This window comes from Vigna unguiculata, chromosome 3 (assembly GCF_004118075.2).
Source record: "Vigna unguiculata cultivar IT97K-499-35 chromosome 3, ASM411807v1, whole genome shotgun sequence".
Taxonomy (NCBI): Eukaryota; Viridiplantae; Streptophyta; class Magnoliopsida; order Fabales; family Fabaceae; genus Vigna; species Vigna unguiculata.
The window spans coordinates 23,045,518-23,189,696 of NC_040281.1; the positions used below are offsets into that span (position 1 = coordinate 23,045,518).

Sequence of the window (144,179 nt, forward strand, 5' to 3'; positions counted from 1 at the left end):
TTTCACGCAAAATCTCACACGTGAAAATAGAAATGAAACCAAGTTTCATGTGGGTGTCTTCTACCAAGCACATGGGATACGTAATAGTAAAACATTGAAGAAAAGGGATAACCAGACTAGGCCTATACTATATATACGTCTCCAATCCAAGGAACAAGAACCAAAACGTTGCCCTTGGGAACCCAATATTTGAATACGGACCATCTTTTGGCAGCATTAACATACCACCTCAAAAATTGTAATGATATACATGAAAAAAATATTGAAAACAAAAGTTGTATTCTCAACCCCACGACCATGAAAATGCACTACAACAAAAAGAATACTTCTATGACTACCATGATTTTCGAAAAACATCTTCACATACAGGAATCTCATTCGTGATCGAGAACAAAAACCCATGTGATCTATGTATATAAAGTAGTCCATCCCCATTTAACAAGTTTAACCATTTTTTTTAAAAGAACAAAAAAAACATGCATCAAAAGAACAGGAATATTACATAGTTGCATCCCTGGACAACGGATGCAAGAGCAAAACAACACGAGGATTCCCAACTTCCAAAACATGCATGGCATTCATCACCAACAAAAACGAGAGAATAAGCAGAAAACATGTATACACACATAATAAGCAACAAGATTAAGCTTCCCCTACCTATTTAGCAGCTTTCAACCTACGTTTTTCTTTAAGCTCCAACCTTCACTCTTCACGGTTTCTCTATAACCTTTGCTTTACCTAAAGGGTTGAGGGTTTGCCATAAACATCCTTCATTTTGTGATTTTCCCCTATTAGGTTAAGTAATCTCACTATTTTATTTTGGGCCCTTCACATGTAAAACCCAACAGTTGGTTTCTAGGAGTTGCTAATAATATGCCATATCTTTTCTTTCCCATGGAACATTAGCGTACACATGACCTTAGAAACTAGAAGAGAGAAAAAAAAAAGAAAAAGAGTAAACAAATACAACCTTTTCCTTGGCCAGCAGGACTCAAAGCTATGGCCCTTGCACTACCCAAACACACACACACCAGCCATTATGCCACTCGTTATCTCATTATAATATGCACACTACAAATTTATATACACATATGTTCCATATTTTATATAATATTGATAATTAAAATAAATAAAAGTAATAACTTCAATCACTCAAATAATTATTCCATATGTCATAATTAAATTAAAATCACTAATTTAACAAATTAACAATCTTAATCAAGCCATTAATTTTTCTCATGGGTTTCTCTTTATTCTAAATTTTCCTAGGTCTTACACATAGCATATTCAACCCATTACACACCTAAGCAAAGCATATTCAACCAAAGCAAAATATTACAACCAAAAATGAAATTCGGTATGATGCAAGAATGGACTAAAAATGCGCAAAAGCAATGACCAAAAAAGAAATACAAAAGAAAGAAAAATGCAAGAAAATATCGTACAAGGAGGGGGTTCAACAGTGGATAACAATCGCGGCATAGTGGCAATCCATTGTTGGTGCAACCGCAATGGAACTAGTGCAGAAGCGAAAGTAGTGGCGCAACTCTCGTCGTCGAGGAAGAAGGAAGACGAAAAAGAAAAATGAACGTGTAGACGAAGAACAATGAAATCTAAATTTGATTTGGGGATCTTTTCCCTAGATTCTACCTCGGTTATTTACTTAAACGAGGTGTGAAAACCCTTCTTTCCTCGGCTATTTACATAATCGAAGCATGTACACCATTATGCCTCAGTTCTAAGATAAACTAAGGCCATTTAACGAATAAAATAATTAAAAAAATTGGAAGTTGTGTAAACCTTTTATGCTTCAGTTTGGGAGGAACCAAAGCGCAAAACTCTACATTCAAATTAAAAAAATGAAAATAGCAGGAATTTTCAAATTTTGGAAGACTTTATACTTCAGTTATATTAGAACCGATGCAAAAAAAGGCTTTTTATGCTTCAGTTAATTGGACAATCGAGGCATAAGAGTTCGCTAAAGTTGCAAAATTGCCACCACGTTTGAATATGCTTTTGTTTCGCTATAATTGAGGCATAAATGGCAATTTAAACAACCCTAAATCTACATTAGTAATATGTTTTCATAATAAGATAATCAATTATTGGTTTTGATAATAAATTAAAATTAAGAACAAACAAATGAGTTTTTAGCTTGTCTTTAAGGATAATCAATTAACAAACTTAATAATCAATTAATATGTTTGTAAGATTTTCCAAAAATGATGAAGCACGGAATAATTGATTAATTTGAAACATAATTGATTAAAACAAAGAGCGTTTTCACTTATATTTAACCTTTTTTTAGATTAATTGATTAAATGTATTTGAATAAGTTTAAAAACAAGTTTTTGAAAACTCTATGAATTGAACCTTTGATTCAATTTGAGATAAATTTTATCAAACATTACAAAACCTAATGTAAAACATTTATAAAGAAAGAGCTAAGCTATTTTTACATTACTCCAATCCAATAATTATTTAAGAAATTTTTCAACTATTTTTCTCAAAGAGTAAGAGGTTATGTATTATTTCTTGAACTTCACGTATGGTTGCTTTTGTTATAGTTGGTAACTTCTTTAAATTACTAGGTTGTTAGGTTAATCCCATATCGTAAATTTTCAAGGTTAAGTTTTTGTTCTCTTGAAGTTTATTCAATATTTTTTGTTATTGTATTCCTCTTCCTTGAGTGTGATCATGAGTTAGTCTACTTGTTTCCTATGTTGTATATATGCTTCACATGTATTGAATGTTTCTAAGCGACATATAAAGACAATTGATTTTGATTGTTTTAAGCTTGAATAGGTAAGACTGAATGCGAGGATTTGTTGTGATCTTAACCAACATAAATCTTTTAGTAATGTTTCTCAACCTTTCTCAATCTTTTCATATGATTCGACAATTAATTTCTTTCAGGTTTTTTAATTAGACTTATTATTCTTAAAAGAGTTTAAGAAATGGGTTAATTTTTTTATAAATTTTTCAAAACCAATTCATGTCCTCTTGGTTTAATTTAGCCTTAGTCTCTTATCCAACCGTCATACTTGGCTAAGACTAAGTATTGTTTGGACACAATCACCTCCTAATTAAAATTAAGTATTGCTTGGATTACAATCACTCCTGGCTAACACAATTTACAAAGAAAGCTATCTAAAAATATTACATGTTCACTTAAATAAAGAGGGGTAAAGTCCTAAGTGTATACAAATGAAGTTCACTATTATGGATTAGCTAAGTAAGACGAATAATTTTTTTTTCACATTTAGGGCACAATGATTACTTAAAGATTTAAATAGTGTTAAAATGTTATTGTGTCAAACTTTCTTCTTCAAAGGTATCTTCTACTTTTAAAGGATTAGAAGAAAGAGTCATGACAATCCTTTCTAGTTGTTTAGATCTCCACAGAATGTCTTTTTTCTTCATATTGTGACTATTGACTTTCAAGCGTAAAGATGCATTAAATTCTCTTCATGCAACATTAATTGCATATCTCTTTTTCAAGCAACATTATGAACATGGCATGACTTATCAAGCCTAGGTCGGATAACTTTTATCCAAATTCGAATAAAGAGCATAACAGTACGAGGTTGATGAACTTTGTAGAGTTGATATCTAGTTTTTTCATAGAAGTTGTTAGTGAGGATTAACTTTAGCATATTCTTCTAGGAATATTTAATATAAACAAGCCATCATGGGATCTTCTTGTAAGATGGGAGAAAAATTAATATTCTCTAACACATATAAAAATGATTTTGAATAATATTTGAGTTGTTCCATGAAATTCTTACAGTTGCATCTCTTTATCATTTACCCAAGTGAAATCTTATCAAATGAGGATAATTACACAAGGTACTTTGCATTAACTGCTTTCAGATGAAATATTGCACCTGAAGCATTGTGTTTGTCATCATCAAATGAAGAATTTCCATTTTGTCACAATTTGATGCTAGGACAAATTCATGTTTTAACTTTTTGTTGTGGAAGCACTTTTTCCTTCCTACGGGTAGTGAGGAGGTCGACATGGAAAGCCTCTTCCAACATTCGAGGCCTGAGGAATTCACGGGGGTGTACTTGGTGAATCTTGGCATTTTGGGTAGAGAAGGCCTAAATGTCATTTTGTGGGTGTTTTTTTTGTTAAGTTTCTTGTCATACATGTTTTCAGCTTTGACTTTGTTCTTGAACTCCTTCAACTTTTCTAGTATCATGTATTTGGTTGATCTTTGTCACAACCCATCCATCCCCAAATGACGGCAACCTCCTAGCCATGACCAAGTGCATACATGAGGATAGAGCTTCATCGTGGAAGGAACTACATGAAAAGCAATGGAAATCAATGCAACAAGCATCAAGAGCATTCAACAAGCATTGCCTAGTGCCAAAAGATGGCACCAAGCGTTATAGCTGCCGAGGAAATTCGCGCCCAGCGTAGCACAAAACTCAGCAGCATTTACCTTTGTTCACTATTTTGGTTATAACTTTCCTCGCAAAACTCCAAATGCGTTAATTCTTTTTTTTTGGAAACTTGACTAAGGGATTTCATTTGACTATAATAATGTCCTTTTTGAACCTTTGAGATAGATGCAATTTAGTTTTTAAAATAGAGTCAGTTTCTATTGGGCCTTGTATAACGAGCCAAGTAGTCTAGGTTTTCTTTAGGCCTTGTATTTGAGCCTTGGGCTTATAGTGTTGGGTTTTAGACCTAGAGTAGATGGGCCTTAAGAAGACACGTGGGCGAGAGTGATAAGTCCCTTGTCACTGAAGTTTTTATTGACTAATTGCATTTCTTTGGATAAGTTTAAGTTGTTAATTTTGAGTTTTTAGTTTAGATTTAGCTTAAGAAGTATTTCAAGTTAGTTTTATAAAGTTAGCTTAATTAGGCAATGTTAGTGCATTTTTAGGGTAAGTTTTAATTAGTTCTAGTTCATAGTAGCATAATCTAGTTGATAGTTGTTTAGTTCCATCTTTAGAAGAGAATTAACCCAGATAGTCTTTGCAGAATTCTACACTATTTTGAGTATTTAGATGTAGTTTCATAGATAGATAGGTAATCATAGTTAGTAAAGTTAGAATACCATAGTCTAAAGTAGAATAATGGAGTTTAGTTTAGGTCATAACATTTACTCATTTTGAATAGTTAGTTAGCCTTAGTTGTTGTTTTCTCTTAGGATTAGTTTTATACATATGCAGTAGTAAGATAGTTATGGTATTTTTATATCTTAGCTTAGTCTAACTTGGCTTACCTTAGAATAAGCATAGTTTTAGTTCTTTTAGGTAAATAAAGTGCTGACTTGATTTACAATGACCTTGGTCCAGGTTAACATACTCAAATCCAATGGTGGGAGCTGATCAAAATCTAAGAAAAGAAAATTATACAGGTAAAATGAATTGTGAAATAAATTAGAAGAACACTTAATTGATGAAGTTTGACTTTAGGATTGACTTTTACATTTAAGGTTCCAATTGGTGATTTAAGAGTTGGAGACCTTCAAAGACATTAAAATGGACTTATACAAAGTTGATTTAACATGAAGGAAGCACCTATTGTAGCAAATTCAAAATTTGGCCACAAGGAGCCATTCTAAATGTTAAAAGGTTGACCAAAAGTTGACTTTTTATTTTAATGCTCAAATGCAAGTGCAAGTTGATGGAGACTGTGAAGGACACCTAAACACACTTCTGCAAGGTAGAATTGACCATTGGAATGCTTCCAAATAGTGCTAGATGAACCAGAGTTAGGAAATTCAAGTCTAGTAACTGGTGTAATTAGTTTCAGGAGTTTTGGTTTTTTGGTTTTTGAGAAACTATAACGAGTGCATTTAGTTAGTTTTGAAGAGGATGAGGAAAGTGATATAAACCACGAACAATATGAGCCACAAAGACATTCATACAACCATTCATTCATTCACACATTCACTCCATTTCAGACCATGACACTTCACATGGAGAACACAAAAACTCTTTCACATTTCTTCACTTTTCTCTCTTCATTTGGAGTTTTCTTGAAGTCATTAATTGCACAATAGGTTGTGACATCAAGATTCTCCATACTTCTGTGTGATTTCATCCATATTCACCAAACAATCATTGTTGTAAGTGCTTGTAATCCATTCATTGTATGTTTGCTATTCATTTTCATCGATTATTACTCTTATTTTTCTCTTTTCTATGCTAAATCAAGTTCATGATGAAGGTTGATTAATTGAACCTTGTTGATTCAATACATTACTGAATTCTGTTTGGAAACACACTCAAATTTAGACAGATGATGCACAGTCATCTAACTTCTATCAAAGGTCTTTTTGATTAGAATCAACAACAAGCAAACAATTCAATCTTAATCCGTGAATTTTGCTTCAGTTGAGCTATTTCTGTTATTATTCTTCCACTGAATCACTAGCATTGCCTTTAGGAAGTCAATTTGATTTCACGGTAGTTAAGTTCGTTAATTAGGTTTTCATATTTTTGAATTAAGGTTTTTACTCCATCATTTTGATCCATTATAGTTTTTATAATGAATTGATGTGAATTAGGATTGTTTTGCATTATCAATTTGCTCATCCAACCATTTCATGCTCATATTGTGAACCTATCCTACAACTTAATACATGAACACCACTATGCATTATTTCTATTTTTAGTTTTTAGATTTTCTATACATTCACAACATAATCGTTCAAATGCAAATATGCCATTCCTAGGATTGATCTTTGGTTTCATGCTATACTATAAAAAGTGAGGAAATCAATTTTGATTAAATTACAAAGGAGTTTATCAAAGAGTTTCTAGAAACTTGTGGCCCTTTAGGAAGAGTGGTCTTCAAGTTGCTTTCTTTTGTGAGACACAAGCTCTTGCCATGTGGTGTGCTTCTAATGGAGATGATTAGTGGCCATGTGTCATGCTCCTAATGGAGAGGATAAGTGGCCATGTGTCTTCCTCCTAATGGAGATGATTTTTACCTTGGTCTCCTAGTTAGCAAAGTTGAGGTTTTTAGGGTTTTGCTTCTAGTTTTGAGACAACTTAGGCAATAAATATAGGTGTTTCCCCCATGTAAAAACTACCTTTAAATTTGAGTATTGTCAAGGTACTCTAGCCACCTTCCTTAAAAGTGAGCCCAACCTCTCTTGAAAGCACTCAAACACCACCATAACTTGTTCCCCTTGCTTAAGTCATATAGCTTGGAGGAGGAGCCATTATCCCATCACCATTAAATCACAAAAACTGAGACATTCCACCACATTCCATAGCTTATACGCACACCATTCACCTTTGAAAGACTCCACCTTGCTTGGGTCATAGAGCTTAGAGGGGCTTCGTCCATCATTTAGTATCAAGAGCTTTGGTTCTACAAGAGCTAAGTATCTTGGGCCTTGGTTTTTTCCTCAATTCCATATTGTCTTATATGTTTCCTTACTTCTCCTCTTATAAGTATCTTGTGTAGTAGTTACTGTTTTTATTTCAAAAAGAGAAAATAGTTTACAAAATATCAAAAGAAAATCTAGAAAAAGAAGTATCAAAAGATCAAAGAAAAATACATGAAAAATGTGCACTATGACCACTAATACCACTTGTTTTTGGTGTGTTTAAGTTGGTTGAAATTTAAAACTATTTGGTGTAGTAAAAAATATTTCTACAACAGATATGCCTTAGCTTTTTTAGCAAAAATGAGTGGCGTAGTAAACCATTAGCTCATGGGTTGCATAGACAAAAAGGACCCCTCTCTACTCTAGTTGTTTTTTGTTTTGTTCATCTTTTCTAGTACCTTTCTTTAGGTGTATCTTTTTTTATTGTTTAACCTTTGTTCTTAGCTTTTATTTTCTTTCTTTTCTTCTTAATCATTTTCAGTTTTGTCATATAAAACCTCATTTTGTGTAGCTTTGCTTCATTATGGCTCTTTTCTTGCTTTTATTCTTTGAACTTCTCGGTTTTGGTTTATATTTGTGGTAGGCTCTCTTTTGAGGTGACCTAACCTTTGAGGTAGCATCTTAGGGGGTGGAAACCTTAAGTGTACTTCAAGCCTTGATGAATGAGCAAAAAGAAGAAAAGAGAAACACCTTGAGAGGAGCATAAGCACTTTAGTTGTATGCACAATTTTTTAGTTGTAATTCGTTATGTTTAGTTTCTTATAAACATGGCCTAATTAGGTGTCTTGGGAAAGCCTTTGGTGTTCAATCTCATCTCCTAATTATAACGTTAAACTTATTAGTGATTTGAATTTAGTTTGTGAGGTTTTGAAGGTTCTAAGTGCCTTCTAACTATAATTAGGCCACATAGATTAGATTTATTTATTTTTTTAATTGCTTATAGTTTAGTGTGTGTTTACTTGCATATGAAACTTAATTCCATTTGAGAAGTTTGGTGCAAGAGGGCTAGAGCTAAACTTTGGCTAGGAAAGGCTTGGTTATTAAGTAATCCATTGTGATGCACCTCTCTTTCCTAGAAGTGAACTTGAGCTTCTTTTGCCTTTTAAGTCTCTTAAGCAATTCATTTTAAAATTCAAGTTTTGTTTGTGCTTTTCATCTAGAAAATCTTTATGTCTATAACACCTTCTTGTCAAATTGTAGTGATTCTAGTGAAGAGACACCAAAAAGCTTAACTCAACTAGCCCATCAACTAAAATCACTAAAAATTTGAAGGAAGCAAGAGGCCATTTTGAAAGAAAAAGAGAAAATAGAAAAGAGATGTCCATCTTGCTATCATAGAAGAAGAGCTTAGGCTTTTTAACCAAAACAAGAAAAATTCCAATAGAAAATTAGGAGTGGGAGCCAATCCAAGAAAAGCTCCAAAACTCCCACACAACTCACACACTCTGAGAAGGATAGTAGAATTGTCAACCAATACTATCAACCTTCTCCACCAAGAATAGTTAAGAAGGGTGTGATCATTAAGAACCTAGTCCTAGAGAAGTTAAAGTAGATCTCCCTCACTTCCATGGCAAAGAAGATGTAGAGGCACATTTAGATTGGGAGATGAAGGTGGAGCAACTTTTTGCTTGCAACCAAGTAAGTGAGGAGACAAAAGTTCCCTTAGCCACCCTAAGTTTCCAAAGTAATGCCATGTATTAGTCGATATCTTTAGAAGGGAAGAGAAGGCTAATTAATTCTCCTCAAGTTGAATATTTGAATGACTTGAGAAGTGCCATGAGAAGCAGACGCATACCCTTCTACTATCATAGAGGGCTTATGGACAAACTCCAATTACTACAACAAAGACACATGAAGGTACAGGAGTATAGACCAAGGATGGAGTTATATATGATGAGTTTGGGAATAAGAGAGGAAGAAGAGAAAATTATCTCTAGGTTTCTTAGTGGTTTTAATCTTGATATTAGAGATAGATTGGAATTGTTGCCCTACCAATACTTAAATGATTTAGTGCAAATTTTTGAATAAAAGTATAGCAACAACTCGTAAGACAAGGTTTGAAAAATCTCCACTCTAACACTAGTGTTAAGAAAAACTACAAGAGGGAGGGTAAGAAAGTGTTAAAAAAAGAACCCTCTCAGAGCTTAGGGAAGGAGAAATAAAAGCAAAGACCAAGGGAGAGAACATCATCACACACTTACACAAGGAGAGAAATTTTGTACTTCATCCTCTCACACCTTCTCAAGTGAAAGAGGACCGAGTGCAAAGGAGAAATAAAAGAGAAAAAATAAAAATCATGACAGTTACACACACAAAAGTGAGGTCAAATGTTCTAAGTTTCAAAATAGTACACAAAAGTCCAATGAGTGCCTCAACAAAAAGTACTCATGTTAAAGGCCAAAGGCTTCTGTGGAGATTCAAAAGAGGTTGTCTTTCTCTAGTAGAATGGAAAGACAAGACCAAATAAGGCCTTGTGTTGAAAATGGAAGTCGTTCCAAAAGCACATGGATTCAACACAAGGCAAATAAGAGCTTAAAGGAACATGCTCCCAAACTCCAATGCCTTGGTAACTCATTTGATTAAAGGTGTATGATCCTTAGGAGCTACATGTTTTATATAATTATTCTACTAACACCTGCTTCATTTTGTGTTCTTTTAGAAGGGTATTTGATCTCAAGGGAAGAAGTTAAACATCTAAAAAATGATTAAAGATGTTTCTATAAGGAAACAAAAAGACTTGAGGGGAAATCCTTTTGAAAAGTGGGGAGGCGGGAGACAATGACAACCCTTTAACCATGACCAAGTGCATACATGAGGATATGGCTTCATCATGGAAGGAGCTACATGAAGAGGACTGGTAATCAATGCAACAAGCATCAATGACATTCAAAGGCATCGCCCAGTGCTAGAAGATGGTGCCCAACATAATAGCTGCTGAAGGCTGTGAGTATTGAAATGGGTGAAATGCCAAGAAGGGGGTGAATTGGCTAATTAAAAACTTAGGTAAATTTTGAAAGCTTAAAACTCTTTTAACTTGAATCAAATCAACCACGAAATGAGGATGCAAAAGCTACTAGACTGCACACTTTTAATCATATTATGTAAACCAACATATCAAAACACAAAATCAGTCGAATGAAATACTAGGAATTCTGCACAAATTGAAATTTGTAATTTAAACAAAAAATAACATGAAAGACTTATCAAGATTGATTCAAATGAGTAATACAAATATAAGTCAAGCTTCAAATCATGCTAGAACACACAAGAACAATTACAAGATGCTAGAACACAAAGCAAGAGAGAATAGTTAGAGGCAAGCACAAGAACACAAGATTTTTATACTAGTTCACTCAAATCAGAGTTACATCTAGTTTGTCAAGGCAACCTGAGCCTGACTTGCACTATTTCGAAAGATTTACAGAATCCTCAATATTACACTTTCAAAATATGCAAAAATACATCCTAAGACCCTTGAATCCCACAAGAATCTATACAAGCACATAAAGACCACCTTTTCAGACCTGGAAAACCACCAAGAACCACCCAAAAACTTGAGAAAGATCAAACCTGAATGAAGACTCTTCCTAGCCAACCAAATCTCTTTCTCCATGTTCAAAACTAAGAAAAATTGATCCAAGAAAGATCCAAGATCAATATCCAATGACTACACTTTTGTATGATCAAGAGAGAGAGAGAGAGTTTTCCACATAATATCCAATGATTTCACGCTCAAAATGGTAAATCAAACCCCTCTCTATTGAAAAATAGAACTTATAGTCAATCTGTTAACAAATTCAACAGGTTGATTTTTCATTCAATCTATTGATTTCACTTAACTTAAGTGAAATCAATCAATTAAAAAACAAATCAACTAATTCAATACATAACAAATAAAACTACGCAACAAACATTTTAACCTATTCAAAAATCATTCCACATGTTAAAAGAAATCATTTAACATGTTTAAAAATCATTCAACAGATTAAAAGACACCAATAAAACCTTATACATCTATACAATGCTAAACCTTTTCGGTAACTTTAGTCTCTTAACTTTAATTATCCATAGTTTTAGTTTTATGTATTTTTTTCATTTTGATTTTTTGTTTTTTAATTATTTATAATTTTATTCAATTTTTATTTTAATCATCCGTAACCCTTTATTACTTTAAGATATGACATAGTAACGTTTTTCTACAGCAAGGACAAACAATAATATCAATATATTTAAAACTGTAAATTGGATAAAATTAGGTTTAGTTAAAAGCTAAAAATCAACTGTAAAAAAAAAATAGAAACCAAAAGTAAGAATAATTAAAATTTTAGAGACTAAAATTATAAACAAAAAGAAAACTAGAAACAAAAATAAAGATGTTTTTCGAAAATATGAAAAATAAAAATATAATTAAACTTGTAATTTAACAACATAACTCATTTTCTAATTTCAATGTTTTAAATTTTAAATTTTAAAAAGAAAATTGTTTTGTTTATTGTAGACCGGTTTTTTGTAAGAAATTTTCACTCATCAATTATAGTCTTCATTTCAATTGATCATCAATTAAGATTTCTGAATGTGTTAGACCATGTACCGTGTTAAATAAAAAAATAAAATGTTTCATTTCTTACCTTTTTTATTAAAAATTTAAATTAGTTTATTTTTAAAATTATATAAGTTTAATTTTTTTAATTAAATTTTATTAAATTTATTTAAGATTTTAAGTATATTTTATAAAACATGTGAGTTCTGAAAAACATATCCAAATACCAAAATAAGACATCAATAAAACCTATGCAAAATAAAAAAAGTTCTTCTGTAAAATGTTTTTCCAATAATTTTTCTGAACTTAATTTTTTTAGTAATATGATCATGATCTGTCATTACTACCACTATCTCTACTGTAAAAAAAATAAACAAATTCAAAAATTTTAATATAATAAATATAAAAATAATTATAAATAATAAAAGACTACCTAGATATGGTTCATTTACACCTAATTAACTACAAAAAATCACAAATATTGAAAACATTTTATAGAATAAGAAAAGAAAAAACTTCCAATAAAATTATTTAAATTCCTATTAAAATGTAATATTAATTTAAGGAGTTCTCACAAACAACAAACATATTCGATTAGAATTCATTTTAATTTTTTATATAATTAAAAAATACAAATAATGTGCATCGGATTAATTTTCATTTTATTTATTTACGAAAATTGTTTATAAAAAGTTAGAAAAAATAATTTCAATTTTGTCAACCAAAAATAAAAAAGTAAAATCTGAATAAATATCTAAATTTATTTGAAACATAAGAAATTTAACAACATTCATAAAAGTAAAAGATTAAATTGACTGAAATTTTAGAAAAAGTAAAAGTTAAGAAGAAAAATATATTTAATATTTAAAAAATGTGATTGGAATAAATAGTTGAAAGATTACAATACTAATTTATCCATAAGTTAAAGGATAAATTTTAATTATATTATATTTTTTCAGAATTTTTTTTTTAACCTAATTTTTGTTAGGTTTATAAAGAGGGGTATCACTAGAGAGAACAAACACCAATGAGACCTGAGCCCAACCACATAAGGCATTGACACCACTCTCAACCCAAAACCTTAAGGCAATGAGTTTATGGGTCTTTATTCTTATATAGTGCTTTACTTTCTCATTTCTGGTCAATGTGGGACTTAGACTCACACTTGAATTCTTAACAATTTCCCCCCTCAAGGGTGAGTCCCTTCAACCACGAGTACTCTTTTCTGCCCTTTTTTGTAACACCCCAGATGGATATTACTAGATAAAACTGATTTTTCACAAAATATACTTTAAGAAAATCAGTCATTTCAATAAATTCCCAAGCGCGGGAAATTTCAAACTTGTCTCGCTATAATCCATTCGTACTGTCTCATCTTTATTACAAGTTCATAATGGATAAAACATCATAATGTCTATTACAAAAGGTAGGAAAGCATAGCATAAAGAAAATCCCCCATCGGTAGCCCCGCTCTGTTGCTAAGCATCAGCATGATCACCTGAATTCACGTCTGCTCCCACGTAACAAGTCACGTGATCATCGCCAAACACAAACACACAAACAAGCAAGGGTGAGCTGAGAAAGAAAAATTATACAAATAATAAGATAATAAGAAGTGACCCTCACCCAATCTAACTTAGTCAATTTTAGTTTATCGACCTTTTTATAACATTATACCCCAATCTCATAACCTATATGAGAAAGATCCATGCACAACCTTGGTCCTTAGGGATTATCATGCTCCCACGAACCTACCCGCTCGTGGTCCAACTCTACGGACCTCCCCGCCCGTAGTTCAACTCTACGAACCTCCCCGCTCGTAGTCCAACATGCGTGAACACCTACTATGAACCTCCCCGCTCATAGTAGCCTCAAGTGTGAGCACGGAACATACGAACCTCCCCGCTCGTATCCCCACACAAGAGTACAACAGATACGGACCTACCCGCCCGCATCAATCACGCATCTCCAATCTCCGTTACGAACCTCCCCGCTCGTAACTAATCCAGCATAACCCTGACCAAGCCATCAAGCTATCCATGCGAATCCATCTGTAATGGGCCCCTACCCTTACACTATCGTTTGGCGCTGCCTAAGCGCCGCCAGACCAAAATTGGGCTACAAACCGCTTAACCCATAATACCATAATCACCTTATATTATTATATTATCTTAAAATGATATAATAATTCAAAATTGTATATTATATTATCTTTAATATAATAATCCAAGAATATGTAAACTACCAAAAGTTTACTGAGAGTCCATATAAATTATTATCTAATCTATCATCAATATAATTCTACTAATAGAAATAGAATTAAAAACTATACTCCAATTTCTCTTCTTTTTTTTTTAATCTTTCGTATTTGCATAAAAAAGAATATAGTTTGACCTTTTATAATTTATATGTCCAAAACAAATATACTATGATTTTAACATGAAAGAATTTCAAACTTTTCTACAGTATTTATTAAATTTAACAATATGAATTCTATTGTGAATAGTAACCCGTAAACTCATCAATAAAGCACCCATGAGATTTAAGCTAATAAACCAAAATAATATTATTTAATCTATTATGCATCACTTTAGCATAAAGAGAAGAAAAATTACTACAGAATCAACCTAATAAAATGCGCTCCCCTTTTTTTTTATAAATATACTTATATTCTCTCTACAATTCTTCCCATTATAAAATATCAATCATTATAAACTCTAGGCTTTATAATAAACCACACACACCAACAAATTTTATTAACCCAGTTTTCCAAAATCTGTCATGCGAATATAGATGTAAACATACTAAAATTAATCACATCCACAATATTGTATACACACCAACTCTACTGTTGTGAAATAAGCATCATTCAAATAACAAAAGTGTTGCCTAATACATAAACTACACCCCTCAACATTTACTATTCATATCACCACAATTTCGCATCACTCATCACATTGACAAGTAATAATATAAAAGAAAATAAAGATACAGGGGTTGCCAATGAACACAAAACTACTGTAAATCCCAATTGCTTATTTCCCAAAAATTAATACTTAAAAACTTGACCGTAACTATAATATCCAAATCAATAAAATACTATTTGAATACTTTAACATCATTCATGAAATAATCTGCAATTGTCCGAAACAATTTTCAACTTTATCCATATAATATAGAAGTAATATGATCAAATCGTCAACCAATGTTAATCATATTCAATAAAACCTCATCGTTATAAAATCACGAGAAAAAAAATAGCAACTCACAGTACTAAGAGCCTTGCTCTGATAAATATTCACAGAAGGAAAAATCACAACCCACCAAGTGGCCAAAATCATTTTTAACTAATAAAGTAAAATACAATTTCCTAATTTAATCCAATAAAACATACCAAAGAATTTTCCAGAATCAAAATTTGGATTTCTCCCTTTACATCAAAAAGTTAATCAAAAAGTGCATTTCACAATTTCACCATTGATTCATCCATAAAACTTAGATATCATATTATAGTCATCAAATAAAGACACTTTATCATTCTATAATTCAAATTACAAATATTGTTCTACCCACAAACAAATGGTAATAAGAAGAAAAAAAGATTAGCTCCCCTTACCTGGTGTTTTAGCTTCAACAATTCCAAATGAATTCTTCCTTGTTTCCCAAAGCTCCCCCTCCTTGCCTCCACTCTAATTCCCTCTCTGGATTGCAATTTCTCAGAACTCCCTAGCCACACAATATGACTCTTTGTTTTCTCACTCACTCCTCCCCCTCTCACCAATTCAACCCAAAATAAATAAAAAAATTATGAAAACGAAATTAATTTAAATTTAAAGTTTAATAGCCATTACTACACCTAAACTGCTACCTTTTTGATTTCCAGAGAATTTCTACAGTTTCTAGATCATTTAACCACTTGGCAAAATAGTAAAACATAAGAATAATATTCACTCTAACCGAGATTCGAACCCATATCCTTCCTACCCATCAAACACATGCACACCAACAAACTATCACATGATTCCTGTTAATTCACACATTCGTATGAACCTAATTCATGCTTTCACGTTCACGATATAATTGCAAAATAAAATAGAATTAAATAAATCTACTAATGACATACTCAGGACTTGAACCCAAGTCCCCTCAACATAATCAAGTGCTCTAAACCACTTAGGTTAACATTATTTCTTGTCTAGGATTTATCAAAGAACTCTCTTATGGTAGTCTCAACCCCTCATTTCTTATACTCTATTAATTATTAATTTTTATGAATTTCCTGGATCTCACATTTTCTGTACCGTCGTTCTTTCTTAAGGGGACACGCTTTACCTGACCCACACTGTTAGGAAGACTTTTGATACTAGGACCATACTGCACTCGTCTGAGCCGATTTTAACCATTGGCTCTGATATCACTTGTTAGGTTTATAAAGAGAGGGTATCACTGGAGAGAACAAACACCACTGAGACCTGAGCCCAACCACATAAGGCATTGACACCACTCTCAACCTAAAACCTTAAGGCGATGGGTTTATGGGCCTTGATCCTTATATGGTGCTCTACTTTCTCATTTCTGGTCAATGTGGGACTTAGACTCACACTTGGATTCCTAACAATTTCCTCTCAAAACTGTAGGTTAAACAAAATCTTTTATCATATTTTAAAAAGGCCTAAGTTATGAATATTTTGTAAAAATAACATTTTATCAATTTATTTTAAAATTTTAATATTGAAAATCACTTAAAATTATTCATTGGCCAACATCAGTATTTTTTAAATGAGATTCGTACATATTTATAATTTTAATAAATCTACTATAAATATAAGAACCCAAACTGGTAGGGATATTACCCTTCTACCCATGTTTAATTTCTCAACAGTTGTCCATTACGTTGGTTTTTTTGACATTTTACAGATTCATCTTTTACGTCTAAATGCAGTGTCGCCTAATACTGCAGCTGATTTGAAATCTTTCATGTCAGACTCTATTTTTCGGTAGCTTCCATTACACTCTATTGATTTATTCATTTCATATTTTCATTTCATTGTTTCAGTGGCTTATCTCTCTCAAAGTCTATCATTGTTATGTTTTTTCTTCCTCAAAGTCTATCACTACATATTTCAGTTCTGAAGTTGTTGCTTGGGTTGTCTTTGGTTGATCAGGTGATGTCTTTGTTTTTTTTCCTTGGTTTATATATGGTTTGGTTCATGGTGAGTTCATTTTTTTTTGGCTTCATCATGTTAAAGTTCTATTTTTTCTTCAACATTGTTTGATAATGTTTGTCCACGCTGGTTCGTCAAACTGTACAATTCAAATCTTTCGTTGTCATTTATACCTTTGTGTTTTCTCTGCTTCATCAGGTGTATTTTTTTTGTTTTTTTTTTGTTGCCCTAGGTTTTCCTTTGGTTTATTTTAAGTTCAACTTTAGTTTTTGTAATTTTTGTTTTGTTTTTAAATTTGTCTTCTTTCTTCATATTGTTGATATTTGTTGAAGTTTACGTTTACTGTTTTTGTTTTGTGTACTTCATGATGTAACTTTTTTGGGTCTTTTTTTCCGTTGGCCGTTTTTGTCGTTTATTTTGTTGTAGTTCCAGTTTAGTTATCATTGTTCTGTTTTTTCTTCACCATTATTTTTTTATCTCCATTAAAGTTTTCGTTTTTATGACTACCCTATAGGTTTTTGTCGAAATCTAGGTTTTCATTTCCCTTTTACCTTTTTTTGTACTTTGGATCTCCTTTGTGGGTGGTATTTTTGTTATTTGCTTTGGTGTATATGTTTTCTGTGATACTGGAAGGTATTTGTATTGATGATATGTTTTGTTATTTTTGATATTGTCATTTTTCCTAGGTTTTAATGGCAAAGAAGTTCGATATGATTAAAGATATTGATGGAAGGAGGGAGACCCTGAAACTTGGTGTGAGAGTACTTGATTTGTGGTATATTCATAACCGCAATTCCAATGTGCACCTTGAAATGATTTCATTGATCAAAAGGTAATAATCACTACAAAAAATATTAATTTTAATGAAGGATATTTAGTGGAGGTTAATATAACCTTGGTAAAATAATTTAAATAGTAGAGGTTTTAAGAATCTTTGTTAAATTCTAAAGGTTTATTTAAAACCCCATTAAAATAACATAGGTTTATTGAAAACCCCATCAAAATAATGTAGGTTATTCAAAACCCCAACAAATATATAGAACTTATTCTATTTTTCCCTCGTGTTTATTTTCGTTCTCTCCCTCTCGCTCGTTGTTTTCATTCTTTCTTCTTCATCTTCCTAAACCCTAATCAGGCACTCAACGAAAAGAAGCATCGTAACCGACGAAGTTGCCTCACCGTCGTAGCTCACCGCCATAGCTCGCTGCCTCTGGTTTCTAGGGTTCCGCTTCACTTTCACGATTTCTCGTCTTTCTGTGGTAATGCGTCTTTTCTTCTCTCAACCTCACTTATTTGATTTCCTTCTTCTCCTTTTCCTTAGGCGCTGGCACATCGTTTATTCGCTTCATTATCCGCGGATTTCATAATTCAGATGTTCAACATGGATTGTGGTGTTTTCTGAAATAGAATTGGAGAAATCTATTGGATTTGTGATGTTCAACATGTTTACTCAGTACATTTTCAATTTGTTGCCTTCAAGTTTCGTAGGACGTCAAAGATGGGGTTTGAGCCAAGCTTCTTCGGTGCCTTATTAATGTACATTTGCTCACTTATTTTAATCTCTAAACAGCTTATGTATTCTTTCACCCAAAAATGCCAATGAGTGATTGGTGGAGCTCAAAAATTGATATTCCCGGTTATTATACTCTAATTTGGCTACTATTCTTTTAAGTTTCGTTAATTTTCTATAGAATTTTGGATATACTTTAAAATGTAAGATTAAAAAAGTATCACATTATCTAATGGCTCTATTTTGTTTCCTGTTTAGAATTTTCCTTTGTTATGTCTTCGTATATGCTTATTGCATCCCAGTAGTATGTCCTTCATTCAATTCACCAAATTACAATACATTCCATAGTTTTGAGAACCAAATAATACTTCATATTAAAAATTCTTATAAATACTCTGTTTCAAATAGAATTTTACTGTTAGTAAGTCAAGATATTTTCATTGATGAATTTTACATGTTGATTTGGTCACCATGTTGGAGAAAGTGATTAGTTATGTGAAGGTTCTTCAGTTGCAAGTAACCCAAATATCCCGTTTTTCATTGGGTCTTGGCTAACCACTCATCAGAGGTTCTTGATTTTAACAAGTCATCTACATTTCAAGATCTCTCAAAGCCTGTTGGAGCACTTGATACAAAACGATTTGAGGTTAGCGTTTAAAATATAAGTCAGTGTGATCTATTATCTTTATTATTACCATTCTTATGGTATGCTTCTTATATTTAGGTATTTGAATATGGTTGAGTTGTAGGCTAGGGATCCAAATGCAGATTTAGCACATTTCTTTGATGTGATAGGAGGGAGTGGCACTGGTGCACTCATAACAGCTTTGTTAGCCACACCAAGCCCTCAAGATCCTACTCGTGCTACCTTTACTCCTACACAAATTGTTGACTTCTACAAACAAAATGGCCCGCATGTATTCAATTCATCTAGGTATAATAACACCATTAATATTTTCAGAACATCATCAATATTAATAATTAACCACAAATCATAATAACATGCTTTCGTTTTGTGTTTGTGATATTGAAACAACCAACATGCAGACATGGAAAAGATACGCAATTCGACGGGGAGATTTTACACAACATAACTCGTGAACTGTTGAAGGACAATTCGACATCAAGAGACAAAAGCTAGTTATATTCTCAAACTACAAGGTTAGCACCATATGCATTTATTATATTTTTCTTTACTGAAAAAAAAAAATAATATTAAAGTTTTGGTGATGTAGGTTGAGAAGTATCCCTACTTCAATGCCTTGATGTCTGATATAAGCATATCGGCTTCAGCAACACCCACTCTTCTTCCACCCTACTATTTTCAGAATGATGGTGTTGACTTCAATTTGATTAGTGGTGCGGACTTGAGTATGCTTAGTAATGATCTAGTAAATGGGAATCCGGTAAATTAATTTCGCTATTGATTACAATTATGATCAAATTAATTAGATGTAAATTATGATGCATGGATACTTATATATATTGTTGCTTCCCCGTGTTTTGTGTTGTTCTGTTTTCAGGATTGTTAATCTGTCTCTATTATCTTGTTTTTCTGCTATCTGGAGGAACTTTTTTTACCCTATCCAAAAAAAGATAAATAGAACCGTGCACTCACAAAGAAAAGGAATATGTAACTTTTATGCTAGTATAATTAAAGCTATTAAAAAATATTCAAAATTGATCAAATAGATATCGAATTGACTTGTTAATTTTTTTTAACCATTTTGTAAAGTTTTTAACTGAAACTATCATATTTCATGAGCTCTATATACAGAGCTGATTAATCTATTACATGTTACTAAACCAATTAAGAAGAAGTAAATAATTTTATGCACTCACAGGGCTTTAAATATGCAGAACCATTTATACCTTGTGAACATTATAAGTGGTTTCCTGTACTTGAATTGAAAAGTCTGTTGGGATTTGAGGAGCAACGAACCTACATAAGACCAACTCAGAAAAAGAAACAAAAGGAAAACCAGCACATAAAGGGTTCACTCAAAACATGTTACTGTAGAATTTTTATCTGTCTAATCCATAAAAAGAAATGGTATTTTGCAGTTGTACCATGAATGTTCTCTTTTGAAGCTATCAGCTATTGCCGTGAGTTTGTTAGGAATGACAATGGTTTTTTCAGAAAGCTTATCACTTCCATTGGAGTCTCGTTGTGGTTGAAGGGAGTTCATGGTAATAGAGTTCATTCGAAGCCTGTAATGTTTCTCATTCTCTCTCTCTATCTATCTATCTATATATATATATATATATATATATATATATATATATATAGCAATGCTATATTCTAATGTGTAATAATTATAATAGCAGAATATTTATTTTGAATATTAATATTATTCTATTATAACATATTTTAACAGAATTCATGCTCCTAGATTTATTTATTTGGTTACTGATCATGAATATATGCTTAAATTTGTTTTCTTAGTTTGTGAATGTGAGAGGATGTTTTATTATTAATCTTCAATATACGGTTCAATTTTGAATCGTCTGATTCATTATTTGAATCCTGATTCAACTACCATCTATAAGTTCATTTATTTACAACTTTGATTTGTTTTTTATTTGAATATTTTTATGTGGGTATCTTTTTTATCTAAAAACTTTTTTGTTTAAAAATCTAGGGAAACCAAATGTGTTATGTCTGCTTGGGATGTATTTTGGCATGCTTTCATATCTTTTCAAATAAATATTTGCAATATTCCACATTAACATTGTTTATGTGAATATATCCTTCCTCATCTTTTTGGTTTATTGATACATCTTTTTGGTTTTTGGTGAAAGTCAACAGTGAGAAAGTGGCATCACTTGCATATGCTCACATACAAGGGAAAGCAACACTCATTGTCCACTTCCAAAATTAAAGGTTGATGAATGCGGATAATCATTGCAGGTCTATCCTTTTTTATATATATATACATGAAACTCGTATATAGTATAATACACATGTTAGTTGATTAATGGCGAGAAAAATAAAAGGATATATATATATATATATATATATATATATATATATATATATATATATATATATATATATATATATATATATATATATATATATATGTTCTTTAGGATATATCCAAGATAGGGGTGCATCCTAAAAGGACTTTATGTGGAATGATATTACTAGGAATATACCGAAGGAAATTGGCAATATCAAAACATTGAAACTCTTGTAAATTCACTCATATATCTTGGCCAGCATGTAGGACCATGGTTGAATGTTTTAGTAGTTATTAATATGTATGTTTTGAATGCATCTTGACAACAATAACTTGACAGGAAATCTCCCATCCGAGCTCTCTGAGATGCCATGCTTGTTTATTATGTTATTTATTTTCTAGTGTAAGGAATATATCACCATGAAGTTGCATTTGTGGGGAATTGTATTGGGCTGGTTTAGAAAGGAACATGTGGATTACATTGTAGAATACATTTATAGTATGTTGTTTATCAGGTTGTTTGGTTCTAATTGTAGCAAATAATTATATAGTAATGGAGAAATATTTTAACTATATACCGAAAATTATTGTTGTTGAAAAAATATATACGAATGTATAAATGATAAATCATGGTAGTTAATGGAGGTTTTGAAAACCCATGGTAGTTAGCGGAGGTTTTGAAAACCCATGATAGTTAGCGGAGGTTTTGAAAACCCATGGTAGTTAGCGGAGGTTTTGAAACCCACGGAAGTTAACAAAGGTTTCAAAAAACCCCAACAATTGATCGATCTTTCCTGAGGTTCAAAAAAACCCTGGCTAACACATTCTCCAGGGATGGTTTAGCGGGGGAAACTAGAATCCCGGGTAAATGACTTAACGAAGGTTTTAACCCTGGATAATAAAAAAAATAACCTCCGTTAATACCTATTTTTTTGTAGTGAATTATGTAATTTTTGTTTTATCCTTTATTGTTTTTGAGAATGCTGTATTTATCGATTCTTGGATTGCCATATCATTTGTTAGGGGGACAAGATACATTGCATAGTTAAGAAGGACGAATTTGATATCTGGGATGGGAAGTTGAAGGAAGGTGATACATATATCATGCACAATTTCAAAATTGTGAAAAATGATGGTCAATATAGAGTGTGTGCACTTCCTTTTAAATTATTGTTCATCGGAGCCACTTTTGTTCGTCCCCAAGCTATTGCAAATGTACCCAAAAAAGTTTACCAATTTCGAAGTATAAAAGAGGTAGTGGTTGGTAATTTGTCTCCGAATTTGTTGATTGGTATGTACAATTAGAATTATTTTATTTGATTTATTTAGGCAAGTATGATGTTGTAATTATTCCTGAATTCAATTTGTAATCTTTATGATTTCAAATTTGATCGGTTGGGTAGATAATGTCAAAACTAATGCGCAGTCTAAAAATGTTGTTTTTAGTTTGATGGATCTGAGGTAATTTCGTCATAATGATTATTTTTACACCACATATTATTTATTTTAACAAAATTCTTCATATGCAATGGTGGTGTAGTTTCTTGTACGTTATGGGATGAATATTGCAAGAAATTTTTAGAAAGGTATAATGAGAATCTGAATACAGACAAGTTGGTTATGATTCTTACTCAAGCCAAGGTTAAAGCAGCTATAGGTAGTTATGTTGTTATTTAATTTTTTGTCAAAAGATCTTAATTATGTTCCTGATCAATTTTGGTTTGAATAGGGGAATGGCCAGTGTATGTGTCCAATACATGGAATGAGACCAAATTACTTATGGATGATGATATTCCTGAAATTATCCAATTCAAACAACGGTTAAATGAGTAATTATCGTATCTTTTTTTCAATTTTTTGTAAAATATGTACATGATTATGTATGAGTCATATAATAATACAATTCTAAACAAATGTTTTATGATTACTTATATTTCAGAATTTATGTTGATGAATTAACAATTATGAGTCAATCTGGTAGTCAACTGACTCAGTCCTCCCAATATAGTGATGCTGAAAGGTTTGTTTATAAATGTTTAGTGAAGAGCATTTCTGAAATTCCATTGATAAAAAAGGTATGTTTATAAACAAAGGTATTCTATTGTTTTGATTATATAGTAGATTGTTTGGTATTTGACAAAATTATTTTCCTTTAGGAAATCATATGTGTAATTGTGGCCACAACTATTAAGTTTAGTCTTGATAACGATGGGTGGTACTACTTCGTTTGTAATCATTGCAACAAAAGAACTAATGAAACTGGTCCTTTCAAATGCACCTATTATGATCAAGAAAACAACATTCCCATGTTCAAGTTAGTATGTTATTTTATATTCATTCAAATTAATATGATCAGCTTTTTGTATTTGATTTGTTATAATATTCCAAATGTTTATAGGTATAAACTTCAGTTACAAGTTTGTGATGATGCGTTTAATTATGCTAACTTTGTGGTGTGGGATCAAGAACGTAGAAACGTTATTGGTATTTCCGTTGAAGAATTGCAAAAGGAAATGATAAAGGTTAATATTGTCAACATCAGTCTTATTAGTTCCTTTGTCATTCATATTAAATTCTTTTTTTTTTCATTTGTAAATTAGGTGGGTGAAGATGATCCCAAGTGCTTTCTTGATGACTTGGATGTAATGTTAGGTTGTACTCTTGCCTTCAAAGTTCGAACCCAACCAAGGAACAGATGTGCCTTTGTCATTAAAGTGTCTGACTTACCTGAAATAATCAATTACATTAAAAAGCTTATACAACCCGTAAAAGTAATTATTTTGAATAATATTTCTTTGGTATACTTCATATCTGCTTTTAAATTATACACTTTATTGAATATGATATTATTCTAACTTTTTTTGTATTTCATAGCTTGCTGAGTGCAGTCATAAGAACATAATTGATCTATGAGGTGATAGTTCCAGTGGCATGGTTAGTCCTTTTAAATATGTCTTCAATTTGTTGTATGTATTGATTGATTTTCTAATTTTCCAGCGACATAAACTACATTTTAATATTATTGTTTCGTCATGTTATTTGGTTAGATTGCTGAATTTCGTTCCAAAGGGGTTTGTAATTTAGCAGCAGACACTGATAATGACTTGGTAATTATTTTTGTATTTATTGAATTATGTATTTTGAATTTTTTTTAAGTTATAATTAATATCCTTGTAATTTATAAATTGATGCATATGAGTTTGAGTGGAACAGCTGACAATGATCCTGATAATTCTTCTTTGGGTACTCCATCAAAGAGAATCCTGCAAAATAGTGGTGTTTTTGTAGAATCGTCTCAGGACATAGAGTCTAGTAAACTATCAGCTACCAAGCTGCTGAAGACTATCAAGAAGGAAATCGAATGACTGGACTATGTTGTTTAGTTTTTTGGAATTTCATGAATTAATAATTTCATCACTTTTGATAAATGTATGTTAATTATCGTAACCACTGATACACTGCTTTAGTTTTTATCAATCATAGAATGTTATCAAACTTTTTTTGTATTTAGTTTCGTATGCGACATAATGTTATTATCAGTTAAGTTATATTATTATTTCATCATCGTAATTTTTTTATTAACATTAATGATAACTTTTGATTAACAGAATTGTGATGTAATCATTGTGTACATAATATAATTTACCTCACAAACACTTAGTTTAATTGGTTTAATTATGATACTAGAAATCTACTATAAACAATAACCTTGATTGGAAACAAAATAAGTAATGTACTATAAACAATAAGCTTGATTGGAAACAAAATAAGTTATAAGTTATCCATTCGTTCTAAATTCCAAAAGCATCCATGAAGAAGTACTTCCAAAACATATGTAATCGTCAAAATACGGTTACATAACATTTTAAACTTAATCCTTCGTAACATTAATAATAGTTTATCGATTTCTATCGACCCCGAAAGTTATGACATCTCCGGCTTTGAATACATTTTCAGCACAGAATTTCTTCCATCCACAACTTAAAAAACATCCATATGTCCTTTTTTTGCCCCATCTTACGGTGCATGAGCACGAGCAACCAATGCTATTGCGAATTTCATGATTTTTCATGTTCTTTACCAAGGCTCTTGCAACAAACTCGGAATTCAAATACTGAAAAATTAAATTGAAATGTATTAAAAAATCAGAATAAATGACATAAAGCAAAATATAAGAACATTAATAAATCATACCAGTGAAGAAGACTGAACATCATAGTCGGTTAAAGTCTTGATTGTTGTGTAGTAAAACTCACTTTCTAAACCATCGTCCTCATTTATGGTAGGTTCATTTTCGATCAATGGTTTGGAATAATTTATTTCATTCCCTGTCAAAGAGAATATCCTAAACAAGAATTTGTCATCCCCGATAAAATTGAGATGCAATACCTCATCCTCACGTAGATCATAATAGGTTACCATTTCTGGTAATCCATGTCTAGCAAATATCCTTCCTGTGTAAGATCCCTTAATGAAAACTTCATAATTCTTTCCCATAGGGTCTATCATCTCAACTTTTTGGTACATGTCAGGATTTGAGGAGTCAAATATTGGTCCCTGTAAGACCCGTAGAATTTAATTAATTAAATAAATAATTAATTAATAAATACGGGAGGGGTAATAATTATGACATTAAATTATGGTTGGTATGACGTGGAAAAGTGCTAGCTCATATGGTTGAGAGCACTTTGATTGTGCGAGAGGACTTAGGTTCGAGTCCTATGTATGCCATTTTGTGTTATTATTCATCGTTATTTTAATATAGCACGACCATGTGGTGAAATAATATGATAATTAAATTATAATTGTTAGCATGAAATATGAATTGGCTTGGTGGTCTGGTATTGATTTAGCTTTGGCAGGGTGAGGGGTTCGAATCTTGGTGAACTTCAATTGAACACTTTTTAGTCATTTTTGGTTTTTGGCATGAAGGTGAAGGGTTAACGTAAACCCTAAAGAAATGGCAGCCAAGAGGGGGAAGAGAGGCTGGGAAACGGATCATAAAGGGGGTCCATGAATGGCAATAAACATCACCATTAAGTTTAGGTTCGTTTTGTATTATTACCTAGTTTTAGGACACCTTTAAAAGGCCAAAGTGAGGTAAGGAGAAGGGTTTTGACAAGCTGAAAAATATACCAGAGAGAGAGAGCACGAAAATCTGAAACTTCTGTGAGTTGGAGTGAGACTTGAGGGGGGGGTTGAATAGAAAGGAATCAAGGAGGGTTGGTGATCAAGGGAGATTTTCTCAAAATATCAAGGTTGAAAGCTAAGGAACCAGGTTAGGGGAGTTTTCACGTTAGTCCTTTTGTATGAACATGTTTTATATGGCTTGTGATATGAATTGGATGCATTATTTTCGTGCTGTTATTGGTTTTCTGGAGTTCTGGAAATTTTCCAGAAACCGCCTGGCGGGCTGTTCATAGCCGCCAGGCGGTGCATGTTGTTTTCTGCCATTTTTGGGTTCCTGGGAAGGAACCGCCTGGCGGTACATACCCGACCGCCAGGCGACGCATGTGATTTCACCAATTTCTAGAATTTTAGTATGAATTGCCTGGCGGTGATGATCAATCGCCAGGCGAAGCGAGTTGGTATTAGCGATTTTTGGTATAGTTTGGGTTCAGGGTGAGTATGACTGGATAAAAAGTTAGTGGTAAATGTTAGGGGGTGATCTGACATGTGTTTTATTGAATTGTAGCGTAATCGAAGTCGTAAATTGATGGAACAGTGCCTATGAGTTTAGGGTTGATTGTATGAGATCAGAATTTATGGGTTGAAAGAGGTTACTGTGAAATTGGGTTATAGTAATAGTGGGTCATTGTAATTAAATATTGACATTTGTTGGGTCTGTGATTGTATTTGGATTTGCGGGTGATGAGGATTCGTAAAGGAAGAAAAACTAGTTGGGCTTCGTGTGCTGGAAATTCTGAGAAAACCCAGAACTGATGTACCGCCTGGCGGCGCGAAGCTAGCCGCCAGGCGACGTAGATGACAGCGCAGAGGGAGTGCTCGTTGTGATAGAGCGAGTGTTGAGTGCCAGTAGAAGCTTGGGCGTGAAGATGAGTGCAATTGGTTGGAGTTGGGAGTTTTAGAGATAGGAGTTGATGGAATGGAATGATATAGATGGAGGATAAGGTAAGAGAGGATGAGAATATTAGAATAATGAAGGAATATTGAAATTGAGGTTTGGTATGAGTGGTGTAATTGGGTGAGGGCAACATTAGACCCGGAGGGGTATTGTTAGATAGTGGACTGTAACCTAGGTATAGTAGAGGTAAGTATAGAATATGGGGAGGTGAACTTGTGTATCTAAGTGAGTTAAAAAAAAAAAAAAGGGGGAAGGAAAAGGAGGACAAGTATAGTAAGTGTAGGAGTACTGTTTGGAGAAGAGGGTGAAATATACTAGAATTATAAAAGATTAGGTGAACTCAGGCTAGGAAAGTGGTTTCAAGTAAGGTACTTCCATAGATGCGAGGGCATTGTGAATGGTCAAATCTGAGGGACTTGTTATGAATCAGTTAGTGAGAATAGCATTAGAAGCTAGAAGCAGTGAACCGTGAAACCCGTGATAGGGAATTCAAGTGGAATGCTGTTGTACTGATACAGCGCCTGGCGGTTGGATAGGCTCCGCCAGGCGGCGGTGACGCGAACAGTGGCCCCTGGAACAGCGTCCGCCTGGCGGTGTAGACTGTTCCGCCAGGCGGTGGTTGCAGACTTTGTGAATTTGAGGCGCTTGGCGCCTGGCGGTACGTGTCCCCCGCCAGGCGGTCTGGAAGCTGTGGCGCCTAGCGGTACGTGTCCCCCGCTAGGCGGTTTAGATGCTGTAAATCCCAGTTGTTGGACCTCGTAGGGTGTTCTACAAGGTTTCTGGTAATGCTTCAAAGGTGATGATGCTGGAGTTCCTTGAGTTGTGGCTCGGAACGTATCTCTTGAGTTGTGGCTCGGGATAGGGGTTAAGCACGTGGTATTCCTTGAGTTGTGGCTCGGAATAGCATCTCTTGAGTTGTGGCTCGGGATGGCGGATGGACACGAGGAACCCTGGAGTTGTGGCTCGGGTTGGCGAGTGTGGCCGGTATGAGTGTGCTGGTAGTGGCCAGTACGGATGGGTCCAGATAGATTGCCCTCCTCAGTTGTTGGCTGACGAGTTTGGTAGTCTTGGGACGATACGGACTTTGTTCGTATGTGGGAACTCTACCTGGCGTTGCGGTGTATGATCCGTAGCATGTATTCCCGCACGTGCTCTATCGGTTGTGGCCGATAGGTATGGCAGCAAGTCACCTTAAAGTAATTAGCAGACGAGGTAGAACACGAATAAACGTATGGGGGATTAAATTGAGAGAATAAAAATATAGGACAATGTGAGAAGTTAATTTAAGTGATGATATGTGAATGGATACCGATTTATATGTATGTGTTTATAGTTTTGTATACATTTGTGTTTTATCTGCTAAGCTCACCCTATCTGCGTGTGTGTGGCGATGATCGTGTACGCGGTACACGGGAGCAGATGCTGGTGATGCAGGTGACTCAGGTGCAGCTTAGGCGCGGAGAGGGGATTTATCTGGGGAAACTTTTCTTATGTATTTACTTGTTTTGAAAACAATTGTAAACCCTGAGGGGTGACTTGATGTTATTGAGGTTTCAGTTTTGTAATGAACTCTTTAAAATTTCCTGCACGAATAATAAAGTTTTAAATTTTCCCGCGTTTTGGGAAAATGAGGTATTATTAAATGCGTTGTCTTAAATAGTCTATTTATTCTTTTTTTAAATTAGTAATATTCTGGCGGGATGTTACAGTCCCCATAAATGGGAAAAGGCATCATCGAAAATTATAGATAGTTGTTTCACAATTGGAATAAGAATTATGATCAAATTAATCTAAGTACAAAATTTTGTCAAATCAAAATTAGTAAAAATCAACAATTTATAAATGTTTACCGGTTTCAGTGGAAAATCTACGAAGAAACAGGAGAAGAACTTTACTGATCTCACAGGTTTAGGAAACTCACTTTGTTCCTTAGGAATAGGGTAATTAATTTCAGTCCAATCCTAGTCAAAAATCCTTAAGTGAAACAAGTTGCCTCCTACATAGCGGACAATTATAAAATATAGAAGCCTTAAGTTATACATTTTTGATAATAGAAAACCTGCAAGGAATTTCCTTTCAGCCAATAATGCTTCATCCATATGTATCTCCAATACATTTCCTTTTGGATCTATAAATATGCATCTTTGCACACCAATTTCCTTCTCCCAATGAACAAAAATGGGTTTTTCAAAAGTAACATAGTCCTGCCAAGTATCAATTACAAGAAACGAAATGTATCAACATTACATCTGATTCATGTGGTTCTATAGACTAAAGGCATCCTGTTTAATTAAACCATATTCCGAATACAAATTGACAACCTTATTTCTTGATTCTATCAAATATTAAACTCAATCTAACATGTTCAGACCAAATTGTTCTGGGTTCTTATGAAAATTGTTGTAAATTAAATTATATCACGGTATTTTATAAAAATACTCACAAAATAGAAGAATATTAACATTATAAGTAACAATTAATTGGGGCATTTGTTAATATCCCTCAAACAATAACACATGAATGAAAAAACAAGAGATTAATTTATAATCTAACATCATAAATCGAAGATCACACTTAAAAACCCTATAAACTGAACGGATAAATGATGTTTAACAAGAAATCACTAAAAAAATTGCCAATGACTTACCTTTATAGGATTAAGAACCGAAAGCCAACACAGATGGAAGTTGTTAAGGCTGAGAGCAGAAGACGAAGCCATTGCAATACAAAACTTGCATAACTTTTAGAGTTTGATTTTGGAAGTTTTGCTTCAAAACTAAACGGCATACATATATATAATAAAAAAAATCGACATCTTATGTAGATCCTTATCATTATTGTATATCAACTCCGAATCTGAATGGCCAATATATATTTTGTATCCATACATTAATGTATATATATATATATATATATATATATATATATATATATATATATATATATATATATTAGCCTTTTGAATTGACAGTAGTTAATAGGGTTGCAATAAATTAAGACGACGCTAATAAATGACATAATATATTATATATTACACTACCATGTACTTTTACTCTATAACCACGCTACTATACTCATTGCATAAACAACTTTTTATTAATTAGACAAGACATATGATTGAAAACCTTTAGAAAGGAAATTAATGGACTTTCATTTGGCGCCATTATTCTTGCATACACAATGAAGATAATTCATTGACAAAAAGAGATTCAAGTAGCTTGAAACATAACATTAATGGCAATGTAACGGACAGAAGGTATTCAATACAAGAACTCCAAATCTGCTATGAATCACAATCTCATTTAGAAGATGCTTACATGTTTGACTTTTTTAAGTACTCATTTTTTTCCAAAATGAATCATTTATTTTTCCTTCATTAATGAAGACTTTGATATTCAGTAGATTGTAATATTTGTAATATTTTTTTTCATATACAGTTACTTGATATCAATTGTCATAAATATGGACGATGAAAATGTGTCTTCCTACTTTTCTTCTGCAAATGCACGATCAAAAAGGAAAACGATACTAAAAGAATGATGTTTACCCCATTTTATGATGTGACAACTCATTTTCTAAATCAAGAAAGTAGAAAAAATTATTGTGTACAATCAAATGAACGAAATAGTCATAGATATGCAGATAATACTATTTCACTGCGACAGAATCTGTTGCACAAGTTTCTTATGGTTGGTTCAAAGGAGACAAATCAAAATCATCCCTACTTGTATACAGGAACGAATTCTCAGCAGAATGCAATACTTGAGGCTGATTCTTCTATCAGTGAACTACTTAACGAAAATTCTAATACTTATCTGATGATGTTACTGAAGGTATCATTGTGATATTATAAGAAATAAATTTTAAATATTTTGGTTAACTAAATTAATCATTATATATGTTTGCAATAATATTTGTAACTTTAATCATCAAGTTTGGGGTATCAATGCAGATGAAATTATTGCTATTGTTATGGCAACTTAATATCCCAACAGTTTACCACACAGATATGATATCTAATCCTCTATCAACATGTTATTACATTCAATGCTTAAATTAAATTGTTGATGAAATACTTAATGTTTCACTATTTATGCAAATATAGGTGATCTAGTTTTCATAGGTAGACACTGCAAAGCACAAATGTGGTACCAAGAAAGAATAGACAAACATGCACATTCTGCTAATCCAAAGTTTCAATTGTGTTGTGGTAATGGAAAATTTCAGTTACCCTTTTTGAATGATCCCCCTATTGTGATGCAAAAACTACTATTTGAATTCAATTCAATAGTCTAGAAATTGTCAACAGCATATTAGAACATATAATATGATGTTCGCATTTACATCACCTGGAGCAAAAATTGATAACAGTTACAACAATGGACATGGTCCTCCTAACTTACGAATACAAGGCCAAACTTGTCATAAAATTGAAAGTCTTTTACCATCTGTTGGAGAAGTACCAAGATTTCCCAACTCTACATCTACGACACTGAAAATGAAATTCACAATAGAATGCAATCATTAAGGTAATTCTACTTAACCAATATTCTTCAATGAAAAACTTATACAACTTAAGACAATTTCAAATTATTGTTTTTGTTTCAGAAATGACAACAAGGTAGATATCGAAATTGTAAAGAAGTTAACGAACATGTTAGATGAACACAATGTTCATGCAAAATCATTTAGGATGACAAGAGATCGCTATAGACAACAGAATTTACGAATTTGGAATTAAGACTTATTGCTAATAGGACTAAGGATGGAAGGATATACAATACTCCTAATGTTTCAGAAGTAGCAGTCCTAATTGTTGGTGACGTTGACACTGCTTCTCCAAGGGATATTACAATGGAAAACAGAAGTGGAAGGTTGCAAAGAATTAATGAGCTACACACCAGTTACCTAGGATTTCAATATCCTTTACTATTTCCATATGCTAAAGATGGATATAGACATGATCTTAGGCATCGTGATATCACGATTGGGAACAATACAAAGAGAACCGGCTAACAATCAGAGAATGGTTCTGTTTCAAAATTCAGACAAGACAAAATGAAGCCCAAACAGTACTGAGATCAAAGAGATTGTTTCAACAATTTGTGGTTGACGGTCATACTATGATAGAGTTTGAACGGTTGTCCTTTATTAGAAATAACCAATCAAAGCTTAGAGTGGATAAGTACAATAATCTTTGTCAAACAAGTTCAAATATGCAGGAAGAAGGATCAACCAAGGGCAAAAGAGTTGTGCTACCATCGACTTTTGTTGCAGGCACAAAATTTATGAATCAATTATATTTTGATGGAATGGCGATTTGTATTTATGTTGGTTTTCCATATCTGTTTCTAACTTTCACATGCAATCCCAAATGGCCTGAAATACGCAGGATATTATGTAACCTAAACTTGACACCTTCTGATAGGCCAGACTTGATCTCAAGGGTCTTCCGAATTAAATTTGATCAACTTCTAACAGACCTAATCAAAAATCATTTCCTTGGAAAGGTTATTGCATGTAAGAATTACAAAGAATCTACAAACCTACTATATATTAATAATTCCTTCTATCATGTTATAACTTTTATATGTTTTGAATGCAGATATGTATACTATTGAATTCCAAAAACGTGGTCTGCCACATGCACATCTACTACTCTTTTTGCATTTCACTTGCAAATATCCAACTACGGAAGATATTGATAGGGTGATTTCAGCTGAAATACCATGTCCTAAACAAGAGCCACAACTTTATGAACGTGTGAAGGACCATATGATTCATGGGCCATGTGAATTAGCAAACAAATTTCTACCTTGCATGAAAAATGGAAAATGCTCAAGGTTTTATCCAAAGATATTTTAAGAGACAACTACTATTTCGGAAGATGGATTCCCACACTACCGTAGAAGGAATAATTCAGTATTTATTGTCAAGAATGATATTTTCTTAGACAACCGTTCAGTAGTTCCACACAACTCCAAGTTGTTGCTTAAGTAACAAGCTCATATCAATGTTGAATGGTGCAATAGAAGTACCTCGATAAAGTACTTATTCAAATACATTAATAAGGGTTATGACAGAATTACAGTAGCTATAGTGGATAACAACAACCAATTTTTGGCTTCACATGAAGTTGTAGATGAAATCAAGCAATATGTTGAATGTAGATATATATCTCCCAGTGAAGCATGTTGGAGAATATTTTCATTTCCTATTCACGGAAGAAATTCAACTGTAGAAAGACTATTTTTTTCATCTTCCTGGTGAGTAGTTAGTGTACTTCAAGGATGACGACTATATTGACGATATACTAGGAAAACCTACAGTTGCAGAATCTATGTTTACAAGTTGGATGGAATGCAATAAAATGCATGAAGCTGCAAGGAGGTTAACATACCCACTTTTTGTTTCAAAATTTGTATATGTAAAAAAGGATAGATGCTAGAAACCAAGGAAGACTCATTTGGGTCCCACCAACAGCAGGTGAACTTTTCCATCTTAGGAGAATGCTAACAGTAATCAAAGGGCCATTATGTTCCGAAGACATTAGGACAGTCAACAATATACTGTATCCAACTTTTAGAGATGCATGTGAAGCTTCTGGATTCTTAGCAGATGATAATGAATACATAGAAGCTATAACAGAAGCGAAAGATTGGGGATATGGTCACTTCCTAAGGAAACTATTTGTAACTATGTTAGTTTGTGATAGTCTTAATAAACCAGATCAAGTATGGGAAAAGACATGGCATTGGTTGTCCGATGGTATACTGCACAGGGAAAAAATAACAGCTGCAAATCCAGGTATATTTAATATATTAACCAAAGTAATTTTTTCATTTAACACCAAAATACATGTTAGTAATTCTGATATTATTTATGCAGAATTGCAACTTAGCAATGACAGCTTCAAAAATTTAACTTTATCTGAAATTGAAGACCTTCTACAAAAAAATAGAAGTTTGAAACAGTTTCCATCAATGCCTTATCCTGATGCTTTTGCAACAACAAATTGTGGCAATAGATTGATATACTCTGAACTAGATTATAACATGGTGGAACAACATAATGTATTTCAAAGAAACTACAATTCAATGACAGGTGAATAGTTGAAATATAATTTTATGTAAATGCTTGAACGAAATATTTAGCATAACCTGTCGTATAATAATTATATCGACAATTGACTTATTTCATCGTGCAACTGAACAAAAGAACATATTTGAAAAGGTAAATGAGGCTGTTATGAAGAACAATGGTGGAATGTTTTTCTTGTATGAATATGGTGGCACAGGAAAAACTTTTATGTGGTCAACATTGTCTTCAGCACTACGATCAAAGGGAAAAATCGTCCTCACAGTGGCATCAAGCGGAATAGCATCACTTTTGTTACCCGGTGGACGAACAACACATTCTAAATTTAGAATTCCGATTCCTATACTTGAAAATTCAATCTATAACATTGAACAAGGTTCTGATGCTGCCCAGCTATTAAGAGTACCTCATCTTATAATATGGGATGAAGCACCAATGACATACAAATTTTGTTTTGAAGCCCTAGATAGAACATTGAAAGACATTATGAAAGACGATATAACATGTAATTCAGCTTTTGGAGGAAAGGTGGTTATATTTGGAGGTGACTTTAGACAAATTCTACCTGTCATTCCTAGAGGAACTCGATCAGACATTGACATTGACCAAGAACATGAGACTTATGCAATCAGGACTCCAAAAATCTACAGCAACAAAAATTCAACAATTCTCTGATTGGATTGTTAAACTTGGAGATGGAAAGTTGTGTGAACCAAATGATGGAGTGGTTGAAATCGAAATACCACATGAATTTTTGATAACAAAATTCAATGATCCTCTTCAAGCAATTGTGGATTCCACATATCCAGAACTAATTCAAAATTACAGCGATGAAAACTATCTTAAGAGTAGAGCGATATTGGCCAGTAGAATCGAGACTATGGATGAAATCAATGACTACATGTTGTCATTGATCCCAGGTAAATCATTTGTTATTTGTCTAACTTCATTATCTACTATAATACATGCAACACACACAAAAAACTAACACTAATATTGTTTTGTAGGAGAAACAAAAGAATATCTTAGTGCAGATTCCATTGATAAATCTGATAATTTCACAAATGATGACATGGATGTTGTTCTGCAGAGAACAAACAAGATAAGTTAGGCACAAGCGTCACCTCACCCACGTAGTCTGCTATCTCCTCAGTTGGCTTCTTCCCGATTGATAAATGTCGGTTTGGACCCAGGAGGGGTTACCTGCAGAAGGGACTCCAAAGCTCAAGTAAGTCAAAGCTCTCAAAAGGTCAAATCAAGTGATTAATGGAGTAATGAATGCGTACCTTTAATTACTGGGGTCCACATGTATTTATAGAGTATTAATCATGTTTGGTTATGCCATGGGCCAGGCCCTGGCTTGGGCTTCAGTTTGGATTGTAAGTGGGCATGGGCCTTGACCTAGGTCCTTAGGAAGACCTATTGAACGCTAGGGGGGCTTTGACTTTACTAAGTATATTGGAGTAGCCGGCCTAGGCCGACTACTTTCCTTGGCGGTTTATGTTGGTCATGTGTTGTCTTGTGCAGGATGTTCCTCTAGACGTTTAGGTTATCGGAGGCTCAGGCCAACTCAGCCTAGGTTGACTACTTGACTGCTTTGGCATATATGTATCTTTTTATTACTATTTGGTCGAGTTGGCTAGGTGTGGTACACCAGTCCCCTAGCCTTGGCCGATATAGGTGTCGGTCAAGGGTGATATGTGTTGGTATGGTAGTGGGATCGATGGGTGTGGTACACCAGTCCCCCAGCCTTTAAGTATGATGAATAGTGTTAAGGCTAAAGGTGATAAAAGGTTGATGGTAGGTGAAGAGATGTTAGGGGTCAAATCAGGGGGTTTTGGCGCCGTCGTTTTTAAGAGTCATGTCTCTTGGAATAATTGTGTCGATTGGTATGAGTTGTTATTTTGGCGGGAAGGGGTTTTTGCCGTTTGGGATTCTGGCCTATAAATGTGGATTTTAGAACAAGTAAGGGTTTACTGGTTCATTTGCGAGAATTTCCTATTCATAGATTTTGTGTGTGTTTCCTTGTCCGACTAGTTCCCAATTCCAGCCCACATCTTTCGAGAAACATGAGAAAAGGTATGTCTAGTAGTGATAGCGTGTCGTTGTCTACGTCTAGTAGTGAGAGTGTAGAGTCTGGGAGGAGTAGAGGTAGACAAGTTGACGAGGAGAGCACCAGTTCCGGAGGTATGGTAGGTGGAATCCCTATGGAAACGGTGAGGGAGGTCCGAGAAGATCCCCTAGAGGAGTTGGCCGAGAGTAACTGGCCGGCCAAGGGTGGTTACGGGTGGGTGGCTGCCGATGTCCGTAATCAATCATCCTTATTCCGGTGGTCTCGCCTGTTGAACTCTTGGCTGAATTGTACACCTGTCATCGCAAAGGGTGTAAGCGGGGGTATTGTTTCCCTAGAGAGGATGAGCACCATCGACCGTGTGTGTCCGGGCAAGAGGGGGCAACGGAGAAGTTCTTCTACATGTACATGTGTCACTTTTCTCAGCTACATGTGCGGTTGCCGCTAGACGATTTCACCATGGGTGTGTTGCGTGGGTTGGACGTGGCACCTACACAGTTGCACCCAAACAGTTGGGCTTACATGCAAACCTTCCGCATTCTGTGCCAATCCCTATATTTGGAGCCTTCACCTTACGCTTTTCTGTACTTCTATGATACTAGGCCCCGCCAACTGACTACTTGGCTATCTCTGATAAGTCGTCCCAGCATCAGCAGATTGGACGCATTTTCCCAATCCTTCAAGCATTTTAAGGACGGATACTTCAAAGTTATGGTGAAGGAAGAGGGCAAGCCCTATTTCTTGAATGCATGGGAGTACGAAGTTCCCATTTAGCTGGACGGGTACCCCCTCTCGGTATAAGGATATGGGCATCGACGAGTTATCGGCGGGGGATAAGGAGATGGTGGAGACCTTGATGAAGTTTGTTGATAAGTTGCCCACTAAGGGCCTAGTTAGAGTTTATAATTCGGTGCACCCGATTATTGATATTGAAGGTATCTGTTTGTTACTTAAACTGTGTTAATGATTCTAAGTTGTTTTAAACGGGGTTTAATATGTTGTTGTAGGGCATATGGCGCAATCGGGGAAGAAGAATTTGGCGTTCTTCCAGTCGTTGAGGAAAGAGATGGCTGTTAAAGCCAAGGCAGCTGGGAAGACTGATGTTCCCAACCTGCATGGCGGAACGAAGAGGAAGGCCGAGTTGCCGCCTTGCCCCGGCAAGGGGAAGGATGTGAAGAAAGTGAGGGCGGCCCTACTCGGGGCGGGGTCGGCCAGTGGGACGGGGTCGGCTAGTGGGGTGAAAGGGACCGGAGTCTGGCTTGATTGAGTTGTCGGAGATATCTATCAGGAAAGATATCGCGATCAACCTCCCAGATACCATTATAAACTCTATTGATGGTATGGAGGCAGATCATATCGTGAGGACGATGGTGGAGTTTGGAAGCAAAGCCTTGATATTAAGCCGCCGTGTGGGGTCTTTATATTGGCGGGAGGTGAATGAGGGAGGTCGGGAAAAGGTGGAGGAGTTGCAGGGGAAAGTCGACAAGTTTGAGGAAGAGAGGGCTGCGTGGAAGAAGGAAAGGGAGGGTTGGGAGGAAGAGAGAAAAAGGCTGACAACGTGGAAGGTTCGCTGTTTGGACTCAGAGGGAAAATTGAACAAGAAAATAGGGGAGCTGAAGGAAGACTATGATGAACTGAAAGACAAGTATGATGGTGTTGTAGGTGAGCTTGATTATTTGAAGAATTGCATCATCCAAGAGCATATCAACGGTTTTGAGAACGGTTTGCGGCAGGCAGCTTTTTTTTACCAAGGTGTTGATGCCGCATACTCAAAATTTGATGTGAACAAGGATGTTGTAGATGGGAAGTTCGTCAAGGAAGATGAAATCAGTTCGGATGATGGGGCGGAGAACGATGCGGCTGAAGAGGAGAACGAGGCGGTCGAAGCCAATGCTGGTGGTGACAAGGTGGTGGCAGAGGACGTTAAGCAGAAGGCAGCTTAGGATTTTTACTTTAATATTTCCAATATGGTTTGATGATTCTAAGTCTGTAATAACTCGTACATTGCTTTATTTTAATGTGTTATGAATGTCGGTTACTTCCGGGTTAATTACTCTTTATATTTGTGTATGTGTGGGATATTTGTGTGCGCTATTGTGAGTTAAGGATGTTCGACCTAGGCTACTTACTTGTGGTAAGGGTGGGGAACTTAAATGAATAACCAACGAGTTAAGGGTGTTCGACCCAGGCCGCTTACTTGTGGTAAGGGTGGGGAACTTAAACGAATAACCAACGAGTTAAGGGTGTTCGACCCAGGCCGCTTACTTGTGGTAAGGGTGGAGAACTTAAACGAATAACCAACGAGTTAAGGATTTTCGACCCAGGCCGCTTACTTATGGTAAGGGTGGGGAACTTAAACGAATAACCAACGAGTTAAGGGTGTTCGACCCAGGCCGCTTACTTGTGGTAAGGGTGGGGAACTTAAACGAATAACCAACGAGTTAAGGGTGTTCGGCCCAGCCCGCTTACTTGTGGTAAGAGTGGGGAACTTAAACGAATAAACAACGAGTTAGATGTTCGACCCAGGCCACTTACTTGTGGTAAGGGTGGGGAACTTAAACGAATAACCAACGAGTTAAGGGTGTTCAACCCAGGCCGCTTACTTGTGGTAAGGGTGGGGAACTTAAACGAATATGAAAGTAAAAATAGAGGAAAGTCGTATAATTGAGAACCCTTCATTTTATTCATTGAGTATGGGGTGTCTCGTTAAAAAAGACCAGGTGAGGAAAAAGAGTACACCCAGGGTTACAAGTATTCGGTTCGATACAGTATACATTTAGCTAAAGTAGAATTTGAGGTGGGACACATTCCAAGTGTTGGGAATCTCTTCCCCAGATAAGTGTTCCAGGCGATAAGCTCCTCCTCCTGCGTCTTCATGTATGCGGTATGGATCGTCCCAGTTGGCGGAGAACTTGCCATCCTTCTTTCTAGCACTACTGGCCATTCTCCATACTAAGTCTCCGATTACGAATGATCGTGGACATAGGTTTGCGTTATACTTTCTGACAGCTCTTCGTTTGGTGGCTAAGTTGTGTATCTGGGCTTTTTCTCTGAGTTCGGGTAGGAGGTCAAGGTGAGTGGCCATGTTTTGGTGGTTACGGGTTGGGTCGAACAGTTCTCGGCGCAGGGATGGTTCGCCAATTTCGACTAGTATCATGGCGTCTACACTGTAAACTAGGCTGAATGGGGATTCATTTGTTGATGACTAAGGGGTGCACCTGTAAGCCTATAGCACTTCTACCAACTCTTCGGGCCATCGGCCTTTGGCACTATCTAATCTTTTACACAGTTCCACTAGGATAACTTTGTTGGCTACCTCTGCTTGTCCATTAGTTTGTGGGTGCTCTACAGAACTTGTGATGTGTTTAATGCCCATACTAGTGTAGAACTTGGCTAGCTCCTTATCTATAAATTGTCGGCCATTGTCGGTGATGATGGTATGTGGAACACCATATTTACATGTAATATCTTTCCAAACAAACTGTTAAACTTGTTGGCCGTGATAGTGGTCAGTGGCTTGGCTTCTGTCCATTTGGTGAAATAGTCGACGGCTACAATCAGGAATTTCACTTGCCCCTTGCCGGGGGAGAAGGGTCGAGGATATCCATTCCCCACTTAGCAAAGGGCCATGGGGATAATATGGAATGGAGTTGTTCTTGTTTCTGGTGGATAAGGTTGCCATGTTTTTGGCATGATTTGCACTTTCTGACGTAGTCTTGGCAGTCCGCTTCTATAGTCGGCAAGAAGTAGTCGGCTCAAAGGATTCTAGTAGCCATAGTGCGTGCACCGGAATGGTAGCCGCAAATGCCTTTGTGTAACTCCTTAATGATATACTGCGTTTGTTCTGTAGTGACACACTTGAGAAGTGGTTGGCCGTATCCGCGTTTGTAGAGGTCGTCGCCTATCATGGTATACCTGGCAGCCTTAGCCAGCCAAGTTTTGTTCGCATCTTGTAGGGGGTTGCCGGTTTGTAGGTATTAAATATAGGGGGTGGTCTAGTTGTGGTTTTGGGGAGGGGTGGTACTGTCGGTTGGGGAGTGGATTAGATTTTGACAGGTATGTGTGATGGAGGGTGTAGATAATGTTTGCTGTAATAGGGATCAGTGGCGGCCTTTTAATTTGGTGCTGGCTAATTTGGAGAGGATGTCGGCTCTGATGTTGTCGGTCCTGGGGATGAGTTCGATGCAAACTCGTTCAAAGGCGAATTTAATAATTGTGCAGACCAGATGGTAATATTGTAGAAGGATGGGGGTCTTTAATTTGGAATTCGTCATTTAGGTGTCCTACAATAAGTTTGGAGTCGGTTTTGCATGTTAACGTCTTGACACCAACTTTGCGGGCAAGGGAAAGGCCGACGAGGATGGCTTCATATTTGGCTTGGTTGTTGGATGTTTTGAAGGCAAAGTGGAGGGATTTCTCAATGAGGATATCGTTAGGCCCTTCTAATATGATGCCCGCACCAGCACCTTTCGGATTTGAGGAACCATCTACGTGAAGTGTCCACTGGTCCACTGTGGGTGTGTGCTGGAGGTCGTTAACAAAATCTAGGAGGCATTGGGCTTTAATGGGGCCATAGGGTTCGTAGCCAATGTTGAATTCCGACAGCTCGACGGCCCAAGATGACATCCGTCCTGCTAGATCTGGTTTCTGCAATATTTTTTGGATTGGGTAGTCGGTTTTGACGGTGATGCTGTGGTTTTGGAAGTATGGGCGTAGGCGGCGAGCTGTGTGGACCAAGGACATGGCCAACTTCTCCACCATTTGATATCTAGTTTCAGGATCTTGCATGCCCTCTATTTCTTGGACAAGCGCGGCGCTGACGGTATGGTCGGTGGCGGTGATGTATACTATGAGGGGTTGGCAAGTATCCGGTTTATGGAGGATAGGTGGTGAGGTTAGGGTGGCTTTTAGTTTTTGAAAGATTTGTTCACAATCGTCAGTCCACGTGAACCAGGCGAATTTCTTTAGAAGTTGGACTATGGGTTGGGTTTGTTCAGCCAGTTTGGGTAGGAAGCGGGAAATGGCTGTAAGGCGGCCTATGAGGCGTTGGACCTCTGATGGTAGTGGGACTGCACATTTCGATAATCGCTTTGAACTTTTCGGGATTGGCCTCTATACCGCGTTGGGTCAACATAAATCCGAGAAATTTACCACGGTCGACTCCGAATACACACTTGTCAGGGTTAAGGCGAAGGTTGTATTGGCGTAACGCGGAGAAGACCGCCAAGAGGTCTTCGTCATGTTGGTGGTGGCTTGGAGACTTGACAACCATGTCGTCAACATACACTTCGACACATTGTCCCATTAGATGGCTGAAAACTTTGTCCATCAGCCGTTGGTAGGTTGCTCCAGCGTTCTTAAGACCAAAAGGCATAACTCTATAGAAGTAGTTGGCATCGTCCGTGATGAAGGCGGTCTTGTTCATGTCAAATGCGGCCATGGGGATTTGGTTGTATCCAAAATATGCATCCAAAAAGCTAAGCACTTTATTCCCTGCCGCGTCGTCAACAAGCTGGTCGATATTGGGTAAGGGGTAGGCATCGCGAGGGCAGGCCTTGTTTAGATCCGTATACTCTACACACATCCGCCATTTGCCATTGGCTTTCTTCACCAAGACTACATTCGAAAGCCAAGTGGTGTATTGAGCTTCTTCGATGAATCCTGCGCTCAGTAACTTGTCGCCCTCAGCCTTAACCGCTACGCGACGTTCTTCGCCAAGTTGTGGGTTCGATTCCCACTGGCAACAACCCACCCAGTATGAATGGACGGAGAAGGGTGATGGGTTGGGGTGCATTGGGCTATAGTAACCTGACAGCTTCTAGGGCCCGAGGAGGGGTAGTCAGGGATGTTACAGTTTTCAATTTCAACAGTGATGACCATGGGGTCGTCTTGTTGGTGGTCGAGGCCGTGAAAGTCATTGTCTGTGAAGATGATGGGAGGCATGCGGCGTCTGTGATGGGAATGAGTAATATGGTTGATGGATTGAATATGGCGGAGGTGTTTCTTTCTGGCCGAAGAGGTGGATCCTCCACTAGTGAAGCCACCAGAGATGGTGTTGATAGTGCCACGTAGGGGAGGGTCGGCGGGGGTGATGTCGGTGCGACCCGGTTGGGGTTCCTGGTTGGGGGGTGGGGCTGGGCGTTTGTCGTGACGGGAGTCGTGTGGAGGGCATCTGTGGTCGGATCGATGGGGGTGGCGGGATCGAGAGGAATGTTCATCTCTATGGATGAAGCAGCGAAAGTGACCAGCACGGACCAGTTCTTCTATCTTATCCTGGAGTGCTTTACAGTCTTCTATCGTGTGGCCATGATTGCGGTGGTAGCGGCAATACTTGGTCATATCAGCATTAGGAGGAGTGGTTGTCTTGCGTGGTGGAGGGATGAGGTCAGCTTGTAGGGTCTCATCAAGGATGCGGGATCGGGCTATAGTAAGAGGGGCATATCTGGTGAAGCGGGGTTGGCGGGGTTCGCGTGGGCGGGTATCGGGGCAGGGAGGTTGTGGGGTAGGGTTGGCAGTGGTGGTTGCGTAGTCATTGCAGAATTTGGTATGGAGGGTCTGCATTTCCTCCATGCGGACATAGTCGGTTGCACGCAATTTGAGTTCGTGCATGGAGGCAGGTGGGTAGAGGTAGATGTTGTTGGCGAAGGGACCAGGTTGTAAGGTGAGTGCCATGCATTGGAGGATCATTTCTTGGTTGAGATGTGGGGTGCGAAGACCTGCCTTACTGAAGCGATCTATGAATGTTCTTAGTGGTTCGCCTTGTTCTTGCCTAATGCCTAGGAGGGAGATTGTGGTAGTTTGATGTGGGCGGCTGCCAGCGAAATGGGTGGAGAACATATGGGAAAGAGCGTCGAAGCTGTATATGGAGTAGGGTGGAAGGGTTGTGAACCATTCTAGAGTAGGGCCCTTAAGGGTGGTGGGGAAAGCTTTGCGGAAGACCGCGTCTTGAGACGTGTATAGGGCGACTTGGATGATGTAGACTTTGAGGTGTTTATCAAGGTTGGTTTCACCGGTATAGCGGTCTAGTGTGAAGGGTTCCCACTAGGCAGGAAGGGGGGTGTTGGCAATAAAGTCGGTGTAGGGATGACGACGTCTGGGCTGGTGCGGTGGGAGCAGATGAGGTGGGATGGGATGGTTGATCATAGCGGGGAAGGTGGACGTAAAGTTGTGAGGGGGGATGTGGGTTGTTGGAAGGTATTGTGGGTTGTAGGGTGGAACATGTGTAGTGTGTAGTGTGTAGGGTGGTGGGTATGTTGTAAGGGATCTGGGTGGTCAGGAGGGTAGCAGCAGGGGTTGGGGCTGCAGTATGTCCTGGTTGAGTGGATGGGGAGTGAATGGGATGGGTGGAGGGAATGGGTGTTTGTTGGGTGGTGGTGAAGGTGTGAGGGGTGGGGTTGTATTCGCTTTCCTCTTCTGTGGGCTGGAAGGCCGGGGACCTTGCAGCCTCAGACGCCTCCTTGGCCTTTCCCTTCAGGGTGGGATCAGCTTCGATCTTTCGCCTAAGGCGAGAGTTCTCTTGCCGCAGCGCCTCCATCTCATCAGCGTTGTGTTTCTTCATATCTGTTAGTTCTTGTTGCATCTTCGCCTAGCCGTCCAGGATGGCGGCTAGGTCAGGGGTGATGCCAGCAGGTCTTGAGGGACCAGCATCTTCCTGCTTGTTCACTCCAGCTCTACTGCGGGTGGAAACCATCTTCGGAGAAAAACGGGTACTAAGGTGTTCGTCTCGTACCCCACGGTGGGCGCCAATTGTTCCTGCAGAGAACAAACAAGATAAGTTAGGCACAAGCGTCACCTCACCCACGTAGTCCGCTATCTCCTCAATTGGCTTCTTCCCGGTTGATACATGTTGGCTTGGACCCAGGAGGGGTTACCTGCAGAAGGGACTCCGAAGCTCAAGTAAGTCAAACTTCTCAAAAGGTCAAATCAGGTGATTAATGGAGTAATGAATGCGTACCTTTAATTACTGGGGTCCACGTGTATTTATAGAGTATTAATCATGTTTGGTTATGCCATGGGCCGGGCCCTGACTTGGGCTTCAATTTGGGATGTAAGTGGGCATGGGCCCTAGGACCTTAGGAGGACCCATTGAACGCTAGGGGGGACTTTGATTTTACTAAGTATATTGGAGTAGCCGGCCTAGGCCGACTACTTTCCTTGGCGGTTTATGTTGGTCATGTGTTGTCTTGTGCAGGTTGTTCCTCTAGACGTTTAGGTTATCGGTTTAGGCTGGTAAGGCTCAGGCCAACTCAGCCTAGGTTGACTACTTGACTGCTTTGGCATATATGTATCGTTTTATTACTATTTGGTCGATTTGGCTAGGTGTGGTACAAATGTCATTACTCCAGAATTTCTAAACTCATTGACTATTTCAGGATTGCCAAGCCATAACATCAAACTCAAAATTGGATCACCCATAATGTTATTAAGAAACTTGGATCAGTCTGAGGGTTTGTGCAACGGAACCAGGTTAATTATTACAAGATTGGCAAATCATGTCATTGGTGCAAGGGCTATTACAGCGAACAACAATGGAAAGGAGGTATATATACCAAGAATGTCCATGTCCCCATCTCAGTCTCCATGGCCATTCAAGCTAATTAGAAGGCAATTTCCAATTATATTATCCTATGCCATGACAATAAACAAATCTCAGGGACAATCATTAGGTTTTGTAGGATTATACCTACCCACACCAGTATTTAGCCATGGACAGTTATATGTTGCAGTTTCTAGGGTTCAGAGTAAATCAAGATTAAAGATATTAATCCATGATAAAGAAAAAAGACCTTTGTCTCATACAACAAATGTTGTCTTCAAAGAAGTCTTCCAGAATGTATAACAGGAAGCAACTTATATCTATATGAATCTATTATGTCTCAACATAATAGAGTATATGCACCTCTCTATATCTATTGCAGATCTACAATATCCATATATTTTACATCTCAACGAATATAAAAATAAATAAATGTCAATTTTTATACAAAATTGTTGCTATTTTCTTTTATAAAAACAAAACAGAGACATATCATTAATTATTAACAATCAAAAAGTCGAACGAAATCAAAACAAAAAATTGGTAGGTTCTTGCTGCTTACAGTAAAGTTGCTCTATTCTTGTTTTCCCCTTTTCGTGCTCTCCATCTTGATCTGTTAAATGATATAAAATAATGATACCCAAAAAGCATTCCCTATCATTTAAAAAAGCACCAACCAACAACGCAACAATGAAAATTACTCTTTTGACCTTAATGACCCCTAATTAATTTCTATATACACCACCACAATTTGAATACCCATATTAATACCATTAATACGCTTGCCAATATGCTCTACAGATAGAAATATTCGAAACATGTTCTACTTCAAAGAAGGTGCTCTTAAAAACGGTAATTTGCAAAAGCCACCTTCAAATAACATAATGAGATTCAAAAATGTAATCATCAACTTATATTCACAAGTAAACCATTACAAAATCATTTGTCAAAATACATCACGTTTGTTGATACAATGGATTGCTTCATCTATATATTCATCTATTTATCACTTCATCTTCTTAAAATCATTTAATGTTTTCATGTTCATGGTAATTATAAGGTTTCTAATGAATTATCGTAACGCTTAATTATTATAATAAAAATAATTAATTGTTTCATGTTTAAAAATCAATTTTATTTTAACATTTGACAAACACAAATCCAACCATTACGTTTAATAAACGAAATTATGATCGATTACTATAAATAAAAAATTCCAAATTTCATAAACGCATTACTTCATCCACCAAATAAACATATCCATACATACGAAACCAAAACTACAAACATAATTAAATGTACTTGTGCCACACTTGCACCAAAATATTACCACATAAGTACATATTTAGAGTTAGTAATCTAAGTCAAAAAACACCCTAAATTTTCTTAATTATTATTCTTCTGTCATCGTGTTTCTGAACTTCCAACTTGATACAGTCACCAATGCATAAGTTATTTTCACTGACAAATCTCTTCCATCCGCGTCCCAGATAACATTCAGATTTTGATCTTGCGGCCCATCTAATTGAACAATCTCAGTACATTCCATTGCCATTTGATAGAATATACTCCTTCTTAGATCTCGACAATGCAGTTCCAACGAAAGAAGCATTAAGATACTGAAAATAAGTATTAAAAATGTTAACAAAATAAGTGCACAATAAAATACATATTCAAATAATAATACTGTTATTAAAAATATAGATAACAATACCAGCGACGATGCACCAACATCATAATCAGTCAAACATTTAACCAACGTATAATCAGCACCAGGGTCAGCAACATCTGAACCAATATTGCCACTACGAGAACAGCACGCACCATTTGTGCTATAATTAATCTCCATTCCTTCTAACAAAAACAACCTATACAATAAAACATTCTTCGACACATAATTCAGATGCAAGTACACTTTATCTTTCAAATTATAGTACTTAAACATCTTTCCAATACCTCCACGAAAAACAGTTGTACCATTTTCTTTCACATCAAACTTAAACTTAAAAGTGTTATAACAGGGATCTATGAACTGCATCTCTTCACCATAAATTACTTTCTTCTCCCAGAATAAATGAAAATATGCATCCAAGCAAATCATAGACTGCATTCGGAGAAACATTCAATATTAGATTGGAATAAAAATTAATACTAAAACACAAGAAATTGATAAGGTTCGGAAGTTAACCTCTATGGGACATAACTTCACCCGAAATGAAGACATGAACCTGGACCACACTAAATCTTCCTCTGCAATGTAACTATTTCCTAACCCTGGGTATTCGATCTCAGTCCAGTTTGTGTCGAAAATTCTGATTCGGAAATATCTATCACCGCAGAACAAAGTACAGATATAGTGCAAATCTTCCAGTTCATAGAATTCTTCAAAATGATATGGAATTCGAAAAATCCCCTTTTTAATCAAGTTGTCCTCAAACTCTAAGTTTAAAACATTTCCCATTGGATCTGTGAAATAGTTGGTTCCAATAACCAATTTCTTTCCCCATTCAACCATAAAACCTTCTTCAAAATCCCCAAATCCCTGTAACGCCCGTACATGCAAGAACACAACCATATAGCACATGCATGTTAGAAAATTAACCAAACTATGCATCAATGACATTATCACAACCATTAGAAAGACAACGAAAGTATTCATCAAAACAATGGAAAGTAACGAAAAACAATATAACCAATATTGATAACGCAGATGAACAGCAAAACTTAAAAATTACTTACGTCACCCGGAGTTAGCAAACAGATGGAGTTCTGAAACAAGTTCTTGAAGCTGTATCTACAGGAAGACGATATCTTCTTCCACAACAAAACTAGTGCACCAAAGAACGAAAAAATTGTAACACTGAATCTCAAACTGAAAACGAAAGCTATTGCTTTTACAAATATATCAAAAATATCTGAAAATATAAAACTGTATCTGAAAATATCTGACCATATATTAATTACTGACTAAAATATATATTAAACTATACCTGACGAAATATTAATTAGTGACTAAAATATATATGAAACTATTTGAAAAAAAAAACGTGCGTATGCACTGGTATTAATTAAATAGAAAATGTTTGTTAATAAGTTATTATTATTTTTCTCATTCTATATATGTTTATATATGTTTGATTAACTATATGTACAATTAATTTTGAAATAAAAATATATATAATTAAATTATTTTTATTTTTAAAGGAAGTTACCAGCAAAGTTACGCAGTAAATTAATGGTATATCCAAAACAAAGTCATGCAGTAAATTATTTTTATATCCAAACAAACACGTGTTATTTTATTTATACAAATTTCATATTGAAAGTAACAAATTGCTGTAATATACCCAGCAATGTATTAATTATTTTCTCCATAAAAGTGAAAATTTTAATATAAAAGATGATTTTTTTTTATGTTAAAACAAAAATGAAATGTATGCAGTGGAAATATCAGAATGCAGTGTGTCCATTTATGCTCTAAAAGGGTACAGAAAATCATGTACAATTATTTAATTAAAGAATTAAAACAAAAAGCCCAATTAGTAAATTTAATTATGAAATTAAAACCAAGTCCATTTAATAAAAATAAAAATATTTAATTTTTAAAACAAGAAGAAACGTTTAATAGTTTTAAACTTTGAAAAGGTTAACAATTTATGTGGAAAAAAATTAATAATTTTAAATTTAGAAAACATTAATAACTTTAAATCTACAAATATTTAATCAATCTAAACTTAGAAATCATTGAATAAATTTTAATTTAAAAACATTTAATAAGTTAATTTAATTTTTATATTAAACTTAAATTTAAAATTCATTTAATATTTTAAATTTTTATAAACATGGTATTTTAAATTAGAAAAACATTTAATATGTACATTAATACAACTTATGTACCAAAACAATGTTACCAAGTACAAAGATTTTAATAAAAATTACATGTAAATCTTGCTCATGAGTGTTTAAAAAATCATTAACTAAAGAACATTAATGCACTTTATTGAATACTCCTAATAATTAAAAATAGACATTAAGTAGTAGCCACATCTTTAGTAAACTTTTTATTCCTTCAAATATTACTCAACCCATAACATTATACTAAAAACCAACCAAACAAGCAGATATAAAAAAAATACACAAAAAAAAATTATATATATATATATATGTATATATATATATATATATATGTATATATATGTATATATGTATATATATATATATACATATATATATGTATATATGTATATGTATATATATATATATATATATATATATGTCCTGCAAAGTAGGAAATAAGATTAAATCTTTATCAAACAAAAGTGTGTGTTTATATAATTATCAAGAGCAATTATGTTATGAGAAATGAAGTAACTTGCATAAAATTCTTTAAATTCAAATTTCAGTGATTTCTTATGCAAGAAGAGAAAATATGGTGATAATTAATGTTTAACCCTTCCTTGAACAAGATTAATGTAAGAAAATGTATATACAAAAAAGGAAAATTTGAAAAAATTGAGAAAAAAAAAAGAAATGAATAAAAGAAGAAAAGATTGACAGAAGAAGGAGATGACAGTTTTTACAGAAGTTGGGAGAGAGAGAGAGAGTACAGATCTGTTTGACCAAAAGCCCTCTCACACAAATCAGGTTCATTCTGCTTCTTCCTCTTCTTCTAATCCTATTCTTCATAACACCGATTGCATCATCACCGCCACCATCATCAACATTTTCCCACATACATATTATAAATATATTCATTCCACCACCAACTCAAACTTCATTAACCATCTCTTATCCTCTCTCTTCTCTCTTTCTTTCAATCTTAGACGCAACAAAGAATACAACACACCCAATGGAAGGAGGAGGAGGAGCTGCTCCGCCTGCAGACACCGTTATGTCGGATGCAGCACCGCATCCAGAACCCCATCAGCCCCCGCCGGCCATGGGGATCGACAATATTCCGGCCACGCTCAGCCACGGTGGCAGGTTCATCCAATACAACATATTTGGGAACATATTCGAAGTCACCGCCAAATACAAGCCACCCATCATGCCCATCGGGAAAGGCGCATACGGCATCGTTTGGTATTCACTTACCCTTTTTTTCTCTTTATTTCCTTTATTTCTTTGCAAATCGAATCCCACCCCTAAGTTAGTTTCTTTTTGAATGTTCTTTTTTTTTTCTCTCTCTCTATTCTGTGGTATTTTCTTGAATGTAAGAAAAAGATGGATTCTTTTTTATTTGGTTGGGAATGGAAGATGGAAATTTTTGTTTGGTTTTTGTTTTGTTGTGTGTGAATAGCTCGGCTTTGAACTCGGAGACGAATGAGCATGTTGCTATCAAGAAGATTGCGAATGCGTTTGACAACAAGATTGACGCCAAGAGGACCCTCCGAGAAATCAAGCTGCTTCGTCACATGGATCATGAAAACGTTAGTGAGTAATTATTGAGATTGCCTTATAGTGTTGTTTGTTTGCTTGCTTTCTTGTTTTGGTGTTGTTGTGTAAGCTTAATCTTTTCTGTTGTGTGGTGTAATTGTCTGTTCCAAGTTAGATCCTGAGTTTTTGTTTGAAAGATTCAAATTCAATGATACAAAGTGTTTCCTTTCAGCTGTGAAACAATTTTAGTTTGAATTGAGGGAATAATGAATGCTCAATGATGAGGTGTGTAAAAACATAGTAGAAGACATTGAGACCTAAATGCACCTGTTCTTTTTATGTGGCATGCATGCATTAACTTACTGGTGGTAAACCTATTGATGATGATAATGAGTAGAAAATAAGTATCAGTTGTTAGTGTCCAGGTGTAGGATGGTGATTCATAACATTTGAAAGGAAACATAAACTTGTGTCCAAAGGAAAAATTGATGATAGATGCATGTTATTGATTGATACCCTGACAATTTTGTTGATTAGTTTGTCATCTTATCCTTAATCTTGATGTACTAATTTACCATTTTTGTCCAACATTAATGCATGCGTTTTTTCTTTTTCTTAAATTACTTTTGGCATTTGATTGTTGATGCTAGCTGAGATATATGTTAGAGACGTTACTTATTTTATTTGCTTCATTCCAGTTGAAATGAATTGACAAACATGCTTATTTGATTTGCTTCTTGTGGAGTCCTTGGTGAAATGAATTGTGTGAAATTGTGCAAACATAATTCATACACGTGCTCTGTTGAAATGTTGCATTTACTACTGGGCTGCCTCATTTTGTCTTATTGTAACTCTGATAACAGAAAATAAGTGCTCATTATTAGGTCATTTAAATGTCTGTACATATCATATTTCTTATACATTGTGGGGCAAATAACTTTGTGATGTCATACAACTTAAGAGCAGTAAGAATATTTCTTATACCGGTTTGCCTATTGTAATTATTGTCTAGGTGGTTGCAATCAGGGATATAGTGCCACCACCTCAAAGGGAGGTGTTCAATGATGTTTACATTGCTTATGAGTTGATGGACACTGACCTGCACCAAATCATTCGTTCAAATCAAGCGTTATCAGAGGAGCATTGTCAGGTAATTGTTTATATACACGACGTTTACATTTTGCCCATCTTTCTATTAACTATTGGCATATTTTATCACATTGGCATTATATTATAAATTCTTTGGAAAGTCCTTCAAATATAAATGGTTGGTAATAGAATACTTCTTCAGTTTCATCTTTCATGTCATGAGAAAATGATTTGGTAATTGTCTCATTTTTTGTTTGTTTGTGAAATTTATTTAATCTTGTCCTTGACACCTGAATAATTTTTTTTCTTGGCACAGTATTTTCTGTATCAAATTCTCCGGGGGTTGAAGTATATACATTCTGCAAATGTTCTGCACAGGGACTTAAAGCCTAGCAACCTTCTCCTGAATGCAAACTGCGACTTAAAAATTTGTGATTTTGGACTGGCTCGAGTCACCTCTGAAACTGATTTTATGACTGAATATGTTGTTACAAGATGGTACCGTGCACCAGAACTTCTGTTGAACTCTTCTGATTACACAGCAGCAATTGATGTATGGTCTGTTGGTTGTATTTTCATGGAACTGATGGATCGAAAGCCTTTGTTTCCTGGCAGAGATCACGTGCATCAGTTGCGTCTACTTATGGAGGTAACTTATTCAACAGTCTTTATTATATGAAGAACATCCAAGAACTATTGATTCACATTTGTTTTATATGGTTGAAATTATTAATCTGTCAGACTTGGAACTTACCGATATTAAAGCGAATTGTGTTCAGGTTAAGTTTCATTATATCATGTCCATGCCTGAGTAAAGTCAGACCATTAAACCAAGATGATGAAATTCTTATTGAAATCTACACATTTGTTATGTTAACTTATTTTATCCTTATGGTCTCTATATAGTTCAAATTTGATGACAGTCTGAATTGAAATCAGTGTATAACAGATATGCTCTTACTTTACAGCTGATTGGCACCCCTTCAGAAGCTGATTTGGGATTTCTGAATGAAAATGCGAAGAGATACATTAGGCAACTGCCTCTTTACCTCCGTCAATCTTTCCAAGAAAAGTTTCCACATGTCCACCCTGAAGCTATAGATCTTGTTGAAAAAATGTTAACTTTTGACCCTAGAAAAAGGATTACCGGTAAGTTTCAATTTTTCATTGCTTGAGTCTCGGATTCTGTGGTTAAAGATTACCAATATAAGAGATTTATGTTTTTTTGACACAAGTACTAGTTAAAACACTATTTGAATATTTAGCATTTGGTTGAGAATTTGAATCTACTTTTCCATAAATGGTTTCTGTTTAGCTTTGGAGATGCCATATAATTATTGGGTTGTATACTATATATCCTTCAGAAATTGTATGTGCGTGATTTTATCTGTTTAAACTATTCTATCAATGTGCCACGTTTGTATTGCTTTTCTTGCATTTGGCTAAGCTTATTAACTAATGTGGTGTAACTTCTGTTTAGTTGGGTAGGCTTTGTATTCTAGTCTCTGTGAGCTTACAACATAAAATCTCAGATTGTTATATGTATTCTCAATAAGTAGTAGAAGTTCTGTCGCTTCGATAAGTGTTTTAGAAATGGCCAAATTGGTTGTGAAAATGTTTTCTGTTTTGATATCTTTCTTCACTTGTAATTACAAAACTACCCCCTTATTTTACTTTGTCTCCTGTTGCCTTGATTTGTGTAGATGGTGAAAACATTTTGTTGTTTGCTATTTTCGTCATACCATATACAAATGTTTGAAACAAGATACATATTGAAAACAATATAGCATTTTGTAATTATTAAGGAAAATGTTTACCTAACAAAACTTCATGTGTTTGTCTCATAAGCATCACCGTCGGCATTCGAAGTTCAAATATTTATCCTTGTGCTTACATTCCTTGATTTTACCTTGTTTTGCAGTTGAAGATGCACTGGCACACCCGTACTTAACGTCTCTGCATGACATCAGTGATGAACCTGTGTGCATGACTCCCTTTAGCTTTGACTTTGAACAACATGCTTTGAGTGAGGAACAGATGAAAGAACTGATATACCGAGAGGCTTTAGCATTTAATCCTGAGTATCAGCAGTAGTGATAGTGATGTTGTCATTGGATTTGGATCGTTTGATGTCTGTGTCCATAGATCAAGGGATGTCTTTGTGTATATATCTATCATCTGAAACCAGGTGATATTGGAGTTGAATTGTTTCCCTCAGAGGCATGATTGGTAGACTGGAACAATCATAAGGTGTTTGTATTGGCTTATTTGCTTCATATTATTGTCCCAATTCATTGGCTTGAGCCAACTGATAAATCTTTCTCGGTCTCAAATTTATGATCTTGTGGGTTTGAAATTCTCTCTTTTTTCCCTGGTAAAGGTTATTTGTTCAGCTTACACTTATGAATTTATTATCACATTTATCTTTGTCATTAAAAATAAGTTTAATTAGTGAAGTAAAGAACGGTAATTTATGGTGGTTCAACTAGTAAAAACTAAAATAGAAGTCAATCGATAAGTCAGTAAATGTGTAACTTTATTCTTTAGATAAACTGGGTTGTTTAATTTAGTTCCCTGATTTTTACTGGTTGATTTTAGTGTAACGGAGATTTCTGAGCCTTTGATTTTGATATAGAAATGAGCAATTATTTAAAACGTACCCTTTCTTGTTGTCATTGATCTTTCATTGACATTGTTGATTGATTACGGTATCTTATACTTACCGAGAAAAATAATACACTTACTGACAACACCGTATAACAGAAGAAGCTTGAAGGTGCAGAGGTTAACTTTTGGGGTTGACTTCGTCAAATTCAGTTCTATCAAATGAAAGTTGTTTTAATGGAGTTATATATTGTGATGAAGTCATTTCATTATACACCAAGGATTTTAGTCTCTAATAGAATGGATTAAGAAAAATCCGTAACAAAAACAATACTATTTTTAACATACTGCCATATCATGAAAAGGAAGAGCTTCTCAACCCACAGAAACTGGTGCCCTCGCGTACATTAGTAAAGATTATATGCATTAAATAAGCAATATCTTCAAAAGTAGTCTAGTCTAAAAATTTTATCATTCTTTTAATCAACTTATTAAGTCAGAGTCAAACAGTTTTAAAAAATAAATTAAAATAAAATAATATAACGAAAAATTAGCAAATATCGTATTGTACATCTTACAAAACAAATTTAAAAACAATATCTTCGTATTTTCATTGTATACTTATATTTACTCTACAAATATTTTAGAACCAAATTTTGTTAAAAAATTTAAACAGTTGATTCTTGTACTAAAACTGACAGGTTCTTTACCAGTTTGATAACTCTTCACAAAATATCATTTTTTTTTATAATTTTAAGGGTATTTTAAACTTTTAACCATGTGACAACTATTATTACAACAGCTATCTTTTTCAAAGTAAATATTGGTGATCCGTGATTATACAACAAATGAAAAACTGTTATAAAACCATTAAAATCATTTTAAAACTACACGTATACGATAATAAATCATCGCAAATTAGTGCTGTATTCCCTCCCTTTCCATTGAGTCCACTAATAGTTCGATATGGTTAACCAGTGAGTACCGATTCCTCCTGAGCCTGGATGGTCCGTTAAACATCACGCTATAATTCAATTTATAGTCATCGAAACTCAAAGAGCCCCTCCATCTCACACATTGATCCAAGACAATAATCCTTTCTGAAAAAGACAAAATGGCATACAAGATTACAGATCTGTAAAGAAAGAATAAGTTGATCATAAAAGTGAGGCTGCCCACAGTGTACAATTTGCATAAAATAATTTTATGATACATGACCAAATATTCAGGCACTATTAACTCTTGACGTTCCCAAAGAATCTTGAAAGACGAACTGGACCATTATCTTCACTATCCGTTCCAGTGTCCTTGCTTCTTGACTTGGGCTTCTTTTCCTTCTTTGACCTCTTAGACCTGGACTTGGATCTCCTTGACCCTCTTTCTTCTTCATCACTACTGGAAGAGTATGAAGATGATGAAGAGGAGCTAGATGCAGAAGATCTTCTTGAATGCTACAACAGTAGAGGTAAAGAGAATACATAAAAAAAAAAAAAAAACTTGCATTCATAAAAGATAGACATCTATAACAATGAATAATGTGCTTACTCTTTTGTAATATTTGTGAACATTCTTTTACCACCAACTTTATTGATTCAATGATATGTAAGAAACTACTCACAATGAGTAGTAATTACTATGATGAAAAATTATAAATGCTCCTATTTTGCAATTCAAGCATTATAAAAATTAACAAAAAAAAAAAATTCATTTCTATAAGTGCTTCTTATGTACAAGAATGTTGACACACATGCGGCACATAGACACGATGCAACAATGAAACATCAATTTCTTTTAACCAAAAATAATCACAATTTTTCATCATAGTAATTACTACTCATTGTGAGTAGTTTCTTACATATCATTGAACAAAAAAATATGTTATAGGGTACACTACAACCATTATTCAATGAAAACTAAAAACAAAGACAATCACTAGCTCTTAGTTAAGTTAAAGAGATAGTTAAGCTGTTATTCAATTTGCAAACAAAAGCACGAAATTTAACAAGTTTTCATTTCATCCATGTTAAACATAAATGTCTTCGGAATTAAAAAGCACCTTTCTCTTTCTGCTGCTGTGCTTCTTAGAAATTCTGTCCCTCTTATCTGCCAATTAGAGAATGCAGTCCAAATGAGAAGCTAAGTACTACCACAAAACATGATAACTTTACCACACATACCTTTAGAATGTCTAGACTTGCTACTAGAGTGATTTCTTCCTTGGGAAAGCTTACGAGCCCTTTCAGCATCTAGTTGAGCTCTGTACTCTCTCATCATCCTATCTGCATCTGCTTCCAATTCCCCTTTTTTTATTTCCTCTTCCTAGTCAATAAAATTCAAATAAAGTTAAATATATAATATCGTGAACAAACACAAGTTAAACACTGTTTATTGGCCTAGAAAATTGATATATAAAGTATTAAGCATTGATATTTAGGAAATAACCAGCAAAGTAGGGGAAAGAATGCAAATCCAAAATATATTAGCCACACCACAAAGAAGCTATAAAATAACCTAGAGAGGCAGGTCTTTGGCAAATATTTCCTTGGAATGGTCACGACAAACATGGCTTTCAGGGGACCCGGAGTAACTTAAACAATCATATATTAAGAAAAGCATGTAAGATTATACCTGATGGCCCCTTAATTAGCTAATGAGAAAGATAAAGTTTCTTAGCTGCCAGACTGCAAGTGTCCTTAATAGCTTGCTTTCAAAGTGCTATAGTAAAGCTAGCTTACAAGGCTGGCTCTTAGTTATGGTGCGGCCAAATGACAAAGAACTCCCTCTTTTTTCAACATTACAGTCACCTCTGTACTGTTTATCATCAAATGACAACGACCTGCCTTCCGCATAAAGGCAGTTAACGTAGACAAAACTTGTACATTTATGATGGCAGTAGCGCCTTGAGAAAAAAAGGATAGATAATACACAAAGGACTGGAATCTAATTTCCACAGAAAACTTTTAAAGCAAACATACTTCAATTGCATACGACTAATTTCAACATTTTATGTTACAGACAAGCTCAGATCCAACTAATTTATAGGGGATATCCATAGTCATGTGAAACCAAAACGGCAGAGGAGTGTCATGTGACCTTTTTGGGAGGTTAGTAGAATTTGTCAAGGGATTCATAATAACAAGATTAGTACGATGTACTAATAAATAGTAAAGGACATGTTTGGACGAGTTTCTTCAGAAGGATATCCAGGAGAGAAAAAAGAAAATGAAATTAACTTCTCCATAATGTACAAGTTAACTAATGTACAAGTTAAAAACAAAATTTTGGAGAAGTTATACGGGAGAGCATCTAGAAATTAACTTATGCACATAAGCTAATTTTCACTTATAGAGAGGTCAATTTCATTTTTTTCTTTTTCTAGAAGTCTTTATGAAGAAGCTAGTCCAAATAGACGCAAAACAGGCAACAATACTCTAAAAGACAAAAGCGAGTAGTCTGTCATATGGCCATATAAAGAGAAAAATGCATGTCTCAAACAAGAGAAAATATAATATTCTCACAATTTAATTAGTTAAATTAATGAATCCAAATAGCAAACAAAATAAAATAAAAAAATAAACAATGAATATATAGTATATTTTTTATAGGAGTAAAATAAATACAACAATGTACTCTATTTTCTTTATAATTTTTTCAGGTTACACATCTTAATTTCATGTTAAAAATTAACTCAGTTCACGAAAGAAAATTTCATAAGATCATACTATAAAAATCCTTGTTATTATATTATGTTACTTTTCATCCTTGATAAGAGGGATCTTTTGGTCATTTACTTTTTCTTTTTTTACCTCACAAGTTTTGGGGAAATCAACCCTGCCATTAATCTTACTGTCAAAATTAAAATGTTGATGACATCACCACATACAACATCAACAAAAATTGGCAGATCAACGATCTTTACATTGCCAAAAGGGTTTCATCAACATATGATGCCATCAGGAACCAATAAAAAAGTAGCATATTTACAGGGACAAAAAAAAAAAAACAACATTTTCAAGGACTAAACAAAAATAAATATTTGTAGGGACTAAAACATAAACAATTTATTTAAAAGGACTAGGGTAAAAATAACATACTTAATGTGGACGAAACTAGGTGCAGTTGATTATTATGAGCCATCTTTATAAAAAAGGTAAATTATGTTGATGTTAAAAATGAATAATTTAACCAATTTTCAGAATGCGTGATTGAGACCACCACAAATACACCTAATTATAAAGAAAGCCTAAACATGCAATGTAGTTTTTCAAGTTTATTTTGTCTTAGGTTTCTCTCAATCCATTGGGTACAGAATAATCTCTCTCAAAATAACGTGGTTATAGCTAGAGATATTAAAAAACAGGAAGCCTTGACTAATCCACAAAGTAAAAAGATAGTGTTGGGTTTGCCCTATCCATATTCCAAAATAGGCCAAAAACAAACCAACAGGCCAGTTTGGCTTGCAGGCTACACACTTCTTCGGCTTGGCTTGCCAAGCCTATATGTATTGAGTTTTCGGATTGGCCCATTTTGAAACCTCTAATTATCACTTTGGTGTCAATCACTCATTTGAAAATTGGTTAAATTATCATTGCAAACATTAGCATGATTTACCTTTTTCTAATCTCGTTCAATTGTCATAATTTCTATTATTATAAACATGATTTACCTTTTTGGCCCCTTTTTTCTTCTACTTTAAACATGTTTTATAAATGTTATTTATGACTTTAGTCCTTCTAAATAAGTTGCTTTTTACATCTCCTTACTAATATGTTTACCTTATTATTTTAGCCTATATAGAAGTCATTTTTAACTTTAGTCCTTTGTATGTGTGTCTGTGTATCATCTCTTGCTTTTAGTCCCAACAAATAAATTACATGTTTATTGTTGCCCTATAAATATATTAATTTTTTTCATTTCAGTCCTTGATGCTGTCATATGCTGTTGTGACACTTTTGGCAACATTCCAGATTTCGCTATTTTTTCTAACATGGCATGGGATGGCATCATGATAATGCAATCAAGGTTAACTTTGAAGGTCAAATTAGTGGCAGAGAGGATTTTCACAAACAAATTGTTCTAGGACTAAAGAAAAGAAAAAAAGGGGTTAAGGATAAAAACAAATATTTAAGAATGAGTTGAAAGTTTGAGTTCTGTAAATACTTAACACTTTCATTAAGTCTGTCGCCAATCAAATATTAAGGGATTTGGGGAGTGGGTTGTGGATATGTGTGGGGTTGCTGTCAGTTTAAAAATCTTAGGGTAATGAAATGTAATTTACCATTAAAAGAATCATATTCAGCCTTCCCCAATGAAGCATTGATTAATTTTTACAGAAGAACGTGAGCACAATATAACCATTGTGCTACAATGAGTAATAAAAATTAATACTTGTACAATGCCAAATGAAAAACATGGGGTTTCCAACAAAAATGTAATTATATTAGAAACAAAATGAAATAAATTTTTTAATGAAAACATGATGATATGAAAATGAGAAGGAAATGGAAAATAAACAAGTTTGTTTAGGAAAATGGGCCAAACTTCAGACACAATTTACTATTGTCTAATATATGAAGTCAAGAGTAGAGCACTTGAATGATGAGATAAACAACCCTCAAATTGAATACAGAGATGGTAAAGCATAAAATTGCTATAAACAAGAATATAGGTGAAGCAAAATTTAAACCAGTAATGACATGGATTGAAATAATAAAATAGCTAGAGTATGTAGCTTGGATACGATTGAGCAGCAAGAAAATTCAATTGATGTTTTTTAAATCAATTCATTCTGATTAAGAAACACAATGGAGAGAAAACATTCAAGGTTTTCAGAAGATTACCTTTTGTTTCTTTTTGTACTCTTCCCAGGTAATGGTATGAGAGGTGTTAAGGCTAGCCAAACGTGCTGCATGCCATTCTGGTGAATGAAATGAACCATCCACCTGCGACTGTCCTCATCAATATCGCTCCAGGGTAAAAGAGAAATATAGAATTGATCCAACATTCAAGCATTATAAAGCATTATCCTGTACCATAATAATACACGAGAAGAACGTAGACCATCATAGGAAGTGTTCCCATAAAAAAATTCTATGCCTTAGTTATCAAATTTTCCACCAGGTCACATCAACAACAGAAAAAAAAAAGAAATCCAGAATAGTTATGCAAGATTCGTGGATAAAAGATCCTTGTGCATGAAGTGTCAATTCATTGTTCACTTAGTATTAATGTTTTGAAAACGGACTGTGATCATGATTTCTATCTCAAGGCCAAGGCTCTTAAGTGCATTAAGTACAATGCGACCGCAACTGTAACCACATGAGCTGTATTTGTTCACAACTTTCTACAATATTATGAAATGCAATGAACCCCCTACTGTGAACGCAGCTTAAAACCTTGAACTTAGCATTGATAAGGTTTACTTCTACTAACAACTAAAATTTGTAAAGAATATATTAAACTAAAAAAGAAGAAAAAAGGTTATTTGTGATTCAAGCAGGGCTTTAAAGTATCAATGCACAAGTTATATTTTCCGAGCAAACTTAAAGCATCGGACACCTTTTCCACCCCAATTTATTCAACAATATTCTGTACGGAAGCTGGATATGACCCCAGAAAACGATTCTAAATGAGTAAATACTAGTCTAAAAGAGCAAGTTCTAAACTTCGCGTTGAGGACCGATGCTTTGAAACGAAAGAGTTCCCGATTGAAAAAGAGTCGGAAATTTTCTGAAATTAGTATTCGGGATGAAATCCTATTTGAGATTGCAACATATTAATTGACGAATACGGTAAATTGCGGGCAAACAGAGTCCAACAGTGTAAAATCCAGCACAAAAAACATTCATAATCATGAGGTGAACTACGATTAGAAATGCCGTAGGGGTTTCGTAGCACAAAGAGAGATCCGTGATGTGGAAAGGGTAAAGGCAGAAGAAGATAGGGATAATGTTAGGGCTAGTATTAGGGTTAGTATGGAAGGGTACAAACCATGCCGTCTTCAATCTCGTCGGGGCCGGCGGAGGCACCGCCCAACCTGGCTCTCTGCATAGCTTTGTAGGCTTGGTTTTTCCCCATTGTTACTCAGTGGATTGAACACAACACAATTCACTATGAGATCATGCAGATTGAAGCACCACTCCTCCACAGGAGTTGAACCAGGTTTCTTCAAATTAGGGATTCAATTTCCAAATCTTGAACCTCCTTCGGTTCCTTCTTTTGTTTCTTTGTTTGCTTGGTTGGTTCCTCTTTTATCGTTCTACTTCTCATTCAGATGCAGCAACTATACATGATGGGCCTTAACTTGACTTAAGACCCGATGGGTATCGTTTATACGGGCTGGATATACACACACATTTTGAGACATGGGAAAATGGTTTTCTCTTCCTTCCACCCCATGCTTTATTTGTGCACCTTTCATATTTTTAAAATTTCAATTTTTCCTTTTCTTTCTTTAATATGTTAAAAATAATGAAATATAATTTCCGATTAAAAATTCTAAAGCTTTTAAATGTCATGTCCTAAATCATGTAAATGGTGTTTGTTTTAAATTATTTTTTAATATACATTTTGAAATATGTTACAATGCTAATTTGTAATGATTATTATATAAGATATTTAATCATGTTTTGAAATGTGTGCGATAATATTCTAAATTATTCATTTTAGAGCACTCTTTGCTCTCTTATATGTATTATTCTTATATAATGATTATTATATAAGATATTTAATCATGTTTTGAAATGTGTATGATAATATTCTAAATTATTCATTTTAGAACACTCTTCACTCTCTTATATGTATTATTTGAAATGTACGATAATTTCTCACTACTAATTTTTAATGATTGTTATATAAGATGTTTAATCATATAAAATGTGTACAAATATGTTAGGTGGGTCACCAATTTATTGAATTCACACTGATTTAATTAATAAAATTAAGAAGGAGGTATTTTTTTATGGGTTTTCGGCCCATTATGCAATTCAAATATGCAACCCTTACATCAAGTTTATTATGAGAGAAAATAGAGTGAGAAATAGGGAGTCAGAAGTTGTGAGTACCTCTGGTGAGAAAAGAAAGAAGCCATCAAAGAGAGTGAAGAAGAAGAAAAGAGCAACCCATTTATCTTGTGTAAGTTTGTGCAGAGAAGCTACCTTGGAGAAAAGGGAAGATGTGAATGTAGATTTAAAGAATGTGGTTGATATGCATGAGACTCAAGTTGATAAACCAATTGAGGTAATTCCTCCTGAACCACTTGTAGACCCTCTTTCGAGAAGATCTGCTAGAGAAGACATCCTTCACAAAAATATTCCCCTCATGAGTTTGTGTTGTTGACTGATGGGGGAAAGCTTGAAAGTTATGAAGAAGCTATGTGGTGTAAGACCCGTGAAAATTAATTAATTAAATAATTAATTAATTAATAAATGCGGGTAGAAAGAGTCTTTATGGCATTAATTATTGTTTGATGTGACGTGGTAAAGTACTAGCTCAAGTGGGTTTGAGTCTTATGTATGCTAATTATATGTTGTTGTTTTTTTATTTTAATGATATGTATGAGTATCGAATTGGTATTGTAAACTTACATTGATTAAAGTGTATCACTAAATATGATTTAGCATAGTGGTGGTGCTTTGGCCTTATGAGTGGAGGGTCATAGGTTCAAACCTTGTTGGACCTAAAGTAGGCTTTATTTTTGCTAATTCTAGCTTGGAGTGGAGTTGAAAGGGCAAAGGTAAAAATTAAAGGGAGGAGCAGCCAAAGGGCTGAAAAACCAGTATTAAACCACTGTAATTACCCTTAAATTTTGAAATGTATAACACCTCATTAAGGGTATTTTCGTGTTTTGAAGTAAGGGTTTTGGCTTGCGTGTGGTGAATTTTGGGTGCACAAGGGAGAATTGGTAGAAGGTTTGAGGAGGAGCATTCTATCTTCTCAATTTTTGACTAAAAACTCCAGGTTAGGGGAGTTGTTCCTTGCATGTGTGAATTTCATGATTTGTGTATGGTATTGTGCTATTGTAATCTCAATTGAAAACTGAATCGTATGAATTCGGGATTTTATAATGCATGATGTTTATGAATTGGGTTGGTTGTTATCGGTTGAAAAACCCTTTCGGTGATTGGTATTAAGGGGGGAGTTGAGGGTTTTTGAATGTTGGAGGTTTAGTGGGGATTGAATGCTCGAATTCTGGTATTTCTGATGAGTAGAAATTATGCTTCTGATGTTGCTTGCTATCTCTTTGTGTTAGAAGTGCTTAAGTGGTGTTTGGCATTGGTTTTGGGTGAATTGAGTGCGTGAACAGAGAGGGAACTCTGCAAGTCTCGCCCAAGCGAGTCCATCTCGCCTAAGCGAGAGTTGCAGAACCTCGGTTCTGTTCTTGAGTCGCGCTGCTCGCTCAAGCGACCTGTGTTGAAGTTGAGCGACAGAGACTCTCGCTTAGGCGAGAATGGCTCGCCTAAGCAAGGTCGCGATGGGGAGTTTGGGCCTTTTGAGCGCGACTTCTCGCCCAGGCGAGAAGTTTGAGTTCTGAGCTAAGGACACTCTCGCCTAGGCGAGAGTGGCTCGCCTAAGCGAGTTCACGAAGTTGAATTGATGCATTTCTCATTGAATTCTCGTTCAGGCGAGGTGTGTGTGTTATTTTGGGCGAGGGTATGGCTCGCCCAGGCGAGAGGATCTCGCATAAGCAAAATAATGTGGAGAAGCCATTGTTTTAAGCTTGCTCAGGCGAGGTAAACTAGCCTAAGCGAGGCTGAGGGCTTAGCTTGGGCGAGAGTCCCTGGCTTAAGCGAGTTTATGTGAATTGTCATGTTTGTATGTGCTTTATGCGTTGGTTTTGGCTACTCTTTCCTAAGTATAGGAAGTATATGCATGTGGTGTGGTGTTTTGGGCTTGAAGGACTAAGTCCAATAGGGGTCTGGATGTGCTTGATGGTTGGACGCATGATGGGCATGAAACTGGTTGAGTTCCCGTCGGCTACTAATGGGCGAAGAGTCCTTATTATGGTGATTAAATGCGTCGGGCGCACGATGGGCAAGGAACTGTTATGCTCCCATCGGCTACTATTGGGCGAGGAGTCCATAGTATGGTGATTGCGTGCGTGCCAAGGTCCAAGTTAAGAAGGCTTGGATGTTTTACTACAGACGAGGAGTCTGTAGGGCAGGACTATGAGCGGGATAGACTCATAGGTTTGGACCACGAATGGGATAGTTTCGTGGGAGCACAATGAAGTCCCAAGACTTAGTTCATGTATATGACTCATGATTAGGGATGCCAAAAAAATCCGTACCCGCGGGTATCCACGGATAAAACCTGCAACGGGTAGGAAATGAATATTAAAAATGGATACCCGCTACCTGCGGGTACGAGTATTTTTGATACCCGCATGTTAACGGGGTGGGTACGGGTATCACAGTATCCGTACCCGTGGATACCCGTACCCGCTAAACTTTAATTAACAAAAGTACCCTCACACACAAATATATATATATATATATATATATATATATTAGTTGGCTTAATTTTTTTTAAGTTGCACATCTTGTCTTCTATCTTCATTCTTCAAACTTTAAGTATTGGTATATTGTCTTCTTCTAAGTACATCCCATGACATTCTTCTCTTTCCTTTATTTGAAATTGGGCATATACATCAAATCCTATATAAACAATGACGTTTATGGTATGCTTGTTGTCAAATGATGGAATCAAAATAAGAATACTTGACACGTGGCAATTAAGGTTTATTATTTGTTTATTTTGTTTATTTTTTAGGAATCAATTGGAGAAAATGGACTTTTTGATAAAAACACTAATTAAAAAAATTTCATTGGGTTGAACGTCATTTTATAAATACTTTTATAATTATTTGGATTTGTATAAACTTTAGTTTATTTGAACTTTATTTAAAATTTATGACACATATGTATTTTATTTCGTTTTATTTGAATTTATGATTAAATATTTATTTTTTAAATAATTTTGTAAATATCTGCGGGTACCCGTGGATACTCGCGGATATGAAAAAATAGGCGGGTACCCGCATAACTAGGGATGGCAACGGGGCGGGGCGGGGACAGGTTTCACTATCCCATACTCATCCCTGTAAAAAAATTCATCCTCATCCCCATACCCAAACCCAACGGGTATCAAACTTTTGTCCCATCCCCATCCCCACCGGGTAACAGATATAATCTCGTACCCATACCCCTACCCATTTACTTACTACTTTAATATTAATTTTAACTAATTTTTATAAAATAATAAAAATTACGGTAAAGGAAACATAATATTATCAAATATTCAATATTAGGAGTATGGTTGTTTCTTTGATATCAAATACTTTGAAATAAATTGTAATTGTTTACATTTTAGATTAGAATACCAAATAAAATTTAGTGAAAACCAAAACATTTATTAAATTTGCAAACATTAATGAAACCTAGTTGATAAACTTTAAAAATATTTTTAAAAAAATATAAAAGGAAAAAAATATTTAAATTAAAATATATTTTAAATGTTTGTTTACTTCAATTTTTTAAATTATAATGAATCTATATTTTATACACTAATAAAAGTTATAATACATCACTTGATCAAAATGACGTAAAGAACAAATAATAAACATAATAATAAAATTTTAACATAGATCTTGTATCTTTTGAACCACAATATATGTTGGATGGTGGTAAAAAATATTCATGGCAATTACATTAAATTTTTATATTATAGTAAATAAAAATTATTTATACAATTATATTGAAAAAATTAAAGTATGATTGTAATGAGTTAAAAAATAAAAAATAATTAGATAAAATTTATCAAAATAGTATTCTACATTATGAAAATAAACAAAAAATAAAAATATTAAGAAATTATCAAATGTGTGTCTTATAAACAATTTGAAGACTATTGGAAGGAATCACACAAAAAGAAACAAATATATAATTAAGGGTATAAGATGAAAAATATCTTAGAGATCTAAGAAAACTTTTCAAATATCAACATATATACTCAATGGTTGATAAAGAAACGACGCAAAGAACAAATAATAAACATAATAAAATTTTATCATAGATCTTGTATCTTTTAAACTTCAATATATGTTGGATGGTGATAAAAAATATTCATGACAATTACATTAAATTTTTATATTGTAGTAAATAAAAATTATTTATACAATTATAGTGAAAAACTTAAAGTATGATTGTAATGAGTTAGAAAATAAAAAATAATTAGATAAAATTTATCGAAATAGTATTCTACATGATGAAAATAAACAAAAAAAAATATTAAAAAATTAACAAATGTGTGTCTTATAAACAATTTGGAGACTATTGGAAGGAATCACACAAAAGAAAACAAATATATAATTATGGGTATGATAAGATAAAAAATATCTTAGAGATCTAAGAAGACTTTTCAAATATCAACATATATACTCAATGGTTGAGAAATAACAAAAATTGTTTTAGCGAAATAAAAGAGTTCTTGAAATGAAATAAAAATTAATAATAATAAGTAAAGATTTTTTTTATATTACCAAATAAATGAAATGTTTATGCTATTAAACACTTAAATTAAGAGTATTAAACATTCTCATGTGAAAGGAAAATAAACAATAAATAAAAATATTAAAAAATAATAGAAATATTCAAATGTTAGACATAATTTTTTTTTTAATTGACATACATCATTTTAACATAATTACATAAAGATTATGATAAGATAAAAAATATATTGGAGATGCAAATGAGTTTCATGACAAACAAAATATTTAGAAGAAATAAAAAATAAAAAGAATATATAGGGTTACTTAATTAATTATGAATATTTTAATAATTTAAACGATGATGGAAATATGGCGGGGACGGGTATTATGGCGGGGATATATTCATCCCCATCCCCATCCCCATACCCAATTGAAAAAATCGGGGATTCCCCATACCCATACCCATACCCAGTCAATGTGGGGATTCCCCGTCAAAACGGGGACGGGTTCGGGCAATACCCACGGGGACGGGTTTATTTGCCATCTCTACGCATAACGGATACCCGACGGATATGGGTATGGATACAGAGCGAATATTTATCAAGCGGGTAGGGTACGAGGGAGCTACTACCCGTACCCTACCCGCCCCGTTGACATCCCTACTCATGATGGACTATGAGATCATGGTTGGGAAATTTGAAAATAAAGAAATATTAGTCATGTTATTTTTTTAGGATGGGTGGCATATTTATTTCTTGTATCTTTTTATATATTGTGCATAACTCACCCTTTCTGTTTGTGTATGGCGATGATCGGATAACTTGTTATCCGGGAGCAGATGATTTGACATGTGAGCCAGGAGATGCCTAGAGATGGAGAGTAGGGGCTACTTGGGCTTTTGAAAGCATTTTTATTTTAAGATTTTTGATGTAACTTTATTTATGTTGAACTTTGGTAAATTTTGTATAGAATGATGGTGAACATTTGAATTATGTTACGACTATAGTTTTGTTTTAAATTTCCCATGTTTTGGGAAATGGAATTTTAATAAATGAGGTATTTACTTTTATTTCCTATTTTATTTATTAAAAAAATTGGTAATATTCCTTAAGGATGTTACATGTTGCATGAAGAGAAAGACAAGTGGTATATAACCATGCAAGAAGAGATGAAATCCTTGCATGAAAACCATACCTTTGAGTTGGTGAAGTTGCCTCAAGGTAAGAGAGCACTGGAAAATAAATGGGTGTTCAAATTGAAATCAAAAGAGAATAACTCACAACCAAGATATAAGGCAAGGTTAGTTGTGAAAGGGCTTTGGTCAAAAAGAAGGGTATTGATTTTGAAGAGATATTTTTACCCGTGGTTAAAATGTATTCAATCATAGTTGTACTTGGTTTTGCAGCAAGTTTAAATTTAGAAATTGACCAACTTGATCTAAAAACAGTCTTCCTTCACAATGACTTGGAGGAAAACCTGAAGGTTTTGTAGTCAAAGGTAAAGAAAATTTTGTTTGCAGATTGAGAAAGAGCTTGTATAGGCTCAAACAAGCTCCAAGGCAATGGTATAAAAAATTTGATTCCTTCATGATGGATGACGGATCACGGGTGTGATAAAACTTCTTCTAATCAATGTGTTTTTGTGAAAAAATTTCTTAATGGAAAATATATTATTCTCTTGCTCTATGTTGATGACATGTTGATTGTTGGTCATGATAAAGATGACATTCAAAGTCTTAAAAAAGAGTTAAGCAAGTCCTTTACAATGAAGGATTTAGGTCTTGCAAAACAAATCATTAGCATGAAAATTGTTCATGACAGGAAGAATGAAAAATTGTGGCTATCCTAGCAAAAATATATTGAAAATGTATTAGAGAGATTTAATATGAAAAATTCTTAGCCTGTTAGCAGTCCACTTGTAGGGATCAATTCAATTTGAGCTCAAATGATTGTCCTACAAATGAGTATGAGAAAGAAGAAATGCAAAAGATTCCATATTCATCTACAGTTGGTGGCTTGATGTATTCCATAGTGTGTACAAGGCCAGACATTACTCATGATGTTGGTGTTGTGAGTCGTTTCCTTGCTAATTCTAGAAAAGAGCATTGACAAGTTCTGAAATGGATACTTAGGTATCTCAAAGGTACTTCTAGAGTTTGTTTATGTTTTGGAAGTGGTAAGCTTGTGTTGAATGGTTACACAGATGCAGACAAGGCTGGTGATGTGGATTCTAGAAAATCTACTTCTGGATATATGATGACTTTTGTAGGGGGAGTAGTGTCATGGCAATCAAGACTATAAAAATGTGTTGCTCTAACTTCTACATAAGCATAATGTATTGTTGTTACAGAAGCTGCTAAGGAGCTCTTGTGGATGCAAAAATTCCTCTAAGAGTTGGGATTATCACAAGAAAAATATGTTTTGTATTATGATAGTCAACGTGCAATCCATCTGAATAAGAACTCAATGTTTCATTCAAGGTCAAAGCATATTGAAGTTCGATATCATTGGATACGGGATAAATTAGAGATGAAGCAATTGTCATTAGAGAAAATCCATATTGATGAGAATGGGTTAGATATGATGACAAAGATTGTACCTGTAGGAAAATATGCTATATGCAAGGAGAAAGCCAATTTGGTTGACTATGGTCCCAAGTAAATGGCAAGGGGGAGATTTGTCAAGTGGGTCACCAATTTTTGGGCCCACACTGATTTAATTAAGAAAAATAAGGAGGTAATTTTTTATGGACTTCCAGCCCATTATGCAATTTAAATATACAACCCTTGCATTAGGTTTATTATGTGAGAAAATATAGTGAGAAACAGAGAGACAAAAGTTGTGAGTGCCTCTAGTGAGAAAAAAAGAAGCCATCAGAGAGACTAAAGAAGAAAAGAGCAACCAGTTTATCCTGTGCAAGTCTGTGTAGAGAAGCTACCTTAGAGAAAAAGGAAGATTTGATCTAGGTTTTGCTTTTGCTTCGCTATCTGTTATTTTTTTAGATCTTTCCAACAAGGATTGTTGGGAATCCAAGTGTGAGTCTAAGTCCCACATTGGATAGAAATGAGAAAGTGGAGCACTATATAAGGACAAAGACCCATAAATCCATTGCCTTAAGGTTTTGGGTTGAGAGTGATGTCAATGGATTATATGGTTGGACTCAGGTCTCATCGGTGTTGTATCTCCCCAATGAACCTCCTTCCTCGGAAAACCTAACAAGTGGTATTATAGCCAATGGTTAGTCTTGGTGATCGGCTCAGACGAGTACAATGTCTCTATATCAAAAGTTTTCATGGCAAGGGTTTTAGGTAAGTGTGTCCTATTAAGAAGAACGATGGTACAAGAAGGAGTACTCGAACGCTTCCGCTAGAGGGAGAGTATACCAATGTGGTGGAAGAGACTCACCCTTGAGGGGGAGATTGTTTGGAATCCAGGTGTGAGTCTAAGTTCCACATTGGGTAAAAATGTGAAAGTGGAGCACCATATAAGGACGAAGACCCATAAACCCATTGCTTTAAGGTTTTGGGTTGAGAGTGATGTCAATGTCTTATGTGGTTGGGTTCAAGTCTCATTGGTATTGTATCTCCCTAGTTATTTTACATTATTTTATAATATACATTTTTAAATATTTTACATTACTAATTTGTAATGATTGTTATATAAGATATTTAATTATGTTTTGAAATGTGTATGATAATACTCTAAATTATTCATTTTAGAGCAATCTTCACCCTCTTTTATGTACTATTTGAAATGTACGGTAATTTCTCATTACTACTTTATAATGATTGTTATATAAGATGTTTAATCATATTGTAAAATGTTTAAAAATGCTCTAAATTATGCATTTTAAAGCACTCTTCACCTTCTTATCTATTATTTGAAATGTATGATCTAAACGTTTTTAATATATTATATAGGGGTGGCAAAACGGGCCAGTCCGGCCCGTTTTGGCCCGGCCCGCCTATGGTCCGCCCAAAGCGGGCCGGCCCGGGCTGGTTGTCACTAATAAAAGGGTTGGATAATGTAACCCAGCCCGTCCTAACTCTTTTTTTTATAATTTTTTTTAACTTTTTTTAATTTTTTTTATAAATCTATTATATATATATATATATATATATATATTTATATAATATAAAAAAGGTATTATTTTTTAATTATTTTTAATTTTAAACATAAAAAAATAAAATAAAAAAACGGGTTGACAGGCTAGGGCGGGCTGACCTGTTTTGGCCCGCTAAACTAGCGGGTTAGGTGGGCTAAGTTACAGCAGGTTGGTGGACTGAAAATTCCAACCCGGCCCGCCCTTTTCTCGATTGGCTAACGGATTGGCCCGACGGTCCTGACCCATTTTGACATCCTAATATTTATATAATATGTATGGTGGAGGCACTTTTTATTAGAAGTTACTGTATGAATCAAATAGACAAAAGTGTTACATGTGCTTAAAATAATGAAATATAGAGTATACTTTGAAATGTGTTTTACTATGAAAATATGTAATGATTATTATGTAAGATATGTAATCATGTTTTAAAATGTGTTTGATAATATTCTAAATTATGTATTATGGAGTACTTTTCACCTTCTTTTATTTATTATTTTATTTATTAATTGAAATGTATAATTCACAAGTTTTTAATATATAATATAATGTGTATGTTTTTGACACTTATGACTTGAATCAAATACGTACAATCGTTACTTAAGTTTTTTTTTATAAATGTCTTTTTCTTTACCACATTTGAGTCTTTTATCATATTATGATACAACACAAGCATTAAGTTCATATCAAACATAAAGAAAACGTTCTTTAAGTTTATTATTGTGTTAAAGGAAATGCTTCATCTTTTATCTACCTAGATGATATGTTAAAAGCAAGTCCACTAATATCATTCAAAAAAGAAGAAAGAAAAATGATCAATTCATTGGACCGTAGCAGATAACATCGAAGATAGGACCAGCAGCCTATGAGATCGCTTTACCACCACATTTGGCAAAGTTGTATAGGGAATTAACAGTTAAGGAAGTACATTGCAAGTCTTACACTTGTGTAAGAAGAGGAGGACGTTGAGGTACGTGAGGATCAAATAGTAGGAGTTGGATTAATGAGAATCTTGGATTCTAGAGTCAAGCAACTCAGAGAAAAGGAGATTCGGACTGTGAAAGTCCTTTGGGACGATGCAAACCAAGGGATGACTTGATTGATGGAAGACCTCATGAGGCAATCCTATCCGCAATTGTTCCTTGGTAAGTCCAATTTTCGAGGACGAAAATCCTTTAAGGTGGGGGGAATGTAAGACCCGAGAAATTTAAATAATTATTTAATAAATGCGAGTAGTAGGAGCCTTTAAGGCATTTAATGCAGATTGCTATGACGTGGAAAAGTGCTAGCTTAAGTGGTTGAGAATACTTTATTGTGTGAGAGGATTTGGGTCCAAGTCCTATGTATGTCATTTGTGTGTTATTTAATTATTATTGTTTTTAATAATAATATGTTAGAACATGTTGAGGGATAATATAATCATAGAATTATATTAATCATCATGAAACATGAATTGGTTAAATGGTTGTGCTTTGATTTGATAATTGGTTTGATGTGGGTTCGAACCTTAGTGAACCCTAAACTAAATTCTCTTTTTGTCAAAATTTACTTTGGCATGAAGGTGAAAGGGCATGGAAACCCTAACTGGCCAAGGAGCAGCCAAGGGTGGCTGAAAAATAGATGTGTTATGAACCATTGAATAGCACTTATACCACTTTTAATGCCATTTTCGTTTTAGCACATTAATCCATCTTTAAGGCACTATTATAAGTAAAAGTTTAGGTGAGAGAAGAGGTTTCTGCATTTGTTATTGTTGTATAGGGAGAGGAGAACGAAAGTTGAGAGTTTGTTGAGGATTGAGTGAGGAAAGGAGCTACATAGAGATAGAATCAAAGGAGGATTATTGGTGATCAAGGGGGAACTCACAACAATTCCAAAATAAGCTAAGGAAACCAGGTTAGGGGAGCTGTACTCCGCTATTTTTTGTATTCGTTTTGTTAATGATATGCAATATATGATGAATTGGATGTCCTTAATCTAGTTATTTTGTGTGATTCTGCGTTTCTGGAATTTTTCCAGAAACCGCCTGGCGGGTGATGAATCACCGCCAGGCGACATTTCATTTTGTTCGGGTTTTGAGGTTCCTGCAGAGGGACCGCCTGGCGGCACACCCCTGGCCGCCAGGCGACGCAAGTGGATTTACCTTGATTTTTATGTTTTTCTTGTTCTGGACAGATTATGATTAGAGGGAAATCTAGTCCTAACTGTTTGTTGAATGATTTAATGTCATATGTTGACGAGATCACATGTATTAGGAAAATTAAATTGGGAAGAAATCACATGAACATGGTTAGGGATTGGGGAATTGGGAATTTCGTGACAATGGTAAATAATGCGCGAATTGCAATGATTAAAGGTGGATTTAAGATTTAACTTGATTATCAATGGCATAAAATGAAGGCTAGTTAATTGAAATAGGGTAGTTGATGAAGGAACGCATTTCTGGACAACTTGGGAATTTGGGAATTTAGTTCGCGCAGTGCAAGAAGGAGTTCTAGAAATTCCAGAAAGCTATGATCTGCCTAGCAGTGAGCTGTGTACCGCCAGGCGACGTGACAGTAAGAGTAGTTGAGATTCATAGGTGCGAGTGGGATGTCTGGGTTCCTGGAACTGCAGGAACTGCCTGGTGGCATCCAATTGGCCGCCAGGCGCCATATCAGATATGTGAGGGGTGCTCTGGTTCACGAAAAACGTTGTTTTTCTTACTTTTTGCGCAACAGGGACCGCCCAGCGGTAGTACAGTCCCGACAGGCGCCACCTTCCACTTTTGGGCGCTAGGCGCCACCATTTTTTCTAGTTTGCGCAATTTTCGTAAAACTGCATTTTCCGGTTCGTTAACCAGTCGATTTAAGTGAAATTTTGACAACTGGTCCATAACATGTGATTCTTCACTTTGAATGGTGGAGATTTGATTTGGAGGTCAGTAGCTAGAGATATACGTTACGCAATATTGCTGATTTTGGAGTCTTTAAAATGCATGAATAACCTCTTGATAATTACTAGTAACTTCTAATGAAACATGATTGGGTTATGTGGTAAGTCTCTATCAATTTGAATGTTCCTTTGGATTAGTCACATGTGGAGAATTGGTTTGGTGAAGGCATGTGTGTCAATATTAACTTGCATTTGTGCATAAGATCATGTGCTTAAAATTGTTAGAGTGTTGCTGCTTATATTTTGTTTAAGCATGCGTGGGATGGTCTATATGACTAGGGGATGAATGCACATGTGAGATGCTATAAGGCCTGTAACATTATAGATGGCAATGTTTTTCATTAGAGGTACTCTAGAATGAGAGCAAATGAGAGCAACCTGTGCGAAGTGAGCTTGAACCTGAACTAAAACCAGTAATGTGCAAGTACTGGTGTAGCGTTTGGCGGTAGAGGAAGTCCCGCTAGGCGATAGTTGCAGTGGCAGTGAAGGCTAAGGTGCTTAGCGCCTGGCGGTACGTGTCCTCTGCCAAGCAATTTGGAAGCGGCAACGCTTGGCGGTACGTGTCCCCCGTCAGGCGATTTTATTGCAGCAGTATTGCGGTTCTTGATTCTGTGGGCATGATCTACAAGGCTTATGGTGATGCTTCAAAGGTGGGATTGCTGGTGTTCCTTGAGTTGTGGCTCAGAACGTATCCCTTGTGTTGTGGCTCGGGATAGGGGTTAAAGCACGTGGTATTCCTTGAGTTGTGGCTCGGGATGGCAGATGAACACGAGCAACCCTTGAGTTGTGACTCGGGTTGGCGAGTGTTGCTAGTGTGAGTGTGTTGGTTGTGGCCAGTACGGATGAGTCCATATAGATTGCCCTGCTCAGTAGTTGACTAACGAGTTTGGTAGTCTTGGGACATTGCGAACTATGTTCGTATTATGAACTCTACCTGGCGTTATGGTGTATGATCCGTAACATGGTTTCCCGCACGTGCTCTATCGGTTGTGGTCGATAGGTATGGCAACAAGTCACCTTGAGGTACTCACTAGAAGATGTAGAACACGAATAACATGGTGGTGGCCATGTGATGTGATATCAAAGGATGGAATTCCTTTAGTGTGATTGTGTGATTGGTATATTTGTGCCATATATATATATATATATGTTTATTTTGTTAGCTCACCCTATCTATTTGTGTTTGGCGATGATCGTGTACGCGGTACACGAGAGCAGATGATGTTGCAGGTGGATCTGGTGAGGCTTAGCAGCGAAGTTGGGAAAACTCATGGGAACAGTTTTATAGAGTTTTATCATTTATGGTTTTGGAATAAAGATGTAATCTATTATGAGACTGTTTTGGTATTTTATTGAATTTTGAGAAGATTTGAACTTAGAGTTATATTTATTATGAAATAAATTCTAAGAAATTCCCGCGTTTTTATGGAAATGGATTTATAATAAATATGATTTTATTTTCTTATTTTATATTATATTTTAAACTCGTAATATTTGATCGGGATGTTACATTTGGTATCAGAGCAATGGTTTTCAAAATATTTTTGGGCCTTGGGGAGTGAGCTTGGTGCGTTTCGGTTGTAACTTGTGTGTTGTGGTTAAGTTATACTGCTTAACTCTATAGGTCTAAGATTAGTAACAATGTCCTTGCCGGGTTTTGTTGAGCAGGCAGGGAATGTTGCTTGTGAGGCTTAAGAAAAGTGACACTCTTACCGGGTTTTGGTGAACAGGTAAGGGTGGGGCTCTTATCGGGTTTTGTTGAACAGACAAGAGTTGTGTTTGTGAGACTCAGGGAAAACAACACTCTTACCGGGTTTTGGTGAGCAGGTAAGGGGTGGACTCTTGCCGGGTTTTGATGAGCAGGCAAGGGTTGTTCTTTGTGAGTCTCAGGGTAGGCAACACTCTTACCGAGTTTTGGTGAGCAGGTAAGGGTGATACTCTTGCTGGGTTTTGATGAGCAGGCAAGAGTTGTTGCTTACGAGTCTTAGTAGAAACAGCACCCTTACTGGGTTTTGGTGAGCAGGTAAGAGTGGTACTCTTGCTGGGTTTTGATGAGCAGGCAAGGGTAGTTGCTTATAAGACCTAAGGAAAGTAATGCTCTTACCGGGTTTTGGCGAGCAGGTAAGGGGTATTACTTGTCTTTCCCGATGCGTTGGTGCGCAAGGGGAGAGGTTCTTTCCAAGAAGCGTTGGTGCGCAGGAAAGGAACTTGTGAACTGGAAGTATTAAGAACAGAAAATGTCTTGGTAGAGTGATGAGGGTGCACACCCATGACTATATCTGAGATAGTTTCCTTTCTTAATTCTAAAGGATTTTGTAAAAGAGAGAGAAGTTATAGGTTGAGTTTCTTTTCTATACCTTTTCTTGTTATCTTTGCATTTTTTTTGTGGTCTGTGTGCGTTATCTTTAGTGGTTGACTACAGAATCAAGGTCAAACTTGATCTGTTTGTTTTGCAAGAGTTGGGTAAGGATTTTGAGAAAATCTCCTTATCTAAGATGCGAGTACGCATAAGGATATCTTGGTGGGCAAGGAAAGATAAGTTGGTTTGATGGGCCTAAGAGCGACGTTAGAACCCATAAGCAACGTGTTAGGCAAGGGGATCTTCAAGAATGAGTTCTTGGGACTAATACCACAAGTTTTGCGAGAGGAATTGAATTCAAAGGTTATAACAAGGGAGAAGTATTCTCGTATGATGGTCTATTGGGGATCAAAGGATTCAACCTCAAGATTAACTGGAAATCGACTCCTTTGTAAGATTGGGGCAGAAACGTAAGGAAGATTTGTTATTCCCTGCTCTCCTTCCTTGAGCGAGGGGATACCAACAAAGTGGTGTAGATGAGGGAAAATGGGTCAGAGAAGTGGGAAAATTGGGGACATAACCAGTGAAAGTCATAAATGCCTTTGTTTTTGTTTTTTAAAAGACAAAGCTTAACAACACTAAAAAGCCATGTCGCTAGCAACCTAATATTTATTCACAGTTTTAATAATTCCTTATGTCCATTATCTTTCTTTAGAACTTTATTTTACCCATTTGTGTATAAAAAATCATTTACTTTAATATAATAGTGAGAGAACTTAAATGATGTGAGGATGCTTAGAATCAATTTCTTTACCTTTTTCTTATCTAGATATGATGGCTTTTACGTTGGTACTGATACATATATCATGAGTTATGAAAAAGACTTTACAAAATATATTAGATTGGTAATGTTTGTATTATAGTTATATTATATTCTATTAATAATAAAATAATGACCTTTACATCAGATTTTAGATTTTAGTACATTTGATGCATATATATGGCTTTTAATTATAAAATTGTCAGTAAGCTTTTTTATGTTAGATATATTAGATATATGGTGTATAAATGTTAAATTAGTAATGTAAATACTTTTTTTTTCACTATCATTAAAGAATATTAATTGAAATCGATTTCTATTAAATAGATTATTATATTCTTTGGTTATTTAATTATATACGCTTAGATGCTATAGAAAAAAAAATTAACCTTATTCTTCTTCCAACAAAACATAGTGAGTACTCCCCACCGATCCACAATCATCAACCTCCTCCTCTTTCATATTCTTTGTGTATAAATGTGCTATTAACTAGGATATTTTGTGTAAAGTTGTCGCATCTATATTCTTTAGCAATTTTAATCATTATAATAAAGATTGAATCATTTGTGCTAAAATATTCTATGCAGTTGTGTGGAATAACTTTAAGATATGGATCCCTCTAAGAGTAACCCTTTGAATTTGGATGATGATCTTGTATCTAAAACTCCTGGTTCATCTGAAAGTGTTGCCACAAATAAAAAAGAAGTATTAAATGTTTGGAATTTTTTCACAAGAATAGGTAAAGACAAGGATGGAATTGAATACGCTTTGTGTAAGTATTGTGGCCATCACTACAAAGTTGGCAAAAATCGTAAAACCAAAAATAATTATGGGACTTCACATTTAAGTTGACATATCTATTCATGTAAAAGTATTGCAAACTTATATTTGGATCTCAGTCTTGATCAAGAAGGAAAGTTTGGGACACACAAAATCAATCAAAAGGTTCATCGTAAGTTACTTGCGAGAGCCATAATTAAACATGGTCTTCCTTATAATTTTGTTGAGTATGAAGGAATTAGGGAGTGGATAAAATACATTAATCTTGAGGTTGACATGAAATGTAGGAACACCACTATTTTAGATGTGGAGAAGGAATACATTGAAGAGAGGGATAAAGTTAAGCAGATCATGTCTAGGATTCCTAATAGAATTTGTTTAACTTATGATGTTTGGACTGCAATTACTTCTGAGGGTTATATTTGCCTAACTACATATTTTGTCGATGAAAATTGGAAATTGACAAGTAAGATTCTTAACTTTTGTCAAATGAAACCACCACACACGGGTGCTGAACTAGAAAGTGTTGTATTTGACTACCTAAAGCAATGGGGTATTGACAAGAAAATTTTCTCCATTACCTTGGACAATGCTTCTGCAAATAATACCTTACAAGATATTTTAAAAAGCCATCTTTGTGTTTAGAGAAATTTATTGTGTGAGGGTTAGTTTTTCACGTTCGATGTTGTGCTCATACTCTTAATTTGATAGTTCAAGATGGTTTAAAGGTGGTTGACAAAGCACTTCATAACATTAGAGAGAGTGTTAAGTATGTTAAATCATCGGATGAAAGAACTCTCAAATTCAAAGAATGTGTTAGTGATGTTGGCATAAATATGAGCATTGGGTTGAGATTAGATGTGACTACAAGATGGAATTCGACTTATTTGATGCTTGAAAGTGCAATAAGATACAAAAAAGCTTTTGAAGTTCTCAAAGTGGTGGATAGAAGTTATAAAAATTGTCCATCTTCTGAGAAATGGAGTAGGGGAGAGATAATGTGTTAATTCTTAGAACCATTTTATAACATCACAAACATGATGTCTGGTTCATCTTATCCCACTTCAAATTTGTATTTTATGGAAATTTGGAAGATTCAATTAATTGTTGAAGAGAATTTGTTGAATGAAGATGTCATTTTAAAGACAATGACTTTGAATATGAAGGAGAAGTTTCAAAAGTATTGGAAGGAGTATAGTATTGTGTTAGCTTTTGGAGCTATTCTTGACCCACGACTAAAGGTTGATTTTATAATGTATTGTTATAAAAAATTGGATCTTCTAACTTATGAAGAGAAAACTAAGAAAGTGTTAGAAAAGTTCAAGATGTTATTTGGAGAATATGCAAAGAATTTGTCTATCTCTTGTGGTTCTCTTTCCCAATCTCCTAAGGAATTCATCATCATGTCTCAATCTAATATCGAAGAGAGTAAGGCCAAAATATCAAGGATTATTTGAGTAAGTGTTTTATACTTAGTGTTCATTGTTTTCATTTGTTCTTGTTTTGTTTTGATAATTAATATGTCACACATTAATTGTAGGATTTTTAAATGTATCAAAATGAATCAAAATTTATAATTGGCAAGAGTGAGGTAGATGTTTACCTAGATGAACCAAAAATAGATGACGAAGAAAGTGAAGATTTTGATGTGCTCCAATATTGGAAGAGTAATGAGAAAAAATTCCCTATGTTGTCTATAATGGCTTGATATGTGCTTAGTATTCCCATTACTAATGTTGCTTCAGAGTCAGCTTTTAGCAAAGGTGGGCGTGTACTTTCCAAATATAGAAGCTCTATTGTTCTTGATCATGTGCAAATGTTGATTTGTACTCAAAGTTGGTTATACGGATTTTCTGAAAATCCTAGTGGTAAGTTTATATATTATTGTTTTTAAAATTACTTTACATTAAATAACTAAATCTAGACTAATAGTTTAATTGTTTGTCAATTGTTTCTGAGATAGATGAAGTTATGCATGATATTTTTGGACATGGGGGAATCGCTGATGAGTCTAAAGTTCTTGAAGATGTTGAAGATTGACAGGTTCAATTATTACTTCACATGAACATGCTTTTAGCTTCTATTTGAGCCACGAGGGAATCACTAAAAAGTTGTACGTAAAATCTTAAAAAAATGAAAGTTTTGGATGAAAAAAGTAAAGTTTTTGAGCCATGTGTTGTCAAACAATGAAATTTTGCTGGATCCTTTCAAATAATTTGCTTTGGTCGAGCTTGCTTATATACTCAAACTAAAGTTTATCTTCTTTTGTTGTTCCAGGAAAAATCAAAATTTAGAATGGGAAACATGTGTTCCAGTACCTGATGTTATAGGTTTAAACTTTAAACTTTTAATGCAATTTTAGGTTAGTCATAGTTGGAATGCATTTTGGGACTTGATTACTTCTCAAGAACTTGTGTACATCAAAGAAGTTAATTCAATACTTAATTTATGAAATGTGGTATTGCTCTTGTTGGACTTTGGGTGAAGGGTGAGTAAGTGTATTTTATTTTATTTTCTGGCAGTGGTGCCTTCATTTATTGATATAAGGTGATTCTTGATTAGGAATGAATGAATGATAAGGTTGTGAATGTGCTGTATGAAGTCACATCTCTTTTTGGAATGAGTTTTATTTGATTTATGTACAATTTTCAGTGAGTGATGTTTTCATTTCTCTTACAATGGCTGGTACAATTAATTGGGGTCTGGAAGCTGTGAATTTTTGTCATATAAATAATTTTTTCATGTTTAGAGAAAAGCTCAAGGGCTGGCCCTGACCCACAAGACTTTTGTGGGCTTTTTAGCCTTTGGGCTTTTTAGTGGGGGGCTTTTTTGGTTCTGTGGGCTTTTTTGGCCCCAACCCACGTGGGCCAAGGCCAAGCCTTGTGGGTTGAGCTAAATTGAAAACTCTAACCACAACACATAATAAGGTAACTAACTAAAAGATAATTCCACCTAAGTTTATTTAGGTTAAATATGTTTTTAGTCCTTAAACTTATACGTGAAATTGGAATTTTTCATGTGTCAAGCATCAATATATTTTGGTCTCCAAACTTAAAAAACAAATGGATATAATCCTTTTAATGAATGACATTAACCTTTTTTTACGTGTTAAACAAGTTTTCCAATATGACATTTGAGCTAGAACGTGACAAATGATGTAAACAACTCAAACGTCAACCTCAAACATCATTTAACACGTTAAAAACATTTCATGGAGTTAGGTTAGAAAGTTTATATCTATTCATTTTTAAAGTTTCAAAACCAAATTATATCAAAGTTTGAAATAAAGAAAATTTTCAATTTTACATTCAAGTTTAAGAATTAAAAATATTTTAACCTAGTATATTTAATAGTTTACTTATAACGAGAATACTGATTTCAACTTCCTTTATCAATATTCATATTTATTGTCAGTTAATTATTCTTTTGTTGGATTAGTAACTTAAACATAAAAACATCATTCTTAAGTAGATGTTCAGTGTTATACTCACTTATTACAATCTAGAATTGCACACCAAAAAATCAAAGATATTAACCTCATAAAGAACTTGACCCAAATAAAATTAAATTTTAATAAAAATACTACGATAAATAGGACTAGACTTGAAGAAAAATGCTTAAAAATGCAAGATTCTTCTAAACCATTAGCTTTGAAAAACCAATTTATAAAAGTTTAAATTAAAAACAAAACTATTTTTTTCTATATTTCATTTTTAAAAATAAAGGAATATATTATTAAGTTCAAACGTTAAGTATTTACAATAATAATTTGGTAGATAATAATAATCGCCCTTAAATTATTTTTTTTTAAAACACTCAAAATAACATACATTGAATTCGTAGCTAGTCAACAAATACAATAAATACATCACGGTAATGGATTGTTGACGTGGATTTATATGGTGCTTATGAAGAAAGTTGATCTCAAGAGCAACAAGTCATATGAAATCTATTTAATGGTTATAACGAAGAAAAAGACCACATAACGAAGAAAAAAAAAATAGGGAAAAGGAAAACAGAACACGAGCTGGTGTAAACCAACAACATAGAAGTTGAGATATAAAGAGATCTCAATTCGAGTAGAAGAGGGTAGGCAAGGATCACATGGACGAGTTGTCCTCACAAACCCAAATAGTTTGAAAATGGTAAAAGTGTTTCCCCATAACCAGCAAACTCTGAACTGCTTCACTTTCCAAGATCCTCAAGTGGAAAAGGAAAGGGGTTAATTAATTGATGGAGAAAGACGTTTGGGAGTGATAAAGTTAAAAATATACTTTAAAGAACTTGTAATGGAAAAATTAAATCGTTAAGAAAAACATCTTTCGAATATTTTTAATCATTTAAAAAATATTAACCTAAAGACCAAAAGTTAAAGTACAAAAAAAACAGAAACTTTGGTTTGCGTGATTCTCACATTAACGTAGCGTATGTAAACATGAATATATTAAGAAACCATATATCCCACCAAAATCACGTGTAGTCATTTGACAAAATCGCACGCTAGAAGATTGCCTGGTAGCCGTAGTGACAATTAATGTGGTTAGTGAAGCATACTTCAGTTGGCCAACAATAATAAAGGGAGCATATCTCATGTATCCTATTGCAAAATGGCAAATAAGCAACACTCGGTCGCTACACCATCATCAAACTAACTTCTACTATGTGGAAAAATATCCAACCACGGAAGAACTAAATATTCTTTATCATCAAAATTGCCATAGAAAAACGTTTTTGCTTATGCTTCAACAGACATCACTACCACAAAGAAAAGGGAAACAAAAAAAATAGCATTTCTAATACTACAGTTGCCCCTAATTGCGTGACTTGCGAACCATGCAAGAACAACTGTTTCACCTTACAGTGACATATAACAGACCAAAAAAAAGGAAAAAAAGAGAAAAAAAAAATGACAAACTGAATCTTCAACTATTCAACATTTCTCAGAATGGTTTTGCAGGAACATTCATGATGCTTCCTTGGCGCATTTAGAGTAGTACTTCCCTGTCATGAATCCAACTGAACCGAATTTTTGATGACTCCTTGACTCTTGCTTGAGCTCTCTCCTCCAACCTTCTGATTCTTGGAGGCAGCCCACAAACGTAATCCTGAGCCTTCCTTCCCTCGCTTGATAGTCCTGTTAGATCCTCCACCTTCCACCTCCCCACCAGAAATTCAAGTATATCAGCATAGTCTTTGGCAGTATAGACCCCAATGCGTTGGGCTACAGCAGAGTAGTTATCAAACAGGTTGTCGTCAAGGCCATCATACATAAGATGTGCTGGCATGGCAATTTTCTTCCTCATCATGTCTGCAAACGCCATAACAGTACCATCAGGGTCAACCTCAAACAGCTTTTCCACTATCTTGGTGTATGCAGTCTCGTGGCGTTTCTCATCCGAGGCAATCATGCCGCAGATCTGGGCCAACTTTATATCACCATGCTCTTTAGCAAGCCTGGCTGTGTTTCCGTGGGATATGAAGGTTGCCCTCTCTTGAAATGAAGTGTAAATGAAACCAAGGTAGGGACTGTTCTCAGTCCGAGGATCCTATCCATCAATATCAATCAGTCAAGGACAATACTAGAAAAGTGAGAAATGCAACATAAAGCTGTATCCACAAACATCTCCATAAGAAAAATGAAATAAAATGAGTTTCATCATAGCTAATAATTAGCTTATGCATTAGCTATTTTGTAGAAGCTCTCTCCTATTGGCTTCTCTAAAATATTTTTTCTTTTTTAACTTATGCATAAGCTAATTTTGGTTTATAGAGAACCTTAATCATTTTTTCTACTCCTAAAAGTACTAGTAGAAAAATTTATAAGGAATTTCAACAAAATTGAAACCTACTCTATTAATCTAGACATTGAATTTTAGAAGGTAGATCTTACTATAGTTCAATGGCATTATGTGTATGATTTTGCTGACAGAAACACATTAATACATCTGGATGCATTAGGTAATAAAATTTATATTTCAGGCACTTGTTCAGCCAGCACCCCCGGCCCAAATATAGTATGCGTTAAACGGCAAGTATGAGTATGTTTCATAATGAAAACCACAATCGCTGAAGACCAAGATAGACGATGTACAAGATCTTACCATTCCAGATCCAATCAGGTACTGAATTGTCTTCTCAATTTGTCTCATGTCAACTCGTCCACATAAGTAAAGATACTTATTAAGAAGATCACCGTGTCTATTTTCTTCAGCAGTCCATGCCCTAGTCCAAACTGCCCAGGAAGTAAGGCTAGCGCCTGTTTCATCACGAACTCCATCCAATGTATTTAACATTGTTTGATAAGTAGGAAGGGCTTCCTCTGTGATCATGTCTCCAACCAGAACAACAAAGTAATCATCAGGAAGCTCCTTCGCTCTCTGTCTCAGTTCCCTCACCTGCTCGTCAAATCCATCTGCAGAAGGATCTGGTAAAAAATCCTGTGGTTGCCAACATTTTTCCACAGGTTTAAGGAGAGTCAAGATGTTCTGCTCAGCCCAATCCTCCAACGATTTGAAAATCTCAATCTTCTGGGGAGGCATAGAATGGGTCACTTGAACATGCACTTCTCTCGGCGGCGTGAAAGGCTTCTTAATATTTTCAACCTCTCTACAAAAATTCAAATGACTTTTAAAGAAATAATACAGCAAATTCTCAAATGATGATCATGCTGGTAAATTAATCTACAAAGTGAACAGTACTGTTAATAGCAACAACAATCGTAAAACCCCCACATATACAGACCTATACCATTTCATGAACACCAATGTCCAAAAGCATAAAAATGACTATTTTACAGAATGGGCAGTTTGCAAAGTCTCCAACAAACAGTAAATCAGTTTTGATGCTGCAAGATAGATGCCCATGTCTATGCAACAAACTGGAGACACTACACTCACAACTAACAGGTCTGGAGTAAGGATGAATGGTGGGTAAATTGTAACTTCAATTAGGGAAAATGGTGCCATTTTTGACAAATAAAGTAGGACCAGTTGATACCCGAGATAAATCTAGTCATACGATCACATCGCTGCAGTAGCAGCATTGGACACTCATAACTAGCATGTGCATGGCTCACAATGTATCGCACATGCATTACTATCAACACAAACACCTAACAAGGTCCCAAATGGACGGTTGCACCGAAAGTGCCTACATTCCTATGCTATTCAAATTTCCATCCAAAAATCCAAAAACCCCAAACAACCAGCAAAAGCAGTTTTGGAGAAGCCACTAACAGGTTGGAACTGTTACCACACTTTTCAATTCACTCCGGACAAGAGAACCATAATCAGTGAAAAGTTGGCAACAATCATCAAACTAACATTCCCATAACATACTCATAAAGTATAGGCAGAAAAACAGAGACCACATATGAAATCAAGCAGAAAATAACAATGATGCAGCAAGTTCCAAACCACACAATTTTTATAAAAAAAAAAAGCAGCCGGAATATCACTAAAACACAAATCCATTAAAAGTCTTCATTACTGTTGTAGGCAGCCGAATCAAAATTCTCATCGAAATAACAATCCATTTCCAATCCCCACCAACCCGGAGAAAAGAAGCGCGCACACCGAACACGAAAAAGAAAAAGAAAAATAAAAAAAAATCAACAGTGTGTATTATATGAAAACATAAAATCGAACCACCCCACCCATCAGATTGGGAAACGAAACATGTGGAATAGCATCTTCAGCGGAGAATAATTGATGGAGAAAAAAAAAAGTGAATTTGAAAACAAACTGAAAAAAAGAAAATAACAAACAGAGCATTAGCACAGAGAGGTAGCATAGGGCGTGATTTTCAAAGTAGTTAGGTTTGGTTTGAGGCATTACAGTGATGGAAAAAGCAGAGAAGAAAAACAAAAGAGTGAAAAATGAAGGAAGTGAAAAGAAGGGGAAATGCATGATTTGAGTGAAGAGAAGAAGATCTGAGAGTGGGAGAACTGACTTGGCACCGGAACGGAGGGTAGAAGCCATGCGGAACTTGGGAGATCTGAGACTCGCCATCTGAGGAAGGGCGAAGGTTTGGGTTGGGAGAGGATTGAGTCTGAGAGCCATTCTTGATTCTTAGGTTAACTGGTTGAAAGATGACGAGAGCGAAAGGGATTTTCAATAACGAATGAGAGAAATTGTGTGAGAAGAAACAATGAAAGAAGAGAAGAGTGATGTGAGGCAGTAAAGGAGGAAAGTTGCGAGTGAAAGGAAGAAGGGAGCACAACCACTTAATGGATGGTTTAGGCGCATCGATTCAGGGATACTCTCGTCTTTTCCTCTACCTCTCTAAAACCCTCCTCTCTTTCCCTCTTAATTACTCTATTACCCTTCCCTCTTTTATATTAAATCTAACAAACAAACAACCATTTTTAATTTTATTACAATCATTTTTGGAATATTAATATAGAAATTAATTTTCTCTTTTAAAGAGAGGAGTAATTATAAATTGAAGTATATTCAAAAATATAAATCTTTATATTGGTTTAGCTATTAAAGGGGTGAGAATTAGTTAGCCAGTTGAATCTAAAAACTCAAATTTAGGAGAATGTCAATGTTTCATTGGATTGTACTAATATTCTAAATCAGTAGTCTTTAGGAAATCTTAAAACATGAAAAAAAGTAGCATCCTAACACGTGAATATCGCAATATAATCTTAAAACATGAAAAAAAAATATAGTGTTTTCACAATATTTTTTGTACACTTTATTTCTTTAATCTTAATTAATTATAGTTTTGGTTGCTTAATATTTTACATAATTTTTATAAATTTTAATTATTTGTAATTCATTTAATTTTATTGGCCTGGTAGTAATCGTATCACTTAAGATTTGGGTATTTGGCGTGCACATGTGCAGTAGTGTATTTGTTTTATGTCTATTATTTTATATAAAAAGTGTTATATTATTAGTGAAACTATTTCTAAAATTTATATAAAATTAGAGTTTTGATACTGGTTTTTTTTTCGAATATTTTATTATTTAATAACACCATACTTGTTTTCCAATAAAAAATTGACATGAGACTCGACATGACCTCAAAACTGTAAAATATATATATATATATATATATATATATATATATATATATATATATATATATATATATATATATATATATAAAGGGGATTCCCTCTTTTGTGTCCACATTTCATAATTCCAACTTTACCCTTTATAATTTAATTATTTATTAAATTTTTAAAAATTAACGGTTACTTTTACAAGTTTTTATAAAATTATTTACTTATCTCCTTTTTCTTTTTTTCTCTTACTATTCATCAACAATTATTTTTCTCTTATTTTCTCCGTACATTTTATTTTATTTTTTATAAATATACTTTTATTTTGTTTATTAAATTAATAACATTACAATATCATCAATTATTAATATAATTCAAAAAATGCGTACACACAGGCGCGATAGCGCCTGTGTTTACACTAGTATATATATATATATATATATATATATATATATATATATATATATATATATATATATATATATATATATAACAAAAGTTATAAAAATTAAAAGCGTTAAACATATATTATAAGCATAGAAAACTGATTTAACCACTTATTTAATTGTTAATTAATTAAATAAACCAAGTTAGCTGGAATTTTTATTGTATTAAGAGGTTAACTACTGCTTTATGATTAACTTTCGGATAACAAAAATAAACTTTCTGATTAATAATCTCCTAAACTAAGATTAGGATAATGGTTAATATAGCAATTAATGTTTTAACTATTTTATTAAACAATTAAAATAACTTGGTATTTGATTTGAACCACAATTGCGAAAAAAGTCTTATTACATATAAGTTGATTGTACGTCAATTTGGAAACAAAAAAGTCTTATAACATAAATATTGCAACCAGATTAGATACATTTGGGAAAAAAAAAGTCTTATAACATAAATATTGCAACCAGATACATTAAACTTTTAAAATCAATTCCATTATTTCAATATTTAAATTTCGATACAGAATATGATATTATATTTATTTATTTTTTATAATTAACTTTTAAGATATGCATAACAAAAATATTTTTCTTTTAAAGCAAGAAAATTAATACCCCTTAATAGGAAAATATATAAACGTTATAAAATATGTCTAAGCATTTAAACTATAAATGAACAATAGTTAATTCAATAATACATAATGTTGTTTTTTTTTAAATAACTTAAATATGAACTTAATCTCTAATAAATATGGTCAATAATAATTTTAAATATTGTTTATAAAAGAAGATTAAATAAATGTAACTTATATTTATATTTCACACATTTAAGATTTCTGAACATGCACAATAGTGAAAATTTTAAAAAATGCAATAAAATATTTGTTTGTTTCTTTATAAGGTGGACTTAAGGTTTATTTAAGTAAAAAATAAATATAATAAGAATATATGTATATTCTTAAAAAATAAAATATTATTTCTTTTATACATCAATAAATATATATATATATATATATATATATATATATATATATATATATATATATATGTATGTATGGGTGAAAATTAAGAATATGCAGATAAAAGAGTAATTAATAGTGTATTAAATATATTGTGGAGGTGATGGGTGAGTGTGTTTTGTGTGTGTGTGTGTGTGTGCGTATGCGCGCTTGCGTGGGCGGGTGGGTGTGTGTCAATGTGTGTGCGTGGGTGTGGGTGGGTTGGTGTGCATGTGTGGGTGTGTGTGTGTATGTGTTTGTGAGGGTGTGTGTGTCTGTGTGTATGTGGGTGTGTGTCTGTGTATGTGTGTTTATGGGTGAATGTGTGTGTGAAGGTGTGTAGGCATGGGTGTGGGTGTGTCTGTAAGTTTGTTCGTAAATGTGTGTGTGTGTGTGAAGGTGTGTGGGCATGGGTGTGGGTGTGTCTGTAAGTTTGTTCGTAAGTGTGTGTGTGTGTGTATGTGTGTGCGTGTGTATTCTTGTCTATGTGTGTGTGTGTGTCTATGGGTGTATGTGTGTGTGTATGTCTTGTTTATGTGTGTGCTTGCAATGGTGTGTGTGTGTCTATGTGTATGTGTGTGTGTGTGTATAGTGATAGACACTTGGTATGATATTATGGTCCCAAAGGTTGTAGTATTAAGTACAAAACTAGGGATGACAATGCAGGCCGACCCCACCCTTTTAGGTCCGCCCTACACTTGGCCTGTAAAATACAGGTCTAGTTAGCTTGCTCCACATTGAAAACCTAGGCTAAAACGTCTAGCCCGCCCCATATAGGTTCTGGTCTACGGGCTTGTGGGTCGACCCGTTTTTTAAAATCTTATGATAAAGCTTTCAATGTTCAATAAATTGGAAAACCTTAGCAAATTCAAAACATTAAGCAAAGACTTTAGGGAGTTGAATTTGATAATCCAACATTTTCATCATATCCATATTCAAAATTTGACATGCACGAAAATTCTTTAAATTTTAGCACATTCAGAAATACGTAAGACTTGTTTTTTTCACTCATACAAAAATTTGGTACGTCCATGCAAAAATCTAAAAGGAAAGTAATGAACATACACAAATGCAAGTTTTTTTTTTCTGCGAGCCACGAGACGCCCCGCCTCATCTTTGGCCCGTGCAGGCTGCGAGTTATGTGAGTCAAGCTTTTGCGGGCTAGCAGGCTCAATATGTCGGCCCATCTCGCACTTTTTTGTGGGTTTGCGGACTGGCTCGCGGGACCAAGCCCACATTGCCACCCCTATACAAAACTCATTACATATTAGAGATGTCTTAATTTCACTAAGGCTTACCAAGGGTTGTCTAATGGTTTTATGAAAATTTTGTAAATTGTTTGTATATATTTTATGGATGACTAAGAGAAACATTGCATAAGTAATAAAGAGGTACAATGAATACTTTTGATTTTATATTAGTTTACCCCTAATTTGAGTTACATTCAATATCAAATGCAAATTGAAAAAGGGTTCCATTGAATAATCAAATGCTTGTGAGTATTTTAACTAACATTTTTTATTTACACTAGTAAACAAGTCTCTTTGGTTTATCCATTAAACTCTTATTGAGTTTAGTAATGATTATACAACTCTTTTTTAACTAAGCACATATAGTTTCTCCTAACTATACAATCAATCTTTTGGTTTTGTAGTTTTGGGACTAAGGGTAAGACTTTGTGTGTGAAATGTGAATTAGGGTTTCTTTGGGCTAGCTTGAGTCTCAAGTAATCCTAATATGAAAATTTTGCTCTCTAAAGGAGTGTCATGCACGCTTACGCATGTAGGAAGCATGACCTTGTCACTTGGCAAGTCACACCTATATGCATGACTCTTTTGGCTCCAAATTTGAGAACTCAAATTCAAAATTCTCCTCTCTTTTTCTAGACTCCTTATAGGGTTTCTTGGCCTATAAATAAGGGTTTTCACCTCTTGTAAAATCACTTTTAGACTTGTAATGAAATGGTGCCCAAATTGTGCCTTTACTTGTCTTGAAAGTCACTCTAGGTTAGTCTTCTCGTATAGACTAATCTAGGCTTCATTCCTTAGGAGTTGGCATCACCTCTCTCTAGGAAACATCTTAAACACCAAACCAAACCTCTCATTCTCTCATTCCATCACAAGCCTCTATGCACTCCATTCAATCCATTCAGTTCATCCTCTTAAGGAGATATAAAGGCTCATCTGATTGCCATCATGATGTTTTTAATCGCTAGAAGCTTTAGGGAACGAAAATAAAATAAATAAGAGTTTTTGCAAATTTATAAGCATCATTAAAAGATCTTTTATGACATAGTACTTGTATGTTGTCCTTGGTGTTAGATTTTTTCAAAATGTATGTTTGATTTTGGTTGACAATATTATACTTCTTTTTTATTGAGTAAAATGATATGTTTTATCTAAGCAATTATATTACTTGCACTAACCACACTAAAATAAGTGTACATTATTTAAGAAATGGATTGTGTGCATGTCAAAATCTTATTTAAAATTGGTAGGTTTACTCTTTCAAACTTATAAACAATATTTTCCACATCTACTATGTTATTTGAGCCATTTGCTAAGATCCTAATCATCTTACACATACTTTTGTCTTTTCTCAATTAGTCATTAGTTTTTTCTTTGTGTAAGTTAAAAATTGGATTGTTTGATGATACTTGAAAAACAACCTATCAATCAACTGGCTCGTCTTAGTAGAATGAGTCAAGATTTTCAACCAACTTTATTGTGACAACTGTCCAATCCCATTTTTAGTAGATGAACAACAAACCATACTAAAAGAGTCCAGACTAATTCACTTTGCTATCCTAAATTATATAATGTTAAATGGAGAATCTCATACTAAAAAAGGTCATACTAACTCACTTTGCTATCCTAAATTCTATAATGTTAGATGGAGAATCTCGAATGAATGTATTGAACATTTCTTAATGTGGTTCATAATTTTTCTTTTTTTTAAAATAGCAACTTTAAATAGAACGTGTGGTTAATTTTGTAAATGTATAATTACTTTTTTGGTCCTTATTTTCATCTAAAATGTCAAGTTGGTCCTTTAATTTTTTTAGTCTTAATTTGATTTCAAATTTTGAAAAAGGAATGCAATTTGGTCCTTTTTCAGTAAATTTCTTAAAGCGAGTCAATGATTTTTCATAAAAATTGATCCGTTTCAAGAGATTTAACGAAAAAGACAAAACTACATCAATTTTTCAAAATTCGAGACCTAATTGAGACTAAAAAAACTCGATAATCAACTTGATATTTTGGATGAAAACATGGATCGAAAAAGTAATTAAACCTTTTTGTAAATAATAAGATAAAAAACTAGATATGTGATAGTTTTTGTGAATGTATTAATTTCTCTAAGTTGTTCAAAGATCATATACATTAAAAGATAAAACAAACACCAAATACGTACATCAAATAAAATATTTTATTATATATTGTTATAAATTAAAAAATAATTTATATATATTGATATATGTATATATATTAAACTATCCTTATCTTACAACCTTACCATGAATTAAGTGTCACAGAAATATGAAAGCCATTTACAGTTTAGTTTAGGTGGTTATATAAATAGTTGGTATTCTTCACGTCTCTAAAAGAATTTGAGAGTGAAAAATAGAAGGAAAAGAGAGTAGTATCTGAAATGGAAAATGCAGAATAATAATGCAGAGGATGGTTCCCACTTTGGAAAAAAATAGTGATGTGTGATGGGTGGGAGAGAAAAGGGTGTTTGTCCAGAGTCAACCCATGCATTAATTATTAGCCTTTCGATAAAATCAATGTTCGCTTCAAAACTTCAAATTCATCACTCTTCCTACCACCACTGTGCCTACAAACTCTTAGGAACTCTATATTTAGCAATTGCATATTCTATACACATTTCAGCAATGTGTGAAATGAACGGAAATCACATGCCACCTCCAAAAACAACTTTTAAAATACAAAACCAAAAACAAAATAAAATATTCTATTAGTTAAAATTAACTATACCCTATTTAAAAATTAAATATTCTCAAAATTAGCTTTTGCATAGGTTTATGAAAAAATTAATGATTTTTATAACGAAATTTGTTCTATTTTTCTTTTATTTATCTACTCATGATGGGATGAGTAATGATTAAGCAATTACTATGGCATGTGGTAATCAATGTTAAAATTATTGAGACGGTGAGAAATATATTTTTTATGATTTTTTTAAACGTGTTCGATATGATTTTTAATTATTTTAAAAACACTCTAAGGTTATCTAGACCCATTATAATTGGTATTCTTCCTCTACTTTTTCTGTAAGATTAAATGCAGTGCTTTGTGATTTTTGTAAGAACCAATTCAAGATATTTCATACGTATTTATTGTTCTACATTATAATTTTTGTAATTTTATCATATGTAGTTAATTTTTATAGTTGTTATTATGAACAGTTAATTGATTTTAAAAAAAAGATTACAAAATCTAAATGGTAAAGTAATATGTTAATAAGAATAAATTTGAATTTAATTGTTTACACTAAAAAATAGTTACAACAGCAATCCTTTGTATTAATAGTTATAATAAGACTACTTTTGAAAAAAAAGCATATAGATTTAAGAAATTTAATATTATAAACTAAATTCACCTATTTCTTTAATTACTATTTTTATAATTAGCAATTAAAAAACAGTTTATACTTGTAGTACATGAAAATTAAAATTTTAAAATATTAAATTTTACTTTAATGAAATTAATTTTTTTGAATGAAAAAGAGATGTATATTTTAAAATCTTATTAGCATTGAAAGGGCTGTATAATATCAAACTTTTACATAAACATAATTTACGTAGTTATGTAAATTAAAATAAAAAAATTTCAATATAAACTTATATTATTGCAATATTTTTTTAAGAATAATCAATCTATATTTTCATTCAAATACTATTTAACAATATTTTACATTTTTTTTCTTCATCTTATATATATACTAATAATTCGAGATCTGTATAAAATAATTACAACCATTTTTAACACGTGCAATGTTGTCACTGTTTTATTTAAAATAATGTTGTGTGAATTTTATAACCATTATAAAACGTGGTCGGCATTAATTTTAAGGAAGAATAAAAGAAAAGAAAAGTGATATTAATTTATATCAAGTTAGTTAATAGCGCATGAAAAACATTATGGTGAATTCAAAGCAATGTTTTAATTAGTTTAATTATCAAACGATAACATGTTTCATTGGAAGTAGACTTATTTGCAATGAGTTTTTTATTGGACGGTTACAGAATTCTTTTCCTCCACATTTATGATCCCAAATAAATCTGTTTGACGTAAGATGCGAATTTAAGTTTGCATCCATCCATCTTTAGTGAAAATCATGTTATAGTGTCTCAACTTTTTCCTTTGAAAATGAAAGATATGTTATTTTATATTATTATGACGTATTATTAATTATGGAAAGTTAATACAAAAATATTATTTCGTGTCGTTGTAGTATATAAATAAAAAGGGGAATTTAATTTAATAAGATAAAATAATTATATATTTTGAAATATAGCTAAAGTATACTAGTAATAAAAATATTAAAAATGAAAAATTTATTATTTAATATAAAAAAATAATATTAATTTTATAAAATTTACAATTGACTAATGTCTTTCTATAATGATTCTAATACAATAATATACTAATAGACAAAGCCTTACCCACGTGTTGTTAGATATATTAATGTTCTCAATACAAGAAAAGGATTATAAAAATAAAAATAGCTTTTAACACAAAACGAGTGCAACACAAACACATGCCAACTAAAAACCTAGGCCCTCGACATTAGATCAACACACCCACTAGTAACAACCATCTCTTATAAATAAAAGTGTTTTTCCATTGAAAATAACTAATAACCAAATGAAAAAATGCACGTAGTAATCCTCAACAACGTTGCTACATAAATCATAAGTGTTGTAAAAATTTCTAAGTGATAGATAATGATAGATAATCTAATATTCAATTAATAAGTAAAGAATGAAATTTATTTGTAAACTCTTTATTTTTGTAAAGTTATCTATCTTAAGGAGAACTTGGATTTTATTATCTAACAAAGAAGTTCTTTTCTAATATTTAAACAACATTTTTGTAGTGACAATTATAAAATAACCGTAAAAATCAAAAGTGACTCGATGTCAAAAAATATTCATAGTTTTTATTTTATGGGAGATAATCAAAAGTTATTTTGTGTACCCATTGGTGAGAACACGTGTGTTATCAATTTAATTATAATGAAATCCTTAAAAGTCTTTTGAAAGAGAATTAGATGTAGATTAAGTTTAATGAACCACTATAAAAAAAATCATGTTATTTCTACTATATGTTTATATTATGTTTCTATATGCTCACATAATTATTTGCAAACAAATTTCAAAAACCTTTCAAACTAGTAGACGTTAATATCAAATTGTCTACTTATATTTGTCTTTTGAAAATTTTTATGAAAATATTTTAAGTGATTTATGCAACTCCCTTCTAGATCTCATGTTATTTGAGTTTATATGAGAGTTACATTTTTAGAATTAATTCTTTATAAAACTTGATGGAAACCATCCAGACATCACCATTGATAAGAGGTTTGAGGAAGAAGCATCCAATATGACTCTTCTCATATGGAGAGTAGACTTTTAGAACTTTTTCTTATTCGTTTAGTCTTGTAAATAAATGTATAAAAGTTTTCTTTTTTAGTATTTTTATGTGAATTCTATTACACAATGGCTGACTTAGGATCTTTAGGGTTAGAACCAGTTATGACCACGAGATATTTTTTGGACAAAATTGGGTTTTCTTTTTGAAAATTGGGTGAAGAATAAAGAAATAAGAGGTGAATCTAAAAGTGGAAGAAAAAAATCACTCTTTCTTAAGGAGGCAACACACAAAGGATGAAAAAAAATCCTTTGATACAACCAATGGTTCTTGAATCACTCAAGAACTAGGAGAATCACTCTCACTATTAGATAAAAAAGAGAATTTATGGACAAAACTTAACTTGATTCCATTGATAAAAATGGTTCAGCTTATATAGGAGTTGTAACCTTCAGAATTACAAAGGACACATAAATTTTGAATTACAATCCACTTAAAGCTGTTAATGATCCACTCAAGTTAATAATGATCCACTACTTATTTATGATTGTAACTGAAATTAAGACAACAAAAAGCCATCCACAAGCATTCAACAAGGGTCCTCTTGGTCTTTCAAAGGCTAGTTCTTAAGTTGGCAAATGGGCCCTTTAACTTGAAAATAAAGAAAAACTAAAGTCCATTAATTGGTTAAGCCAAGACACAATTTGGTTAGCCAATTTTACAAAGCATTGGGCCATTATTTAAATAAAAGAAGCTAGATCAAATTGGTATATTAGTCCTCCATTTGGGCCATGATGCAATTAAAATCCTTAGTCTTTTCTCCTTGAAGGGCTTGTATTCAAATAATATGGACAACATTTGCTGTAGAGCTTCTTTTGCTTTCCTTACTCTAGCCCTTGTCATAGGTCCTCCAAGTTCTTCAAGTGGATCCTTGTCTTTGCTCATTGTCAGATCTCCATCATTCTTTTCCTCTTGAGAATGATTTGTCCTCAAATCAGATTCTTTATCTACATCAAAAAGAGATAAGTCAAACACATTGAAGGTGGAAATAACATTATAATCACCAAGCAAATCAATTTTGTATGCATTGTCATTGATTATTTGAAGCACTTGGAACGGACCATTCCCCCTTGGTTGAAGCTTTGATTTCCTTTGTTCTAGAAACCTTTCCTTTCTCATGTGCACCCAAACCCAATCTCTAGGTTGAAAGACAACCTTCTTTCTAACTTTGTTAGCTTACCTTGCATAGCTTTCATTTTTCTTTTCAATTTGACCCCTTACTTGCTCATGTAACTTCTTCACATAGTTAGCTTTAGCATGTGCTTCTTTATGCTTAAACATGGAAATGTTAGGCATAGACAACAAATCAAGAGGAGTTAAAGGGTTAAATCCATATACAATCTCAAAAGGTGAATAATTAGTTGTGCTATGGACAACCCTATTATAAGCAAACTCAACATGAGGCAAACATGCTTCCTAAAACTTAAGATTTTTCTTTAAAATAGTTCTAAGTAATGTGCCTAAAGTTCTATTGACTACCTTAGTTTGACCATTAGTTTGTGGGTGACAAGTAGCAGAAAATAATAATTTAGTACCAATCTTACCCCATATGGTCCTCCAAAAGTGACTAAGGAATTTTGTATCCTTATCACTCACAATGCTCCTTGGTAGTCCATGAAGTCTCACTATTTCCTTGAAAAACAAGTTAGCTACATGAAAAACATCATCTACCTTCTTACAAGGTGTGAAATGTGCCATTTTAGAAACCTATCAACAACAACAACACAAAATCCTTTCCATTCTTTGTTTTAGGCAGCCCCATAACAAAGTCCATAGAAATGTCAGTCCAAGAATATTCAGGAACATGCAAAGGAGTATATAATCCATGAGGCTTCACCTTAGATTTAGCCTTTTTGCACACAATGCAGTGATCACAAAACTTATGTACATCACATTTCATATGAGTCCAAAAGAAAGGCTCTTGCAAAATGACCAAAGTCTTTTGAACCCCAAAATGACCCATCAAACCCCCTCACGTGATTCAGTCATAAGCAACTCTCTAATGGAACACTTAGGCACACACAATTTATTTGCTTTAAACAAGAATCCATTATGCTTATAATAACCATTTTCAGAAAAATTTTCACATGCAGCAAATATTTCAACAAAATCCACATCATCCTTATACATGTCTTTCAAAGATTCAAGACCAAATAGTTTAGTTTCAAGCATATAAAGCAATGCATGCCTCCTAGAAAAGGGCGTCAACCATTATATTTCATTTCCCCCTTTTATACTTGATGATGTATGAAAATTGCTCCAAAAACTCTACCCATTTAGCATGCCTCTTATTAAGCTTACCTTGTCCTTTCAAGTATTTCAAGGACTCATGATCACTGTGAATGACAAATTCTTTGGTTAACAAATAGTGTTGCCAAGTCTTTAAAGCTCTAACAAAAACATACAATTCCTTATCATAAGTAGAATAGTTAAAGGCAACCCCACTTAACTTTTCACTAAAATAAGCAATTGAATATCCATCTTGTAGCAAAACAACGTCAATACCCACATTTGATGCATCACACTCAATTTCAAAAGATTTTGCAAAATTAGGCATGACAAGAATATGTGCATTAGTTAGCTTATGCTTAAGGGCAACAAAGGCCTCCTCTTGTTTCTCTCCCTATTTAAAACCCACATTCTTTTTAACAAATTCATTTAGAGGTGCAACCAAGGTACTAAAATCTTTAACAAATCTCCTGTAGAAACTTGCTAATCCATGAAAACTCCTTACCTCACTCATGGTCTTAGGTTTAGGCCATTCTTGGATGGCCTTGACCTTTTCCTTATCAACTTGTACATCTTTAGCACTCACAACAAAACCCAAAAATACTACATGATCAGAATAAAAGATGCATTTTTCCAAATTGGCATACAAATTTTCTTTTCTAAGCACATTCAAAACATATTTCAAATGTTCCACATGCAACTCAAGAATATCATCAAAGTACAACAAATTTACCAATAAACTCTCTTAAAACATGGTGCATTAATCTCATAAATTTGCTGGGTAAATTTGTCAAACCAAAGGGCATAACCAACCACTCATATAATCCATATTTAGTTTTAAAGGCCGTTTTCCATTCATCACCTTCTCTAATCCTAATATGTTTATAGCCACTTTTAAGATCAATTTTAGAAAACACACATGCACCATAAAGTTCATTAAGAAGATCATCTAACCTAGGAATTGGATGCCTATACTTGATGGTGATGTTGTTTATGACTCTACAATAAAAACACATCCTCATGAGCCATCCTTCTTGGGCACCAAAATCACAGGTACAACACAAGGACTCATGTTATCCCTCACCCAACCTTTACTCATGATTTTAGTAACTTGTTTTTCAATCTCTTTGGTCTCTTGTGGGTTGCTCCTATAAGCTGGCTTATTGGGCAAAGAAGCTCCCAGAATGAGATCAATGTGATGCTTAATTACTCTCAAAGGTGGCAAACCATCAGGGACACTTGTTGGAAACACATCTTTATAATCTTGCAAAAGAGACTTAATACTAGAGCATAATTCAAATTTGCCAAATTGGTTAGCATTTATAATCTGATTTTGAAAAAACAATAAGTAGAGGGGCTGCCTTGTGCAAAGCACCCTCCTTACCCCCCATTTCTCTTTCTAAATAAAGTTGCTTACTCTCAAGTGCTTCATTTTCTCTCATTTTCCTCTCAAGTGTTTCAGTCTTTTTCTTTTTCCTTTCAAGTGTTTCACTCTTTCTCTCATTTGCTAACTTTTCTCTGATTTTTATTTGATCCTCACATACCTCTTTAGGAGACAAGGGTTTGAGAACCACTTTTTTTATCCTGATACATGAAAAGAGATTTTGTTAGTGAAGCCATCATGAATGCTTTGATGCCATACTGCTACAGTCTTCCTAAAAGAATATGGCTCACCTCCATGAAAACCACATCACATAAGATTTTATCTTCATATTTCCCAATGGAGAAAGAGACTTTAGCTTGCTGTTTCACTTGGACTTCTTCTCCTTCACTAAGCCATTGAAGTTTGTATGGCCTAGGATGTGGTTTAGTGTCCATGTTCATCTTTGACACTAATCTTGAACTCACCATATTGGTAAAACTTCCTCCGTCAATGATTACCAAGCATACATTACCATTAACTGAACATCTTGTATGAAAAATATTCTCCCTTTGAGATGCATCGTCAGCCTTGACTTGACTTCCCAGCATCCTCATAATCATGTACAACTCTCCATTAGCTTTCAACTTTCCATCACTCTTTTCTTCCTCTCCATCACCATCATCTGAATCACTTGTGTACTCCCCATTATCCTTAAGAAGAACGGTCTTCTTTGTAGGTCACTCATAGGCATAATGTCCCATGCCCAAACATTTAAAACATTTCACTTCTCTAGTCCTCTTTGGTGGATGTTCATGTTTCTTTTGAACTGTTTTTCCTTCGTTAGAAAGCGCTGAATTGCTAGAGGAGGCAACACACTCTTTCTTTACTCTATCCCTCTGGTTTGAAGAACTGAAATTCGTAGAACTCTTTCTTGTTGTACTCTTTCTTTTAATTTATTGTTCTACCTGTGTGGCCTTATGCACAAAATCCTTCATCTATACAAACTCTTACAACTCAACAACATCTCTAATATCATGATTTAATCCATTAAGGAAACGTACCATAGTTACCTCAAGATCTTCTTCAATTTTGGCTTGGATGATAAGAATCTCCATCTCCTTATAATACTCATCCACTCCCTTGTTTCCTTGAGAAAGTCTTTGTAGTTTCAATTTTAAGTCCCTGTGAAAGCTAGAAGGTATATACCGCTTCCTCATGACCCTTTTCATATAAGCCCAAGTGTCCACCATAGGTTCCTCATCTCCAATCCTCTCTCTTTGCAACTTGTTCCACCAAATTAAAGCATAATCAGAAAATTCAACTGCGGCAAGCCTTACCTTTTGCTCCTCACTATAATTATTGCAAGAAAATACATGCTCGATTTTGAGCTCCCATTCCAAGTAAGCTTCAAGATCACTCCTCCCCTTGAAAGGTGGCACATTCAACCTTACTCCTTCTATTCTCCTTTCATTCCTTTGTGGCCCTCCTCCTCCTCCTTCTCTTGGTGGGGTTCTATTCTCTAGTTGATCCAAGCTATCATGAAACTCATCTTGTTGTTGCTTCATTAACCTCTCCAAATGTTGAGATAATGGTGCAATTTGCATATGAATATCATTCCTTTATGCTATGATTAACAAACAGATCAAGGTAACAAGAACAAAATATATATATGGTGTTTGAAAATTTTCTCACACACTCAAGTGTTTGCACTCATAGATTGGCTTTTACTATAATGAAGCACTCTTATATATATGGTATTGTCTCAATCTCTTCTTGAGATCAAGAACTCACAATTATAATGATCAAAATGATATCTCATGTAAGAGCAATCATGCTCACAAGGTTCACTTCATACAGTGAAGTATTTAAAATGGTTTTGCCAACCCACTATATATCGCTCTTTAACAATTGAATTTGACAATATAAACTCAAAGTATTCTCTCTTTCTCTTTTCTTTTCAAGTAAGATTGGACAATGTTTCAACACTTTGATATTTTTTCTCTTTTTCTATCTTGTCAAGTTCTTCTTCTTATATTTATAGCTACGTTATACCATTTGACCATTGATGCAGAATATCTTCATATCTTTAAATATCTTTGATTATCTTCATCATTCTTCACTAGGAAGCTCTTGATAATCAATCAAATTGTGTTGATTACTGTGAATTATTAGTTCTTTCCTTTTTAGTCATTCAAAAATTTGAATTTCAAATATAATGTATTGTAGCTTTAATCATTTGAATATTCCCTTCCAATGTTTGATCTGCAACATATTTCTCTTTCTCGTGTTTTGTTGATAAATATATGACATTGTTCACAATATTCAATAAGATAATGTTTCCTTCTTCAGTAATCAATCATCCATGATATTCTTTAGATCAAATCTTCAATCACAATATCTTCTAATGATTCAAACCTAATGAATTGTTGTTCAATTCTCTTTCTTATCTTGATCAACAATTTCAATGTTCAAATCTCTTTGATTAATTCAAGCTTGATCCTCGTATCATCTTGTGACATAATAATTCTCTTTCATGCCAACTTAACTTGATTCATATAATGCTTGTTAACATTTAACTCGTGTAGTCATTCTTCTATTGGAGTCGTCTATATTGAAATAGGCAAGCCCCAATAACGAATGAAGTTTTGATGATAACAAAAAAATCACTCTACCAGACGATTAATCTATCTAGTTAGATTTCTAAGAGAGAAAGTCTAAAAAATATAATAAGGTTAGGAAAATTCTCAATAAGGATTTTAGATCAAAATATATGATATGTATTGTGGCTTGCATGTGCTTAAATGATTATTCATATAACATGTATGTCAATAAAAATAAGAAGTCCGATAAATGCAAAGGCCAAGTCGATATTGCTCTAATGATTTTAATGCAAAGTTATCTTAAGAGGACAATTGTGAATGTTGAAGAGAAATGAAAATTCAAATCAAGTCTGAGATAAAAAGAAGACATTGAAAGTTGATTTCCTGAAAAGAAGATATCCTGAAAAACATTAGATGATTCAACATTGAAGTATTGATGAATGACGTTGAAAATTCAAGCTAAAAATCAAATTAAAGAAATTGATCATGTTATTCCATATCGAGAAGATTGCAAATGAAGAGTTGCAATTCGAATTCTCATCAACTATCAAATGCAACAACTCTATAACAGATGCAAAGCCTTATGAGAAAGAGTGCGAAAAACAAAGAGAAGTTAAATAGATCAAAGTGATGAGAAATTATCATATCTTTAATGATTACTGAATTGGTGTTGAGAGCTTATATATTGTATATCCTTCACTAAGTGAAGTTATAACATGTGAGTTGTATTGTACACTTATGTTGTGAGAGGGTTTTATGATCGTACATTGTAATTGAGAGTTCTTGCTGTTAGCGGGAGATTAAGACGGACATCTAAAGAGGTTGATACTCGGTGTAGCTTAGAGAGGTTTGTACTCGTGTACCTGGAGAGGTTGAAACTCTTGTAACCTAGAGAGGGTTATACTCATTACTAGTCAATGGTGTTAGTGGAATTTCTTAAGCAGGTTGCTTAAGAGACTGAGAATAGCCTCAAGTGGAGTTGAACTTATGTAAATATGTTTTGTGCTTCTCCTTTATCCTTACAATTTTAATTTGATTAGTTAATTCGTTTGTATTTAAATATTTGCGTACATAGTTTTTGAATTTGTTTTCATGCTCTATTAATCCCCTTTCTAGACCCATATCACACCAACAATGTAATGGAAGTACTCGTTTAATAGGGATATTCAACATTCAACTTATTGAGTTGAGTCTGATTTGTCTAACACTCATACTTGTCTAGTATCTTTGTGTGCATGCATTGATTCATCTAACACTTTTCTTTGACTCATCTACATTTTTTAGAAGTCTAGTGCTGTATTTCATCATGATAACTCGCCTGCTTAATAATCTTGTCAACTAAGTCTGCACTGTTGAACGTGTGTGATGACCTTTGTCGTCTAACAACTTGCGACTCTTCTATCTTATCACTTTTGACTTGATCATGTCTAAGCTTCAGTTTCTTTCATGTTGGCTTTAGACTTCAGGCTTCATCTTTCTCTATGCTACTTGTGTTTTTGCTATACTTTTACTTTCATTCATTGAACAAACATTACACCAACAGACATATATATATATATATATATATATATATATATATATATATATATATATATATATATATATATATATATATATATATATTCATAGTAAAGAACATGGCTGCATAATGATTAGTTGACTTGTTGTCTTCCTATCCTGCATGTGATTTTCATGTGAATTTTCATGTAAAAAATCATAACAATAAGAAAATTTATTTGTTGTAAGGCTGAACAACTAAGACTAGATGTAGGATCAATTTTATTTAAACCAATATAAATTTCTTATGAAATCTTTCACCTTTCCTCTTAGCATTTACACACTATGTTTGGTATTTGTGAACTCATTGTGTGATCTTTATCAATCTTGATTCCAATTTTAATTGCATTATGTTTTTTTTTATTAATTCTTATTTTCAAAAGAGTGTAATAAGGGGTAAAATAATTTTAAAGAAATTTTTAGAAACTAATTCACTCCATTTGGTTTAGCCTAATCACAAATCTATTTTCCAATAGAAATTAGATAAAATAAAAATTATTGACAAAATAAGATTATCCCTCAAACTATGCCTCAACTTACCCTTGACTAATCATCACCTCTCAAACAAAACTTGACCTTACATCTTAACCATTTATTGATGCTATTTCTAAACCATATAAAAAAAATCATAACCTCCACATCTCGTATGTAACATCCATCGTAGGTTATTATGGTGTTTTAAAGGGAAAATTTTCTTTGAAAACAAGGGTAATGAATTTCACAAGTAAAACATAAGAGTCATAACGATTTTCACAATGTTATTTACTTTAAAACACTAAGCATCTTAATGCTTCTACAATAGTTATCTAACATGTTTTAAAAGTGTCATCTGACGCTTCCTACAAGAGTCGTCTAACACCTTTTATAAGAGTTGTCTGACATGTCCTATAGGAGACATCTAACGCCTTTCAACTTTCCTGAAGAAAATATTTAATATCATTTACTTATAATTTAAAAAGACCCTTTAAAAAAGGTTCATTGGATTTTCATTTTATTTAATTATCCAAAACATTCAAAATAATTCCAAGTTCAAGATCTATAGGAATACATAAAAAAAAACTTGAAATAAAAAGGAAAATAAGATCTCTAGGTTCAGTTCCAACACCCTACTTATTTCCCAGTTGTGCATCACCATTTGTGTGAACATATACTCCCATGGAACCACACGATTGTGGCAGGACAAAGTCACAAATGTAATATCTCAAATTTTATAATACAATGTTTTTGGTATTTTAACACCCAAAGTTTTACCATTCAACACTTTTCATATACAATGTATTAGAGTTAATTTTATCAAAACTTGTATTATAATAGCATAATTTAATAAAATTAAATTCTAACATTTATAATAATAATATTATAGGATGACAAGAAATAATATAAATATCCTTACTATCTTGATAAAAGAATTATATATATATATATATATATATATATATATATTATAAATTTATTTATTTTTCAACAATATAACATTCCATTCAAATATAATATAAGAATTAAATAATAGTTAAAAGAAATATGAGATGTGCAAAACGTTATCTCCATTGTCACTCACGTAAAAAAAAGAAAATCTTCAAAGGATATGATGCAGTAAAATTTGAATAGTATTTAAGCAATTTAATTTAAATCAAACTAAAGGTAATGATTACCAATAATTAGTATAAATAGGGATCGGGAGGTGAATGAAGGGAAGGGTAAAACAAAAGGTGGTCAATGCAAGGAGTGTGAAAGAGGAAAAAAAATATATAGAGAGCATCTTCAAACTCTTATACAATTCAGGCATATTCTCATACCAACTAAGGTAAGGAAGGAGACATCTATCATTTTATTTATTTTTTTATTATTTGTTCATCATTATTTTTATTTCTATATTTATATTAAAGGAAGTGTACCTAACCTCATTCTAATTTATATTTAGTTCCCGTTCTTATTTATTCATTTATATTCATCTCCATTTGTGCACTGGTTCTATTTATATTTACTTCCAATTTCCATTTATATATTTATATTTATTTCGGGTTACGTAGTGGTCCTCTTTATTTATTTATATTTATCTCTAGTTAGGCATTGATCCTATTTATTTATTTATACAATTATATGGTTTAATTTCAAAAAAAATTATGATAAATAAAGATTTGATTATTGTAGTTGGAGGTATGACCTTGGGGATTTAAATAAGTAAATATTACTCAAGATGATATGTTCTTGGGTTACTTTGTTGGCGATGATTGGACTCATTTATCCTGACTAATCACTCCAAAAATTAATCCAAATCTTTATAAAGTATGATAAAAATCAAGTTCATGAATTTCATTGAGTTTTTCTTATTATTTTACTTTATTTTATTTGGATATATTATAAATGTACATGGTATTTGTTCCACTTCCCTATTTTTTTATCTCTATATGGAAAATAAAATTTGAAAATCTTATATTAAAGATGGTAACACCAAATGTTCTAAATCCCTTCACAACATATATTATCGTCGCTTTTCCTGCAACCAATTGGCATACTAATGTGGTTAACAATTCTATAACCTTTCAAGAGACAACTTTATCGACACTCATGTTTGTGCCCTTGATGCCCTAATCCTTTTGGAAGGACCAATAATGGTTATTTTCTATATGCCCCTAATTATCCATATCAATCCTCTCCTTAACCTCTTCCTACCAACAACTTGAGGAATAGTATTAGTATTAGTGGATAAAGAAGGAAGTTGTAAATCAATAACATTCCTTTTCTTTCTAGTATACAAAAATGTAGAATGTAAAATATATGAGTATGGGATGTGGAAAGTACTATAATATATATAAGGTTGTTGTGAGTTTTCTTGTGTAATGTTCTAATATATATATATATATATATATATATATATAAAAGAAATTATGTTATTAAAACTATACTCATGTTTTATAAAAGAAGAAGAAGCATGATATAGTAATAAAGGTTAAATTAGTTATGAATAAAAGGATTTCACATTAAATGGTATCAGAGCAACGCTTCATGCGAGACTTGTAAAATGTGTTCATCATATTATTTTATACATTTCCAAATGGCAAACAATAGGAGGAACCATGAGTTGACTCAAATAGTATAAGTTATCAAAGATATGGCTACTACTCTATTAAGGAATCAAAGACATGAAGGAACCTTTTAGTCATAAGGTTTACATGAATTTTGGAGAAATAAACCCCACAATTATCTGAAGGATATGAACCAATTAAGGAAATGGAGAAAATATTTAGAGTTATCAATTGTGCTAACAACTAAAAGGTAAATTATGTTGATTGGAGAAGCTAAATATTGGTGGGATATTACAAGGAGATTGCTTAAATGGGGTTGGGTTAGGGGGAGAATAATTATTACGTGGGAGGTATTTAAAACAAAAGTTTTAGAAAAATATTTCCCAAATAATGTGAGGAGAGCAAAAGAAATAAAGTTTATGCAATTGAAATAAGGAAATATAACATTGGGAGAATAAGCTTCTAAGTTTGAAGAATTAGGAAAATAATCCACTTTCTTTTATCATCTAGAGGAGAGGATGAATTGTATAAAGTTTGAAAATGGACTTAGGCTTGAACTAAGAAAAATAGTAGGGGTATTAGAAATTTATGATTTCCCTACTTTTATTCACAAGTGTAAATTTTTGGAAGAGTTTGAAAACAACCAAAACAACAAACCAAAATATTTTGGGCCTCAAACAAATAGAAATAGACGCAATGAGGAAAAACCTTATAATCATTTGATGAAGGATTGACCACTCAAGGAACCATGGAGACTCACCCAAGGAGAATTACTAGAAGCATGACTAAAGGGAATGATCCTTCTTCTATGTCTCTTTCTTTATTTTCCATCTTAATTTCATGATTTCCCTAAGTTGACTTAGTTGACTCAATTTTGGTTGACTTGTTGACCTTTGACTATGGTAGACTCATTGACCAAAATTAATTAAACTTAAACCAACATGCTAATCCTTGTTTAAGTTGTTTTGTAGGTTAATTTTGTAGAGACAAGCATGATAGGTGGCACATGATGATTGTAGGACAAGGATGATGTAGAAGAGAGTAAAGAAAAGCAAAAATCATAAAGCAAAGTAGACATTGTACCTTTTGTCTCTTTTGTTCTTTATACTCCTTTAGTTGATTTGGAGGCCACTTTTGTCTCTTTCTCCACCCATGGCAAAGAATCTACATGGGAAGACACACCGCCAATTCATTTTGTGCCAAGCTTGAAGATGCTTCTAGAATTAGGGTTTCTATTACTTTTCTAGTTAGCCCTTTACAACTTTTTTATTTTGCTTAGAGACCCCTAAGACTATCTATTTAAGGGGAGGTCTACCAAGTGTAAAAGGGTTGAATATTTTGAATCAAAACACTATTGTTTTCAACCACATTTTCTGTGAGCTAGCCCTCCTCCCAAGGAGTGGAATACTCTTACCTTATCTTGCTTATGCAAGTGGCGGCACCATACGCTCATTCTAGAGCTTGGTTTGGCTTTGCCCCCTCTATGAGTGGCGTGCTCCACTTCCATAACCACCACTCTGTTCTCTTCCATTTTACTTTGGTCTTCTTCCTTCATTGCATTTTCGTTTGGTGTTTCTTTTGTTATTTTCGTTTCTAAGCACTGCAATCCATCTCTTTCTTCTATTGAACTCTTGGAAAGGAACCTTCACATCTAGATAGCTTGCTATCTTAATGTCCAGTGGGGATTTCCATGAGTTTTTTTAAACAACTCTTCACCATATTCAATAAATCTAAAAGAAAACAAGATAATCCTTCATTATCATTCCTAATGGAGGTTCCAATCCAACCAATCATCTTTAGGAAATTCTAGTAGACTTGTGAATAATCATATTAAATGCTTTAAGTGTGGATCAGGTCATTATACTAAAGATTATAATCTTGAAGGACCAGGTTGTTTCAAGTGTGGAAAAAATGGTCACATATTCTCTGAGTGTGGACAACAAAAGCCACATTTCAATCTTACTGCACCTAGGGCAAGACCTACCACAACAGGGAGAGTCTATATCATGACTGGAGCTGAAGCAACTAAAAACCATAATCTGATTCAAGGTATGTGTTTTATTAAAGGTAAAATTTTAATTGTACTATATGACTCAAGTGCGACTCACTCATTCATTTCTAATGATTATGTTCATAACCTTAACCTGTCAACCTCTTTTCTAAACACTAGTTTGGTTGTTTCAACTCCCACAAGTAAATCTGTAATTACCAATCAAGTTTGTTTAAATTGTTCTCTATTTATTAACAATAGAAAATTTCTTGTAAATTTGGTTTGTCTACCTTTATCTCAATAAGATGTAATCTTAGGAATGGTCTAGTTATCTTCCGATCAAGTCCCTTTGAATTGGGTTGAGAAATCAGTAATATTTTCAAACTTTGAGAATATTTTGAAATCACATACGAACTCAGAAAGTGAGCCTTTAAGGATTGAAATTCAAGGATACTTGTTATTATCTTCTACAGAAATAAAAGAGGAAGTTGATTTGAAAAGTATAGCAGTTGTTCAAAATTTTTCCTAAGGTCTTTCTTAATGATATTCCTGGTTTACCACCTAACAGAGAAATTGAATTTTCAATAAATTTGATGCCTAGAACGGGAACAATCTCTATAGCACCACATTATGTCACCCTATACATTAGTAGAATTGAAGAAACAACTGAAAGGATTACTTGAAAAATAGTTCATTCACCCTAGTGTGTCACCTTGGAGTGCCCTGATTTTTTTAGTTAAGAAGAAAGATGAAACTTTTAGGTTATATATGGATTACTGTCAATTAAATAAATTTACCATGAAGAATAAATATCCTATTCCTAGAATAGATGATTTGGACCAATTGAAAGGAGCCTCTGTGTTTTCTAAATAGATTTGAGATCAGGATATCATCATATTAGAGTAAAAATCGAAGATATACAGAAAATGACATTCAGAATTAGGTATGGTCATTATGAGTATCAAGTGATGCCTTTTGATGTAACAAATTCTCTTATAATATTTGTGGATTATATGAATATGATTTTTAGTCCTTTTTTAGATCATTTTGTAGATGTTTTTATTGATGACATTCTCATTTATTCTAAGACTCTTAAGAATCCTGAGGAACACCTTTGAATTGCCTTAAAAGTTTTGAAAGACGAACAACTGTTTGCTAAATTGTCTAAGTGTGAATTATGGTTAGAGGAAGTGAAATTCTTAGGACATGTGATTTCAAAAGGAGTTTTAGTGGATCCAACCAAAACAAAACTAGTTTTACAATGGGAACCACTAAAGACAAGGACTAAGATTCATAATTTCCTCGGTTTGGTAGGATATTATAGAAGATTCATTGAAGGGTTTTCTAAAATAGCCATGCCTTTAACTAAACTCACCAAAAAGGGTCAAGCTTTTGTATGGACAAAAAAATGTGGTAATAGTTTTCAAGAACTCAATAAAAGGTTAACCACTTCTACTATTTTAGCATTACCTTATCCTACTAGACATTTTGTGATATTTTGTGATGCTTCCAAAATGGGATTGGGATATGTTCTTATGCAACATAAAAAGGTAATGGCATATGCTTCTAGACAACTAAGAACACATGAGAAAAATGACCCAACCCATGATTTAGAACTAGTTGCCATTGTTTTTGCACTTAGAATATGGAGACATTATGTTTATGGTGATAAGTTCATAGTCTTTAGTGATCATAAGAGTCTCAAATATTTGTTTGATCAAAAGGAGTTAAATATGAGACAAAGGAGATGGATGAAATTTTTGAAAGATTATGATTTTGAGTTACATTACCATCCAAGGAAGACAAATGTAGTGGCAAACGCCTTAAGCAGAAAATCTTTACATGTCTCGTCATTGATGATTCAATGTTAACACTCCATTTTTCAGTAATTCTCCTTTCTAAAACTTTCTTCTTAGTTTAAATAAATTTTAGTTTGTCTTTAATTAACTAGTTTTTGTTAATTGCTTTGGAAAAATTGGTTTTCAATAAAATATTATAAAAATGTAGTTTTAATAGAGTTTTTGTTGCATTTAATTTTGTTATTTTAGAATTTCCCTTTTTAGAATAAATTGTCTTTGCTAAGAAGTTCTCCCTTTGTGCTGTTTTTAGTTTTAAATCCTTAACTTCATTTTCTCTTTTTGTAGATCAGTCCCTACATTGCTCAACTAAAGTGTTTGATCCATTTCTTGAAATGGACCTTTCACTTATAATGTTAAGCCATCCTTTGCTGCTAGATGTTAATCACAGGAACCATGAATGAGGCACTACTCTGAACTCTGATCCAACTTCCTGAGAGAGCCAAAACCTCATGAGCATTTCATCTTGAAAAGAAATATGATGCTTGAGATCTGAGCCGAGGGAATGAAGCAAAAGCTTATGTGTAATGAGATTGAGGGAGAGGACGAGCGAGAGAGAATTGAAGATGATAAAGGGCGCAACGTTAATCGGGTGCAAGGGTTATGATTCTAGTTCGAGAGCAAGGATGAGGGTTATGTTTTCCGTTTTCTGTTTTTGATTTTTCTTTTGGGGTTTAAAAGGGCAACAATTAGGTTTTTCCTAGAAGAACCATGATTATGCGCGAGAGAAAAATTCTTAGAGGCCAGGGTTCGAAGTTCACGTTCTTGCGAGAGAGAGAGGGAAAATGTAATGTAAGAGGGTTCCTCCATATCGGATGAGGCGAAACAGTAGCTTTCATGAGATTGGGGTTTCCTTTAGTGTGTTAGGTAACTCTACTTAGTTCTCCCCCTTAGAAACAAAAACAGGGATTGGTCTAAGAGAGTTCCTTTTCAACATTTAAATTTCTAGCATTTTCATTATCTCTTGTAAGCCTTTGATTTTGCAATGAAATACCACTATCTGTTCATTTTTAGTTTTGGTTTGCAATTGTTGAGTTTGTTTGCATATTGTTCACTTGCAATTTTATGCTTCTGCCTTTATATTCTGCAACAATTTAGATTTCCTTTAGTGTTTTCAAGTTTAATATTTCAATTCTTATTTCTGAGCCAGTTTGTTAAACATGGTTTGTAATTTGCACAAGTCAATATTTCCTTTTGGAAATCACGTGACCCCAAAGTGGGCACACAATATCAAGATGTCTTCTCTTGATAAACGTTTGGCAAGTGAACAATCGTTAACGTAGTAATAAAATATCGTCCTCTAGGATTCACTTGTTGAATAATAGATTCCTAATTTATATAATTTCGAGCAAATGCGAATGGATAGAATTACAAGCATATAATTTATAACAAAAACTTTAATTAATAGAAGAACGGTTAGAGGATTGATTTCGTATTTTTTCCTATAGAATTATACTCCTTTTCAATCGATGCAACCAATGTAATCATCCACTTGAGTTTACTGAGAGTTGTTTTACCCCTAATCTCTTAGTAGGTAAAATCTATTCATTGAATTCGAACCCCCAATTCCTTATGCCAGTTTACAAAAAGTCAATAAAATCATGAAAAATCAATAATCATCTGTATTGCAAACTAATTAGATATGCCCAATTTCCCAATTATGACATAATCTAACTTGTCTTTTTTATAATCGCAAACAATTCCCAATTTCCCAATTGTGAAATTGCTCATAGAATAAACGATAAAAGAATAAACAAAGCACTGAGATGAAGAATATTAACAAAACATCAAATGTAAAGAGTAGAACCTATGATCCAAAGTCTTACATCAATCTTCCAACAAAAAGGAAATTAGTTCTGCATAATAAAAAGAAAAACTAAACACGGTAGACAAAACGACTAACGAAATAGAGGAAGAAGAAGAATAAGTTTTTTCCGTGAACGCTCCTCCTTTTATCTTTTCCACGTTCTCTAATTTGCTGAGTTGATTTTCTCTCTCCTCTAACCATTTCCCCCCTCTCTCTTCTTTATATTTTCTTTTCCTTTTAAATCTTTGTTAGTCCATGTAATCTTTAGATTCCTCGCTGGAAAACCCACAGGTTGTGGAAAAATCCATAGGCCACTTGTGGAACACATTGTTTTGCGCATGATCTTCTGAAGCAAACTCCACAGGTCGTGGAAAGACCCACTAGACACCTGTGGAACACACTGTTTTGTGTCCTCCAATTTGAAGCAAAATCCACAGGTCGTGGAAAAAATCCACCAGGCACCTGTGGAACACGTTGTTTTGAAACTTGCATTCTTAAAGCCAAATCCACAAGTCGTGGAAGACTCCACCAGACACTTGTGGAACATGTTGTTTTATATCTTACTTACTCCCTCCAGACCTTTTTACACACACAATGCACCAATCCAAATGTATGATCCGAAACTAGATAATGTATGATGAAATTAGTCATATAATGCACAAATGAATAAAAATGACCTAAACTAATGCATGAATACATCTATATATTATCTACTCATTAGCATGCAATGTTTTTATGTAAATCAAAGTGTTATAAAAATCATTGTGTTAGATTATCTTATAAAAGATTAAGAAAGAGTGAACTTTAGTGAACTTTCTTTGTAAATCCTTTACTTGTATGAAAATTTCTCACTTTTAGGGAATTTTTTCTTATATTTGAATAATATCTTTCTTTGTTATAGTCAGAAATGACAATCACAAAATACAAGTAAAAGTTAGAAGTAACTTAGTATAAAATAGTAATTGTATCATTTATTTTAGTATAGATAAACGAGAAAATTGTGTGTGCATTTAATATCTGACATTGAAAATACTTATATATTAAATTTTATTATGATGAAATTTATTAAGAGTTTCTTAAAGAAAAATTTGACAAAATTGGACATAACTCAATATTAGCAAATCAGTATAAAAATAATTTTTCATCACTACTTCATCTCATCTACTTAGGAACGAACCTTAGTGTAGGTATAAGGGGCCATGCCCCCCTCCCCCTCCCTAATTTTTTTTATAAGTAAAACACACACATATTCAATTTTAATGTATTTGATATTTTTAAAAGTTTTATATATTTCTCATGTTAAATATGCTTTTAATTTCTAAGTTTTGACATGAAATTAAAATTCGTCTCTATCTAAAAATTTAATATAGTTTCGTCCATAAACGTCACAAATGAATGGATATAGGTTTTTTAACCCAAATATTTTAAATTTCTTTTAAAGTATAACACATTTCATGTTAGCATTCGAGTTGTTTATATTGTTTGACACATTCTCGTTTCAATATTTATTGAAAAACGTGTTTGACATAGAAAAAATGCAATTGGATTAAAAAGACTATATCCAATTATTTTTTAACTTTGAGGACTAAAATATATAAAAGTTTCAGACAATAATTCTAATTTTGTGTCAAAGTTCATAAAATTAAAATATATTTAATCTTTTATCTTCATACCTTTAAGTTTTATCTGAAGATCCGTCACTTCTCACCCATTCTTTTGAAACTTTTTAAGAAAATCATTTAAATATTTTATTCAACCCTTCTTTTTACGAGTTTCCTATTCTTTGAATATTCATAAATAATAGACCACAATGATAATTTGTAAATAAGGATTAAAAATATTAATACATGCAATAGTTATCCACTACACAGAAGTATTTAAAATAATTATATAAGTTTCAAACAAAATTATCTAAATACAAGACTTTAAATATAAACTAAAATTACAATCTAAGTATAAATAAAATTCCTCTCCAACAATAAAATCAATTTCTTAAAACCAATCTAAATATCTTACATATTCTTAAGTATAAATTTAAATAGACGTCCAAATATGTTAATTTTCTATATATAAATTTAAATAAAATTCATTTCCTAAACGATTTTGATTAAATAAATCTAAATATATAATACATAAATGAATATAATTAAGTTCTAAGGCAATTTTTTTAATGGTTGATGTCCTTGGCAGCAATCTTACATTAAACACTTGATATTCAAGAAAAAAATAATCCAAAAAAAAAGAACTAATATTTAACATAACTACATTATTATTAATACTATAATTAAATATTTCAAAAATTAATTGAGAAGAAAAATTGTACAATATAAATTAAAAAAGAAAATATTTAAACCATAATTAATATGTATACATATATTGCTTAAAAATATTTTAAAATTGAATTTGAAATAAAAGTCGTAATAATAATGTCGTGTGATTCATAAAAGAAAAAAAAGAAGAAGCAAAGAAGTTATTGTTATTAATTAATAATGTGTATTAACATTGGGGTAGAAGTTCTCATTTTTTTTCCATTAGTTTCACTTTGTTTTGGAAACTTGTATATGCTCCTTGGATTCGTGAATAGAAAGCTAACGTGTGATCAAAGCAGCACCCAACACAAAAGTTATTGGTTGAAACACAACTACACTACGATGAGTAAGTCTATATGTTCGGTTTTAGGTGACGTGCTTGAAAGAGTTTTATTGGGAATAAATGCTATGCTTTTCTTTTAATTGTTTCTTTCCCTTTTCCAACATGTTTTTAGGGGTTAACAAGAAGAAAAAATTGGAAGACTCTAGTGTGGTTTAGGATATATTCAATTGGAATTTTAAAATAGTTTGAAAAAATTATTAAAAAGTCTCGTGATATAAAGTTAACATTTTTAAATATAATTTTTTAGCATTAAATAAAAACCACAAGAATTTTTAATGGACCATAAAATATTTTTATATTTAATAAGAATTTTTAAAAATAAAAAAAATGTGAATTTCAATGAATTATTTTATTTATTGAACTTTTATATATTTTGTTTGACCATTTTATGAATGAATATCATTTTCATGGAATAATCTAACTTAAATATGTGAGATTTGTTTTTCAACTTTTTTTAATCTCAACATTAACAACAACTGAATTCTTTCTTCCAATTTCTAACTTTTTTTTACATTCTAGTTATTTGTTTCTTGTTATTGTTCTAGGTTTTTTCTACAACCAAATTATTAGTTATTGCTATATATATATATATATATATATATATATATATATATATATATATATATATATATATATATATATATATATATATATATATATATATATATATATATATATATATATATATATATATATATGTATGATTATTCACTAAATGAAAAGAAGGTTTTTCTGTTCTTTCCTGAATTTTGCTCGCATTCAACTTGTATTTTATTTCAATTCATTTTAATTCTAATAATTTTAAATTAATATGTCTAACATATTAGAAGAAAATAAAATATTGTTCTTGTATGACCAAAGCACATTGTAAATACAATAAGTTATTCTTCTATCTCCACTCTTCAACCTTCTATTTGAGATGTCTTGAGAACCGGTCTTTGTCCTAAGTCGAGAGGGATTATATTTTTAAAAAATACTTCTACGCTCAAGTCAGGAGTTTGTATCAAATAATATTAAATGTTGTAATAATGAACGTAATTAATTACCTCGTGAACAATATTATTTATATTAAGTTTATGGAACCTTATCTGATTAGTCCGAGATCTCACAAATAATTACCATAATTAATCTGCTTAATGACTTTAATGGTATGTCTTAACTCATGACACTGTTATCACTGTAAAGAAATGAGGTCGAGATGATCTCGATTATCACAAAGTGGGATGATGAGCAACGATGACGGAACTTGAACAAAAATTTAAGAGGGGCAAAATTATATTTTTTATATATAAATTATTTTTTCTAATTTAAAAAATAAACTTTTCGTTTTTCTTTCATCATTTTTTCTACTAAAAACTTCATAAATCCAAAAAAATATGACAATAATATATATGAAAGTGAAACACAAAGTAATCAACAATGATAAATTAAAAAAATAAAAAATTACCTTTAGTCAGCGTGCTGCTCTACGCTCTTTCAATGATATAAAATCTTCAATAATTGAATCAGAACGGATAATTTTCTAGATGAGTTTGATACGAACCTCATTTTAGATAAACTCTTCGTACCTCATCATTTTGATTTGATGCTTCACATTGCCCAGCCAATGGGAGGTCTTCATGCTGGAACATTATGGGGGAGACACAAACCCCGATGAGCACGTCAAGATATATGTCACCTATGTCACCTTCTACACGAATGAAGATGCCATCATGTGCAAGGCTTTTCCCACCACCCTTAAGGGACCAGCCTTGGAATGGTTCACGTCTCTACCACCATACTCCATCGACTGCTTCAACACTCTATCCCACCTTTCCAACACCCAATTCACCGGAAGCTGTAACATCCCTAATGAATATTACTTAATTAAATAATTAAAGATATAAAAAGAAGTTAAAACGTCGCAATATTATTAATCCCAACCGCGGGAAAAAATTAAATTTAATATTCAATGCGACAATATTTAATGGAATTAAACCAAAAGTTATTACAAATTCCAATGTTCCAAATAAACTATGAAAACATAGTAAATCCCTAGTTCAAATTCCCCGCTAGCCTTCACTCTGTCACCTGAGCATCCTTAGCATCACCTATATCAACATCTGCTCCCGTGTAACGAATCACACGATCATCACCATACATAAACAAAAAGGGTGAGCTGATAAAAATAAAAATAACATAGATATAATAACACAAGATAAGTCATACACCCATATTATTCAATCTACTTAGTTCTTGGCCAAGACCTTAACCCCAAGGCTTTTCAGCCTTCAAATCACACAAATCGTTAGCCTTAGACTCGGGAATATGATGCTCACACGAACCTGCCCACTCGTGGTCTTGCCTCTATGAACCTCCCCGCTCGTAGTCCTACTTTACAAACCTCCCCACTTGTAGTCCTACTCTACGGACCTGCCCGCCCGTAGTCCAACACATGTGATCCACCAGCTACGTACCTCCCCGTACGCATCATCTCTCGAGTGTGAGCACGGAACATACGAACCTATCTCGCTCGTATCCCCACACGAGAGTAACTGGATATGAACCTCCCCGCTCATATCATCATATGTTCATCACCATCCATGAACCTACCCGCTCATGGCACAACATCTCCCAGTCCAAGTATAGCATCATTGCTCAAAACGCAACACATACATAAGTCATAGTCTGCGAGATTTTCGCCTGGCGCTGCCCTCAGCGCCGCCAGGCAAAACAAGTCCAGACTGCCTGGTGGGACCTCCTCACCGCTAAGTGTCAGCGCTCTCCTAGACCCACTACTTTACAATCACCGCCTGGCGGAGCACACCTTGCCGCTAGGCACCACGCGGTGTAGGGACCTCTGACGCTAGTCCTATCGCTTGGCGCGCACTCCCTTGCCGTGGGGCGCTACACCAATAGCATATCCACTGTTTGATTTTCTTACACATGACAGAGCATATGGACTTATACTACGAAAATAATCCCAAGATGATCATGTTCTCTGATTCTTCAACCTCGAATTGGTGGAATAAAGTCACACCACACATTGTCCATTACCTATAATTCACTTCCTAATTCTCTCTAGTCATGACTTGGCATTTAGCAAACATAATATCACATTCTCCAAGGATTTGTTTTAACTTAGCACCAATATCACCCAATCCAACACCTCCAAGACATTTAACTGGTATTTCCATGGAATATTACATAATCAAATATCATCTATCTATGCATATAGTCACGAATGACACCTCAAGCCAATAATTCATGATCAACAATTATCCAATCACACATATGTAAAGACTATGCTTCCAGAACCTGAACTACTAATTAAAATTATCCTTCTCCCTTTCTTTCCTTAATATTCCAACCAACACACCATAACCTAGTCATACTTTCAAATCCATTACCCTTCACATACTTAATTACCATAATATTTTGCCCCTTCCAATGTTACCAATTAAATTCTAAAACCACGCACTCACCTAGGTTCCTCCCTCATTTTTTTTCACTACCTGAAATCTCCAAAACAGTACCTAGGCCTCGCCATTGCCATCGCCTGGCGGCAAGCAAAGCGCCGCCAGGCGGTGTATTAGTACCCCGCATAAACCAGGCTTCTTCAAACCTGCGATAGATTCAACCCTTTTCCAGTATTCATCCCTACCACTTACACTCACCAATATGCGACAATACATATATAATGGACTAACTTTCTGCTCTTAATTCAATTCATAAAGGTTTCTCGATCTTTACTCTCTTGAATAAACCCAATTTTTAGTCCCCTTCCACCATTGCACATATAATCATGGATTATAATGCACGAGTATATCTAAAACTTTGCCATACCCACAATTTTAATTGATTTCAGAGCAACAAGGCATCCAATAGAGGCTGCACACATCAATTCCAGAAACCACATTGATTCCCGTACAAACAACATCAAAACAACCAAAAAGAACGCGAACAGTATCGCGCCGCCTGGCAGATATTCATTGTCGCCAAGAAGTTCATGCCAAATTCAAGAACAGAGGCAAAATCTGTTATGCCGCCTGGCGGCTCGGGCCTTGTCGCCAGGCGGTTTCTTGGCAGAAACCTAGAAACCTCGAAAAATAGCGTAAAAATGGCAGGGAATCAAAGCAGTTTCATACATACAAGGCACAGTTCATCTTATTCAATTAAAAATCAAAGTAAACAACTCCCCTTACCTGGAATTCGTACTCCAATTGGTTCTCTAACTCTTGTCCTTATGATATCCAAGAGTTTCCCTTTTCTCCTTCACACAAAACTTCACTCTACCTCTCCTAAAACGCCACTAACTTCTCTGCAATACACTCTTGCCAGTACTCTCCACTGTAGTCCAGTTTTCCCTCACTGTCTCCAATTTTACTAGCCCTTAATTACTTCTTAATGATCGTTAATGGTCTTAAAACGAAAATTAAAGTTAATCCTAGGGTTAATTGATTCAAAATTAATTATGACCCTTCTCTCCATTCTTGGCTGCCACTTTTGCAGCTAGGGTTTCTATGCCTCTTCATTGCCATGTAAAAAAGAAAATTTCGCAAAAAAGGAAACTTGGTTTTGTTGTTACCAAGGTTTGATCCCATAACCCTTTAATCACAAAGTAAATGCACAACCAATTCAACCAAACCATGTTTCGTGATAATTCCTACAATTTTAGGATTATATTATCACGTCTCACATTCAAATATATAACATAAAAATGTATAAATTAATTAACATACAATTGGCATACATAGGACTCGAACCCAAGTCCCCTCACATAAGCAAATACTCTCAACCCCTTCAGCTAGTACTTTTCAACGTCATAGCCCTTCGCATTAAATGCCTTAAAGGCTTCTATTACCCGCATTTATTAAATAGTTATTTAATTAACTTTTTAAATTTCTCGAGTCTTACATTCCCCCCACCTTTAAATATTTTTGTCCTTGAAAATATGACTTACCAGGAAACAAGTGCGGGTAGGATTGCCTCATGCGATCCTCCATTTCCAAGGTCATCTCCTGAGTAGCCTCGTCCCAAAGCACTTTCACGGTCTTAATCTCCTTCCCTCGCAACTTTTTCACTTACGAGTCGAGAATCCGTACTGGTTCGGTGTTCACCGTCAAGTCTTCTCGGATCTGGATATCGTCTGACTCTAGTACATGGGATGGATCTGTTATGTATTTCTTCAACTGAGAAACATGAAACACATTGTGCAGATTCGCCAAGTGCGGTGGCAAGGCGATCTTATAAGGTGCAACGCCAATCCTCCTCAAAATCTGATAGGGCCCAACAAACCTCAGAGTTAACTTCCTTGATTTGATAGCCCTTCCAATACCTTTCGTCGGTGTCACTCTAAGGAATACATGAGCCCCGACCTCGAACTCTAAAGGCCGCCTCCTCTTATCTATGTATGACTTATGTCTGCTCTGAGTAGCCCTCATTCTCTCCTCAATCGCCTTGACCTTCTCAAAAGATTGCAAGAACTCTGGACCCAACACCAAGGACTCACCATCCTGATTCCAACACAGCGGTGTCCTGCATCGTCGCCCATATAAAGCCTCAAAAGGTGCCATACCAATACCAGAGTGATAGTTGTTGTTGTAAGTGAACTCCGCCAATGGAAGCATCTCACTCGAACTTCCAATATGATCCAACACACAAGCTCTTAAGAGATCCTCCAATGATTGGATCATCTACTCCGACTGCCCATCAGTCTGGGGATAATATGCAGAACTCATCCTTAACTGAGTCCCCAACACTGCCTGTAGAGACTACCAAAAGCGCAATGTGAACCTCGGGTTTCTGTCTGATACTATACTAGTTGGCACACCATGCAATCTGACCACTTCTCGGACGTATAACTCAGCCAACTTATCCAAATACCACTTCTGATTAATAGCGAGGAAATGGGCACACTTAGTCAACTTGTCCACTATTACCCAAATTGAATCATGCCCTTTAACAGACCTCGATAAGTGAGTCACGAAGTCCATGACAATACTATCCCATTTCCACTACGGGATGTCTAACGACTTTAGTGTACCCCCTGGTCGCTGGTGTTCAATCTTAGCTTTCTGACACACCAAGCATGATGCCACAAAGTCAACGACATCAGTTTTCATTCCATTCCACCAGAAGGAATGTTTCAGATCCTGATACATCTTAGTCATACCTGGGTGTATGCTAAGATGGCTTTTGTGTCCCTCCTCTAGAATTTGCTTCCTCAACCTCTAGTTTCCCAGCACACAAACTCTATCTCTGAACCGCAAGATACCATTTGATCCCATCCTGTAATCCTTCCCTTTCTCAGTTCCTATCCAACTCACAAACTGTTGCAGCTCAACATCATTCTTTTGTTGATCTTAGATAGTCTCCAACATATCACTGGTCAGTGTCAGAACATTGCATCTGATGGAATCTTCACTCAACTATATACCCATATTCATATCCCCGAGCTTCTCAATCAATTCCAGCTCCTTTACCATCATTGCTGACATATGCATCCTTTTCTGACTCAAGGCATCTGCCACTATATTTGCTTTACCAGGATGATAAAGCAACTCAAAATCGTAGTCCTTGAGATACTCCATCCATCGTTGTTGTCTCTTATTCAACTCTTTATGATCAAACATGTATTTCAGGCTTTTGTAGTCACTGAAAACCTGGAACTGGGAGCAGTACAAATAGTGTCTCCATGTCTTGAGAGCAAACACTACAACAACCAACTCTAAATCATGGGTAGGGTAGTTATTTTCATGCACCTTTAATTGTCTAGATGCGTAGGCTACTGGCCTCTTCTCTTGCATCAACATACAACTTTAACCCTGGTAGGAGGCATCGCAATATACCTCAAATTTTTTACTGGTATATGGAATAACAAGCACTGGAGCTGTTGTCAACCTCCTTTTCATCTCCTCGAAGCATTCTTCGCATTTATCATTGTAGGAGAAGGGTTGATCTTTTCTAGTGAGCTGAGTTAATGGACTCACCATTTTAGAGAACCCCTCTACAAATCTCCTATAGTACCCTACTAGCCCTAAGAAGCTTCTAACTTCTTTTACTGTCTGAGATCTCTCCCACTTCAGCACCGTCTCAATCTTACTCGGGTCCACTACAATACCCTGTGAAGAGATAACATGCCCCATAAATTGTACCTCTTCTAATCAAAATTCACATTTTGATAGTTTACCGTACAACTTGTGTTCTCTCAATACCTCTAGCACAATCCTTAGGTGATCTGCGTGTTCCTCCTTATTATGAGAATAGATGAGAATATCATTTATGAACACCACTACAAACGTATCCAGATAGGGGCGAAAGATTCAGTTCATATAATCCATGAAGACTGCAGGGTCATTAGTCACTCCAAATGGCATCACTACATACTCGTAATGCCCATATCTCGATCAAAATGCTGTCTTTTGGACATCCTTGGGTTTGACTAAGATCTGATGATATCCAGACCTTAAGTCAATCTTAGAAAACACATCTGCCCTTCTCAACTGGTCTAGCAAATTGTCAATCCTCGACAGTGGGTACTTGTTCTTTATCGTCAATTTATTCAACTGCCGATAATCGACGCACAGCCGAGAACTCCCATCTTTCTTCTTCACCAGTAACACCGGAGCTCCCCACAGTGAGGCACTAGGTCTGATAAATTTCTTCTCTAGTAAATCCTCAATCTGCTTTTTCAACTCTGCTAATTCTGCCGGTGCGATTCTGTATGGTGCTGCCAACACTAGACTCGCTCCAGGGATTAGATCAATTGAGAAATCTATATCCCTACTGGGTGGTAACTCAGGTATCTCGTCTAGAAATACGTTAGTGTATTCATCTACCACTGGTATTCTACTGATCTACTCTTCAGTACTTATCTTATTCTCTTGGGCTACTATCACAAAGCAAGTAGATCCTTTCTACATCTCCTTCACCGCCTCTTGTGATGACACCAACTCTATCCCTTCAATTTCTCGAAATACAATTTTGCGCCGTCCACAATCAATCACCACATGGTTGATAGACAGCCAGTCCATTCCCAGTATAACGTCTAGTCCCTCTAGAGGCAAGCAAACGAGGTTCACCTTGAATCGTCTGCCTTCCACTTCCATCAAGCATCCAACACAAGCTGAATTTGTTGAAACCTCTCCAGATGCTGGTGTCAAGACGATCAACTCGCATCCCATGTCACGAGTCGACAATCTTAGTTTCTTCACACAGTCGTGGGATATGAAGGAGTGCGAAGCTCCTGAGTCAAACAACACTAACACACTATTACCAAATAAAAAGCAGTAGTCCAGAATGAGATTACTTGACCGGATGGCCTCCGTGTTGGTCACAACAAAAACCCAGCCTACTGCTCTTTGTCCCTCTGATGAAGATGGCTAAGGTTGTGATCTTGGAGTGGTCTTCTTATTAGGATATTTGTTAGCAAAATGTCTTGGCTGGTCACATGCATAGCACTTGCGAGTGCTCATACTACTGCCTCCCCTGCCAGCTAGTTTAGTGCAGTCTCTCCTTAGATGCTCTCCTTCGCAGTTATAGCACCTTAACTTTTGTGAGGATGAGGTAGGTCGGCTGTAGGGCTTCTTCTGCTGTTTGCCCTCCACACTGCTCTTCTGCAGTTGGTTGACCCTACTTGGTCGCATCTTTAGCTGCTCCACGCTTTTGGCCTGTTCAACCAAAACAGGAAATTTCCCAACTCTCAAGGGCACTATGAAACGTCGCAGCTCATGCTTGAAGCCGCCCTCAAACTTCCTGCAACGCCACTCCTCGGTGACGGTATGTGAGTAAAACCTATATAGGTATTCAAACCTCTCCACATATGCTTGCACCGACAAACTCCCTTACTGTAGAGTAAGAAATTTTGCCTCGCGCTCATGTTTAGCGCCATCAGGGAAGTACTTCTCTAGGAATCTCTTCCTGAAGCTGGTCCAAGTCACCTCCTCCTCTCGGGTCTGCATCTGCTGCTGCATCCTCATCCACCAGTACTCTACCTCGGTCACCAACAAGAAGGTGGCAAAGGTGAGCTTCTGCACTTCGGTGCACTCTATCACCCAAAAGATCTTCTCGCACTCACGTAACCACGCGTCTACCTCATCTGGGGTGGCCTTCCTAGTGAATTTTGCTGGCTTATGACGTATGAAATCCTCCATCATCACAGGTCTCATCGATGGAATCATTGCCCACGGCTGTGCTGCCACTGGTTGCATTGCGTCCACCATCCTATGGATCGTATAAGTAATCTCATCAGCACCTGCGATATTCCTACGTCTTCGGTTTGCCATTGCCTGTGCACGCCACATTGTTCACCTGTTAACATTAAACAACTAAAAAATAAAATTAAAGACTATTAGTTGCTAATAATCAATAACACACAACAAAATTCACAGATAAGAAACGGTGAACTCACTCCCAAATTCCCAAAAATTCAAAACGTTTGCTCTGATACCAAATGTAACATCCCTAATGAATATTACTTAATTAAATAATTAAAGATATAGAAAGAAGTTAAAACGTCGCAATATTATTAATCCCAACCGCGGGAAAAATTTAAATTTAATATTCAATGCGACAATATTCAATGGAATTAAACCAAAAGTTATTACAAATTCCAATGTTCCAAATAAACTATGAAAACATAGTAAATCCCTAGTTCAAATTCCCCGCTAGTCCTCACTCCGTCGCCTGAGCATCCTCAACATCACTTGTATCATCATCTGTTCTCGTGTAACGAATCACACGATTATCGCCATACATAAACAAAAAGAGTCTTGGCCAAGACCTTAACCCCAAGGCTTTTCAGCCTTCAAATCACACAAATAGTTAGCCTTAGCCTCACACAAATTTGAACCCACAACCCTTTAATCACAAAGCAAGTGCACAACCAATTCAACCAAACCATGTTTCGTGATAATTCCTATAATTTTAGGATTATATTATCACGTCTCACATTCAAATATATAACATAAAAATGTATAAATTAATTAACATACAATTGGCATACATAAGACTCGAACCCAAGTCCTCTCACACAAGCAAATACTCTCAACCCCTTGAGCTAGTACTTTTTCACGTCATAGCCTTATGCATTAAATGCCTTAAAGGCTTCTATTACCCGCATTTATTAAATAATTATTTAATTAATTATTTAATTTTCTCGGGTCTTACAGAAGCCACCCTCACTAAGCCACCCCCTATCCTTTCTCAGCGTCAGGCAAGAAAAAGACGAGACGCTAAGAGCTTTCATCGATTGTTTCAGAAAGACGACCCTCTGAATGGAAAACCTAACGCAGAAAATGATCCTTCAATGTATGACCCTCGTGTTGAAGCATGGACCATTCATAGATAACGTCTACCTCCCGACCACCGACCACTATGCATGAACTCAAGCTACATGCAGTATATTATATACGGATGGAAGAAATGAAAACCTTGCGGAACAAATTTTGTATTGACTTCCATCTTATAGATCGAAAGACCAACAAGCTACCCCCGAAGGCGGACTTTAGGCCTAGGGAGCCTAAACCCCCTCGATATTCGACATATGCCCCCCGAAGTGCTCCCTGATCGCACATCCTTGACGAAGCCCTACAAACGAACTTTATTCCTTTACCTCATAAAATCCTTAGCCCACCCAATGCCGACATCACCAAAAACTACAAGTACCATCGTAATAACGCTCACACTACGAATGAGTGTAAGGCGCTACAAGATAAGATAGAAGAATTGATACGCGCCGACCACCTTAGACAATTTGTCAAAAGAAAAGGCGAGCACAACTCCGGACCAGCCAAAAACCGCGACTCAACCCGTGGCTGCCAGAACGACCATCGCCACTAGACAAGCGAGCACAGAAATCACCCTCCAGACCACAACAATATTAACCGCACGAATCCACCATAGTTACGCGACACTATAAATACCATATCTAGAGGTTTCGTAGGAGGAGGATCGACTTCATCTCCAGGAAAAGGCACCTCAAAAACATTCAGTCCGTTAATGCCATCACCCGTTCACACAGACGATGGAGAATGCCGCCAATAACTTTCACCGACATAGACTTCGAAGGGGTCGAAAAGGAGAAAGATGACCTAATGATCATCACCATAGAGCTCGAGAACTTTGTAGTTAAGAAACTGCCGATAAATCAGGGAATCGAAGCTATTGTACCTTGTGATGAGCCTATCTACAGATTCTCAAATGAAAGAGTGTGCATGCGTGGATACATTGATTTGTATGTCGTATTCCATGAAGGCCATCAAATCAAAACCATCCCAATCTGATTCCTGGTAGTTGAAGCGCACACATCCTACAACGTCCTTCTAGGGAGGCCTTCCCTCAATACCCTAGGCACGATAGTCTCCACACTACACCTGGCTATGAATTTCCCATCCGCATCTAGTGACATCATCACCATCCACGGTGACCAACAACTTGCATACGAGTGTTGCATTGCAAGTTTGTGGCCAAAAGAGTCGGTCCTCACCACCAATAACATCGATCGAAATCCTGGAGCTGGCCTCACCTTAACCAGGGAAGAGTTGGATCCAAGGACAGGTTGCAATTCGCGAATTGAACTAGTGGAAGAGACCAAGACTTTGGAGTTATCACTAGGAAAAGCTCTTAAACTTGGTGCAGGCTTAAGCTACAGCTACCAAGACTTAGTCGAAGAAACGCTGAAGGATAACAAGATATGTTCGCCTTATCCGCAGCATACTTGCCAAGTGTTGACCCCCAAGTAGCCGGCCACAAATTATCAATTTTCAAGGAGGCAAGATACGTCTCTTAGAAAAAAAAAGGAAGTTAGGAGAAGAAAGGAGGCTAGCAGCTATAGTAGGAGCAACAAAACTCCTAGAGGACGAATTCATCGCTGAGGCCTATTATACAAATTGGTTGGCCAATGTCGTCCTAGTAAAGAAATCAAGTGGCAAATGGTGAATGTGTTGATTACACTGACCTAAATAAAGCTTGCCCAAAGGACACATACCCTTTACCCTACATTGATCGACTAGTAGACAGTGCAGCTGGGAACCATGTACTAAGCTTCCTCAACGCTTACTCTGAATATAATCAGATACGCATGGCCCAATTTGACATGATTAAAATTGCCTTGATAACCGAAGACACCAATTACTTCTACAAAGTCATGCCCTTTGGCCTAAAAAACGCAAACGCCACCTATCAGAGGTTAATGGATAAAATGTTTACCCATCTCATGGGCAAGTGTGTTGAGGTATACATAGACGAAATGGTTGTTATATCATCCAGCCACTTGCATCATTCCAAGGATCTAGCCGCAGTGTTTGTAGTCTTACAAATACACAACCTCAGACCTAACTTTGAAAAATCTGTATTTGGTGTCAACGGGGGAAAATTCCTAGGCTTCATGCTAACATAACGTGGAATTGAAGCAAACCCCGAGAAATGCAAGGCCATAATTGAGACGACAAAAAATTTCTTTTTAACTATTATTTATATTATTTTCTGTATTATACTAAAAAGATTTGAAACATAATTTTACAATAACATATCACATAATTAAAATATTCACAATTATATTTTTTATAGTTATTTTATATTATTATTATTATTATTATTTAATTTAATGATGAACTAACCCCATATATGTATCATAATGCATAGTCATTTATATATATACATGAAATTTTTATATTTTTATAATTAATAAAATTATTATAACTATTTAATTATTTTTTTATCCTATAAATTATTATAATCTTAATATTTATATATACATAGCTTATTCAATTAGATACAACATACATAAAAAAATAATGTATTATAAAATTTTTTAGGTGTTAGTATACTGAAAACATTCTGGTATAAATTTTGAGATGTTACATTTTCTTCCCCAGATATAGAAATTTCGTCCTCAAAATTTATTTACTTATTATGTATATATATATATATATATATATATATATATATATTAAAATAAATAAGGGTAAAAGTTTCTTATTTTCTCTTCTAATTCCCATGTAATATCTCCATTAGCTTCATTCCATATGACTTTCACTAGAGGGATCTGTCTGCCTCTCAACTATTTGACCTTCTTGTCCATAATCTGTACAGGCATTGCATCAAATGTAAGGTTATTCTTTAATTGTACTGTATCAGGTCTTATCACATAAGTTGGATTAGAAATATATTTTCTTAATTGAGACACATGAAACACATTGTGAAGGTTGGAAAGGAACGAGAATAAACAAATTTGATAAGCAACAAGACTTATTTTTCTACGGATTTGGTAAGGACCAATGAATCGGGGAGTGAGTTTCTTTGATTTCATCACTCTACCAATTCTAATGTTTGGTGTTACTTTAAAGAATACATGATCACCTTCTTGAAATTCAAGAGGTCATCTTTTCTTGTCAGCATAACTTTTTTGTCTAATTTGAGTTGCTTTCAATTTGTCCTTGATCATTTTGATTTTCTCTATTGTTTGTTGAATCATGTGAGGACCTAATACTAAATTTTCACTAGTCTTAAACCAACACAAAGATTTTCTACATTTTCTCCCATATAATGCCTCAAAGGGTGCCATACCTATGCTAGATTGGAAACTATTGTTATAGGTGAACTCAATCCAAGGCAGGCATCGATCCCAACTATCAATCAAATTCTCCAATGAATACTTGATGTTAATGGGTAAGAAGTGAGTAGACTTTGTTAATCTATCCACGATAACCCATATAGAATCAAATTTTTGAATAGTTCGTGGCAAGCCAACTATAAAATCCATTGCTATACTATCCCATTTCCATTCAGGTATGTATAAGGATTGTAGCATTCCTATTGGCTTTTGGTGTTCTATTTTAGCTTTTTGACAAACTAGACATTTTGCTACATATTGTGCCTCTTCCCTTTTGATTTTGGGCCACAATATGTTTTCTTGAGATCTTGATACATTTTTGTTGTGCCCGGATGCATGCTTAATTTGCTTTTATGTGCTTCCTTTAGAATCATTTTCTTAATTTCTTCATTGTTGGGTAGACACATCCTATCCTTAAATCTCAAAGTTCATGTCCTATCTATGCCAAAATTCTCTACATCTTTTTGTCCTGTCAATTTCTTTTTCTTTTGAATGAATTCATCACTTTCTTATGCCTCATGGATTTGTTTTTGTAAATTGCTAGTGATCTGAGTGGGGTTTAATTGCATTTTATAATGGCTTAGGGTTATCAAAAAATTCATGTCTCTAAATTTTTCTAACAACTTCATTTCAAGAATCATTAGTGAGGAAATATGTAAAGATTTTCTGCTTAAAGCATCTACCACTACATTTGCCTTTCTTGGATGGTAATGTAATTCAAAATCATAATCTTTCAAAAATTGCATCGATCTCTTTTGTCTCATATTTAATTCCTTTTAGTCAAACAAGTATTTGAGACTCCATATCTTAAGTGCAAAAACAATGGCAGCTAGTTCTAAATCATTGGTCGGGTAATTTTTCTCATGTGTTCTTAATTGTCTTGAAGCATATGCCACTACCCTTCTATCTTGCATAAAAACATAACCTAATCCCATTTTGGAAGCATCACAAAATATAACAAAGTGTTTAGTAGGATCAGGTAATGCTAAAACATGAGAAGTGGTTAATCTTTTCTTGAGTTCTTGAAAAATATTCTCACATTTTTCTGTCCACACAAAAGCTTGGCCCTTTTTGGTGAGTTGGGTTAAAGGAATAGCTACTTTAGAAAATCCCCCAATGAATCTTCTATAATATCTTGTGAAACCGAGAAAACTACGAATCTTAGTCACTGTTTTTGGTGGTTTCCATTGTAAAATTGCTTCTACTTTGGTCGGATCCACTAACACTCCCTTATTGGAAATCACATGTCCTAAGAATTTTAGTTCCTTTAACCAGAGTTCACACTTAGAAAATTTGGCATACAATTTCTTTTCTTTCAAGATTTGTAAGACAATCCAAAGGTGTTCCTCATGTTCCTTAAGAGTCTTAGAATAAATAAGAATGTCATCTATAAAAACAACCACAAATTGATCTAAAAATGGATGGAAGATCTTATTTATATAATCCATAAATATTGCAGAAGCATTGGTCACACCAAAAGGCATCACTTGATATTCATAATGGCCATACCTAGTTCTAAAGGCAGTTTTTCTTGTGTCTTCTACTTTTACTCTAATTTGATGATATCCTAACCTTAAATCTATCTTAGAAAATACATAGGCTCCTCGCAAATGGTCCATCAAGTCGTTTATTCTAGGAAGAGGGTATTTATTCTTTATAATAAATTTATTTAATTGACGGTAATCTACACACAACCTATAATTTTCGTCTTTCTTTTTAACTATTAAAACTGGGGCTCCCCAAGGTGACACACTAGGACGAATGAATTGTTTTTCAAGTAACTCTTCCAATTGTTTCTTTAGTTCTGCTAATTCAGAAGGTGACATCCGATATGGTGCTATAAATATTGGTTCAGTTCCGAGCATCAAATTTATTGAAAATTCAATTTCTCTATTGGGTGGTAAACTAGGAATATCATTGGGTAAAACTTCAGGAAAATTTTGAACAACTGCTATACTTTTCAACTCAACTTCCTCTTTTATTTCCATGGAAGATAATAACAAGTACCCTTGAATTTCATTCATTAAAGGCTCACATTTTGAATTGGTGGGTGATTTTAAGAGATTGTCAAAGTTTGGAAATATTACTGATTTCTCAGCACAATTCAAAAGGACTTGATTGAAAGATAATCAGTCTGTAAGACCCGGGAAAATTAATTAATTAAATAATTAATTAATTAATAAATGCGGGTAGAAGATGCCTTTATGGCATTAATTGTTGTTTAATGTGACGTGGAAAAGTGCTAGCTCATGTGGTTGAGAGTACTTTGATTGTGTGAGAGGACTTGGGTTCGAGTCCTAAGTATGTCAATTATGTGTGATTATTTTGTTATTGATTTTTAAGGATATGTATGAGTATGTGATTAGTGTTGTAAGATATTGTTGATTTGTGAGTATCACCAAATGTGATTTGGTATAGTGGTTGTGCTTTGGCCTTAGGAGTGGAAGGTCATGGGTTCAAACCTTGGTGGGCAAAGAATAAGCTTTATTTTTGCTAACTAATAGTTGTGGTATGAATGTGAAGGGGTAAAGAGAAGCCTAGCAGAATGGGGAAGCCAAAGGGTAGGGGAGCTGTATTTAAAGTGTGTGAATTTTATGATGTGAATTGTGGTTCTGTGTTATTGTTGTCTTGATTGGAATATGATTGTGGTGAAATTAGGCATGTATAATCTGAATACTGAATGGGCAGAATGGTTATGGGTTAATGAAACTTTTGTGCTTTGCGTATTGGGTGCCAAGAAAATAAGGGTTTTGGGTAATGAAAAATGTGGATTGTGCTTTAACTAGATTATTGGGATTATTTCGGGTTTGTATTATGTGCACATGTTTAGGTGTATGATTTTCCATTTGTTAGCATGAATTCGAGTATGGTTTGGCATGATTTTGGATGGTTGGTATGCGTAAACAGAGGGAAACTCTACAAGTCTCGCCCAAGCGAGGTCATCTCGTCTAAGCGAGAGTTGCAGAACCTCGTTTTTGGCCTTGTGCTGCGTTTCTCGCCTAGGCGAGTGGTTTTAGGTTTGAGCGACAGACACTCTCGCTTAGGCGAGAGTGGCTCGCCTAAGTGAGATCGCAAGGAAGGGTGCTCATGTTGAGCGCGACTTCTCGTTCAGGCGAGGAGTTTATTGTGTTGAGCGAGTTTGGTCTCGCTCAGGCGAGATGGTCTCGCCTAAGCGAGATGTCTTGGTCATGTGTGGTGATTTGTTTGTATTTTTAGCCCAAGCGAGATGGGAATGGGGTTTGGGTGAACGTATGGCTCGCCTAGGTGAGAGGATCTCGCCTAAGCGAGATGGCGTGTTTTGGTTGCTGAGTTAAACTCGCTTAGGCGAGGGGGAATAGCCTAAGCGAGATTGAGGGTCTAGCTTGGGCGAGGGGTCCCTAGCCTAAGCGAGTTTATGTGATTTGCTATGTTTATATGTGCTTCTAAGTGTGTTTGGTTGTTATACCATGGATAGATTGTATATGCATGTGTTGTGGAGTGTGGGCTTGAAGGACTAAGTCCATTAGGGGTCTGGGATATGCTCGGTGGTTGGACACATGATGGGCATGGAACTGGTTGAGTTCCTGTCGGCTACTATTGGGCGAGGAGTCCTTAGTATGGTGATTGCATGTGTCGGGCGTACGATGGGCAAGGAACTATGATGTTCCCATCGGCTACTATTGGGCGAGGAGTCCATAGTATGGTGATTGCGTGCGTGCCAGGGTCCAAGTTTGAGATTTGGATGTTTATACTACAGGCGAGGAGTCTGTAGGGCAGGACTATGAGCGGGATAGGCTCATAGGGTTGGACCACGAATGAGTTAGTTTCGTGGGAGTACAGGGAAGTCCCAAGACCTAGTTCATGCATATGACTCATGACGGACTATGAGGTCATGGTTTGGGTAATTTGGAAATTTTGAAGTTAATTATGTTATTTTGGGTTGGGAAATATATTTATAATCATGTTTTATTTATATACTGTGCATAGCTCACCCTTTCTGTGTGTGTGTGGCGATGATCGGGTAACTTGTTATCCGGGAGCAGATGATGTGACAGGTGGGCCAGGAGATGCTTAGACTCGGAGCGAGGGCTAGCATGGGATATTATGTAGATACCTATTATGTTTATTATTTTATCCTTGTGAAGATTATGTAAACTTGGCAGGAGCCATTAACTTTTATTTCAGTTTTATGAATTAAGGACTCCTGGTTTTATAACTCGTATATTTAAAGTTTTAAATTTCCCGTGTTTTTTGGGAAATGAGGTATTATTAAATGCAATGCCATTATTTACTTTGATTTATTTTATTAAATTCGTAATATCATGACGGGATGTTACACAGTCCATACCTAAGATTACATCTAATTGAGATAAAGTAGACATATTAAATTTACAAGGAATTTTCTATTCTCAATGAACAGTGGACATTCTAAACAAACTCATTTGGTAATTACCGAGTCATTTGTGGGAGTTAAAACAACCAAACTAGCTTTTAGAAAAGAGGTCGACATATTAAGATGTTGAACACAATAATTGGAAATGAATGAGTGAGTTGCACTTGAGTTGTACAATACATTTAAAGTTTTTCCTTTAATAAAACACATACCTTGAATTATATCATGGTTTTCAGCAACTTCAGCTCCAATCATGGTGTACACTTTTCCTATTGTGGTAGGTCTTGTCTTGGTTGTAGTTGGATTGAAATGTGGCTTCTGTTGTCCACACTCAGAGAATAGGTGACCAAGTTTCCCACACTTGAAATAGACTAGTCCCTTAAGATGACAATCTTTAGCATGATGGCCTTGTCCGCATTTAAAGCATCTGATATGATCATGTACAAGTCTACTAGAATTTCCTGATGAAGATTGGTTGGATTGGGTCCTCCATTGTGGGCGATTGTAAGGTTTTCCCTCATTGCATTTATTTTTATTTGTCTAGGGTCCAAAATATTTTTGTTTGTTATTTTGGTTGTTCTCAAAATCTTCCAAAAATCTACACTTTAGGAAAATCAGCAATTTCTAGTATTTCTACTGCTTTTCTCAATTGATCCTTAAGTCCATTTTCAAATTTTATACACTTCATCCTTTCCTCTGGGTGATAAAAGAAAATAGAGTATTTTCTTAATTCTTCCTACTTGGAAGCATATTCCCCTACTGTCATACTTCCTTGCTTTAACTGCAAAAACTCTATTTCTTTTACAGAGGGAAATATTTTTCTAAAATTTTCTTTCTAAATACTTCCCAGGTAATAATTATTCTTCCTCTTTCAAGTAATCTTCTAGTACTATCCCACCAATATTGAGCTTCTCCTATTAGCATAAACACAACATAATTCACCTTTTGGTTGTCAGCACAATTCATAACTTGAAATATTTTCTCCATTTCCTTGATCCATAATTCATCTTTTTTCTGGATCATATCCTCAAGAAAATTATAGGGGTTTGTTTCTCCTAAATTCAACTAAACCTTGCAGTTCAAGGTTTCCTTCAGGTCTTTGATTTCTTAATACAGTTGTAGCCATGTCTCTAATAACTTGTACTGCTTAGGCAATTCAATGTTCCTCCTATTGTTCGCCATCTAGAATTGTTGTTGACATGAGAAGCCAAGGTGGTTTGCTTCTTGAAGATTTGATACAGATTGAATGAAGCTCTTTTGAACTATCTTGAAGCCATAACCATTGGAATGAAGCCCACATTGATGAAGGAAAGGAGATTTGATGATATCCATGGTGATCAAGGCTGCAATGTGTGCTCTCCATGTAGTTACATCATTAAGAAAGAGTACTTGTAGTTTGTAATTCATGTTGTAGACCTTAAAGCATTTATTAGATGTAGTTTGGTCTTTGTTGTGTTTTTAATCTATAGAATGGTTTTTCAACAAGTTAAAATGTCTCTTTTAATCTGTTGAATGACTTTTCAAAAGGTTAAAAAGTTGGCTGCAGTAGTCTTAAACTACAACAAATTCAATCAATTGATTTAGTTTTTAATCGACTGATTTCACTTAAGTCAAGTGAAATCAACTGATTGATTTGAAAATCAACCTGTTGAATTTCGTAACAGTTTGACTGTAAAAGCTGTGATTTTCGAAAGAGAGGTCTGTTAATCATTTTAGAGCATGATTTGGTTCTGGAAACTTGTGGAAACTCTCTCCTTCGTGATCATAGGTGTTGCAACTGTTGAAGATTGATCTTGGATCAATTCTTGGAGCTTTTGGCTTGGTTTGAAGCTTGGAGAAAGTGGTTTGTGGTAGGCAAGGTTGTGCTACCACTAAGGTTTGATCTTTCTCAAGCTTTGTGTGTGTGCCTGGTGGTTTTCCAGGTCTGCAAGAGGGTTCTTGCTGTGCTGGTGTGATTCTTGTGTGATTCAAGAGTCTTTTGTGGTGTTTTTTCATATTTTGGAAGTGTAAGGCTGGATACTTTGTAAAACTTTTGAAATAGTGCAAAGTCAAGCTAAGGTTGCCTTGACAAACTGGATGTAGCTCAGGTTTGAGTGAACCAGTATAAAAATTTGTGGTGTCCTCTCTTCTCTAACCTTTCTCTCTTGCATTTTCATTTTAAAGTTTCAAGAACTTGTGCTTTAATCATCTTTTTCATGTTCTTCCATGTTTTCATGGCATCTACAGCATTGAGCATGTTTGTATGATCATTTGGAACTGGTCTTGATCATTCTTGAGCATTGTTTCTGGTTTAAAATTCAAATTCGCATTTCTACATTCTTCCCAGTATTTCAGTCGACTGTTTTTCAGTTTCAATAGACTGATTTTACCATAACAGAATATGTTTAGTAAAATCAATCTGTTAACTCTGTTTTTGATCGATTGAAAGTGTATAGTTCAATATTATTTGCATCCTAACTTGGTGATCTATTTGATTCAATCAAAGGTGGTTTTTAGCTTGCAAAGATAGCCTAAATTTTTAACTAGCCAATTCAACCTCCCCCCCTTCTTGGCTTTTCAACCATTTCAAAACTAACAATTGTATGAATTAGTACATTATAAAAAAATCCTTATGATGAACACATTTCACAGATCTAGCATGGAAAGTTGCTCTAATACCATCTAATAAGATGACAAAAAAAATAATTTCTTTTTAACTATTATTTTTTTATTTATTTATATTATTTTCTATATTATATTAAAAAGATTTGAAACATAATTTTACAATAACATATCACATAATTAAAATATTCACATATACATCTCTTTACAATATTGTATGCATCTTATATCCACATCATTTAGTACATCTTATATCTCTTACACTAGAAGAGGCAGGAGTGTTATTTATTTACAGTTTCCCCCTCATATACTGGCTTTCAAACAGGTGGAGGGAAAAGGTTATGGTTCACTTGGACTATTGAGGGGTAAATAAAAGGTAACTTTGATTTGTCCTTCGATGACAATCGGCACGTTGGGAATGGAGAGGAAAGTAATAGTAGAGTTTCATGTTCCCTGAAATGTCACAAAATTATTCACTGCATTGGTTTGTCATGCATTCCCCGAGAAAACAACCACAATGCCGGCGAAAAAGGGAACTGGCATGTTGGGAGCAACCATCTATGATAAGGTTATAAAATTTTGTTTTTCACACATAATCATAAAATAGGGAAGTGAGACAAATATCACATAAAAAAAATATACAACATATCATAATAAGATAAAATGAAATGAAAGCTCTCCCAAGTCCATAAAACTGGATTTTATCATACTTTATAAAGGTATTGATTAATTTTGTAGTGACTAGTTAGAAAAATGAGCTCATGGCCAACAAAGTAACTCAAGAACATCTCATCTTGAGTAATACAAACTCGTTTAAATCCCCAAGGTTATACCTCCAACTACAATAATCAAATCTTTATTTATCATAAATTTTATTTCAATATTAAACCATATAATTATATAAATAAATAAAGATAGGATCAATGAATAATTAAAATAAGTATGAACAAATAAAAAGGACCAGTACATAATTGAAGATAAATATAAATAAGTAAATGAGAGTAAATATAAATTGAATAAATAAGACAAGTGCACAACTGGAGATGAATATAAATAAATAAATAGGAACGAGAACTAAATATAAATTAGAATGAGGTTAGAGACACATCACTTAAAGGTAAATATAGAAATAAAAATAATTATGAAGAGATAGGAAAAATAAAAGTCAAAAGATAGAATGATAGAATGATAAATGTTTCTTCCTCTTACCTTAGCTATTGTGGAAAATGTTGTGGAAAATGCACCAAGGTGATATGTAATTTGTTTTTTTCTCCTTGACTACTACGCTCTCACTACACCTTCACCCTGTCTCTTCTCCACTTCCGACCTTCCAACGTCTTTTTTTTGGCTATTTATAGTGGTGGAGTCATCATGGCTATTAGTTTCAATTAAACTAAGCATTAACGGTATAGTTCCTCGTTAAGTTACTTATAGATTATTTTTAGAAGATGTTTTATCTTCTCATCACCTCACTAGTTTATCTCTGACATCATGTGTTATGTTTACAATTTATTATTATTATTATTTTTTGAATAATAATGGTTTAGATGTATCTAAGTACATCATCCATACTGTTATAATTAATATAGTTATCCGTTAAGATTCCACCATTAATATATATATATATATATATATATATTATAGTTATTTTATATTATTATTATTATTATTTAATTTAATGAATTACTAACCCATATATGTATCATAACACATAGTCATTTATATATATACATGAAATTTTTATATTTTTATAATTAATAAAATTATTATAATTATTTAAACATTTTTTATCCTATAAATTTTTATAATTTTTATATTTATATATCCATAGTTTATTCAATTAGATACAACATACATAAAAAAAACATTGTATTATAATTTTTTTAGGTGTTAGCATACTCTAAACATTGTGGTATAAATTTTGAGATGTTACAATAATAGAAATGCATCGTCCAACAAATGTAAAGTAAGTACAACGACTAATAGGCCGCCTTACCACCATATCCAGATTCTTACCTAAATTGGTTGACAGAACGTGACCTATCATTAATCTCCTCAAAAAGTTTGCCAAGTTCTCCTGGGGTGAAGAATGCAAACGAATATTCCAAGATTTAAAAAGGATCTTGGCATCCCCTCCAATCCTGCGTAAACCAGACGTCAACCTTCTGCTACTAGTATACATAATGGCCACAGAAGGAACGGTCAGTGCCGCCTTAGTCCAAGAATCAGTTGGTATTCAGTATCCAGTATCTTTTGTAAGTAGATTGCTACAGGATCCGGAAACCAAGTAGCAAATGGTAGAAAAATTGGCACTCTCCTTAGTCAATGCAGCGAGAAGACTTCGACCCTACTTCGAGAACCATCAAGTCATTGTAAAAACAAACTACCCCATCCAGAAAATCCTCCAGAAACCTGACTTAGCCGGACACATGTCATCTTGGGTCGTTGAGTTATCCGAATTCAATATCCGCTACGAACCGCATGGGTCAATCAAAGCCCAATGCCTTATAGACTTCATTAACGACCTCCAACAAACGCCACAAGAGAAACAATGGACATTGTATGTTGATGGTTCCTCAAACTAGAAGGGGGCAGGTGTCGATATCGTCCTAGAGGGCCCAAACTAGATACTCATCGAAAAGTCCTTGCACTTTACTTTCAAACTTCTAATAATCAAGCTGAATACGATGCCATCTTAGTCGGACTCTCGCTAGCATGAGAAGTCAGAGTACGCGTGTTGACATGTAAAACTGACTCCAAATTAGTGGTAATACAATACTAAGGATGCAACACTCCTACAATACTATCACCTGGTCCGCAACATCATAAACTCCAATTTTGATGAGGTGAAAATACAATATATACCAAGAGGCGATAATGTAACATCCCTAAGGAATATTACTGATTTAAATAAAAAAAATAAAAAAAACATAAATAAGACGCATTTATGAATAAAGCTCATTTCCCAGAACGCGGAAAATTTAAATCTTGTATTAACACGTAATAAAAACAGGAGTCCATAATTTATAAAGCTAAAATAATACTCAAATGGCTCCCAAAAGGTTACATAATTATCTCAAAACCAAAATAGTAAATATAGATATAAAATCCCATGCTATTCCTCGCTCCGAGTCTAAGCATCTATTGGCCCACCTGTCAAATCATCTGCTCCCGGATAACAAGTTATCCGATCATCGCCACACACACACAGAGAAAGGGTGAGCTATGCACAATAATTAAAAATACACATGATATAAATATGTCACCCATCCCAAAATAACATAATTAAATATCTCATTGTTTTCAAATTACCCATCCATGAACTCATAGTCCTTTATGAGTCAATTACATGAACTAGATCTTGGGACTTCACTGTGCTCCCACGAAACTAACTCATTCGTGGTCCAACCCTATGAGCATATCCCGTTCATAGTCTTGCCCTACAGACTCCTTGTCTGTAGTAAATCATCCAAGCCTTCTTGACTTGGACCCTGGCACGCACGCAATCACCATACTATGGAATCCTCGCCCAATAGCAGCCGACGGGAACGCCATAGTTCCTTACCCATCGTGCGCTCGACATATGTAATCACCATACTATGGACTCCTCGCCACTTAGTAGCCGACGGGAACTACATAGTTCCATGCCTATCATGCGTCCAACCAACAAGCACATCCCAGACCCCCTATAGGACTTAGTCCTTCAAGCCCAACACCACTACCACATGCATATACTTCCTATACTTAAGAAAAAGTAGCCAAACCAACACACACAAGCACATACAAACATGGCAATTCTCATAAACTCGCTTAAGCCAGGGACTCTTGCCCAAGCTAAGCCCTTAGCCTCGCTTAGGCTAGTTCACCTCGCCTGAGCGAGCTTAAAACATTAGCTTCTCCATATTATCTTGCTTAGGCGAGATCTTCTCGCTTGGGTGAGCCATACCATCGCTGAAAATAACACACACCACGCCTAAACGAGGATTCAATCAAACAAACATCAATTCTCATCGCGACCTCGCTTAGGCGAGCCATTCTCACCTAAGCGAGCATGCTTGTCGCTCAGAACCTCAAAACCTCTCGCCTGGGCGAGAAGTCGTGCTCAGAACATCCAGGTTTGCTCGCAACCTCGCCTAGGCGAGCCATTCTCGCCTAAGCGAGACTAGGTGTCGCTCAACACTGAACCAGGTCGCCTGAGCGAGCAGCGTGAACCAAACCAGAAACGAGGTTCTACAATTCTCGCTTAGACGAGATAGACTCGCTTGGGCAAGACTTGCAGAGTTCCTCTCTGTTCACGCACCTAGTTCATCAAAAACAATACCAAAATGCCAACCAATCATTACCAGCACAATGAAATGACAACCATACATCAGAATCACGCTTTATATCCAAATTAGACTACCAAGACACAATGTTCAAGCGTTCACAACCATTCCATACCAAAAACCCTTATTCCCAAAAAATATAGTGCTTAAAAGGGTTTTACAACCTATAACCATCCAACCAATTCAATATTTTGATTACACATACACGAATTCTCCACAATCATATTCCAATTGAGGAGACAATGGCACAAAACCATAATACACATCATGAAATTTACATACTCAAAATACAGCTCCCCTAACCTGAAATTTTGGATTAAAATTGAGGGAGGATAAAGTTCCTTGATTCACCAATTACCTTTGCCTCAGCCCCTTGCACACCCTAATTTCGTTCTCCTCACCACACCAGTTCACAACATTGCCAAAACCTTTCCCTCTACCTAGAATTTGGCTTTTATAGGTGTCTTTATAATGGTTTTTAAAACTAAAACGAAATTGGCCTTAATTATGATTTTAATCCCTATTCAATGTTAATTACATAGGGGTTTTTCAACCTCTCTTGGTTGCCCCTTTCTGCTGGGTTTTCCTTTGCCCTTTCATCTCCACTCCAAGGTCGAATTAGAAAAAATAAAGCCTACTTTATGTCCACCAAGGTTTGAACCCGTGACCTTCCACTCCTAAGAAGAAAGCATAACCACTATGCCAAATCACATTTTGTGATAACCATTATAATCTTATGATTATATTATCACTCACCATTCACAATTACATTACCAAACAAAATAATAATAAACCAAACAACACATAATGGCATACATAAGACTCGAACCCAAGTCCTCACACACAATCAAAGTACTTTCAACCATTTGAGCTAGTACTTTTTCACGTCACATTAAACAATATTTAAAGCCATAAAGGCTACTCTTACTCGCATTTATTAATTAATTTATTATTTAATTAATTAATTTGACGGGTCTTACAGATAACACGTGAGCAGACGCCTTATCAAAGCTGGCAAACACTAGGCAAAAAGGAAAATACAAATCCCTACTCCAGCAAACACTAATGGCACCCTCGACAACAAACGTGTGTCAGAACCTGTACAACAACAATGACGAATGGATGTCGCCATATGTAGATTACCTAAAAACCGGCCACCACCCTAGTAAAGTCGATAAGGGATAGTTGTCAAAAGTATCACGCTACACATTAATTGCAGAAGACCTATACAAGCACGAGTATGGTCAACCTTTGCTAAAATGCGTCACAAAGAAACAAGCACAGTACGTGATGAAAGAAATTCATGAAGGGATATGTGGCTATCATTCTGGATCACGGACCATGATAAAAAGAAATTCATGAAGGGATATACATGTACTCGGCCTGACTGACTGAGTCTATGCAGCCTGATTACTCTAAAAAAGGTTTACACGAGATTACATAGCTTATCATGAAAGGCATGTTTTACGAAATATATACTTACATTTTACTTTTACATCTACTACCCTTGAAGTGTAGACTGCAGACCCTTGAAACTTGCTTTGGAGACTTATAGAGTATATATCTTCCCCGTAAGAAAAATTGGCGTCCTCTGTGGGGGCGACAAATATTCTATGAAGAGAAATCAGTAGAGATCAAAGGACTTTGAAGATGGTGTCTACTTGAAGGAAAGTTGTAGAAGTCAGAGGAGTTGACCCCTTTGTTGATATGGCCATTATACTGGAGGCCCAAGAAAGATGTAACAGGAATTTGCTGACTATAAGAAATAAAACATTGAAGAGATAGAGGCTTTGAGAGAAAAAAACGCTAGGCTAAACAAACGAGTTAAGGCCACCAAAGGAAAGAGAGTTGACGAATCCGGCCACACAAGGCCAAAAGCCATTTTCCATGAGATTGAGGAAGAGGGTGAATACAACCTTACCATGACAACTAAAAGGGTCACGAATAATTCCTCTATCACCCGCAACACCTGTCACTACCCCTTCATTGATGGAATCACAAAGACTCGCCTTCCTAAGTAGTGCAATGCACCAAAAATGTGATATGACGACACTATAGACCTTGACGAGTACGTATTTGCGTACATCATCCAGATCAGCCTATACTCAACCAATGATGCTATCCTGTGCAAGGCATTCTACATGAATTTGCGAGGGCCAGCCCTAGACCAGTTTTCTAACTTGCCTCTTGTAACATCCCGTTCGGATATTACGAATCTATTTAATAAAAATAATATAATAATGTTAAATGCTCATTTATTAAGCTCCATTTTCCAAAACATGGGAAAATATAAAACTTTTATTAAATCCGAAGTTAACTCAAATACATAAAATTTCAAACTCAATTATAATGTCTACAGGTAGTAATATGAAATATTACAAATTCTTTAAAAACTCAAAATATAAAACTCTGAGAAAGTCTTCTCCCAACTAGCCCCGCTCCGGCGCTTTGCCTCACTAGATCCACCTGCAACATCGACTGCTCCCGTGTACCGTGTACACGATCATCGCCAAACACAAGCAGATAGGGTGAGCTAACAAAATAAAACATATACATCAATTTATATAACAAAACACACACAATTCCAAGGATCCTCATCCTTTGATCTCATATCACATGGCCACCACCATGTAATCCATGTTCTACATCTTTGGTTGATAATCTCAAGCTATCTTTGATGTCCAACCTATAAGCCACCACTTGTAGAACACATGCGGGAACACACGCTATTCTGTGCTACAATTCAAAGAATGCTCGTGTTACCCTCCATCATGAGCCACAACTCCAGGAATACTCCAGCATCTAACCCTTGAGATATTGCCAAAATCCTCACAGACCACGCACATCCAAAGCAAGCAAAATCAACGTCTACTTCATCAAAAAATCACTTGACGCTGCACACGAGTTGCCAGGTGCAAAAGGCTTCCAGACCGCCTGGCGGGGGACACGTGCCATCAGGCACCAAGCGCCTCTAATGTTATTGTTTCCACAAGTATCGCCTAGTGGGATAACCCTTATCGCCAAGCGTAACACGCTTCAATTCTCCACTGGTTTTGTAGCCATCGCTTGGCGATCAAACACCAGCGCCAAGCGCTACACCAGTACTTGTACAGTACTGGTTTTTCAGCACCCAGAACAAGTAAAAACAAAACATTCACATTTCTAATATATATATTCCCCCTTTTAAACCATGCTAGCATTCAATTCTAACTTATGAATAACGCATGCTCAAACAAATATAAGCAGCAACACTCTAACGATTTAAGTACATAGTCCTATGCACCAATGCAATTAATATTGACACACATGCCTTCATCAATAACCAATTCTCCACATGTGACAAACCCAAAGGAACATTCAAATTTATATAGACTTACCTCATAACCCAATCATGCTTCATTATAAGTTACTTGGAATTATCAAGAGCTTATTCATGTATTTTAAAGACTCCAAAATCAACAATCTTGAGTAAAGTATATCTCTAACTCCTAACATCCAAATCAAATCTCTACCAATCATAGGGAAGAACCACATGTTATGGACCACTTGTCAAAATTTCACCAAAATCGAACGGGTAACGAACCGGGAAATGCAGTTTTACAAAAACTACACAAACTAGAAAAATTGGTGGCGCCTAGCGCCTAGAAGTGAGGAAGGTGGCGCCAGGCGGCACAATGCTAGCATCGGGCGGTTCCTGTTTCGCGAAAAATATGAAAAAATAGCATTTTTCGTCAATCAGAGCATCACACATCACTGGTATGGCGCCTGGCGGTAACCAACATGCCGCCAGGCGGTTCCTGCAATTTTAAGAACCCCAACATTCTTCTCTGCACCTGCGAACCTCAATTCATTCAACTCCAACTGTTCTGGTTTCATTCAATTTACGACTCAAAAGGTTGTACTCAATGTTTAGGTTCACTATCCATTCCTAGAACTTCCAATAAGTGAAATTCCATTAACCTTTTTCCCTTAATTTAGTGCCACTATAAAACCCCCGCAAAAGTTAACTTAGGAACCCCAAAACACGAAATCGAACCAATATTGGTTCACGTCGCCTGGCGGGTGTCGCCTAGCGGCACAAGACTCGCCGCCAGGCAGTTCCTCATATGAACCCAGAAACCAAGCAAAAATACATGTGTCGCCTAGCGGCAGTTCATCGCTCGCCAGGCAGTTTCTGGGAAATTTCCAAAAATAAGGAAATCAACCCAAATAGTAGGTATTCATGCATAATTATGTCTATATATCATGCAATTTATCCTTAAACATAAAATTAACGAGTAATAGCTCCCCTAACTTGGAATTTCCTTTGCTTAGAGTTTGAATTTTGAGTCTTCCCTTGAGCACCAATGTCCTCCCTTTGATTCCTTCCTAAAACAGCTTTTCTTTTCACATCAGAATCACAATTTTCTCTCTGAAATTTCGCTCCTCACAAGGTCCTCTCTAATGGTAGCCTCAAACCTTCTTTCTCTCCCTTAATTGACTTTTTAATTAGGTATTGAGGGTGATTAATGGTCAAAACGAAAATTATCTCATTAATGGTGGTAATTTCCATTCAAGCACAATTATGAGATGGTTTTCCAGCCCCTCCTTGGCTGCCCATTCAGCTAGGATTTCCTCTGCCCTTTCACATTCAAGCCAAACTAAGTTTAGCAAAAAGAAAGTTTACTTTGGTTCTACCAAGGTTTGAACTCATAATCATGCAAATGTCAAATCAATGCACAACCATTCAACCAATTCATGTTTTGTGATAATTCTTATAATTCTAAGGTTTTATTATCTCTCAACATGATCATGCACATAATTAAAATAATAACAATTAAATAACACATAAATGACATACATAGTACTCAAACCTAAGTCCTCTCACACAATCAAGTACTCTCAACCATTTGAGCTAGTACTTTTCCACATGATAACAATCTCCATTAAATGTCATAAAGGCTCCCCTACCCGTATTTATTAAATAATTATTTATTTAATTATTTAAATTTCACGGGTTTTACACCTCCCTTCTCCATCGAATGTTTTTATGCATTGATTACATCCTTCACGACATACTTCAAGATGAGTCGTCAGCATGATGTTACCTCGCTTTCGCTGCTTAGCAGAAGGCAAGAAGAAAAGGAATCCTTGAGGGCCTATATCGACCGATTTGGAACTTCCACCCTCAAGGTTAAGGATCTAAACTCCAATAGTATTCTACATTACATGATTAACGACTTGTAGGTATGGTCATTTTTTGATGAAGTAT

The 144,179-nt window shown here is 34.6% G+C and overlaps 5 protein-coding genes, 1 long non-coding RNA gene and 1 pseudogene across 7 annotated transcripts; 4 read left to right on the forward strand and 3 right to left on the reverse strand.

The window, feature by feature from the left end:
* The first annotated feature begins 19,038 nt into the window (after nucleotides 1-19,038).
* LOC114179913 lies at nucleotides 19,039-20,728 on the forward strand. 2 transcript variants are annotated; one of them, XR_003603546.1, is made up of 5 exons: nucleotides 19,056-19,222; nucleotides 19,301-19,510; nucleotides 19,624-19,737; nucleotides 19,812-19,982; nucleotides 20,641-20,728. It is a non-coding gene; the product is annotated as an uncharacterized LOC114179913 (long non-coding RNA). The 2 variants fall into 2 exon arrangements; XR_003603545.1 differs by lacking the exon at nucleotides 20,641-20,728 and having other exon boundaries at nucleotides 19,039-19,222; nucleotides 19,812-20,050.
* A 1,450-nt stretch (nucleotides 20,729-22,178) lies between these two features.
* LOC114175174 lies at nucleotides 22,179-24,904 on the forward strand. The gene is made up of 10 exons (XM_028059941.1): nucleotides 22,179-22,184; nucleotides 22,563-22,830; nucleotides 22,943-23,000; nucleotides 23,126-23,196; nucleotides 23,269-23,368; nucleotides 23,479-23,614; nucleotides 23,696-23,853; nucleotides 23,938-24,061; nucleotides 24,140-24,191; nucleotides 24,753-24,904. The coding sequence occupies exons 1-10, from the start codon at nucleotides 22,179-22,181 to the stop codon at nucleotides 24,902-24,904; spliced, it is 1,125 nt and encodes a 374-aa protein (XP_027915742.1).
* Nucleotides 24,905-31,767: 6,863 nt separating this feature from the next.
* On the forward strand, nucleotides 31,768-45,632 carry LOC114175175 (annotated as a pseudogene).
* A 4,252-nt stretch (nucleotides 45,633-49,884) lies between these two features.
* Nucleotides 49,885-54,150, forward strand: LOC114178489 (mitogen-activated protein kinase homolog MMK1). Its single transcript, XM_028064424.1, has 7 exons — nucleotides 49,885-49,973; nucleotides 50,153-50,411; nucleotides 50,629-50,758; nucleotides 51,718-51,855; nucleotides 52,111-52,443; nucleotides 52,763-52,943; nucleotides 53,716-54,150. Exons 2-7 carry the CDS (start codon nucleotides 50,179-50,181, stop codon nucleotides 53,886-53,888), a joined length of 1,188 nt encoding a protein of 395 aa, XP_027920225.1. The 5' UTR covers nucleotides 49,885-49,973; nucleotides 50,153-50,178; the 3' UTR covers nucleotides 53,889-54,150.
* A 1,325-nt stretch (nucleotides 54,151-55,475) lies between these two features.
* LOC114178598 (protein FAM133B) lies at nucleotides 55,476-61,652 on the reverse strand. Its single transcript, XM_028064601.1, has 5 exons — nucleotides 61,389-61,652; nucleotides 60,239-60,340; nucleotides 56,576-56,717; nucleotides 56,455-56,501; nucleotides 55,476-55,849 (listed from the first exon to the last, which is right to left on the reverse strand). Exons 1-5 carry the CDS (start codon nucleotides 61,473-61,475, stop codon nucleotides 55,634-55,636), a joined length of 594 nt encoding a protein of 197 aa, XP_027920402.1. The 5' UTR covers nucleotides 61,476-61,652; the 3' UTR covers nucleotides 55,476-55,633.
* Nucleotides 61,653-82,495: 20,843 nt separating this feature from the next.
* LOC114178208 (stearoyl-[acyl-carrier-protein] 9-desaturase, chloroplastic) lies at nucleotides 82,496-86,049 on the reverse strand. The gene is made up of 3 exons (XM_028063977.1): nucleotides 85,773-86,049; nucleotides 83,924-84,428; nucleotides 82,496-83,368 (listed from the first exon to the last, which is right to left on the reverse strand). Exons 1-3 carry the CDS (start codon nucleotides 85,880-85,882, stop codon nucleotides 82,808-82,810), a joined length of 1,176 nt encoding a protein of 391 aa, XP_027919778.1. The 5' UTR covers nucleotides 85,883-86,049; the 3' UTR covers nucleotides 82,496-82,807.
* A 9,606-nt stretch (nucleotides 86,050-95,655) lies between these two features.
* On the reverse strand, nucleotides 95,656-100,113 carry LOC114175176. The gene is made up of 6 exons (XM_028059943.1): nucleotides 99,619-100,113; nucleotides 98,860-99,276; nucleotides 98,275-98,512; nucleotides 97,691-97,788; nucleotides 97,258-97,579; nucleotides 95,656-95,903 (listed from the first exon to the last, which is right to left on the reverse strand). Exons 1-6 carry the CDS (start codon nucleotides 100,111-100,113, stop codon nucleotides 95,656-95,658), a joined length of 1,818 nt encoding a protein of 605 aa, XP_027915744.1.
* Between the last annotated feature and the right edge of the window lie 44,066 nt (nucleotides 100,114-144,179).

Coding starts and splice junctions, on each gene's coding strand:
- LOC114175174 (XM_028059941.1), top strand. Junction 24,062..24,139: donor TGCAAAAGGAAATGATAAAG/GTTAATATTGTC, acceptor TTTGTAAATTAG/GTGGGTGAAGATGATCCCAA. Junction 24,192..24,752: donor TGACTTGGATGTAATGTTAG/GTTGTACTCTTG, acceptor TGAGTGGAACAG/CTGACAATGATCCTGATAAT.
- LOC114178489 (XM_028064424.1), top strand. CDS start 50,179: ATGGAAGGAGGAGGAGGAGCTGCTCCGCCTGCAGACACCGTTATGTCG. Junction 50,759..51,717: donor GTCACATGGATCATGAAAAC/GTTAGTGAGTAA, acceptor ATTATTGTCTAG/GTGGTTGCAATCAGGGATAT. Junction 51,856..52,110: donor TATCAGAGGAGCATTGTCAG/GTAATTGTTTAT, acceptor TTCTTGGCACAG/TATTTTCTGTATCAAATTCT.
- LOC114178598 (XM_028064601.1), bottom strand. CDS start 61,475: ATGGGGAAAAACCAAGCCTACAAAGCTATGCAGAGAGCCAGGTTGGGC. Junction 56,718..60,238: donor AGTACAAAAAGAAACAAAAG/GTAATCTTCTGA, acceptor TTTATTGACTAG/GAAGAGGAAATAAAAAAAGG. Junction 56,502..56,575: donor CAAGTCTAGACATTCTAAAG/GTATGTGTGGTA, acceptor TCTAATTGGCAG/ATAAGAGGGACAGAATTTCT.
- LOC114178208 (XM_028063977.1), bottom strand. CDS start 85,882: ATGGCTCTCAGACTCAATCCTCTCCCAACCCAAACCTTCGCCCTTCCT. Junction 84,429..85,772: donor ACCCTCCGTTCCGGTGCCAA/GTCAGTTCTCCC, acceptor GAATTTTTGTAG/AGAGGTTGAAAATATTAAGA. Junction 83,369..83,923: donor ACCTGATTGGATCTGGAATG/GTAAGATCTTGT, acceptor ATTGATGGATAG/GATCCTCGGACTGAGAACAG.
- LOC114175176 (XM_028059943.1), bottom strand. CDS start 100,113: ATGAAGCAACAACAAGATGAGTTTCATGATAGCTTGGATCAACTAGAG. Junction 99,277..99,618: donor AAATTGAAGAAGATCTTGAG/GTAACTATGGTA, acceptor TGACCTACAAAG/AAGACCGTTCTTCTTAAGGA. Junction 98,513..98,859: donor GTGATGTGGTTTTCATGGAG/GTGAGCCATATT, acceptor TTTCAAAATCAG/ATTATAAATGCTAACCAATT.